Raw genomic sequence first — 113,433 nt, 5'->3', positions numbered from 1 at the left:
CCTCTGAGAAACAACGGGAAAAGGAGCCTATAAACCACCCCAATCTACATCAGGGAACGCTTTCTTTCCGTGACATGATTAGAGCAGGACATAGTACTGATCCTCAACAACACTTTGCTGACCTAATGGATGAAGCTGATATTTCTGATGATGAAGAAGATATTCCCGATGACATCTTGAATAATGATAGATGCCCTGTCATCCACCTCACCAAGGAGGAGAAGAGACACCTAAGGCAACCGTGGAAAAATTCTCTGATTATTAAGATGTTCAGTGGGAAACTTGGCTACATGGGACTAATGAGACGCCTTAAGAGAAAATGGAACATCAAAGGTGACTTGCTCTCACCGATATTGGTTACAGCTATTACATTGCAAGATTCAACAATAAGGCAGACTATAACTATGTTCTCACGCAAGTTCCATGGCTCCTAGATGACAATTACTTGACGATTAGGAAATGGGTTCCAAATTTTAGTTCGGATGACTCTTCGATCAAAGTCCTTACTGCCGGGGCGTATTCCAAATCTTCCGGTGGAATACTTTGATATCAATTTCTTAAATAAAATTGTTTCGAAGATTGGCAAAGTTATCAAGGTAGACAAAACCACGGCATAAGCAGAATGAGGCCAATTTGCGGGACTAAGTGTGGAGATTGACCTGTCAAAGCCACTACTGTCTAAATTTTGGCTCAAAGGTCGAATATGGAGAGTCCAATATGAGGGAATAGGATGGTCTGTTTCAAGTGTGGCAAGCTTGGACATGTAGCCGAGGACTGTAATCCTGAACAAGAAGTTGAAAGGCAAGCGGATATGGTAGATCATGATAATCCGGTGCATAATCATGAGCCAAGACCAGAAGAGCAAGAAGATTTTGGCTCATGGATGTTAGTAAAAAAACCTGGCAGACAACGGATTCCCAAGCAGGATAAAAATCTAGGGGTGGTGAAGACCAACGTTGGTGGTCCCAAGGAGGCGGAGAATATTCTGGTGATGTCTAACCAACTTGGAGTTAAATTAGGAAAAACTAAACCCACCGGTTTTATAGGAGAGAATAATGGGAATGGCTCAAGGTTTAATATCTTGACAAATCAAGGTGAAGTGTCTAAGGATAACTCTGACGAGATAAACAAGGATATAGAAGATATGATGGAGGACATTCAAGATAAAGAGGGGAATGAATTCAGCACGGTTAATTTGGGTGAGAAATCTCAGCAAGATAAATCTTCTAAGGGGTTTCCTACTACTTTTAACTTAAGTGATATGAGTGCAAAATATTCAAAATCAAAGAAGATTCCCGCAAAATCTTATCAAGAGAAAAGAAAATTATCTCATTCTTTATTTGCATCTAAATCCTACTTCAAAGCAACCTCTCAAGATATTGACGTGACCAAGCAAGCTACTGAGAAGCCAATTCAGGACTACCCAATTACTCTGAATGTCCCACCAGAGAAGACCCTATGTGTGGGGTTGCCAATAGAGCAACCTTACCTAGTAATTCTGAACCCCTTGGTGCATGTGATGGAGGTTCATATGGACTCACTGTTACCACCTGTCTTGACTCCTCCGGAACTGGTGATGACGGTAAACCCTCCAATTGAAATTCAGCGTTTGCTGAGGATGCTAAGCCTTGCTTACATTTCCACTTTACCTTCTTCTCAAGTGTCTATGGAAGATAGATTACCGAATCTAACTGCCGATTCTCTACCTATCCACTGGCATGATATGGAATGTGCAAGGGGAAGGTAATCCTAATTTTATCTCTGCTTTGAAAGAGATTGTTAAATTAAATCAACCCAATGTGCTTGCCTTAGTTAAGACACACATGGGAGGAGATCAAGCAATTAAAATTGCGACCATGTTAGGATTTAATGGTCATGAGAGAGTAGATGTCGTGGGCTTTAGTGGAGGGATTTGGGTGTACTAGAAACCCGATTTTGTGACTATTAAACCGATTTCAAAGCACAATCAGCATATCACGATGGAGATCACCCGAGTAGGAGCTTCCCCTTGGTATTTCTCTGCTATATATGCAAGCCCAGATCCTATGAAGAGGAAAGATTCGTGGGAAGAATTAAAAAAATTTGTTGTGACGCATAATAAACCGTGGCTATTGGCGGGTGATTTTAATGATACGAGATTTCCTTCTGAGCGAAACAAATCATGCCATGAAACCAATCGTCGGTCTTCCATGTTTAATAACTGGATTGAGGAAATGGATTTGCTTAAGGTTGAATTTGCTGGTGCAGCTCATACTTGGGCTAGAGGAAGAACTCCAGAAACTCGGAAAAGTGCTAGATTGGATCGAGGTTTGTGCAATGATGAGTGGGCTATGCGGTTCAAGAAAGCATCGATGAAACACCTCCCTGCTATACAATCTGATCATTGCCCCATTTTTATCTCACTGAACGGATTTTCCCCACTCCAAGCTATCCATAGGCCTTTTCGCTTCCAAGCAACTTGGATGACTCACGAGAAGTTAAAGAGTTTGTGGAGAGCAAATTAAATGGGATTCGCAAGGTGACTTGATGAGGTCACTATCCATAATTTCCTCTGAGTTACAAGAGTGGAATAGAGATGTCTTTGGGAATATCTTTAAGCAAAAGAGATTGTTGTTGGCTCGCATAGCAGGAGTTCAAAAAAGAATGGAAGTAAAGGTACAGAGGACTTTTAAAATTGGAGGCAAGACTTTGCAGGGAACTTGATGGAGTGCTTGAAAGGGAATAAATTCACTGGTACCAAAAATCGAGAATGGAATGGCTCAAATACGGAGACCGTAATACTAGCTTCTTTCACCTAAGCATAATAGTGCGAAGATGGAAGAACAAAATCGTTGCTATCAAGGGGAGGATGGTCACTGGTTGCAGGACAAAGAGGAGATTAAAAATCATATTGTGAGCTATTTCTCGAAGTTATTTACAGAGGAAGGGGAACCGGAAGTTTTTTATGTACCTCAAGACGTTTTCCCGAAGCTCTCCACGAATGATTGACATGGTTTGGTTAAGCCTTATACAAAATTGGAGGTGGAGACCATAATCAAATAAATGGGGGCTTTGAAAGCGCCGGGACCAGATGGTTTCCAAGCCTTGTTTTATCAGAAAAAGTGGGAGATAGTTGCGGATACAGTTTATCGAACCATTTTGCCTAGTTTAGAAGGTACGGGGTTGCCTGACGATATTAATGATACCTTCATAGCTTTAATTCCGAAGCTTGAAAAACCAGAGTTTGCTTCTCAATTCAGGCCCATCGGACTATGCAATGTTGTATATAAATTTATTACAAAGGTCATAGTAAATAGACTTAAACTGGTTCTCCTTCATTTGATTTCTAACACACAAGCCAGTTTTGTGCCGGGTCGACAGATCACGGATAACATTGTCATAGTTCAAGAGGTCATCCATACCATGAGGAGAAAGCAAGGTGCAAAAGGACATATGGCCATTAAGATTGACTTTGAGAAAGCATATGATAGACCACGGTGGTTGTTCATAACCGACAAAAATGTTAAAATTGTTAATAAACCCTGACCCCTTGGTCGGGTAAAGATACAAAATAAGCGGCACGCAGGCCGAAGAAAGTTGACATAAAAACATAAAAAGCTTAAACAGTAGGAGGGGGTTTTTCAGCATCAGCAGCCGCATCCTTTTGGTCCTCAGTCGGATGCTGTTCTTTTTCAACATCCTCCCTATCTTTCTGGCCGGCCTTTTCCTCTTGGTTGTTCCCGTCCGCCGAATCAGATGACTCGTCCTCCTCTCTTCACCCGCATTCATGATTTTGTCATTATAATCTTGGGTGTAGGCGGTAAACTGACTCTTCTAGCCTTCATAGCTGGTGTCCGGAAAAAGAGTCGCCTAGGTCATCTCCATGATGACATTACAATCATCCATCATGTCTTTGACCAAGGCTTGCTTCTCTTCGTTGGCCCTAGAAGTGTATTTTTCGGCAAGCTGGGTCTCCTGGTTAGCCAACCGCTGCTTCAGTTTGTCCACCCGAGTTCGGAGGTCGTCTGCTTCCCTCTCCGCCTCTTTGAGAGGCTCGAGCTTGACCTTGAGGTCCTTAACCTACTGCTCTAGCTCGGAAACCCACCTCTTCGCAGCGTCTAACTTAGACTTGACCTGCAGGTTCGCGGTCGCCTGTGAATACAAGATATCAGTCGTCAGAATCTCATTTTGAAAGACTGAGAACATAGTGGAAGAGGCGGCCTGAGCCTTCGCAGCTTTTACCTCTTTTTCCTTCTCATTGAGGGGCTTGCGGTGGTCGTGTACTCGCAGCATTCACTGCATCCGGCCAAACAGAAAAACATCAGAAACAGGCGGCTAAATGAATTGCTTGGAGATGTAAAAAATCAAAAAATCAAAAGAACAAGTATACCTCAGCCAGGAGAGCGAGGATGTCGTCCAGATTCAAGGTGTCGACTCCCCTTACCGGCTCCCTGTCCTCAAGGGAGACGGCACGCAGCATGTTCTTGGCCATTTGTTGGAGGTCTGGCCACTGAGGGGCATCTGCTTATTCAACATTTTTTAAGTACTTGGTGTAAATTCGTCCAGTAGATCGACTGCTTTCAAAGGTACTAGACAACTACTGTTGGAATTTGACCCTAAAAGGGTAAAGCAAAAGGAACAAGTCTTTGATACCTTCAGTTGTCGTCTCTCTCTCCTTTTGAGGCCGACCGCTCTCAAGGACAGTTGGAGATTTAGGAGGTTGGTTTTTTTATGACCGGCTGGCCACATGTTTCCTGGATTTCCCAGGAGTACTCACGTCACCAGTTGTGTGTTTCCGAATCTTCGGATCCGGCTGTGAGTGAGGAGAGGGTTTGTTTAAGTCACCCTGCAATGAAAATCAGAGTAAGAGGCAGGCGACAACAAATAGACTAAAGCTACACATGGAAAAGAAGTTCACCTTGGGCGCCTGCGAAGTAGACGACTCTCCAACAGGCCGCTTGCCCAGAATGGCCGAGTGGTATTGTGCGGCAGCTTTCTTGGATGTCGAGAGCTTCTCCATAGCTTTATCTACACAAGAAGATATAAAGGGTTAGTATGAAGAAAAATAAATCAAGTCTTACTAGACACTTGAACATGCGAAAAGCTTCCTCTCGACATCTCTCCACTAAAGCCACAAGCGACCAGATATGTCCCATCGTATAGCTAGTTATACTTGGAAATATAGTTTTGGGGGATGAACTCTCTTTCCCCATTTTCTGGATTCGCCTGGATATCCACCTTGAAGAGGCCCTTGTCTAGGATCTCCTCTTTGGCTTTTCGAGGGACAACAGGCAGCTCTGATCCGCCTGATAGAAAAGGTGGGTTCCTGTTCCACCTGTTATACTTTTTATTTCGTCTTTGTCAGGACAGGAGACAATATAGAAGGTGTTCCTCCAATCTTTTCACTTGTTCTCCTTCCCTAAAGTCATCATATAACCCTTGTGGCTAGACAGTTGGTACCAGCCGGTCCCGCTTGTTTTTGGGGTTCGGCTAAGGTAGTTCATGTGAGCGAATGCTTTGAAGTTGGGGTCTACTCCATGCATTTCGCAGCCGGCAACATAGCCTAATATGTTGAACCAAGAATTTGGGGCCAATTGCCAGACCCCCAGCCGGTATCCTTCCAGGATTCGCTCCACAGCCGGATATAGGGGAAATCTGAGGCCAGCCTTAATAGCCGCCTCATAGCAGTCGAAACATTCGTCCCCGTAGCTACACCCTTCCGGCCAGACTACGGTGTCCTTGGCATCCAACTTCACCAAAATAATATCATGCCCCATGACATGGTTAAATCTAAAGTTGCCTATCTTTTCCTGCATCATCTTCCGCCTGCCGGCTGGAACATGGTGATAATAGGTGGCGAATTCCTCTCGGCAGGAAGTAGACGCCTCCGCCCATTTTTCTCCCATTTCTACTAAAAGGGATTCTCTCGCTATTTCCAGCCGAGAGTGCTTCTCCTCAGAGTCGTCAGAAACTCTGCTTGATGTACTTGGCTCAGAATCACTGCCTGAACTCTCGGACCTAGCGTCCGCATAGGGGGCCTGGCCAGCAGAGCCCGACTCCTCGCTTTGAGATTCATCCCTAGATTCATTTAAGATAGAATCACTTGGGGTTCTTGGTGGTCCAGGCGGCACATCAGACGTCTCGCTAATAGGCACCCTAAGGGAGGAGTTGTCCGAGTTCTCCACCCAGGTTGTTTGTTTGGTTCTGGCCATAGTGTCCTGCGCAGACACATAAACAGTCGGATTTGGAGAAGTTCGCAAAGAGTGATCCAGCAAGGGGCAGTCAGCACTCCTAGTTCTAGATTCAGTCGTCCCCAGTGACCGACTGATCACTAACCTAGGTCGTGGCGTGTGCTTTTGGGATACCATTTTCAAAAAGGAAAACAAATAAAGTAAAAATACGAGTGAATACAGGCGATTACCTTTGAATTGATGGTGTTGAAGGCGCTTGCAAAAATCTTGGCCGACTGTAACTAATAGGCGGTAAGGGAGTACGGGCGTAGGCGGTCCAAAGTTTTCTCAGAAAATTTTAAGTCCAGAAGTTCTCTCCAAAAATTATGCAAAGGTGTGAACAAATGACTTTCAGGCAAGCCCTTTATATAGGGGGGGGGGGCATGAGAATTTGAAGGGTCACCCTCAAAAAATTCAAAAATTCAAAATGGGCAGGAAAAACGGTTTAAATCGTCGTCCAGTCGCAAGCCGACACTTGTCACAGGCGCCACGTGGAAATCCATATCACCCCTGTGAGGGGTAAATGATTAGGGGATTTCATCCGCCACGTGGACCAATCCAGTCCTACCACGTGTCCTCCATGTGGACCTCTCAGGACCCTCCACGTGACATCCACGTGGACCAACCAGAGTCCACCACGTGTCACTTGGTGAATAGTCCAACATGGACCAATCAAAGCCTGACATGTGGCAGATAGATTGCTACCTCAGATGAGCATCCTTTCAAGGCCCAAAATCCGAGGAAGCCTAGTCAACCTAGGTTTCTGTAAACCTAGGACTGGCACACAACTCGAGACCCTATAAAAAAATGTTCCCCCCTGGGGAATATTCATTCACAAATTGCTAAACACACGTGTGTATTGATTGCTGAGCATTAACTACAGCATTAATTGCACTTTTGAGAGCTAAGGCTCGGATTTCGAGGCTGTCTAAGATAGCCGGATGATCACTTCTCTTCCGAGAGGAGCCTGATCCCCTTCCCTTTCCGCATACTTTACATCCAAACACGTTCTAATTTGATCGTCGGAGGCGGAACTCCCACCAACTGGAGTCTCCGTTGCTTTGCGAGAACAGGCGCACGAATCCAGTCTTGGAATTGTAACTCTCCTGCAGGACATCCAAAAAAAACCCCGAAACACTACTTGTGAAGCAATTGACAAAAAAACAAGAAAATTTATATGGGGTGGCCATAAGGAAAAGAGAGGGGTACATCTCCTTTCGTGGGATTTGCTTCAAAGGCCGAAGACCCAAGGTGGGGTGGGTATATACTCGGCAAAATAAGAAAATGCAGATTTCTTTACCAAGTTAGGTTGGAGAATGTTAACAGAACTGAATGCTCTTTGGGAAAGGGTTTTGAGAACTAAGTATTGTAAGGGACGATGTGACGTTGATATGTTCAAACCTAAGGCTAAAGGCTCTAACGTTTGGCGTGGAATTACAGAAAATGCAAATATCTTGGGGATAGGTACACGAATTGCTTTTGGGAATGGCGCAAAAACTCTCTTCTGGGATCATTTATGGTGTTCGGAGGAGCCTTTGAGTAATTCAGTTACTCAACCTTTACCTATGGAACTTGCGGCTGCTACAGTGGAAGAGATGTAGGAAGAGAATGTAGGATGGAGATGGAATATCTTTGCTCCCTTTCTCCCTCCAGAGATGCTGAAAATCATCCAACGCCATGAACTTAGAATAGACCCAAATGTTGGAGACCTTATCTACTGGAAGGACAGTAGCCACGGTAAGTTCACCATTAAATCTGTGCTTAGTATTATGCGGCACGAGACCGATGTTGTTGATGATGACTGTTAGGATACGATTTGGAAAGCCCCAGTACATCAGAGGATTCGTGCCTTTTTATGGCTTACTTGCCATGATCGTATTCTTGGGAATTTAAACCGTTTCAAGAGGAAGCTTACGGATGATGTGAGGTGTTTTATTTGTGGTGCGAGTGAAGAAAGCACCCTACATATTCTTCGATATTGTCCGAATGCTCATAGTATATGGCGTAAAATTGTCCCACAAAACACTTGGTTGCATTTTTCTCAAGGCTCGCTCAAAGATTGGCTCACAAAAAACTTGAAACAATCAGATTTGATTGACGGGGAGTGTTGGGCTACTTACTTTGGGGTTGTGTCATGGTGGATTTGGAGGTGGCGGAATTGCTTTGTCTTTAATCGTAGCGACAAAATTCCAGTGGATATTGGTGCATTCTTGCATATCAGATATGATGAAGCCCGAAGGGCCTTCAACGAAGACTTAGATGAACTAAACCATAAGCATGGGCAGAGAACTTCAACAAATGTTAGCTGGCATGCTCATGACCCTGGATGGTATGTCCTGAATTGTGATGGGGCAGCAAAAGGATGCCCAGGACCTGCAGGGGGTGGTGGTATCATCAGAGATCATGAAGGGCGATTTGTTTCAGCATTCGCAGCAAACTTTGGAGTGTGCTCAGCCTTTAAAGCAGAAGTCAGGGCTCTCACAAGGGGTCTGAAACTAGCTAAGAATTTGCAAATCTCGAAACTGGAGGTTCAGCTAGATAATTTGGCTTACGTCCAAGCGTTACAGCAGCATGAAATGCCAAGGGGAGAAAACATCAAGGCGATTCAATACTGTCAGCAGCTACTCAAGGAAACGGGATGACAAATCAAGGTGACACATGTGTATCGTGAAGGGAATAGAGCGGCGGATTGGTTAGCCAACCGCGGAGTCACTTTGGACTCTCAATTGATTATCATTACTGTTGTTCCTTCAGAGTTAGGTCGTATTTTAGAGGAGGACGCTAGGGGTGTTGCTTTACCGCGTCTAGTCCCTCCGTAGCTTAGGTCTCTTTGTTTAGGTTTAATTTTTGCTTTCTTGCTTGTTTTTTGGTTTTATCCTTTATCTTTGGTTTTTTAACCTCAGTTGAATAGAAAAAACACACTTCCTCTGTTTCTTTATAGTTGCAACACTTCTCTTTTCACGCTTGCCAATGCATGATTTCAATCGTCAATTACCTAGATTACCAATGTGTAAAAATTATAAATATTTGATATTAAAATTGTATAAATCTGACAAATCTAATTGATCTCACATGACTATACTTTTGTATAGCTATAAATCATGAAAACTAGTCAAAGTGGAACACATGAATAGTGTAAAAGTCAAATTGTTGAAATTATAAAATAAAAAGGAGGAAGTAATTGTTTTTAAGTTTATGGAGTAGATTATAATGTTGTCATAAGGGTTATTAATAATTCGAGCCTGATCGTGAACTGTTCGAGCTCAACTCGGTAGAGCTCGGCTCGAGTTCAGATTTGATTCGAGACGAAACGAGACGATACACGAGCCATGCTAAGCTCGGCTCAAAATGCTCGCGAGCGGCTCAAATTATTTTTAAAATAAATATTATATGTTTTTTTTTACATTTAAGAAAAGTAAATAATAAGTTAATAAGCACAATAACAGGAGCCGGTTATTATACTTGGGTAGTTAAGTAAGTTATGTGACATAGATTATATATTTATGGGCCTAAATGAACCTATTTTCAAAATCAAGAACCTATTTTCAAAATCAAGCTTATAACAAGCTTGATTTTGATAAGTTTGATTTTGAACTCGAGCCAATAATGAGCTTAAGCCAAGCCACGAATCGAGCTCCATTTTTTAGCACTCGAGCTCGAGCCGAGCTCAATTTAATTAAAAAACTAATTAAACTCTAAATCTAATTAACATTTAATTAACAATAGGTTTACTGTAGCTCAATTTAATAATTTAACTCAATGGTACTATTTGAAAGAAAGATAAAATAAAAGTATCATTTGAAAAAGCCAAAAGTTTAGTGATACCATTTGGATTTTTATTTATTTATTTAATTTTATTTTTATACTTAGTGTATTAAAGAAGTTGTAATATTATTAGGGATGCCAAATGTCCAATATTTAACAACGTATAATGAAAAGTTGGCATACTTATTTTTAGGTCTACCTATAAATTAACAAACATCCGAGTGCAGAAGGTGGTATCGTAAAAATAAAACAAATTTATAACTAATACTAAAGTAGCAACCGCTGATGTCATATTTTTCCAAAGCTGTATATGTGGCGCTACCTCATGAAAAATTTTCCCGCTCAAATGTTAAACCCATCTATCTATATACCTAAACTATATTAGTGATTTTTTTTGAGGGAATTTTCCCTCCTAAACTCCCTTTTTTTCGTTTATATTTTTGCAGAATTATTAATGTGTCTAGAAACTTTATACTTTAATTATTTATTATTATGATGGACTTTTAAATCACATTTTTCATGAGACTTCTATATTTAATTTCAATTACCCTCATTAAAAATCGAGCATGACTCAGGTATTATCTAGTAAATAAAATAAATAAATAAATCATGCACTGGCGCACTGCACATAAGTCGCATCCTAAACATACTAATGATCATCTTAAAATAAACGGGTTTTTTCACCATATACCACTGAGTTTTAACTTAATTCACCATATACCACCAAAAACTTTCTAATACACCATGTACCACTAAGTTTAACATAAATGTCACAACATGCCCTTAATGACTAACGCCGTAAACTCCGTTAGTAATTAAGGTTAATTGTGTCACGTGGTTGTTACTTATTGGCTCTTATTAATATTATTTAATTAATTACTTAAATAAAGAATTAAAAAACTTTTAAGAGAATAAATAAATAAATAAACCACCATCAACCTAGCCACCGCTGCCCCCCCCCCCACCTCAGCCCTGGCCGGTGCCTAGGTGGTCGGCGTCCATCACCCTTCCCCCACCGGCGACAACCCCCGCCCCTAACCTTCTCCTTTCCCCCTATCCTTTCCCTAATTTCCACAATCCCACCACCAGTTTACCTCCCAACCACCTTCTCACCTACCAGTAGCACCTTCCCTACCCCGGTAACAGGCCATACCGGCCCTCCATCACCGGCCGACCCACCCTCTACCTTTAATCCTTACCTCGATCCTCTCTCTTCCCCCATCGTGCCACCAGTCAAACCTTAATCCACGAAATCACTCCCTAACTCCAACAAAAAACCCAATTTTTGTACTTTTCACTCCTCCAACCTGGTCGATTCTTCTCGTGGGTGGGTTTTGGTGTGGTTAAAAGGGTTTCAGGAGTTGTAGGTAGATTTTCGGGAGTGGTGGTTGGTTTTAGAGGTTGTGGGTGGTTTTCAATTGTTGTGGTGGGGGTTGTGGATGGATTTTCGGGAGTGGTGGTGGTTTTCAAGGGTCATGACTAGGGTGAGAGGCGGCGCCAGCACAGGGGAAGGGGAGTTTGGGCGCCGACAGCAGGGTGGAAGGCAAGCTGGAGGCGGTGTGGGGGCGGAGAGGAGGGCTGACTGGCTGGGCTTGCGATGGTCGGATTTTTTTGTTATTTTTTTTAAATATTTTTTTAATTAATTAATTTAAATAAGAACCACTTAAATGCTGCCACATGTCACAATTAACGTTAATAACTAACAGAACTAACAGAAAATGGCATGTTGTGACATTTATGTTAAACTCAGTGGTACATGGTGAATTAGAAAGTTTTTGGTAGGGCTAGTAAAAACTGACCCAACCCGAAAACCCGACCCGAACTGAAAATAGCGGGTCAGAGTTGAGATTTTCGACACAAAAACTTAAATGAGTTAGGTTAAGGTTGAAAATTCCAACCCGAAAATGACCCACTTAACTTGAATTTTTGAATATAAACAAAAAACCAAAACCATAACTATAAAAGTAACAACAGCCGCACAAATGCACAACCCATATAAAATTCTCTCTCCTCATTTCTCCTTCCTTCCTCCTTCATCTTCTTCCTCCATCTTCTTCTTCCTTCTTCCTCCTCCTTCCTGAGTTCCTTCTCTTTTCTGTATTAACTCCGAAATTTATGTATTGTCAACAACAATTGAGATGGTTTTTTTACTCTTAATCTCTCTGTGAAACTCGTGGGAAGAAGAATAAATATGGTTCTGTCTATAAATCATCCCTTCCCAAGAAAATGCCCTATGCAAAGGACATAATTAATGGGTTTATCCATGACTTTACTGTAGGCTATTTTCGTTAGTATACGATCTATTGTTGCTCCCTGTATCCATTTTGGCTTGGGATAATTTGTAAAATACACCAGAAGTAAAAATTTTGGTAGATAGGGATCCTGTAAAAACTTCGTTTGAGGAATGGGCTAAATAATAGTTGTAAATACTACACCTCCCTTTTTCCTACGAACTACTCCGAGATACCACACGAAATTCGACCATGTCTTGATGAATTTAAAGGTTTTTATGGTCAAATTCGACCATGAAAACTCTACATCTAGAGTTGTTATGGTCGAACTTGACCTTACAAACAAATTCAAGGCTTAATTAAGGTATATTCTTGAATTTCTTGTTATTATTTCGATTTTTTTGGGGTTTTTTGTTCGATTTTTCTGGGTTTTATGTTCAATTTTTTGTTCAAATTTTTTCAAGGGTTTATGCTCGTTACAAATTCATGCAGGTTTGCTCATGCTATCCTTAATGTTTGTTATTTTGTTATTGCTTATGTAAGTTCTGCTCGTGCTAGAAGGGTCTCAAGAGGAAGCTGAAGCTTTTTTTTTTTTTTTTTGTTTTTTAACAATCAAAGAGAACCGATGTTTGATGCAAGTTAGATTTATAATTATTAATTTAAATACAGACGATGAATAATTATCAAACTGGATTTTATGTAAAAACTCCGTATAAATTTTGCATTTGGAGGGATATATGAATGAAGTTGCAAGAATTTTTATTATTTTGGGGTGTGCGAATTTTGTTTATAAAGACAATTGAACACTTGTTCACTAAGAGCTCTTGGGATTGATTTACATTTGGTTGTGGACTCAAAATCAGGTTGTTCAGGTTAAAAAAAAAAAAACAGGTCAAGTCGGATCATTTTCGGGTTGAGATTTTCAACCCGAAAACTTAAATAGATCAGGTTTAGTTTGGGAGTCACCTGATCCGAAACTAAGTGACCCGAACACGAACCCGACCTAATCTGATCCGTTTGACACCCCTAATTTTTGATGGGATATGGTAAAAATTCCGTAAAATAAAAGCTCCGCTAATTTCGCCTAATCGACGTGGTTTGATCCCCTCAACAAATCCCCTCAACTCGTTCAGCAAAGTATAATATGTCAACGAAGTTGCTTTCAGGTAGCTACAGACGTGTCACGTGGCCGCTCAACAAATCCCTTCAAGTTTTGTTGTTTAATTGTTTATTATTGTCCTGGCAATTTGATCTTGTCCACACCTCCAAAAAAGATCCGGAATAAATAAATTTGACTTTTATTTCATTAATAATAACATTGATGTCCAATTCTACAATTGTCCATGATAAATATACGAGCTTGTTTAACATTGTTTTTGTGATAAAACAAAAAAAAAAAAAAAAAAAAAAATTACAACGTTACCAAACGAATTCTAAATTAGTGGTTTTGTGATTGTGAGTCTACCCTATTAAAATGTATTTTGTCTAAACGTTACATAATTATTAGTCCGTATATATTACAACTGCGTGAAGCAAAGCTTTTTTAGAATATTTAAGACAAATATAATAATTAGAGATAAGAGAAAATTGGACAACACATACATACGAGTATTAAATACAGTACTAATTGAAATTAAAAACTACGAGTAATTACGTTGATGCATCAATTATTGAAGTGACGATACAAACAAGAAAATTTTTATTGAATGGACAGTAATGCATAATCAAACTTTAATGATAAAATACACGGAGTAATTAATCAATAAATTGATGAAGAGGAGGCAGCAAGGAGCGTTTCAACAGGAAGAAGTGCATTGGTGGGACGACGTCGTTTGAGACCATGAGTATTTTTACAATTGTCAATAACAGCAGAGAGCTGGTCAGGAGGAGAAAGCCATTGTTCAACGGTGAACAACTGCTGAGCACACTGGGCGTGGGGCCCAGTGGTGGTGACCTCGACGTAGTTACAGTACCAGTCAGCCGTACCGTGGTGCCCGACGGATCCATCGGAGGTAAGCACCATTGAGCAAATGGGCCCGCTGAGGCATGGGCCTCGGCCCGAGAAGATGTCCAAGTTGCCTCGCTCGAAGTAGTCGTGGTCCTGGCCCATGAGCCCGCCCCAGGCCTCAAGGTTTTTGATTAGTATACCGCTGCCTGTATCGTCGTAGAATATAGCGCTGATATTAGCATCTGTTCCTCCTCTGATGGCCTTGCTTGTTCTAACATATACTGTGTATACACAGTCGTAGTCATCCTGTCCATTATCAAACAAACAAAACAAAGCAAACTTCACCATTAGTTAAACCAAAACTTAGATGTATGATTAACTCAGATCGATCTGTTTGAAATTAGTTGTCACGTTAAATTTAAACTGGTAACGCCACAACTAAATCCGAGTCGTATAAAATAGATGGATGTACTTACAGCGGTGACTGAAGATAGACCAAAAATGAAGAGGGATAGGAGGATGAGTGAACTGGAGAGGATGTGTTTGGCTGCCATTTGTCTTGTGATTTATGGAGGTGATAATGCTTTTCTCTCTCTAGGTCTAGAAACCAACAGATAGATCTGAGGATTGACTTATTTAAAGAGGATACTCCAATTATTAAACTAATTTTATCCGATCACTTGATTTGGAATCGGGAAGTTGTACAACATTATAAATAAATTGATAGGAGGAATAAGTAATAAGTGCTATAAAATACTGTAATTTTACTAAATCTCTTTTTTCTCCACTTTTCTTTCATTTCATTACAAAATTTTATCCCTTTTACTAATACTTTCTCAGTTTTTAAATATTTGCTCCATTTCTCTCGGGGCATGTATGCCGATACAAATATTTGATCAAGTATATCTTTAATTATTAATATATATAAATTCTAACAATTAAAAATTATTAATCTATTCATTGAGATTATTTCAACAAGTACCCACAAGACTATATTTTTTCTTATGTAGTGAAGTATAAATCATAAATATTAGTCAAAGTAAGATAAATGAATAGTGCAAAAAATTAAAATGAAGCAAGTATTTAAAAATCGAAGGGAGTACTACCCTTTCCTTAGAGCATTCCCATTCATGAGGGACAAAAATGCTTACGGTTCTCTACTTCTCTCTACCACTTTCTCACTCATCCACGTCACTTTCCTCGTGAGTTTTTTTGGTGAGCAAAATTCCACCACATTTATGAGCCAAAAAAAAATGCCTACCATTCTTTCTCCTACATTTTATTATACATTTATACCCCATCATATTTTCTCTTTCCTATTCATTTATCTTTTCCATATAATTTATGCTTATTAATTTATGTTTATGCATATTTAAATGAATACAATAGTTAATAATGTTATCAATTACATTTTTTAATTACGGTTGAAAATTTAAATTTATTTAAATTATATATAATTACGTATTTTAATATTTGATTTTTCAATTTTCGTTTTTCAATTAATTTTGTTTATGTTTTTAAATTTTTTAATTATTTGTAATTACATTATTTAATTTGTAAATGTTGTAATTATGGTATTTGAATTATTATTAATTCCATTTTAATTAAATTTTTGGTGTTTTATATTTTTTGCGACATAATTAATTATATGCTAGGAAAAAGTATTTAATTCATGTTAATTATATTGATGTAGGCTAAATACCTTCAACCAACATTTGAGAAACACAATTAATCACATAAAATTGTATTACATTTGATTGAAATTAAAATAGTACAGGAAATAAAACACATAAAATGCATGTTGGTTTACAATATCATCACACATAATTATTAGCAAGATAACAAATACCACTAATCAATCGATTAGTTTTGTGAAGGATTATATCGCTGCCAAATATGCTACAAACAGCAATTAGAGAAAAAAGAGGGGGGATAGATTGAATTGATGATCAGTATAATCTCTCAAGACACCCTTTCATTCGAGAGGAAAGGAGCTTTCCAACTAAGCAAAGCTTAACAATATTTTTGGCATGATTATTACAACTGAATTCCCTCCCTTAAATAAACTTAGCCTTCTAACCACTTGCTAATAGATTCTTCTCTTCTCTATAACAAACTCCCCTAACAAAATTATAAATGCTAATGACTCCCCTGCCCTTGCATTAATAATTGGTTTTACTGCCTTTGCCATGCTTCTTCCTTGCTTACTTGACCACCACTGGAGGCCTAGGAGTATCTCTAGCAGTTGCTTTCAGAGTTTCAGATAGCTGGAAACGTGGCCGTTGTATGTTCACACACGTAGGTTTAAGATAGGGCATAAATGACATTAACTTCAATGATCTTCTATGCCTGGCCCTAGATATTGATGGCAAACTTGAAAACAAGTAATAATTATCAATCCATATTGTGTGAGACCGGCTATAATGTGTGGCCACTTACAAAAGAACAAAGTAACTCCTATAAAACTGACGGAGTAAATTCTACACCCTAACCCCTATACCACTAACGAAGTAACCTTTATAACGGCTTGTCACACGGTGTGGCCAGCCACATATAAGAATTTGTGAAGAGTCATACATCTTATTAATGTACAACTGTCTATGATTAGTATAGTGGATAAGTGATTGTGAAAACGTCTTCGTTAAAAATAGAAATGTTCAATGTACAACGTAGTTTTATGTACAAAAATACTCCATACATAATATTGAATGGACGATTACAACCATAATTTTTATCTTAAACTTAAATAACCAACTAACAAAGTTTTTTCATAAAATTGGACAGAATATAATAAGAAAATAGAGAAAAGGTAAGAAAAATCAGCATATATTTGCACAATATATACTCAATATAGTGCCAATTAAAATCAAACATTATTACTTTGAAGCTCCAATTATTTAAATGATCATACATACAAAAGTCCACAGATATAATAAAAAATTTTACATAATCAAACTTCAAAACCCATTAAACTTGATTAATGTAGTGATTAATCAAGACTTAGGAGGTTCGAATTCAAGAGGATCGGAAGCAACAGTGAGGAGGGTTTCCACAGGAAGAAGTGTATTATTTGGACGACGTCGTTTAACTCCATCAGAGTTCTCACAATTATCCCTAACAGCAAAGAGCTGGTAAGGAGACTTATCAACTGAGAGCCACTGTTCAACCGTAAACAACTGCTGACCACACTGGATGTGAGGCCCAGTGGTAGTGACCTCGACGTAGTTACAGTACCACCTAGCTGTACCGTGGTGTCCGACAGACCCATCGGACACAAGCTCCATGGAGCAAACGGGCCTGCTTAGACATGGGCCTCGGCCTGAGAAGATGTCCAAGTTACCTCGCTCGTAGTAGTCGTGATCTTGCCCCATAAGCCCACCCCATGACTCAAGGTTTTTGATTCGTATACCGTTGCCTGTATCATCGTAGAATGTTACGCTGATAATCGCGTCTGTTCCTCCCCTGATGGCCTTGCTTGTTCTCACATACACTGTGTATACACACTCATAATCATCCTATTAAACCAACAAAACATACAAAATTAGAGAATTTAATATATACTCGGATTACCTCTATATGAAATTAGTTGTCACGTTAAATTTAAACCAGTAATGTTACAACAACGATAGGTGTACTTACAGCGGTGACAGATAAAGCGAAATTGGAGAAGCATAGAAGGATGAAGATTACTAAATTAGAGAATATGTGTTTATTGACTGCCATTTACTGAATACTTCTCTCTCTTTCTTCCTCAAGGAAAGCCTAAGGTAGTTGAGAATTCACGTATTTAAGGAGGACACTCAAATAATTAGTTTGACAGGATTTATATTTTGTACTATTTTCCAGGAAAAAAAAAATGATATTTTGTAGTACTACTCATTTAAGGTTGAACATCATAGTATATACGTGTTCTACTGGCTTATCAAGTATTTTATTGAGATGTCTATTTCATTTTATTGCATTAATTTATATGAGTCGAATATACTAGGGATTTGTTGAAATTTCGCCTCTTATGTGCGTTGGCTTTAGCTTTCTTGTTATTAATGGAATTCTATATATTTAGATGACTTTTGAGTGGTCACAATAAAATTGTGGCCATTGTATTAGAGGAAGTTCAATTGGAGGGAAAAAAGGGGAAAAAAAAAAAAAGAAAGGGATTATTTTAATCTGAACACGTGAGGGATCAACGCCAGAAAATCAAGTCAATGACCTGAAACTGGTTTAAGGTGTTATCTCGCAAAAAATTTGGTTTTAAATGTATATTCATAAGAAATTTTTTATAAGGTGTTTTTTCAAAAAAAAAAAAAAGTGTTATAAAAGGTGGTTTCTGACAAAATTTCCTTTCTTTTTACCAAGTTTATTTTACATGAAGACAATTAGTATTGTTATTGCGTGCTAAGTTTATTGTTACAAAAACAATTAGTATACGTAGTACTACATATATTGATATATATACTGGCATACATAATGCTAGAAGCCTTAAGCCTAGAATATAAATACTTCATGCATAAATTTAAAATTTTAAAGAATGGATTTGTCTAAAAGTGGTTTTGGTTAATAATAGTGGTTTTGTCTTAAAGAAATTTTAACTATCGTAGTCTTCTAATGGATCTACTATTTTTATTTTAATACTAGTATTTTGATTTTACAATATGAGTATATGAAATATGACTACTTTATGGCTTTATGCCTCTTAGAAAGTTATAATATTGACTATCAGTATTTGTACATCTCATTTTCTACTAAAAAAATCAGACATGATTAATAAATTTCAATAAAATAATGACTATCAGTAGTATAGCATATACCATCGGATCAAACAATAGCATAAGCATGCAAGGAGATAAGTTGATAGCAGGTTATGATGAAATTGAATTTGTTGATACATGCTTTCACAATGCAAGGCAACAATGCTTATTATTTCATTGTGTGCTTCAGTACGGAAAAAATCTTGTTAATCAAGCAACTGTTACCTCGACTGTCATGTTGCGTGAAGCAGGAGCCAACTCCTCGGCAATACTCCTTTCAAGTGATTTCTGATCAGCTGTAGGTGGAACCCGAATGTGAATACCTGCTTCAGCTTCAGAAGGTTGTACATTCATGACAAATCCCTTAGAGACAATAACAAAATCACTCTAAGAACAATTGTATCTTAGGCAACTGTTATCTAATGATTCTCATCATTGAGCATCAGACCCGAGAACACAATAAAGACACTGAGTTACATTAGGTGTTTGTGTGCCAGCTCTCAAATATACCAAGTTCACCGAAATCACCTCTACGTCAGTTTTCATTCCAGCTTTTAGCATATCAAACTGCGAAGCACGAAAACCCCTGAACCCTGATACTCTCAACACTCTTCATCAAGTTCTCCATTGCAGTATTGTCATACAGCTTTGCCCCATGCCCAGGTGCCCCAGTAGCCTTGATAACCAGCCACATTGCCGACCTCTCCCCATTATACGCCAAATACTTCTCATCTGGTGAAGGTATTCCCTCATCCAGCACAAGGCCCACAGTCATTTTCTCAAACACATTAGACTCGGCCAGCTTTTCAGCCCCATCGCGTCCCCCAATCTCTTCATCTGGCACATATGATAATTAAATAGTACGAATTGGCTTGAAACCAGAATCCTTCAGCTTCCTAATAGCTTCTAAGTACTGCATTCCCACACTTTTCATATCCTGTGTGCACAGCATACATGGTGATCAACATCTATCATATACTCACAAGTCATAATCATATATATTTATAAGTAGAAATGATGTACATAAACAACAGGATGCATCTTATATTTCACTCTCAAATTAGAATCTTTCCACAACATCATACTATTTTATATATATATATACATATTTTCATAAAATAGATTTTTCAACGATATTATAAATCAGACTTTACAATTCAAACATATTAACCCTGATATGACCCAGTTCTTTTCCATTGAACCCCCATGCCAAAAAGGCACACTACCAAAAAACAGAAAGGTAATAAACTTTCAATTTGCTACTTTGATAATCATAAACTGCAATCATACCCTTTAATCAATTTGCATGAATTATTCAACACAACTTACCAAAAAAAAAAAAATATTGATGAAAATACTAAGAATTAAATTGGATTAACACAAAATCAAACCAACAACAATTCCTTGATCCAAGCAATTAACAAACACCATAATCAAAACCTAAACCACTATTAAATCAAATGAACCAAACTGAAAACAAACCAAAGTCCCCACAGTGCAGCTGCACAGGTAACAGTAATCAAATTGACAGAATAAACATCCCAGCTCTGAAGATCTTTGAATGTGAAAATCTCTAAAAGAAGGATATCTAGTAAAATGCAATGTGTTTCATGCTTATCAAATATTTAAACACTTCAAGACGAACCAGGCAAAGAGAAAAAAAATAAGTATTGAAAATTTTCAAAAAGTAGCATACTGAGCAGTCTTGAAGCAGAAACTGGCAGTACTTAGAGCAACATAAGACACTAATGTGTTGATCATATGATCAAGATGAATTGATGGCCATGCAGATAAAAGGCCAGTGACCCAACAGTAGAAGTACAATATTTACTGCAGACAAGATGATCCTGTATTTTCATATTTTACAATGATGAATGTAACACTACCTCCGTTTTTTTTTTGTTTTTTTTTTTTTTTTTTTTGTTTTGTTCGACTCAATGCAGATTTGTAGCTTAAGGAAAAAGTTGAGTGGTATAAGAAAAAACAAGAGAGAGTGTAAAACGATGGGTGGGTGTAAGATAAAGTAGGAGAGAATGTAGAAAGTTGGGAGGGTATAAGAAAAAATAAGAGTATTGAAAGGTGTCAATATTGTTAGGAAAGAGAGTGAGATGATAAAGAGGGTATACATATCTCAGTCCTTCCTTGTGAGATTTATTTTTATGCAAAGTTTATTCAATCAACACCCATTTACTGGGTTTAGGAAGCAGCATATGTAGGAAACTGGTAGGATTGTCACACATCACATTAAGACTCTATTTGGATTTTTAAAACGTTTTTCCAGAAACTTTGTATGATATTAGTATTGATCAATGCTAAAAATACTTTCTTGGACATATCATCAAAGATGTTACTACTTACTTCATAGATAGGTTCATTTGTCAAAAATCTCACTTATAAAGATGTCAAATCAACTATAGAATAGGCTATCAATCAATCAAAGCGTTAATCCCATAAGTGGGGTCAACTAAATTAAGTTGATTGTGGTATTAGAATAGGCTACCGTCAACTAAATTAAGTCGATTGTTATGCAGCGGGGTGAGTGTGCGGTAAAACAATGGCAGAAAAACCAAATTAATAATTCAAACCAACAAAGCTTATCATTATTACCAACACACAAAACATAAATAATCTTTGTAACCACCAAATTTTTAATACTAAAATCATCACATCAATCAAAATAAATATGACAGAGAATTACCAGAAGTAGCAAAGGAGAAATCACGAAATTCCATAGCTTCTCTAGGAAGATTGGTGCACATAGAGCTATAGAGGCTAGAGTGAACGACTTTCCTAGTTGGCTCGAGTCAAAGCGGGCCAACTCAACCTCCAGTGAGTATACCCAGCCAACCTTGGTCTCCACCTAAGTGGACCCCACACTCAAACAGCACCCCTTGCGACCTTCCCTTTAAAGCTCCCGGGCCGCCACTACTCCTCCTTTATCAAAAAATCAGTTCAATTTTTCAATTGAATATGAGAAAATTACTTCATAAGATCAGCCAAAACAAATCAAACAAAATCGATAAACTATAAATCCAAACACTTGTAAAATGAACTTGAAATACACACAAAAAGTAAGTCCTACAGCACAAAAGTTTCTTTTTGGATAAGCACATGCATAATCATAATCAACAAGTTTTTCAATTTGCTTTTTTCTTATTCTAATTAATGGAAAACGAAAAGATTACCAAGTACCTGCATTGCGATGTACCATTCCTCTTGTGTATCAGCAAAGATTGCAGCACGTTCATTCCTCGAATTTACAAGTTGTGCCAAACCAGAAGCAAAACTACAGATTGCTTCAAATGTTTTTCCATGGGTAAGCCATTCATAATCTCCCAAGTGAAGTTTCTCAAAGGATTTCCCATCTCCTGTCACTTCAGTCTCCTTGGCAATCAGCTTTCTGGTTACAAGAAGGGGCTCAACTCTGTAAAATTCACATGACCTCTCAAAAAGTTCAGCGAGAGAACATCCCCAAAATATTTTAAATACCAAAAAACCAACTTTAAAGCACAAGGAAACCAGGAACACCATACCATCAAAACAAAATGACACAGAAAATTTAAACGTCAGATCAATTAAAAACAATCATACCCACATAAAATTAAACCCAAATTAAATCCAAAATACCCACCAAAATCAACAAAGAAAAAGCATAAAATTCAACCTGAGGGAAGGTAGAACTCTGAGCCCAAATTTAAGGTTGATAATTTGATGTCGATTGCCCTGATTATAACTTGAGCTCCATGAGTTGAATCATCCCATAACCTTAAATCATTGTAACTTAAATCTGTATGACCCAAATTTTATTCAGGAACTACAAGTTTAATTAAAAAGTTTATGCACAATAATCAGGGCAATCAACATCAAATTATTAAATCAAGACTTAATACCAACTAAACTGTTGAAAAATAGAGGAAATCTGATAAAAATTATTCTCATAATCAGCTATAACCTATTAAAATCGTGATAAAAACCTATCTCCTCACCCAATTCACTAAAACCCTAAACAAACTATATATAACCAATTGAAAAAAAAATATAATTATATACAAAGCATGAGCTCAAAGACAACGAAACAGTGGATTGAAGTTACAAACAAACCAAATTCATCAGAGTTTCACTACTCCATACAAAAATAGTTTGATTTTTCAATTGAAAGCAACGATCAAAGCATATCTCAAATCGGGAAGAAACAGAGAGAGAAAATTAGGTGATACACAGTAGATAAATTTCAAACTAAACAAAACCCTAAAAGCCAAACTAAAAAAATTAAGAGCGTACCTCAAAAGCTGCTTCAAAGGAGGAGAGAGAGCTAAGAAGGCGCTTCAATGGAGGATTCATTGTGCACACTTCAATAAAGGGGAGAGATAGAGCGTACCGTAGATGAGGAAAAAAAGCAACTCATAGGTGAAGAAAATGAATGGAAGAGAGTAAAATCAGGGAAAGTAAGGAAAAAGAAAGGGAAAAGAAATGTTGGAGATCTTGTGATGTGGAGATTCTGAAATTGAATGATCAGATGAAGAACCTGGTACTCAAACCTGAAATGAAACAACTATCTTCAATGTTCAAATCCATGAAGTTCGGTGAAGTATAACTTAGAGTAAGTATTGATTAAAGAAAAAGGGTGGAGCAAGAGATACAGAAACAGAGAAATATGGCTGCACTGGTCATTGAGCAGCACGGAAATTTTTTTCCAGTATAATAATGGTACAGTATGTATCGCAGGAGCATTTAGCAGTAAGTAAACCAATTATCATTTCAACAGCAGACTTTAAACATCAAAAAGATCGAGCATGATATGAAAGTTCAAGTTACAGTAGCAAGATTTCCCATAGAAATGTTTGCAGTATAAACATGAACATGAACATGAACATGTCCCGTCAATAAACCAATGGAAATGGTTTGTGTCTCTTAGCACAATCTCTCTTCCAGTAATCCTAGAAATAATCTTGATTGCTGAATGACAATCACCACAGACACGAAGGTTTTCCACAACTTTAATGACATAACCCGGAGGAGTGCTAATTAAGCCAACGCAATAGCAAGCTTCTCACTGTGATACTTACTTAATAGCTCCCTATTTATCAAACAAAGTAAATTCTGCAGTTGGTGCGTAACTAGCTGCTTGCAAATCCTTGCGCAATTCACCTAATTTCTGCGAATCTGACCAGACATAGGATGTCACTTGTCACCAACTACAAACTTGTGAACATACCATCCATTTTAATCAAACAGTACCCAAGTATCTTTTCAATCCCTCGTTCAGTCACTCTTATCCTAATTCTTTCTGCATCACGAAACTTACTGTTTACTCAGTAAATAATTGACAAAAGAACATAATTACTTGAGTTCTAGGGTTCTAATTGGACTAATTTTTCAAATTCATGCTCAGCCAAATTGTTATTCCGATTTAAGCTGCATCCATCAAGCAACGCTGTCTAAAAAATCACATCTGGTTTTATGGGCATTCTTCGAATGAATTCATGAGCTTCTTGTAATAATCCCCAATGACTAAGAAGTTTAACTATACAGCCATAATGTTCTGTGTTGGGAATCATGGAAAAAACACGCTCCCTGCTGAAGTATTTCCACCCCTCATCAACAGGACCAGCATAGGTACAGCCAGAGAGCAGGCCTAGGAAAGTACTACCATTGGTTGGAGACCAAATTTCACCATCTGGGCAAAAAGACCAAATGCAACTTTAGCATGCCCATTCATGAATAGGCCAGATATAGTAGCATTCCAAACTACAACGTCTCTCTCCATCTCTTTAAAAACTTTCCATGCAGAGTTAGAATTCCCACATTTAGCATACATGTCAATTATGGTTGTTCCAAGAGGAAGATTGGTTACCACTTCTTCCCACTTAAGGGAGTTGATTGCCCGCTCTCCCAAGTTCATTGCTCCAAGCCTTGTACAAGCATGTACCACGGCAACAACGGCATTGCAATCAGGCTTTACATTCTCTCTCTCCATTTCAAAGAACATGCCTATTGCTTCCTTTGCAAAACCATTTGCCTCATACCCTTGAATCATAGAAGTCCAAGCAACTACATCCTTTTCAAGCATTTGATCAAAGATGCCCCGTGCTTTGTCCATACATCCACACCTGGCATACATGTTAATCAACGAGGTATTTAGAACCAAATCTTTTTCTAAGCCATTTACATTAACATACCTGTGAATCCACTCACCAAATTCAAGCGCGCCCAACTCTGCACAAGCACAAAGAATCATAGCAAGAGTGAAACCATCTGGTTTCAAACCATTTCTCAAAAATCCTCTAAACAAGCTCAAAACTTCAGAAAATTTCCCAACATCATGATACCCATTAATAATAACATTCCAAGAGATTAAAGCTTTTTCCGGCATATTATCAAACACTTTACGGGCATCATATATATTCCCACATTTTGAGTACATGGATACCAGACTAGTATTAACATACACATTTTTATCAAAACCCAATTTTACAACAAGGCTATGGATCTTTAATCCCGACCGATAGTCAAAAATTCTAGCACAAGCTTTCAAGGCTAATGGAAAAGTGAATCTATTGGGCAATATGCTCTTTGAACGCATAGATTGGTAGTAACTGATAGCTTCGTCAAATAAGTCATTTGAAACCAACCCTTTAATCATTGTATTAGAGATAAACATATTGGGATTATTGGTTCGATTGAAAAGAAATTTGGAATAATGGGTGTGGCCAAATTGAGTGTAATATCCCAAAAGGGTATCAAGGAGGTGATTTTCTTGGCTTAACCCAAGGCGTAAAAGGCGTGCATGGGCTTGTTTGAGGTGCTCAAAGGATCTGAAGCCAATGTGGAAACAACTTTTCAGCTCCAAAGCTTTGATGAGAGAAATGGACGGTCGAACTGCTGGAGTTCCTGCTAAACTCATCACCATCTCCTTTGTGTACCTTTCACCAATATGCATACAAAGATCATCAGCTGTGGCACAAATCAATTACTGTGCTTCAAATAATGAAAAACACACCAATGTCACCAAACATCGAGTCCAGGAGAAGAAACCATACCTTGGAATCAATTGCAAGTTGATCCTTCCATCAACAATTCGAACTAGCAAACTTTCTTATTCTTACAAAGGACGCAGAAAAAGTCAAGTTTGCAACATTTAACTCATGAGAAGAAACCTTCAAGAAAAAGTATGAAATGAGATTACCAATTAGTTCCTGAGTTTCCACTTTCAAACGTAAAAATTTCTGACTCCAACAACCAAAACATTTAAATCATTTTTACCTGTAAAAAGTTTAGCATCATTTGTACACTCTTTTAGAAAAGGTATTATCTTTGGACCATGTTTCCCCCTAAAACTAACAGCAATAAAGTTAGACTCAGACTACTAAACTAGTGTTGAAGTAATAAAGTTTAAGGTTCCATATGGTTATACTACTTGAACTGGGCATTAAGCCATAAACAATTAAAAGTATTCAATTAAGTCTAATTGAGATTATCTTGAGTTGACGATGAAATTGATAATAGCCTAGTGATTAGCAAGAATGGCAACAAGAAGCACTTTGCGTAACCAACAGGAACCTGCTTCCCACCACGCATAAATGCTGAAAACAAGTTATTGTTATTCCTCTTATTCATCTAAAGTACAAAGATTAAAAACTTTATGTCCTACATAGTACTTAAAAAAGATTAATATCAAATTAATGAATTGAACAAATGACAAGCACGACAAGTGAAACAACTATAGACTACTGATAACAAAGTAGGAATCCAAAGATATATCATAGCATAGGAATATTAATTGATCATTGAACAAAAGAAATCATGAACACACCTTTAATATTAAGCAATGAACGCAAACAAGCTCATCTTGTCTTCCATTCAAATATTTCTTAAACTGCATATAAACCAATCGGCCCTGAAACACTAAACTGCATATAAACCAATCGGTCTAACACTAACCAAATCAAAATCCAGAACAAGCTCTCTCAACTCGAAATTTAACAGCTCAAATAATCTGAAATTAAACACTAAATTACTAACACTGTAACCAATTCAAGAGCAGTTTAGTTGAGCCATTATCACACAAGCTCAAAGTATAAATCTCAAATAATCTGAAAAGTTTCAATTGCAAGGCAAAACCCAAATTACTAGTATTGGATTTCATTATTTAGTAGTAGTTAGTATTAGAAGCACAACCTAGCAAATTACACAAAAAAATAGCCAGTAATTAACTAGTTTAGGCATGAATTCAACATCTATTAGTCCAATTTCAAGGCATAAAGCATGATCAAAACTACAAATTAAGAATTAAATACCTTCGCAATGTAAAAATTAAGAAAAAGAAATTCAATTAGAATTCAAAAGAGCTAGGCAATGCAAGAAATTACCTAGTGATTAAGGAGTGAATGAGTTGAATTTGTTGAAAAGTTTAATAATACTCTAAATCCTTTCTTCTCAACAATCTTTGGTTGAGTTCTCGTAATAATTCGAAGTAGTATTATTTTCGAAGGCCCATTACATTTGGGTGTATAAAATTTTCTAAAAATATAATTTTGGTATGTAACTCTTACCAAAAATTTTAGTTAGGTTTGCCTTTTGGTTGATTTAATTCTCTCCTTTATTTTTAGGACGTATTTTGTATGATTATAGCAATTTTAATGGCAAGCTCATTTGATAATTAACTTGTCATGCCACATAAGCTTGTAATCTAATTATTATTTTAGCTACTTTTGCTCCAATGGCTAGCTATTAGCTTAGTAAAAGTTGTTAGATAGAAAATACATGGAAAGAGCTTAATTGGTGCAATGAGCATTTTATTTTGGCAAGTTTAATTCCCAAGCAAAGCTAATTTGCTTAGTCAAGTTAATTGAGTTTTCTAGCTCCAATGGTCAAGCTAGTAGATAGGGAATTATTGAAATTACAAGCAAGTCCCTACCTACAACCATTGGAATTGCTCTTATGTTGTATGGGTGGCCTTGCCACGTTTCATTCCACCGGAGTCATTTATTGTTTGTTTTCTCAGGGCCTAGCCATTCGTGTGCACCAAAAAAAAAAAAAAAAAAAAAAAAAAAAAAAAAAAACTATATCTCTATTTAAAAGTGTCATTTCTTGTTTTGGAGAGATCCATCATCCACTAACTTATATTTCGTATTTTTATACACTTTTAATCAACAAAACTCGTTTAATCCTACCATATCTTCTATCTCTTCCTCCTAAAACAATATGGAGTTATATATTTCTACTATACTTTTTTCTTTTTCATTGTAATTAACAATACCCCACCAAAGAAAAGGGAAGCTTTTTAGCATTTCTTTAATTCACTCCTACAAGGCTAGCTACAATCAATGTCAACCATTCCTTCTAAATTGAATCTTACAAAATTTGGGTTAATAATAAGTTTTAACTCTATTTTTTATAGTATAGGGGATCCTTCCGTCTCTATTAATGGTGGGGATTCATGAATCCTCTTAATTCTTGTCTCTCATTCTCTCCTTTTGACACATCATTTCTCTTTCTTCCACATCATTTTCCACTATCTCTATTCTCTTCCTCTTTTTTTTTTTCCACAACAAAGGGGATTCATGAATCCCCTTCCTTTCTATTTATGCCCCACCATCTTCTATTAAATTAGATATTTGCAAATTTAATATGACAAATTATTATAATTAGATTAATGACAATTTTAATATATTACAAAAATGTACAATTAATGATAATTTAAAATGCATAATTAGTAAATAGAACGGTCATCACACATATAATAAATAGTTAAAAAGGAACATTGCAATACATTATGTAAAAAGACAATTCATGAAATTCGGAAACATAAAAATACATTAAAAGCTGATAATTGAAAAACGAGAAACTAAATCATAAATACGTTTTATTTTTAAGGTGAGTTGACAAAAGTGCTCCCAAACCTAGTCCATATATGTTCAAGCAAATCATTCTTCAAAGATGTATTAATTGAATATGAGTGAGATTAATAGGAAAAGGACAGAAAATATGGAGAAAATGAAGATTTTGAAAATATGGCAAATTTAGGTTCATATATAGAGAAAAAAAAAAAACGTTGGTGTTTTTTTTTAAAAAAAATAAGTTACCGTTTTTTATTTTTTTTTATTACCGTTTGAATAATTATAACCGTTGTAAATGTCAACCAATTAGAAAACAACAAAATGTCAGCAAAAGCAAGCAACACGTGGGCCCCTGCCAGCCTAGCCGGCCAGCAGGAAGCTGCCACGTGGCGCTTGCTAGTCCAGCCTTTTCTTTTAACTTTTTTTTTTGTTTTTTTCCCCACCTTTTCCAATCCTCTTCTCCATTTCTTCTTCCTCTTCCCATGGAGCATTCACCATCTTCCTCTTCCTAAGAGGATTCACCATTTCAACTCTACAATCAAGGGGATTCCTCTTAAGAGAAGAGAGAAGGCTTAGATGAGGGTGAATCCCTACCATTGTGCATGCTCTAATTGTGGATACAGATTCAATTAATGGGCCCTTTTTGTAGTGTTTTAAGATCTGGGCTTTGTTTTTTTTTTGTTTTTAAAATGAAAGGGCTTTAAGTTTGTTAGTCGTAACGAAATTGTTATCCTAGAAATAGGTGTACCAGGCCCATCTTTCAAAAAAAAGGTGTACCAGGCCCAAATAACGGATTGAAGCCAAGAAGCGTCGCAATCGGCAACATAACGATAGTAAGCTTTAGAAACTGAAAAGCTTTGATACGTTGGGGATTTGAACGAAAAGAGAAAAAATATTAAACTTTTGGAAACCTTTTTACATGATACAGGACATGTTCGGCAAAATTAGTTTATTGTGGTAGTTGATACATACTTAATGTTTGCTGCGATCCTGTGGCTGTGATAGTAGATGTTTACTATCGATGAGTAAATGCTAGGGAAAACTATTAAAGTAATAGTAGTTTTGTTAAGTGTTTAGCACAATTTAGTTTTATATGTTGGGTGTATTTTTAGGTTGTATTTTGAAATTTAAAAGGCTAAAACTCGTAAAATGGATATTTTAGACAGTTGTATTTAACAAATTTTCTAGTGGACTTGATAGAAAAACAATGGATTGCAATTGCATCCAAGCAACTCCTGGCAATATATGTAGTCACAATTAACAAGTAAATATTCTTATTTTTTTGCACAATTGCCCAATTTGCCCAACTTCTATCTTTATCATCTGGAAATGGAAAGAGCCAATATGGCACGCAGTAAGTGCATAAGACAAGTAATTCTTAATTATGGAGTGACCTAAAATCTGCCTTAATTGAAACACTAATTTTTTGGGATAATACTACGTGTAATTATACAAGTATTTCCCATAACATCCCATTAAATAAACACTAGCATAGTGCTCGTGCGATGCACGTTTTATAAATCAACACCGTAGGGAAAAAACAAATATAATTCAATTCGTAATAAAAGGGCTCATTTACTAATGGCCGATACAAAAATAAAGGAACGTAATTTGAATAGTATTTTAAGTTATTTGTATTTTTTTTATAAATTCATTTTATTAATTGAAAAATAAATGAATATTGCTCTGCATAACTATGTAAGAGAAGTTCGTTAACTCATTCATTTCCTATCTCGCGTAGAGAAAAAAACTAAAACTTTCTTGTCATACCTACCGCTTCAGTTGCTAAAATCTAATACGAAGTACATGTTTTACCTGTCGTACCGTATTCACAAAAATCTTTAATTATTATAATAAATTTAGCATAAATTTTCCTTGGAAAATATTTTTTTAACTTTTAGATGTATATTTCTTAATCTAAGTTAATTTAATTTTACATTAGGTTTGTATAGTAAAATTTGGAAACTCTATATTTATTTAAAATTACATTAGATATGTAGTCTAAAATTACATAGAATGGAAAATATTAATTACAGCAATGGAAAATATATGAATCAATATAATCACAAATATATTATATGATTTGGTGAATATTTTGTGTATAACTTATAGTAGATAATTTATGTCATTGGCAAAAAAAAAAAAAGTAAAAACTGTTAAAGTGGAGAAAGATTAGAGAAAACGGCTTAAGCCTTGTATTGATATTCACGACAATATATATAGTACAATACAAAGGATACCTGACTTTCCTAAAACTTCTAAAAGATATACTTCGTACATGCTAAATATACATATTTATCATAAAACCAACCGACTCATATTAAAAATAGGGGAGGGGATTTTGGAGGGAAAAAACAGCACCAGAAAATGACACGTGTCATTCCGGGTGTCTGTTTTATTATTATTACTAGATGAAAGCCCGTGCAATGCACGGTTTTTTCATCTAAGGTTTTTAATTATTTGATTTATTGTGTTTAATAATTTCAGACAAAATTACAAAAGTTTAATTTTAATTTTTTTTTTTTACTGTAAGTTCTTCAATGAGCAGACGATTTGCTGCTCTTCTAGTTAGAGAAGGACTTAGACCTACCGGTAATAATACTGATATTTCATCCGTTACCTAAAATCTTTAATGTGAAAAGATAAATTTTTAATTTTTTAAATAATTTAAATCCTAAATCATTATTCATTGTTTATGTTAGCAAAAAATAAAATTAATATAAATTAAATCTTTACATTTATATAAAGTAAATCAATATATTTACTAATAAATGAAAAATTGTTGCGAAATTGATCAAAAAATTGTGTATAAAATCAAATCTATGCATTGGGATTTTTTCATCATCTCCAATAATAATGAAAGTCATCCATATAATTAGTATACAACATCAAATCGTGTGCCATTTGCCTTAGATTTTTCTTACAATTTTTAAAATTAATTTGAAATAGTTGCATTAAATATATGTATAAAAGCCAAAAAATTAACTTGAATAGTTGCATCAAATCGAGTACTTTACAAATTAATTTCAACCATATATGCTTGACAATGCTCAACATAAAATTTCTTAGTAACTAAATTAAGCTAGTCAACAATTAGCTAGCTTCCACATTGTTATATTTTGTCTACAATGTCGTGGAGAATATACATCCATTACATCTTTAATCAAAAGTAGTATGATATGAATTGCATCAATGAGATCAAGACCACTAATACAATTAAAATGCGGTCCATCCATGTGTTCATGCATGGAACTTTTATTAAATCAATATAATGACAAAAATCAAGGCATTGGATTGGAACGATTGAAAAGTATCTAAAGAAGTAAACTTTTTCTTCAATTAATTTTGGATAAAAGTGTTGAACAAAGCTGGTGTTAATTGAGACATGAACGTATAATCACCCTATAATTAAAAATAAGAAATTAAGTTATTTTAATACTTGATTAAGCCACTTAAATTACAAATTTTATTTTTTTAATAAAATTAATTAATAAAAAACTAAAGAGGTTTATAAAAAAATATAATAAATGTAAATTAAACAATATATATATATATATAATAAAAAAAATAAAAATAAAACCTCCTCTTCCATTAGGACCATATCCAAACTTTTAAGCTATGTTGTTTACAGAAATTTAGTATGTCAAATAGGCGAGAAATTTGTACTTTGATTTTCCAATCATTTTTGCTCGAATTTAATTCTCTAATTAAATTAGATCTGCATTTAAAACAAAATTCAGTAAACAAAACATAAACAGATAATCGTTAAGTATCCCAAATAAATATTAAATACAATGTAAGTACTAATTACTAATTTAAATTTAAACATAGAATTTTAAAAATTATTCGGACATTAATGACCTAAAACTAACACAAAATTACTAACAAAAAATTCGCTTGATGGGGTTTTGTATTGATACAAATTTTGTTGGTGTCGTATGATGCGTTAGATGTGCATGTAAAAACAAAATTTAGTAAATAAAACATAAACATATAATCGTTAAGTATCCCAAATTAACACAATGTAAGTAATAATTACAAATACAAATTTAAACATAGGATTTTAGAAATTAAGCTAAAGATTACCCGACCATTGATGACCAAAAACTAACACAAAATTCACTTGATGGGGGTTTTGTATTGATACAAAATTTTGGTTGTGTCGTATGATGTGTCAATTTATAATGGTAGGTATCACAAATTTTGATTTAATTATAATTAACGAACAATTTGTATTTCTTATCATAAATACTATCAAAATTTATCTTATAATGATAGGTATCAAACTTTATTATAAGGTTTATCATTTAAATATTTTTTAGTTTTTTTTTTTGGGATTTCTTATACTCGTATTATTGAATTAATAAATTTATCTTTTCCTATATTTTACTTTATTTTTTTTCATTAAAATAATTTGATTCGTGGATTATAATCTACATGACATTAAAATTTTAGATATATCAAATCTAATTCGTTACTTTTATCTAGGTGGCGACATAATTTTTTAATTCAAAAATAAAATACAAATCTTTTCTTCTTATTGGTCGAAATAAGTATATTTTTTACGTGGCGCTTCGAATGCTCTCCAAAAATGCCTACTTTATTTATATATAATATATTAGATTATTATTATTATTATTATTATTATTGATTAATTTAAGGCATTTGTGGTTCATTTTATCTATTATTGACTTCAAAATTTGTTCTTATAGCTCATAATGACCACAAAATTATTATAAATTTTTTTTTTTTTTTTTTTTTTTGTGAAACGGATCAAAATAGGCAATATGAGTCAATTTACTTGCACGTAAATCGAGACTTTTTTTTTTGTTGCTAATTTCGACTTCAAATTTGATCTAGAAGGGCTTTAACATCCCCTTAAACCTTAAGCGAACAATTTTTATGGCACCCAAATATAAGTATACAAAACAAAATTGATTGAATGTTACAATAGTGAACAAATTAAAAGTATAGTGGTAATATGTGGAATCCAAAAATATATTGGGTATCAAATAAAATAAGCCCAAAGCACAATGGTACCAAATGAAAAATTCCTATGTATAACTATAAAAAACTGATGACATTACTAGAATTACAAATCATTATATTTCTCCACAAAAAAAAAAAAAATAAAAAAAAAAATAAATAAATAAAAATAAATAAATAAATAAAAATATTTAGTACAATCTAGCTAATACGTACAGCAGATACGTTACAACGATAAAACCTGTTTAGTTGGTTATTTTAATGCTTAATTAATTCTATCATCATAAAACTTGTGCTACAATACACTTAGGGCGTTTCCAGCCTTGTAGTTTACTTTGCCACATAAACTTTTAGGACAAAATGTTCAATTTCTTTTTTAAAGCTACAACACTTTTTGGCTACAAGGTGTTTCAAAATAAAATAACTTTGACCGCACTTTATATACAATATAAATAAATTAGTATGTGAGATCTTATTAGATTCCCCTTATTATAAATAATCCAAAAATCAACTTTTTAAAATTTTCATTTATACACAATCGAAGTTATTCATGGTCAAAAATATTCATTGGAGACCGCACAATTGCAAGGTGAGTCGAACTTTCAGGAACGGAGGGAGTATTATATTTTTTCTTTAAAATACTGAATTTTATTGAATTGGACTTATTTTTACTGAACTGGACTTTATTTTTACTGAACTGAACTTATTTTTACTGAATTGAAATTGTTGTTACTGAAGTGAAATTATTTTTAATTAATATTATTTTTTTAAGGTAAAGTGAACAAGGCCTAATTCATTGATGAGAAACTAATAAAAACGAACTATATATTATACTATCAACGTGACGTAAGTGACGTGAGTAATCCAATTCGATTTCAATGAGAAGTTTGATGAATTAGATATTTATTTTCTAGTCTTACAAAAATATTTATTTTGTAAATCTATAGGAATATCTAATATATAAAAGTGAAGAGAGATTTCGGATGATAAATTATAATACTTTCCTAAATTACTCATTATCAACTTTTTTATTTTAACTACCATCCTACAATTTTTTTATTCGGTTTCAAAATTTTCTCTCTTATTTCTATTGAAGCAAATTCCAAGGTCTCCATTGATCAAGGCGACTTCTGATATCTTGATCCTACATAGGTAAGATATTTGTGTTCCTTTTTTTTTTTTTTTTTTTTTTTATCATTGAATATCAAATTCACAATCTAGGGTAATCGTTAATTTAATTGTCATTATTTTCAATTTAGGTTTATTATAAAGTCAGATTATTGAACCATTGGTTACAATTACCGAGCTTATAAAGAGCGATTTTGTTGCAAGAGAAAAATATTACACCGTGACCTTTTAGCCTAATTTGATATTTAATTCGAATTTGTCTTTTAATGTTAGGATGAAACTATGAAATTGTACCTTTTCTCCCAAAAATTATGTAATTATTCAATATTAATTAGTTTATTGAAATTTATTTATCTGTTGTGCAGTGTTTAGGAAGTTAGAACAAGTATAATGGTAGCCGTTTTCCCAATCTACGGGTTAAACCACATCAACTCTGAAATTTTAAGTTACATTCTTATCGTCGTAATTATTATGGGTTTTCCAATAATTATATTCATGTTCAATCAACATCCCGTTTTGGAGTTTCGAGTCGATTCTCTTAATGTGACTTCCAATAAAGTATATAATAACAGTAGAGATTATTATTCAATTATTCAAGACAAGAAACGCGTAACAGCTGATTTGGACATAACTCTCACACTTACGAACAAGGGTGAAGAGGTACTCGATTTCGACCCCTTGCAAGTGTCATTAGAGTATCACCAAGATGAGATTCTTTCGTCGACATCAATTGTACCTTTCCTTCTACACGAGGGTCAACACCAGGTGCAATTTGGAATGCGGATCAAGGATGATGCACGCCTTCGAAACGAGACAGTATGTCGCAGGACTTGTGGGGTGAACATGTTGTCCAGTTTGGTCTAAAAGCTCAGGGTCACTACGTACGTTTGAGAGATAATTTAACGAAATGCGAGATCAAAGTCTTGTGCAATGACATAAAAGTTGGGTTTTCACTTGCAAACAATCTGACGAGTGGGAGTATGATTGGCAGTCCAATCCCTTGCAAATGGGAATCGATCTGTTTGTAACTCGATGCCGTTGTTCTTTTAAATCATTTTTTTTATTGGCATTTTTTTGTTCTTTTAAATCATGTTTTTGTTTCTGGCTACTAGAAAACAGCCTATTTTTGTATTTTCGACGGAAAAATTCCGTCGGAAACACCCTGAAATTATTTTTACTAAATTGAAATTATTTTTACTGAACTGAACTTATTTTACTGAACTGAAGTTATTTTTACTAAACTGAAATTATTTTTACTGAAATGAACTTATTTTTACTGATTTAGATATTATTTTTACTGATTTAATATATATATATATATTAGGTAAAATAATCTATTTTTGAAATTATGTAATTTATATAATTTATATATTTCAGTTTAATAGTTAATTACATTTGTTTTTTTATGCAAATAATTAATTATATTTGTTGAACATAAAATAAAACATTCTACAATTTATTAAATAAAAGTCAAACACACTGACACCATTATGATATATATATATATATATATATATATATATATATATATATATATATATATGATTATATAAGACTATTAAAATATATAGTTGATCATTAAAATAGTTTCTAAAGCAGCAAGTTGGAGTTAACGATCTCAAACCAAAAGACTTTAGCACAATTTATGACATGCATGAAAAAAATATTGTTAATTAAATTTTTGGTTTGAATTGTCAGTCAATTTTTTTACTACGTATATGTTGGTTAATTGCATGTAATTTACAAATAATTATAGCAAATATTGGTAGATTGATTGATCATATCAAGGCATGTGATATTTAAGCAAAAAAAAATATAACGATATATTGGTAGTATTGTATAGATCATGCTTATATAATCATATATGAATATCATATTTCAATATCTTATTGAATTTATTGTAATTGATTAAGTATGCTATTACGATGAATTTTGTTACCCTTTTATAAAATATACTACTTGTATTTACCAAATATCACCGACTACAATATTATCAATAAGACATAATATTTTATACTTGACAAAAAAAAAAGATATTATATTTTATAACTATACAATATGTGATAAAAGTACAGACAAAAGTGATGCATAAAAAAAATATATGTGAAGTATTAAAAAATCTTGTACGACAATATTTTGCAATATATGGAAAAAATAATTTACATAAAAAAGCCTAGTAAAAAAAAGCATCAAAGTACATGAACTTAAATTAATTTTGCTTAAATTATTATTGCTGAGCTTAAATTATTTTTACTGAACTGAAATTATTTTTGCTGAACTGAAATTATTTTTACTGAACTTATATTAATTTTACTGATTAAAACTGATTTTTACTGAACTAAAATTATTTTTACTTAATATTATTTTTTTAAGGTGAAGTGAACAGGGCCTAAATCAGAAGTACATTTTGTCATTCGAAGCACACAAAAGTTATTTTTTACTGAATACGAAATTCCTAAATTTGGAATGCCAATTGAAAAATACAATAATTCACCTAAGATTCTTAATACGGGAGAAACCATAGATAAAAATACAAAGTAGTTGTTGATGATTAAATGTCATCTTTGTACCCAACAAATCAACATCGATTTCATCCCAAATTAATAAAAATACCCCAAATTCAAATGTAGATATTTGTACTTTGTATGAAATTGAGTACTAAGAAATCAAATTAAAACATGGGAGATGCAGAGTTAGAGGCAAGGCAGTGTCTAATTAACCCAGAAAATGATCCATTACCAACTTCTCTTTTAAGGTGTTTGTATGTTGGTCACTTCTTATCAAGATGGAGTGCTAGGTAACTTATTTTTATATTTTTTTATTTTATGTGATATATATTTTGTGGAATTTTTGGTAGAAAGGTAATGTTAGTTTTACTTCATTGATTCTGTGGAATTTTTATTCAACTTGAACTAATGGGTTGATGAAAGGACAATTTTTTTTTGAGCAATTTTGTAAAAAGGGTGTCTTTGAAAAAGGGTTTTAGTGCAAGTAATAATGAGGATATAAAGGTTTCTTTCTGTCAACATTGTTTTGTTATCTTTCTGCATGTTTCCTTAGGGGTTTGACAAAAGTTGTGAAGTAGGTACTCATGAACCTTTTTGATTCTTAAATCTTCATTGATCTCCAAATTGTGTCATTTAGCATCTGATATTTGATTGTGAAGAGTACTTCACTTCTTTTTGGATATTATAGTGGTAACTCTAGGAGGATTAAATCGTCACAATACAGTCCATTCCACAAAAATCGATGCATCGAATAAGCTAGTGATTAGCTTAGAGATCAAGGTTGTTACATAAGAATGGATTTGGGTTTATGATCTTAATTCTTGACATAACTGGTGGCATAAATTTTGTGGGAATTTTTTAGTTTACAGGAACTGGGCAAGTCATTCAGACAATGATTACTGTGTGTTTTTTATGTTATTCTTTACCATCCTTTGCTTGGAGAAATTTTATGATAGGCATTTCTAATCCTGGATATAATATATTCGCTGTTGTAACTGATGTTTTAAGTTTTAGCAATGTTCTGGTGATCTGTCCTAGGAACTCTTGATTAATTTTTATTTTTGGGTGAGATTATCTGCAGAATGTGGGAATTCTCTGTGGCTTTATATATGATTAACATCTGGCCAGACTCATTGCTTCTTACGGCTCTATATGGAGTTGTAGAATCAGCTTCTGTTGCGCTCTTTGGTCCTATTATTGGGGAATGGGTGAACAAACTGAGTTATGTCAAGGTTTGTTCAACTCATCTTATTCGTGCTCAATGATTTATTAGGTTCAGTGGATGAATTATGGCCTAAAATTCAATGGCTAAGAATCTGATTTTGAATCAGTTGGGATTTGAGAGTTAATAATAGCAATTAGGAACATACATGAAAAGGTAGAAAAAAGTTGATTTTCGAAACTTCAATTCAGTGCAATTTGCAACTTATTCATCAAATGCAGCAGAAATAAATTTTTATCATGCTTTTCTGCTTACAGGTTCTTCAACTTTGGACACTGTCACAGAATCTGTCATTCATAGCTGCTGGAGTCGCAGTAATTGTTTTACTAGTCTACTCAAGTTTAAAGAGTATAATCTTTACATCACTTGTTTTGGTAACTTATCTCTCAGGAGCTGTTGCAGTGCTTTCAACCCTTGTAGGAACCATCTTGATTGAAAGAGAATGGTGAACAGAATTTATTTTTCAGAAGAGTGCATAACTACACTTCTCTTGTTTTTGCTAGCTTAGTAAGACAATCTTTATTATTACTTTTTTACTCGTCAAATTTGATTCAACATCATTTTAGATTTACATAACAGTATAACACCCTTTCAAATATTAAGATCATCATATAATAGAGAAATTTATTCATTAGCAAATACATACTTTTCAAACTTTCACTTGATGTTCAGTCAATTATATTTTTCTGTGCTTTTTATTGCTTAAGATTGCGCTTATTAAACAGTAATTCATCAAATTATATGCAGGGTTGTTGTGATGTCAGAAGACCAGCCTACTGGAGTATTAACAAAGTTAAATTCAGTTCTAAGAAGAATTGACCTGGTTTGCAAATTATGTGCTCCAGTGGTTTCTGGTTTTATTGTAAGCTTTGTATCATTGACAGCATCAGCTATATTTTTGGCCCTTTGGAACGTTGTTTCCGTGTGTGTTGAATACTGGTTACTTAGCTCTGTATATGAGGGGATTCCGGCTCTACATTTGAAAGATAGCAAAAGAAAGCAGATCCCATCTTCTGATCCTGAACCAAGCAAGTCTCTTTCTGAGCAGAACTCTGACTTGCCTATTGAATACAAAAACAACATTCCTTCTCCCAAAACCCAAAAATTTGGATGTTTTTCAATACTTCCTTGTCTCGGTGCTTGGAAAGTATACTTAAACCAAGAAGTGGTGCTTCCAGGCCTATCCCTGGCTTTGCTGTTTTTTACAGTACTCAGGTAATTTAAGTTTCTATGGCTACTTTACATCCTGGTCATAAAATTACAGAAAGGTGTTTATGGCAGAAATCCTAAACTGCTTCCAGAACTCTTCTAGAGTTTCTACAGTCAAGTGGTGATTATCATGAACTCAATGAGTGAAGCATCTTTAAGATAACGCTTTTGATTGTCTTGGGTTACAGTCTTTCAGAGAGAAATAAAAAAAATGACATACTTGTTGGTCTTCATGCAGCTTTGGTTCTTTGATGACTGCTGTCTTGGAATGGGAAGGCATAGCTGCATATCAGATAGGTATAGCCCGAGGCATAAGTGCTATTGTAGGAATAACAGCAACCTTTACCTATCCCATTCTAGAGTCGAAAATTGCAACTCTTAGGACAGGACTTTGGTCCATTTGGTCTCAGGTATGAGTACCTTTTTAATTATAAGAATACTTGCTGCCAAATCTTCAATTTTGATTATCTGTTTAAATTTGTAAAGTTTTCATATCATGTAGCATCATTCACCTTGTCTCTATCAGAAATGATAATTTGATACCATGTTAATGTGTTCTCATACACTTGTGATGCTTCATGCAGTGGTCAATTCTTCTTATATGTGTTGGTTCTATATGGGTCAAAAACAAGCTACCATCTGCATATATGTTGATGAGTGGCGTTGCAGCATCTCGTCTTGGATTATGGATGTTCGATTTAGCTGTCATCCAACAAATGCAGGTGATTATGCAACAAAATCTTTCTATTTAAGGGAATAAACAGGATCACTCACTGCAGAATATACCTGTTGTGGTTTCTGGCTCATGCCTTTCCACTAGATAAGCACTACTTTATGCTATTTTCACTTTTCAGGACCAAGTGCCAGCCTCTGATCGCTGTATTGTGGGAGGGGTCCAGAATTCCATCCAGTCTGCTATGGATTTGTTAGGTTATATCATGGGAGTAATTGTCTCTAATCCAGAGGTAACCGTGATTTCATCCATAACTTTGTATCTAAACTCTGATCAAACACGGAAATGTCAGTAGAACAAACTAAGTTAAAGATTAAGTTCACCTCATTACGTGCTCCCACCATTTCCAAATACTTCGGAGTCATTTTAGTTTTTCAAGCTATAGCTTTTATGGTAATGAAGTCTAAGCTATGCTGATATAAATTATAAATATAACAGTGTATGATGCTAGATTGGTTTTTTAAAAACAGTTTCACCTTATTATCTTTTCATAAATCATATCATTATATTTTGAGATGCATTTGGAACAAACTTCTAACTCAAAATCGAAAACAGACATTTGGTGTAGGCCTTAAACTTAGTCATAGTCTCATATATCACTTGTCAGTCTATGGGCACCTATATATCCTTCTGGTCTCGAGATTTTAATCACTTTCATTGTATGAAAAGTGCTATATCAGTGACCCAAAATTCATGGAGGTTATATCAGAAGTTTTGCAATGTTCATACCATACATAGCCAAATAGCCAACGAACCATTAGCCAGCAGGCTACAGACAGGGGGTTTTCCCTTGATCACTCCCCTCACCTCGGGTACTCTGGGGTGCCTTGCACACTAACACGGTAATAGTAACACTACTGAATTTGACTCTGATGTGATTATGACCTTGTTTTGCAGCACTTTTGGGTGTTGATATTGATATCCTTCGTATTAGTATCATTGGCTGCAATACTCTACACACTGCACATATGGCGTGTTCGGAAGCACTTATTTCACTTTGAGAAGCTATATGGATTAACTCAAAGATTTCTCGGATCATCCTCCTGAACTAATATTCTAGTTGGCCTAGTAAATTGTGATGCACAAATATCACATCATAAAATGTTTTTTTTTTTTTTTTTTTTTTTTTTTTAATAGCATCATAAATTGTTAGATAAAATCTAATGTTCGTCTTTATTTCTCCCTTTGTTCTTTTAAGGAAATTATTTGGTTATCAGATCTCCCTTTCTTTTGTTGACAGGTTCAAATGATCAAAAGTTCTGACGTGAAATCCATTTTGGTGTGCTAAAAAAGTAGTGATACAGCTACATTTTGCTTTGAAGGGGCTATTTTTATTTAACTTTTTAGTCATGGTATCAAAATTCCAAAGTATTTCACTATTTCAACTGGGAGATACATTATATGACGACATGTTTTGCTTATTTGCACTCATCTGCTAAATTATTATAGCATGCAGCTAAGTACACCGAGAATGATGACACTTGCACACATTAACAAACATGTGGCGTCACACTCGTGTAAAATGACTTGTGGTTGCTTTAGACCGTTTTCACCCGAATGCATAAAACAGACTCGTGTAAAATGACTTGAGGTTGCCTTAGACCGTTTTCACCCGAATGCATAAAACAGTTTGGTCGTATACTCGTATGCCCTCTTAAATCGATGACTAATGTCTAATGAATTAATGATGCCTGTTACTTTACCTCAAGAGGTATCTTATAAAACACAGCTTTTCCCTTTCGATTACCCACAGGATTTTTTTTCAAGAGTTATTCCATTTAATTTATATAAATACAGATGGACCCGTGAAATATATATAGGCAACAAAAGTTGCTTGAACTTCGTCCAATTGAGTAAGTTGCATTATTTTAGGAGATAAGAATTGCAAATTGCCAAACTTTTAATGTGCTCTCACATCTCGAGTTATTGTATGAAACATGAAAAAAAGTGCAAAGTACTTTGTGCTGTATTATATACTGAAGTATGCATTATGGCTCTATCCTATTCACTTTGTTTTAACTTATCTTTATATAATTAAGTTCAGGTAAAGATTAATAACTTTAAATGAGATAAGTTTTGATAAGAATTAATAATGTACATCCAAGCTCAATTTACAACTAGTATTACAACAAATATAAGTTCATGCATATTCTAATAAGATCATACAAATTTACATAAAATTAGATAAATAAAACGCACCTTTAGAATATTATGTAATAATCAATGTGAGGTACGTTTATTAATGTAAGATTCTCATTCAACATGGGTAATGTCTTGCTTAGAAACCACTAATGGCCTATGGATTAGATTAGTGTTATAGGCCTATATATGTCCTCCATGCTCCATTTAATGGGCCTACAAAGTCACACATATACAATCTATGTTTAGTGAGTTAAATATAAGAGGATTTAGTGATCCCATCAATATTAGGAATCATATTGTGCATGTTTGACATTTCTCAAAAATAAACCAGTTATGTGGTGTTCAAAATTCATTGGTAGAACAGAAGTAAAGAGGTACTCATAACATAGATATTGATAATACTGGTAAAGAGGCAACAAATCTGGTAGTGTTAGCAATTATCTTGTTAGGAAAGTCGGTGGATGCACACAACACATGTATCATTAATTAATTCTTGATAAGTTACACCCCTTTCATCCTTTTTACTTGGTTCATGACACTTTGTACATGATTTTAATTAAAAGAAAAAAAAATGAATGAGTGAGTATGTGACCCAACTCGAGAGAAATCTGCGCTAAAATTTTTGCAAAAAATAAATTAGGACACCCGAATAAGGATAGTTATACCAAGATAAGATTAGTAGAATTAGTTGGTAAATTAAGTTAAAAAGCTTCTCAAACACTTGTAAAACTAGGTAGTGAAGTGAGAGAAATTTTCTTCAAAAAGAAAACACTTGTTGGATGTTTTAAGAGGCGGCAAAACAAGAAAATAAACAAACAGATTCCCATCATTTAATTTTACAAAATAAATAAATACATAAATACAACCCAAATTCTTCCTTTTATTCAAAAATCTTCCCTTTTCATTTCTTTTCTTCTTCAACCCGGTCCCCGCCTCCGCCTCCGCCGCCGCCGTCGCTTACCGGAGAAATTGGGCGGTGCCGCCATGAATTCAACCTCCCCCCACCATTTAATTTCATGGTAATTACATTCTTTTATTTACTTTTTCAATTAAATTTCCTTTTGATTTGATGCTGTAAATTCGAATTTGATTATGAAATCTGCTCATTTAGTACCTTTTTAAATTTCTATAATTGCAACGATTGATGGATTACTTTTGGTAACTTCATATTTTTATTTAGTTTTTTATTTTCTAAATGGAGTAAATTTTTGGGTTTTTTGAATTAAATAAGTACACTAGCATGTGTGAAAGGTTGGAAATTTTAAAGAAATTATTATTTTTGGTAATAAATCAACTATAAGTATATTTGAATAATTTGATTTCTGGGAAATAGCCCTTTAATCTGTTAATTAACGAGGGACAAAAGGAATATATTTTTGGTGATTATAGTGCATTGCAGCTTTGAAGGGTGTTACAAGAAAATAAATTGGGGGTTATGCTGAATTTAATTCTTTGGCGGGTATTTTCTCTCTCCTAAAATTAGTTTGAATCATTATTGTTTGATTTTTTTTGTTAGTTTTATTTAATGGAATTGGAAGTTGGTTAGGTGGGTATTTACATAATGTTCTGAATTTTTTGTGGTATGTGAAATGGCTGAAAACACAAGAACCCTAAATTTGGAGAGTGATAGGGGTTTTTTTTTAGCATAAAGTAAATTTGTTGGGGCAAGCAAGAGTGTACAACCCTTTAAAGAGAAAATGAGGGTTTCTATTGTGTATTTGTGATTACATCGATTGGTTCTCAGTAGGTGATGCAATTGGACTTTAGAACATTTGATGCTCGGTTTTCTGTTGTTTTATTGATAATCTGGAATATCTAAGTTGCTTTGAGTGACTGATGGATGTCTTGCATTCTGTATTCAGGCTTTCCAGTTGTTAGTTTAAGCTGAGAAGTTTTTTTGGAAAGGTGATGGAGGAGCCTAGTCAATTGAAACGAGCACTGATAGATGCGTCAGCAGGAGCAATCTCTGGTGCTATATCTCGCACTGTTACTTCGCCTCTGGATGTCATTAAGATTAGGTTTCAGGTAATCAGTTTATAAATGTACATATTGTTTTGAAATCCTTTTTCCTCGTTTTTGGTGGATGTTGGTGATTTCTGTTAGCGTTGAAATAATCCGTGTTTGAATAAAAACTCAAATCATTGCAATCCTTGCTGTCACATGCTTAGTTTCTGGGAGTATATATTTTATTCAGCCCAGGGTTTGAGATTGTGTGAAATACTTTAGTTATGAAAATTTTCAGCCTATATAGTATTCCCCGTAATAAGCTTTACTCAACTAATGTTGATTTGAAGAGTTGAATGCAATTGTGCTGATGCCATGTAGGCACCTCTATGTTAAGTGGGGCAAAGGGAAGCATCATTAGCAATCCACCCCCTCCCCCCCCCCCCCCCCCCCCCACCCCAATTTTATCCATTTCTATCATGTTGATTGCATTATGTTGAGAAATGTAGTTAAGAAATTGTGTACCAAGGACTACCAATTCTTGGATTTCACAGTTTGTTGATGATCCTGCAAGAGAAGTCTGTAATTATTTGGTTTGCTTGGTATTTTTAGGCTCGTAAAATGACTCTATACTCAGTGTCTCTACTACTTACGGAGTATATTACAATTTTTAATGTGTCTGACTCTGGTATTACTTTTTCTATTCCTGTGTCCATTTTTACTTATCCAATATTTCGCCCTTCTTTTTCGCTTTAGAACTATTCCTTCTGTATCTGACAACTAAGAACCTGTATATACTTCGTATATGAATAGTTTATTCTACAACGACAAATGGATTTGTTGCTTTTATGTTCCACCAAGCATGAGAACTTGATGAGTAATACCAATATTTTAATTTCCCTTATTTTTTTGGCTTAGTGTGCCTAATTCGTTGTGGAATCAGAAGCAACAATTTCCCAGGTTTATGCTAGTTCTCTTGTTTTGTGTGATGTGTATCCATGCAATTGGGTCAGATATGATAACTGTGAACATGAATGTGCTAGGGATTAGTACGAAAACAGTAAGTAAACAAGCTAATTAGAGAGAGAAAATGGTGGCCAAGGGGGGGATAGTTGTATTATCAAACAGAGTGTTCAACAATACAGTGCCTTCATTCGAGAGGAAGGTGCTCTCCACAACAAACTCGACAATATATTTCTTAATACATTCCCCTTAACCAAATCCCCTATTAATACCCAAAATTAAGCAAGCTAACAAACTCCAGCTCAGCTAACACAAGGAATCAAAATAACAAACTAGTAACAAACTTATTCCAGATTACTACTTTACTCTCTCCTCCAAAACTGATTTCTTACAACTGTTTTCATGAATCAAGTATTATTTTTGGGCCTTCTTGCATATGTGAAACGAATACCAGGTTTGGGCTGATCCCTTGCAGAATGCTGATTCTTTTCGGCTTTCTTTACTGGTAAAACATATTTAGCATCTATTTTTCACAGGTACAACTGGAACCAACAACTTCATGGGCACTGCTTCACAAAAACATGTACGGACCGTCAAAGTACACTGGAATGCTACAGGCAGCTAAAGACATCTTAAGAGAAGAAGGACCACGGGTATGAACATGATCATCTCTTGTTGCATGATGAATTTCTTGTAAGACTATTGTCCCAATTTTACGCTAAAAAAGTGTGGAATAAAGAGCTAGAAAGTTTTAAAGATGCTTTTGATAATGATGCCTGTGGTCTTAGGAACAATTTTCTCAATTAGAAAACCATATTATATCTTTTGAAGTTATTGAACAATTATCAGAGTTTCTCTTCTTTTCGTTATCTCTTCTCCATTTGTAAGAAAGGGAGATTATGGGAATGTGGGATTTGTTAACCTAATTTGACTAATTATATCAGGGATCTATGGGGAAAGTAGTATATTAATTTCCCTGCTTTGACCTTGTGATAAAAATAAAGATGAGAATAGGTTATCAAATTTTGACATCTTCATAAGGTTGCTTCTTGAATTTTTAAGATCTCAGTAGTAATTGATTGTCCTTTTTTTTTTGTTGGAAGTGGTGATCTAGGTTACAGAACAAAGTTCTCTCTGTAATTTCGTTACTTTTGTTTGTCTAGTCTGCTTGGGTCCACTTGTTGAAAATATGTTGTAATTTGGTTGATTGCTGTAGGGTTTTTGGCGCGGGAATGTCCCAGCTCTGCTCATGGTTATGCCATATACGTCCATACAATTCACAGTCTTGCACAAGTTTAAGACATATATGTCTGGCTCTTCCAAGGCAGGTTTGTTTGCATCTACTCATATATGATATATTTCTTTTATTTAATTGGAACATTATTTAAAGTCCGCAGTCAATGCATGACACTGACAAATTGGTATATCTGAGGTTTGCTAGATCATAAACTAGAAAATGGTGTTTAGCTAGCTTAAAAATCAAGTTTTTTTATGGGATTGTTGCTAACAACAGATTATTTTCAGGGGTTTTTAGAGTATGCTATTGTATTGCTCTTGTATCTGCAGTTCTCATTACTAAGGTTGTCTGTTATTACAAATATAAATGTTTAGCTAATTTCAGTATGGAGTGTGTATTACAGCTTAAGGAGGGCAGAGTCCCTACAAGATGAGATCACAAATATAAATGAAAGTAAAGAGAAAAATAAACTAACAAACTAATATATCTTAAGAAGATCAAGCAGGAACTGTTCTTGGCATCTCCACTCCAGCTATATCTTCATGGAGGATACGACCCAAATCTAGAGGTGGAATTCGGATAAGTTCATTTGTGATATTCCTTTTTTCTCTTATTAGCCTATTAATTCAGATAAGTCTTAGACGTTTGGCGGGAAGGTATATTTTAGCCTATTACTTCCAAAAAATTACAGACTATAGATTTTTCCAATCAAAAGTTGTGGTGGATTAATTGATACTTGCTACTCCGTATAGCTTTTCATTTTTTCTTGTCATTTTAATCGAGTGGCATTGTTTTTTTTATGTCGATGGTAGGCTCTAAATATTGTATGTTTTCATTTGTGATGTGAAGTACCACTTTGAAGTCATTTTCAGATTCTACCTTTATGTTTGGAGCTGCTTAAATATTCTAATCACTCATGATATCTTAGATTGCGTGGCTTACTGTTGTCTTTCCTGATTTGCAGAAGACCACATCCATCTGAGTCCTTACTTATCCTATATAAGCGGGGCTGTTGCAGGTTGTGCAGCCACTGTTGGATCATATCCATTTGATCTTGTACGCACCATATTAGCTTCACAGGGTGAACCAAAGGTATATTTATCGTCGATGAGAATGTTTTCTTTATATGTATCAAATTGGCTTCAAAATTTTTTTTTTCTTTCTTTTACATGTATTCAGACAACACAAACAATTCAGGTCTAGAAAAGTCTACAAAAACCTTCTTTGCCTTTTACTGTTGGAGTTCATGCTATGAAAAAGGGTTCACTCCACTTAGATCATGGTCCTTCAGCATGCAGACTTTGAGATTAATTGGCCTGCCTGTTATTATTGAAATATGATATTTGTGTGCTGTGATTTATGACACCTCAGTGCTCTCAATATTAGTATTTGCATCAGAGTGTACTATTGTAGGATTAAGATCAAATGGAAGAAAGACTCACCAAAAATGTTGATAGTGATGTGTTATAATTTTTTTATAACACGTTTTTAAAATAACATGATTTATGAGCTCTTTAAGATTATACAACTAACACATTCTTTTGCAACAGATATGTTTGAGATTTATAAGATTATGTATCAACTCATTAGCCTCATATATTAAGTTCTAGGCCTTTAAATAGCTATAATTTGCAGGGTTGTTCACATTAGGATCCTAGCTAGGAATATAATATTGCCTCGAGAATTGTTTAGATAAAAGATTTACATGAATGATATATGTACATCAGTAATTTCAGCAAGGTAATATAAAAATGTTAATAAATCCTGCGTATAACATGTAAATTGCTTTGTATTTTAGCCTATTGTTGTAGAATAAAATTTAATCGCATTAATATTCTAACATTTCGATTCTGTTTATTTAAGTTTGTTCAATTGAAAGATCCTGAGACATTAAGGTTGTAATAAAGATTAGGAATTATTGCCTTTATCTAGATCATAGAATGTGAATCACAAGATGTGGACCAGGATTCAAAACCTCAAACTGGAGGTTGTTGAGGTACAGTTGCTATATTATTGCATAATCTGTTGGTAATATTAATGTTGCAACTTGAGAGGCTGCAATAGTACAATGTGTTAGTTGTTTTACACTCCCTCCATTTCACTTTGTTAGTCCCATATACTATTTTGGGCATTTCAATATGATATACCCATATAGAATATATTCCTAATAATTATTATAGGGTGAATAATTTTCATAATCTGTGAATAATAATCTAATTCGGTGTTTAAAGAGTCAAAAAATTCTAATTGGTTAATATATGCGTTAGTGGATTGCTGACATGGCAAATTCTTCCAATCAAGATTTATTATAGGCGATTAAATTATGGCCAATTCCCATAAATAAACAAATAAAACAGCAAAAGACAATTAATTACAAAGCTCCAATTAAATTCCAAATTATAAGGATTCCTCGTTTTCTTATTTTAAGTGATTGATTCCAAATGGAACTAACAAAGTGAAATGGAGCGAGTACTATGTATCTGTTACTCAAATGTTGCTACAAGTGGCTGGTGTGGCGGTGTAAGAACACATCCTAATGTCAAATACGTCAAGAGCTCAAAACTTAAAAATTAGGAAGTGGAAAACTTTCCTATAATTTTTGGTGTAGGGACTTCACATTCATTTTTCATTTGTGCTTTTCTCATAACACATACATACAATTACACACTTGAGGTTTGCATTTTTCTTGTTAAAATAAAGACGTAAGTCCATTTGTGAGCATCACAATTTTTTTTTTTATTTTTCCTCATATGGTCTAAAGATGGCCCGAAGCAAAGCACAGCACACAACTGTACTTGCTGGCCTAGGCCACTTTTTCGGGGAGAAGCACACCATGGCACTGTCTGGGTGATCCTTTTGAATATTTCAGCATAGCACATAGTGAGTGGGCTCAGCTGTGGGCCAGGCCTAACCAAGCCCAATGTAGGCCCAGATCCATGTTTAATCTTACCCTTCCCCTTTTACGTTTTATATTCCATGTATATGCTTTTACCATATAGAAACACATCATCTCAACTATGCCAAGACTCAAATTTTTTGGATTTGGAATTCTTTTCTAAAATTGTATATGAGTGCAGGGACTCTACATCCACTTATCAATGTTTTCATTTTTGCTTTTCACATACATATACATACTATTGCACAAACACTATAGACTTGTTTACCTTTTCTTGTTATTATGATCCCAAGCCCATTTGTGAGCATATATCACAATTATTATCTTTCTTATCTTACCCTCATCATTTACATTTTTTATTTTTCTTCATGTAATTCCATGTTTTTGAGGTGTATGGAATTGAATTGACATCATGGCATGAGGCAAAATGAAGAGTTAAAACGTACTTATATGTCATACTTATGGTGTAATCATGCCATCCATTTTCATCTATTGCTTTCATTTTATCCTCTATCATCTAGTCATTGATTTCTCTAGCATTAGTGGTGGGTATTACTGCATCCTTGAATTATTGGTCACAATTTCTCTGTTTCACCTTGTTCCCCTGGTTACTATTCCTGCCCATTTTGGATCGAATAACCTTATAATCCATCATTTCTCTACACATCTAATCTGTAATCATACTTAAGACCTATTAGAATTTCTTTGGTCATTCCTGAATCTTCATAATATTGAGTGTTTTGTCAACTAGGATAGTCATTATTATTTGTCTCTAGGAACATCCTGGTGGTTGCCATTCATTTACATGTCATTCACAATTATCTTTCTTGATATTAAATATAGACTGAAATCACTGAATAGTGTTAATGTATTTATTGAATTTTTGTTTCTCTTACTATTGAGTTGGAGCTTTGTATGAATCTGTTGACCAATTTGCCTTAGATATTGGGGATGTCAAAGAGGACAAGTCAAACAGAAAGTAGAACCATGAAAGAAACTAATTTATATTTATTTCATAGATTTATGTTTTCTAGTTTGTTGATCACTTTAGATACATTAAAAAATTAGTGATCTTTATTTTGTAGGTATACCCCAACATGAGGGCTGCATTTGTAGGTCTTCTTAACAGACGTGGCTTGCGAGGACTGTATGCTGGTTTGTCACCTACACTAGTTGAAATAGTTCCCTATGCAGGCCTTCAGTTTGGCACTTATGACACTTTCAAGCGTTGGACTACAGTATGAGTTTTTTGCTATCTGCTTGTTTTTTCAACTCTTCATATTGTCTTATAATAACCTGGGTGATGCTTTATATGAACTGAATCATGTATAGTCGGATGATGTAGTCATCATTTCTAACTGCCACAGAGCTTAGATATATTTAAAATACTGAGTTGATTCTAGATTTCACTTAATATGATTATCACTAGTTTGATTCAGTTTGAATATAATATTATTCAATTATTGTAGCCAATGTTGAGACTTACCATCATCTTCATCAGTAATTTTTTGCTCTCAATTTCCCATTATGAAAAGTATGGTCCCATGCCGATTTGCGAAACTGAATTGACTAATTATTTTCCTAAGATCTTTGAAGGAAAGTTTTCTCTTTCTTAAGTCTCGTAAATATTTGATGTATTGGTGTCTACTCTATTAGTTACAGGAGAACCATTAGGCCAAAAATGTCTTTCTAGAAACATCATATTACTCCCCTTTGCCCATAAAATAGGGTATTGCTTGACTTCGGGTTTTTGAGTGCAATTTTTTATTTTTTGTTAAAGTTGTATACAAGCTTGGAAAAGAAATCTTACCGTGGCTATTTGTATGATATAAATTTTGTTGTCAAGAGTATCATCTCTCATTTTTATGTTTCATGGATTAATCTCGTGTAGGCCTGGAACCAAGTAAGATATTCTGGAGGACATGCCAGCAGCGACGATACCCTTTCAAGCTTCCAGCTTTTCCTTTGTGGATTAGCAGCTGGTACATGTGCTAAGGCTGTCTGCCACCCATTGGATGTCATCAAAAAGAGATTCCAGGTAAAACATTTGGCTTTATAACATTAAATTTGTTGTAACAAGATGAATTTGTGAAGGGCAGAATCATTACACTTCCAACTTCTTATATGGCAATCATTTTTTTTGTTTTCTGTAAATAAGGATGACTTCTTCTCAGCTCGTTTTGTTTTTCTTTGAACTGTGACTTTTTTGATGGAGCAGTTTGATGCTGATATTTGATTTTTAATTCACAGATCTATATTCTATATCTAACTGTTGAGTTTTTATTATTATTTTGGAAAGGTAGTGTTCTCATTGTTTAGAACATGAGAACTGAGATGGCTCAGTCATTTCTCAGCCGAGTGATCTTTGTAAATAGATTTTTTCTTTTCTTTTATAGTTGCTTCTTCATCAGGAATAATGCTATGGAGAAAATGGGCCATAAGGCCCTTAACTTAAAGGCACCCATTTATATATAGATCACTAGAATTAGCTCAGGTTTCGTATTATAGGGCCTGCTGCTGTATTGTTTAAAAATAAGCCTTGTTTTGTTTTCTTTGTTGTCCCGTAATCTTGAATTACCCTGCCTTCTGACTGTGCTGTTATTGAAGTGATTGCTCTTCATTGCCTAAAATACCTAATAAGTTTTTAGGGACTGGTTTAAGTAATTTGATTGAATGTGGCAGTAAAGGCACCTGAGCTTCTCTAATAGTGGGACTTCCACAAACGTTATTACTGGGGTGTGTCATGGTGGTCACATCCTTTCCCTAAATTCAGCCACAAACGCAAACCCTTTTTTTTTCCTAGTATTCAGATGGAAAGGATACTCATATTAGAGATAATTCAACATAATGAAACTACTTTGATTATGACCATTTTTGGACTGTTAATCTGTAGGTTGAAGGATTGCAACGAGATGTACGATATGGAGCGAGAGTTGAGCAAGGTGCCTACAAGAGCATGTATGATGCCCTCATGCGAATCTTGCAAGCCGAAGGCTGGGGTGGTCTATATAAAGGCATTGTACCCTCCATTGTGAAAGCAGCACCTGCTGGTGCTGTAACTTTTGTGGCCTATGAGTATTCATCTGAGTGGTTGGAGTCCATATTAACAGACAGCTAATCAAGTTTTTTCACTTTTCTTTAATCCATTGAGGTCTTGATTTTTTTTTTTCCTTTTTTTTTTTTTTTTTTTTTTTTCTTCCCCTTTCAACCTATAATTTTTTTTTTCCATGTATACAAGGAAGACCCTGAAAAAGATGTTAGGGTCTATTTTTCACAGCATTTACCAATTCTTTTGTCATAGGCACCCCACAATTTGGGATTTCAATCCTATGCAAAGTGAAATCATGCAATGCTCGAAGGTAGTGTTATATGGCTTCTACATGTAAGGCGACGTTTGCGTTGATGGCAATGCCTGTACGTGTGGTCCTGTGGAAGCCATGTGATACTATGTTGCGGGACTGCAAGGGTTCTCACTGCTGCAGAAGGATGTAATCCTGTCATATATGGTGGGTAGTACGTGTAAAAGAGAACATAAAAGAGGGGACAGATTTTAACAAGCTTAGCTTGAAGCCTCTTTTGACTGATTGATTTTTGTACAATTGGTCAACTATTACTATTGGTGTTGTATAATGTTAATCTTGATTGATGAGGACATATAAACATCTATTGTTTTTCATGGCTGCAGCAGTATTATAGTTTATTTGTTGATAGTTTATCAAATGTGCCCACTAATTTTAATTCTGGACTTGTATCTAAATCTTGAGTTATGATTTATTTTACTGTTTTTTTTTTTTTTGTAAAATAGTCTTTGGCAATTTTAGGATACATAGGGACATGGATTTTGGCACTCGTGAATAGAGAATAGAAAGTTGTCTTACAATGGGTGTGCCTAAATCATTTTGCAATACACGGTGATGTTGCCGATGTAGTATTGGTTAATGATTGAAATGTCTTGTTGTGTTTTAAGCCCACTTTCTTGTACACGTTTCTGATTTCTGGCAAAACTGGTCTCTATTCTTCAGTTTGTTTTTGATTAGATGATCATATCCTTCAACTACATCTAATATCTAAGATGATTTATATTCATAAATTTAACTTGGCAATTTTTATTTTATTTTATCTTTGTTATCAGTATGATGATTCAATAATTCATACCATTTTTGTAACATTCTACGTAAGTACTCTCAAGTACATCTAATGATTAAACCGAAATTACACGAATGCAGAAGTATGTAATACTTGCTTAGCCACACAAATGAGCAAGTATCTACGATTTTCATTTCACCAAGATATATTATAAAAAAAATTGGCATTTGAATTTTTATTTTTGTTTTGTTTTGATAAAAAGGAATATTAGAAAGAATATTCTGAGATGATAAGCCTCAGCATAGTCAGCAATATCATTTCTTCGGTCATGAAAGTAATGACTAATGAGGACAGCATTTCAACTAAGCAATACTAAAGAAACAATAAGTGCAATACACTGCTTAACCTCAGTGGCCAGCCTGATTTAAGCATAATAGTCTTCTAGGTTAAGCCTAAATTATTGAGGTTTTTTTTTATGTCCATAAATTTAGTTGTGACATTATCGATTCAATAATTCATATTAGTATGGAGTACTATCAAGTATCAATACAATTATTTAATTATATTCGACAAATTTATAACGGTTTATATAAAGTGACAAAGTATATGTTTAGATAAAATATGTGTGCTTAGTACGCCGTATTTATCTTCGATTTTAATCATATCTTTCTAATTTTCATCAAAGGAGATAGAAGAAAATTTTCAAATTCTCCATAATATTCTTGTCACAAAAAAAAAAAAAAAAAATCCTCCATAATATTAATATTATTATGTCAGTATTATTCTAATTATGAGGTATGAATAATGCCTTACTAGTCGTGCCGTACTCAAAACCGTACTTATAAAAGTACAATTGTGGGAAGTTGACTTGCGAAAATAATGAATCGGTTTGAAGGAATCAACTCTTCATGCTTGGCTTGCGCACAGTGACACATGCTGCAAAGTCAACTTCAGAGATGAGATTTTACAAAAATTGTCAATCAAATAAGTTATATACTAATATGAGATTGAAGGAGTTATTCTAAGCTAAGCTAAGCTAGTGTTTTACATGTATAACATTTGTTTGCGTATTTTTGTTAGTAAGGTATGGAAAATAGAGATCAAATTGAAATTGAAATCCTGTTTAACCTACCAATATCTCTATCATATAAGTCAACTCTTAGAAAACAGTAAATGAAAGAAGTTAAATAGGGATTATCACAAATATGTCATCATTCAATCAATATAATGCGACTTCATCAGATGCCATCCTATACTAAACATAATTAAATTCAAGTATTAGCATATTGCATATGATTTCGCAGATGAATTGAAAAAGTCTTTTAAAGAATCCCACTTGCATGCACTAGTTTTCTAACATGCTCACCATCATGATGAACTAATATTTAATCGGTTAATTGCATCAACAAGTGCGCAATTTTTTAAAGACTAATTCAAAATTTCAAACTTAAGCATGATTTGGAACACAGAACTCTGATTAAACTAATACTATCTTGGATTAATGACTCGAGTAGTTGCATCCGTACAAGAAGTTTGTACTTGGGTACTTGTCTTTTGGTACAGATTTATTCTATTAGTAGTAAATTTTGAATTTAAATTGTTTATGTATAGGGTGGACTTCAAGGCTCTTGGACTAGCAATCACATGACATCACAACCTTTACTCCTTTAGTCATAAAAAAAGAATGGTTCCTCTATTTGTGAATTTGTTTATGGTAAGAAGATTAATCCTATTACATCGGATCATAATACTTTTAACGAGTGAACAATAATTAACGAGTGACAAAATTTTAGGGAATAACAAAAAAGTAATAACCTAAGGTCATAATACTTTTGACGAGTGAATGATAATTAAATTTGATCGACAAATTTGTCAACTATATATGGATAAAATCGACCTTTCAACTACTTTCACGGATGTGTTTTATACTTTTATACTATTAGTTGACACATTTATTTAGACACGTTTGTCAAGGCATGATTTCCTACATTAATGTCTTCAATTATCAATAAAGATATTATTAAAAGTTTATACTATATTTGAAAAATATATATTAAGACAAATCTAATAAGATTACACTGAAGGATTTATAATGTCTTCGTCAAGTGTAATTACTAGATATATATGAATCAAATTATGGAGATAATTAAGTTCGTTCATTTGGGTCGTCGTTATATCATAGCTAGAGGTACTAACGATCTTTAGACTAGTAAAATAGGCCAAAGTCCAATTGGATGGATCCTATAAGGTCACACAAAGGGCCTAGATTAGGCATAAGCTAAGAGGACGAGGCCCATGATGGGCCTCATCACTCTAGGTGGCCGACCATATAGATGGTTTGGAGGGTTTATGGGCTTCCTAACCTAGTCTAATTATAATAGGATTATAAATAGACTAGGTGCCTAGGTTTTTAGAGAGAACCATTTGACTGTTAAGTTGAAACCCTAATTAGCAAACACGAGACCTAGCCCTCTCAAACTCTCTCTCTCTCTCTCACGGCTCGATCTCCTCCCCTCTCGGCGCCGGTGGTGGTGGTTCGTCGTGGTAGTCGGTTGTCCATTAAATGTGGTGATCGCGGTTTTTCCTTTCACTCGACCAATCTAGTATTGGTGGACGCTTGTTCGAATCCCGTGGACTAAGTAGAGGAGTCACACTTGGGGCTCTATTCTCTCCCTGATTTGCTGATCGAATAGCTACGTGGAATTCACGCTTCAAAGGTATAATTATGTGATTCTTGTGTGTTATGCATGTGATCCTGATTTAGGTGCGTATAAATATGATTCATGAAATTCCGCTTATAGTACCTAAAAGTCCTAAATACACATGAATGACATGAGTCTGTTTAGATAATTAAATCACAAAAGAAAGTCAAAGTGACTTATATGTGTTAGGTTTTCAAGTAATTCTAGAACAAGAACTACTTTAGCAATTGTGGGAACAAAACCTAACTATGTATAATTGATAATAAATTATACAATAATCCAAATACAATTCAATGTATTACAACCAAACACAAAAATACTAAAGAATTACAGAAAATACAATGAAAAACACTAGTTGTGAAAGACAATGTACTTGCCTCTACTCCAAGCTTTAACAATCAACATGAACATGAGAAATCGGTGACCACTTGAGTCTCAATCCTTGATACTCTGACTTAGGCGTATGAATACATTCCTAAAGAGTTTAATTTCCCTCACAATGGTGCTTGGGTTTGATCCGAAAATACTCTTTGAGATACAAAAGTCAGCCCAATGTTCTTAGCACTAAGAATCAATGAAAGATGAACAATTCACAAGAAAGGATTAGTCGAAAGAGATTTCTCACAAAAGTTTGCAAGAAGTTTGTGAGGAATTGTGAAGAATACTTAGGGAGAGAATAAGAATCAATTCTGTACCTCTCGAATCTGAAAAACAAGTCTTTTATTAAAGACATAACCGTCAGAATTTCGCGAAAACAAACAGGCGCGGGCGCTCCACCAGGAGGCGCGGGCGCGCCAACGGGTGGAGCGGGCGCTCCTCCCAAAACATGCGGAATTTCACAGGAAGGCAGAAGAGGTCGCGGTTTTAGCGCGACGAGCAGCGCGGGCGCTCCTCTCCTGTACTTCCAAATTCACCAAGGGAGGCAGAAGGGGGCGCGGTTTAGGCGCGACCCAAGCGCGGGCGCGCCACTTGGACGCGCGGGCACGCCAACTATCTCTTTTCAAACCTTCAGATTCCAGTGAGGTCTGCGGTTTAGGCGCGACCTCAGCGCGGCCGCGCTTACCCAGCGCGGGCGCTACTTATGGTTCGTGAGCGCGCAACCATCAACACTCTAAATTTTCCAACAATATGAATGTGTTCAAAATCAAAACGTGACAACTACTTGGAATGTAAAACAGGGGAAAGTATGTATCTACAACCTTCATTATCCTTCAAAGGAAAAAAAAAATTGCAACCTTCATGCCTAAATGTTTTGTTTGCGGCTGTAAGGTATATTAGGCTCCATTCACTTCACCTTATTTTTGCTAAATTGAAATTATTTTTACTGAACTGAAATTATTTTTACTGAACTTAAATTATTTTTACTGAACTGAAATTATTTTTGGCGAACTTAAATTATTTTTACTGAACTGAAATTATTTTTGCTGAACTGAAATTATTTTTGCTGAACTGAAAAAATTTAACTGATTTTCTATTATGTTTCTTCTTTAAAGATACTAAATTTTACTCAACTGAAATTATTTTGCTGAACTGAACTTAATTTTGCTGAACTGAAATTATTGTTACTGAACTGAACTTATTTTTACTGAATTGAAATTGTTTTTTTATTGAAGTGAAATTATTTTTACTTAATATTATTTTTTTAAGGTGAAGTGAACAGGGCCTTAGTGGCATAAACTATAGATGGAAATTAAGAGTATGAATGTATCACCCCTCCAATTGATAAATTGAAGGTCTTATTCAAAAAACTTATTTTTGTCTTAGGATAGAGAGGTGGGACAATGGGAGATAACAACACAATAACTTTAATACGGAGTATGTACAGAGTGTATCATTGTACAAATGAATACGGAGTACTTCGTATATGTATAGGTCTACCGATTTAAGTGTACATTCTTAAGGGATACTATTAGTGTTTCCGTATGATTAAATTAGCTTCTTACTTTAATACTTTGCGTAGTCATCACTTGTTATGACACAAACAATAAGTAAAAAACGTACTTAACAAAAAGAAACGGATGCATTATATTATGAAAGTACTTTTGAAGCTATGAATCTAAATTATTTCAATAAAAAGATTATAGGTTCTATTCAAAATATACTTTAATTATTAATAATTTATTAATTTGATTATTCAGACAAGTGACAACTGAAGACTTAATAATGTTTCTTCTCTCTCCTAGATACGTTGATGTCATAGTGTGCTGTACTAATAATACACGTACATGTCCAATTTAATCTTATCTCAAATGAAAATAGTGGAGATTGAATTGTAGGTCAAGTATCCTACCTAAATCATGCATCAATGGAGAATTAGGTCATGATGAGTCTCTCCCTTGGTCATATATATTATCTCCAATATAAAAAAAATTAAAGTCTTAATTGAGGTGAAATTACAATAACAACTTATTGTAAGATATAAATAAATGTTAAGTTATTATTGTTACAGAGTAATAATGATGATTGGTTTACGATTTTACATTATAATTTTATATCAGAGACTTGTGTTAATGTTCATAGTAATATTTATTGTTATTTGAAGATATATTTCTATTACCAAAGACTTGACCTTTTCATTTCAATATTTTGTAGTACTTCATACATAAATTTATTATGATGGCTATTATCAATTATCGCCTATTTTTTGCCAATAATAAAACTATACATCATAACAAAAGTTTACACCAAAAGAATAATTATATCTATTTGTACAAATCTAGGTTAAAACATAATGACAATTCGATTCATGCCTAAATTTAGGTGATAAATTGTATGATTAAAAAAAAGAAAAAGTTGAGAGAAAAAGAGACAATGCATGAAGTACTCATTAGTGAAAGTGTGATAACTTTAAAATTGAAAGAGAAATGATATATGACCAAAACTTTTTCATACGTAGTACTAAAAATGGAGACAATTTTTCTCAAAATAGAATTGGAGTATAAGACTAGGGCTTGGACGAGAGAGAAGACTAAAAAACTAGAAGTTGGGGGTACCATATTAAAGATAGTGAAAGTATATGGTGTCAAACATTGTTTGTATTCAATTCATATAAGGTTCAAAGGCAAAGTTTGAGATTGGATCAAACCTGACCAAATATGAAACCTTAGAATAAAATCCAAAGATGAGTTTTGTTTCGAGTATTAACTTAATTATAAGAATACTCTACAAATTATCCTTTCGTCCAGAACACATTGGTTGCCAATACAGATATGTAATGCTACCAAAAATGAAATAAAATATTGCGTAATTAAGTATTAAAGAATCAATTTTCTTCCATCCCTTGTAAGTTTTCATAGGTTACAATGTTTTCCATGGAGCCGAGAAGAGTGACTTGCGACGTGGTGCATTATACAGTTGCTGTCCAGAGACACGTAGTCTAGCATTTGCTTGTAGTCTACGGAGCCCGGCCGAGGGACGTCGTGGTGCATTATTTAGTTGCTGTCCAGAGACACGTAGTGTAGCATTTGGTAGATGTCTACGGAGCCCGGCCGCAGGTTTGTTCTAGCAAATACACCACAGTTGTCCACAACTACAGTATCTAAAAATTGTTCCACACCTATAATCACAAATAGACCAAAAAACAATATGTTAAGAGATCATTTGCCCTTTAACTTTGTGCCCCAATTGTCAACAAATAGTAAATTGAATTGATTAAAATCAATGTATTGCACACTTGTAAAGAACGATCACTATATGCGATTGGAGATGACCTAAATTTGGAACATGATTGAGCTCTATACACACATACTTTATAAAGCACATTCGTTGTATATATGAATTGAAGTATTATAAAAGACATATGTCTTATATGTACGAAGTATATATTATCCATGATTTTCAATGCATACTGTCACAATTTATAAAGTATTAATATTCTCAAAAAACTCATTAAGGCGCGAATCAATTACCTGCAATGCATAATATTGCAACCGAATATCTTCTCCACATATATTTTACACGCGGGACACCTTTTCCAATTTTTACTCTTAGCTAGATTCATCAACATCCTACCCTCCGCCTCTCGTTCATCCTTATTCAAAGTTTGAAACTCGGCACACTCGATCCCCTCATGCCATCCAACCCTACATTGAGCACAAAACAATCGATAGCAACTAGGGCATTCCGATCTAGTCACCTTCTCACTCCCATCATCAATCAACAATGCCGAGCAATCCTTAAATGGGCAATAATACTTTTCCGAGGCAATTATGGTTGACTCGCACAAAAGTCTACCCCACTTAAAAAAAGTCTCACTTGATCAAATCTCCCTACAATGCTCCGGATTTAATGTTCCAGAGCATTTAGGGACCGGGCAATCGATTTGAGAAACACCGCCCTCGAGCTTGGAATCGACATAATTTCTCATACAATCGACACAATAGTAATGAGAACATCCCTTTATCCAAAACGACTCTTGTTGAGGTTTTGAGTCCGCACATATGTCACAAACAAACGCTACTTCCTTTATCTCACAAATTTTAGCGTACATTTCATCATTCTTTTCCTTAGACTTTTTCGACGAGGATGATTCGCCTACTTCAACAACCGTAGGGCAGCTAATATATGATCTCCTTCTCTTTGAAGACGAGCACGACGGCGACAATGGCCTAGAGGAAGGTCTCGGTGTCACGTTAATGATAGTAACGTCATCGTCGTATTCGTCGTCATCAACATTCACAATTGAAATATTTTTGCGGAAATTTGTGGATTCAAAGTACTTGCTCTCTTGTTTAGGTTCTATTATCTTCTGCTTTCCCTTGGACTTAGACATAGAATTTGTCACCTCCTTCACAAAAATACAATCATTATCTTCGTCTTTGAGTTCATGAATTACAATATTATTTCTTGAAGGAGTGATTGTATTTTTGTTTCTTGTACTACTAGGATGATGCGCCATTTCTTTGTGTATTGTTGAAGGGGAAAATTGAAGGTTAGGGTTTTCAAGATTTTTGGGAATGATTTTTTTTTTTTTTTAAATTTGGGAAATAGGGTTTTGAAGATTTTGGGGAATGATTTTTGGTTTGAATTTGAAAATAAGACCACCTTTTTTTTTTTATTCTTTTGGAATAGAAGATAAGTTACAACTAGCAATAAAAACCCTAGCTGCCTCTTCTTCTTTCTCTCCCTTTTATTTTGTTAGGTTTTTTTTATTTTTATTTTTATTTTTTTATTTTTAATACCCACTAAAGCCCATAAATTGTGATCATCCTAGAATTCTATATAATATAATACGGAGTAGATCTTAAAATAAATCATTTTTTTAAATTTCTATTTACAACTGAGATAAATTCTATAATTTCATATGAGATTAGATTTGATGAATCAGATAAATAAATCACATTGATGTGGTACATTTTTCTATTGCAAATTGATTTTTGGACTCCCCTGCTTACAGTTACTCGCTCTTTCCATTAAAGATTGCTTCATGACCTTCTCGCATATTGTATTGAGCAAATAGTTAAATTTGTTTTCTTAGCATGTGCGTGCCCCTCAGTGGTATGGTAATTAGGCCTTGTCCACTTCACCTTAAAACAACAATATTCAGCAAAAATAATTTCAATTTAGCAAAAAAAAATTCAGTTTAATAAAAATAGGTTCAGTTTAGTAAAAATAATTTCAGTTCAGTCAAAATCAGTAATTTTAAAAAATAAATATAATAGAGAATCACTAAAAATAATTTCAGTTCAGCAAAAATAATTTCAGTTCAGTAAAATTAATTTAAGTTCAGCAAAAATAATTTCAATTCAGTAAAAATAATTTCAGTTTAACAAATATAAGATAAAGTGAAAAGGGCTTTAGAGTCGAAAAATTGTAGGAATGGGGGCACTATATTTTGGGAGAAATGAGAGTATCTTGCTGAGAGATATTCATCGTAAGATGTTGATTGAATTTGTCTATATATTTGTCAAAGTTGGTTAGTTGAAGTAATACTACAACTTACTTAACGATCTCCATATCCCTAATTAATCTTCACCTTCCTTGGCTTCCTATATAATTGATCACATGTTATTGGGATTCTATTAGTTGGTGCACCGTTGATTCATGATTTCCTCTCCCTACTTCACGAAATAAATATTATAGAGTATTTGCTCTCCCTTAATTGCTCAACTAAAAAAAAATTTCCAATCATATTGACCTTGTCAAATTTGGAAGACATACTCAAGAATCAGGATCGAATCTTGTCTATATTAGGAAAAAATCCCTAGCTATTTGATCACTTAACTATAACTTTTACGGAGTATTGAGTATTGATAGTTTTGACACGTAGTAATAAAAAAAAAAAAAAAAAAAAGTAGTACTCCGTAGTCTGTACAGTTAGTCTTCATCCATTGTACAAAATAAACTACAACAGTGATGATGATTTAGCAAATCTTGAAAAGTTCTATAAAATTCAAAGAATTATGATGATACTCACGAGTATCATCATAGAAGTACTTTATTGAAGATTAAGGTATTGTTAGTAGTGATTAGAATTTGGACTAGTTACAACCTTCCCCACCAAAAGACATTGTACTCTTTGATGTACCACCAAATTTTGACTATCTTCCACCACACCACCCACTACTTTATTTTCCCATATATTTCACTTCCTTTATTTATATTTTAAAATAAAATAGTCGTAATAAAGTTTTCTAGTATGAGTAGCTTCAATCTCTTTTAATTGTCACTTTCTCACTAAATTTAGGACCAACCTCCCCTCAATAACAACTGAAAATAAATTATAAATTTCTATTTGAGTGAGGTTTGTACCTAAGAAAGGTCGTTTATAAGTACGGCACTATCTTTTGAGTTTTGAGAGAATTGAAGAATAATTATCAACCCCACCCTCCATAATATTCTTTTTTATTGGGCATAATTTCAACTATTTGATAAGAACATCAAATATATTTTATTCCTTAATCAACATGACTACATGAGTGATGATACTATTCCTATTAATTTTAATTTGACTACTAGATTAATGCTAGTGCGATGCACGGTAGTAATAATCTTTTTCTCATAATGAATTCTGATATAATATAAAAATGAGGTAACTCATGTGGAATAAACAAATGCAATGTATATAGAAAAATAAAATAATAAGGCAAATTTCATTAAAACTACAATTGAGAAATAAAAAAAAAAATTATTGTTGATTAGTTGAGTTGAAAATATTTAAAAGTAGTATACATTATATTACATTAATAATGCATATTATTCCCAATAAAACTATACACATCTAGTGACTATATGACTAAAGATTTATTTATAAATGTCTTTTCATAAACATCAAAACATTAATCAAACAACAGACTAAAATCTACAGTAAAACTATTGGCACAACATACATGTAAATATATAAATTACAAATTAAATACTATATCATCTTTATATCCAATAAAATAATTTCAATGAAAATAAATACTACTTAGATCATTAAAGGCAATAACAATCAATAATTAGGCAACACTAACCTATATTATTAGTAGTACATTTTATGTTATGAATTGATGCTCTACATGATATCGTCGCTCTTTGTTATTATATAAAAACGTGTTTGATTGAAAGTTATCCAATAATTCTAGTTTGATCATTGTTTGTTTATTGCCTTAAAATTTTATTTGTCGATGATAGCTATTTATCCAAAAAAAAAAAAAAGAATATGTCACTTGTCACCATGTCCGACGTGTTTTTTAAAATGTAGCTTATTTATGAATGTCGAATGTGATAAAATTATCGCAATAAAGTGTTTCAGCAAAAGATAATAACTTTTTTGTATTTACTAAGATATTAACTGTTTTTTTAATAATGTAATAACAAAAAATTGATTGATATTTTACATTTTCAAATTAGACATATAATATAGCTGTCGAACACAACATTTAAAGTGATATTTTAAAGTAATATCTTTGATATCAATTACTTCGATATGAATCAATTTTATTTTTACTTTTTCGGTAAAACTCAATAATGCTCGTTTAAAAGATAATTAAAAAAGAGTTGGAAAACTATTTTAGGTAAATGTCATGGAAAAGTTTAGAACACAATAAAAAGGAATACATTTTATATAGAGATAATATATAAGTTTGGAATAATATTATTATAGTTTTATTATAAAAATATTTCAAAAATAAAATATTTTTTGCTAAAAGGGGAGGGGGAGTTTTGCACCAGAATGTGACACATGTCACTCCCGGTGTTTGTTTTAGTATTAAGTTATTGATTGATTAATGTACGACATATATCGATTACAAGATATTGGTAATTGGTATAAGAATAATCTCAATTAATTATGGTCGGTCTTACGTTATTTACTTACGTATTTTTATGTTAACTGATTTTATATACTTTCATAGTTCCATCATTTCGAAAAGTTTTATTCATCTACTATATATGTGGTTTAAATTAAAAATATTTTTAACCTTATTACATTTAAAAGAAATTAAAAAAATAGTAAATAGGACTTTGTTAGATTTGTCTAATGTAAATTATTAAATTTTAAATAATTTTTATATATACATGGTTACAGTTGTAAATAAACCATTATAAACATAAAATAAGGGTCTATTTTGTTCACCTTATTTTCACTTATTTCAAGTTTAATAAATTCAATTTAAAGTTCAAATATATTCGGTTACGTTCAGTTCAGAAAAAATAAGTTCTGATAAGGGTTAATCAAGTTCAAAATACAACTAAAATAGGTATTAATACTCCCTAAGCTCTGATCCAAAATAAGTACACATTCAAATTTTGCACACATGCAGGTGCACTAATTTGACCTTATTTTCACATAAGTAAATATGAATGAAAATTATAAATATATATTATGAAACTTTATACCAATACCTATCGAACAACATATTCTATGATAAAATATGTTGTCATTAAGTTAATAAAAAGCTAAAGTTAAAGTTAATATATGAATAGCGAAAAAAAAAAGTCCAACACATCAGTTAGTATGGGACGGAGGGAATAAGTTCTAATGAGTTCAACTAAGTTTAAATAAGTGAAAATTAGATAAATATAACACACCCTTAATTATGATTTATATGGTGTTATTAGACCTTATTTATTAACCATTCAAGTATTCAACCCCTATTATTTTATATTATCTAAACTTTTTAGCCCTTATTTTATTTTATTTGAATTTCTTAAATCTGTCTTTTTTTTTTTTTTTTAATAAGTTAAATTGAAGTGAGTAGAACATAGCCATATATGAATTGTCCCCTTAATTTTCTTCTTACAAATGAGTCTATTCATCAATTTATAATTATAATGAGAATTAAAAGTTTACATATAAAGAGGTAGAATTTTTTTATGTTGGTGGAGGACTGAAAAGTGGAATAAAACTCTTGAATCTGGTTTACATTAATTTATTATCGACCACTTATATTAGGGTCCTATATTTAAATGTTGCTAAAAAGTAAACATATTAATAAAAAGGTCATTGTGTCAAAATAAAGGTTATTATGTACGTTAAAATAAGAGTAATTGTTTTATAATAGAGATCATACGAGATTAATATATTATATAATGTGAGATTTAAACAAGTTAATGTAGCTTATAATTTCCTCTCTCCCCTCTCCTCATTCCTCTCTTCTAAACCCTAGCCTCCATTGTTATTTTTGGAGACGCTTCTATCGATTTTAACCGGTGGAAAGCCCCAATTCTTATTTCACTTCTTTTTTGTTCTTTTAGGTTTATAATAATGCTTCCTCTTTTGAAAAGGAAATTTTCTCTCTTGAAAGAAAGGGTTTCCGATCTCCTTCGAAAGATAAATGTTTTTTTACCTCCTTTGAAAGACAAGGTTTATCTCCTCTTTTCGACGGAGAAATTTCTTAGTTTTGAATCCATGATAATAGATCTAATGGATTGTCGTGAAATTATTTCATTGGTGAAAAATTTTTGCAAGATCGCAAAGATTATCAAGTTTTCGAATACAATTGGATGAATCAGAAGGAAAACATTCTCACGGCTACAAAAGATTGTTAGATTGTCTCTCCAAAAAGGCTGTATTTTTCTGCGATATAAGCGGGAGATGCTCTACAGTGCAATATCTACTCAACGATAGTAGTTTTTATAAAGGAATTTTTTTTTTATTCAATATCTTATGTATTTGTTAAAATCAATTCTCCTTTGTAGATGTCGTATGACAATTTATTAATGAATTAATTTTACTATTCAAAAAAAAAAATTAATGTGAATTTAATAGTAGTCAATATGAATAAGAAAGGTCACTATATTCCACATAACGTCGGTCAACACGTGCGAGCCTCAAGCCGCCAATAATATTATTGTGAACCAAATGTACACAAGTTTTAATAAAGATTCACTATATTAAAATTAGGATTATTATACTCAACATACAATGTCTGCTATGTATGAAGTGGACCATAATATTATTGTGAATCAATTGTGAGTATTTTCTAAAAAGTAATAGTATATTTTTTATTGATTAAATTAGGATATCGGGTGAGGCATAGGAATTTATTTATTTTCCTTTTTTCAGAAGAAAAGATACAAAATGGTTACAGTCTTACAGTGAATAGTTGATAAAGGATGTGCCATTTCTGAATCCAAGAGACTTTATTTGGATCGGTGGAACACTTTTTCTTTTTTGTCTTAATATAAGGAGATAAATGTACTTATAGTAGTAGAGCAACAAGTGTCTAAAAATTAAATGTGTCAAGAGATTATATTCTTTCCACAGAAGAAGTTTGCCACATTATCTTGAGGTTTACTAAATCATCCTACTTGTTTCTAGATTTAGTACATTATTAGTTGATTAGTATTACTTCCTCTGCTCTTGAAAATTCGATTTATGGTTAATTAAAAAGAATTCCGACCATAAATTATGATTAAGATAAGAGAGAGAGAGAGAGAGAGAGAGAGAAATAAAAAAAAAAAAAAAAGGAGAGAGAGATTAGTAGTATATGGAACCTTATTACATTCTCAATGTAACTTTTCAAAATTCCAACTGTGAAAATAAAAAGTTTAGTTAAACTATCAAAAAAACTACTCCTGTTTTCCTCAAAAAAAAAAAAAAAAAAAAAAAAAAACTCTACTCCTGTATATGCATTATAATTATGTATGAGTGAAACAATTTATAATATGTTCTAAACAATCCCAATAACAAAAAAGGAAAACATAAAAAAAGTAATTCATCAATAGATTAGTGGTTAGTTTGAAATTAAATTGAATTTACATTATATTTCAAGGATAAGGCAATTTATCAAATAAGAATAGCAGATTAGGCCTCTTAAATGTTGAGGGGTGATAGAATCTTCACCCCAAATTGCTTCTAATAACGACTAATCCTACACAATTTTAAAAACTAGACTTGAATTTGTATTTACATTATTGATACCATCAAATTTTACAATGTTGCATTATACTTGTATATGTTGTATACTCAGCTCTCTTTCTTTTCCTTTTTTTTTTTTTTTACTATATAGTACATTTACTCTATCTCCTAATTTAAATTAATGGTTAATAACAAGAGTGAATGTAATTAGCTTAGATTTTCTTTTTCTTGATGACAATGTAATTAGCTAAGTTGGTTGAAGTTTTGAATTATAGGACTACTCAAGGCCGAGGTTGAATTACAGCTACACAAACATAAAAATTGTACCAATTGGTTGTTGGTGTAGTGGTGATTGAGACTACACTTGGTAGGGAGGATCGCGTGTTCGATTCTCCGCAACAACAATTGGGAGGGGACTGGAACCTAACCACCCATAACTGATGATCAATTCTGAATTAGTTTAAAGGGTGAAGCGGGTGGAACACAAAAAAAAAAAAAAAACATAAAAATCGTTTTTAAGAGAGTAATAAAAGACAAATAATACAAAACAGTGATTAGATCTCACACGACTCAACCCGACTAAGCTAACTCCTTTACCCACAACGAGTGAGTAATGGAAAAAAAAGAAAAAAAAAAAAAAGGGTGATATGAGATGTAGTACTACTATAGTCCGTAATTTGGAAGTACATACATAAGCTATCAAAATGAAATTACTACTCGAAGGAAAAAAAAGAAGAAAAAAAAGGTGGGGTAATAATAATAAAGAAGAAAGAAAAGTGGGAGTTGGCTTAAATTAGGTAATTACGTACAACCAAGCTGCACTTCATTATGTCCTTTCCTACCCCAAATGAACTCTCCCCCCAATAACAACCGCTCCAGTACTTTTTTTACATCTGTTTGCCCTTTTTAAAATTACTATTTCGCCCTTTTTTATTTCTTTATTTACTAACCGTCCTTGCTCGTCCTTACTCGTACGGCCCTATCGCTGTTATTTTTAATTTCCCATTTTACCCTTCTCCCTACGTTTCGCCGTTTCGGTACGGTATTCTTTTTGTAGCCTATGCTTAAGGCCAAAAGCCACACACTAAATTGACGTTGCGACTCGATGTTTCGAAATATTTGTTTATTTATTTCTATTTTCTACTCCATCCATCTAATTAATTGTTACATTTATGTGATAATAATTCACCTAGTGTAAATACCGTAAAATCCAAGTATTTGTTATCAATTACAACATTTTTACATCAAACTAAACATAAGTTATTATGTCCATTACAACTTATCTAAGTAGATATTTGCTTATTATATGATTGATCATATTAAACTAGATTATTTTTAAAGTTTGCATTTAATTAGCACCAAATATATTTAAGTTTCTGTTATAAATAATTAGTTCACAAATAAAGTCAAAATTTAGCTCAGATTAGTGAGAGATTGCTTTAGTGGTCAACTTTTCTCTCAATATTAGGATATCTTGAGATCGATTCTCATCACCCGCTAATGTGGTCCTCTAAACACAAAGAAAAAAAATTCAAATAAACAAAATTAAACATATTCTTATTTAAATGCGTAAAGTTAACTTATTTGGAATCTCCTCAAACTTAAAGGTAATATAAATATACAATAACCAACATTGAGCTTCTATCTGCATTAAAAGCTTATTTGAGCTCAATTTATGACTCGAAGCCAATAACTCCTCAAAGGTATATCTTCTTTTATAAACTCTTGATCCTCTATCTATGTGATTTTGTAAAAATTTCTCAAAAATATATTTATTGAGTTTGAACTTAGGTGGGAAAACAAGTTGTACCGTGAATAAAAATTTGTCCAAACTCTTATACAAATTGGCCATAACATAATCTTGTAGGTTTGTGCAAAAAAATTAAAATAATGATTACGACTTTTTATGGTGACTCATTTTGATAAACTAATTTATCACATGTATCACGAATAGTCGAGTATACCACATGTACTAAGGGTATATGATGAAAGTTTCAAAATCACAATCCTAGTAGTCTAGTGGATAACTCAATTCTTGTTAATATTCATTTTATCTCACTTTTTTTTCGTCACTATAAGGGCTCACTATACTAGGGTGTCGTTTGGTTGCTTTGTTATGGAAATTTGTATTTTATGGGAATTAAATTCCTACATCAAATTCAGAGAAATTGCATAAAATTGTTTGGTTGGCATGAAGGAGGTTGTAAATCATGGGAATTTTGAATTACTTAGGGGGATTTGGGTAATTAACCTCCCATGTTTTGTGGGAAGTCACAATTCCCATGAATTTGTAATTCCCTCATTTACACTTTTTAATTGTCAACCAAACAACTCATCCATTTTCAAATTCCCGTGATTTTCCACTTTCCCCATTTTCTTTGTGTAACCAAACAACCTCTAGGAAATGCAATGTATTTGATTTATTTATCGTTTTTAGTTGAAATGTAAATGTGATGATTTGATGAGTGTAAATTCATTAAGGATTAAGAAATAGCACTTCCTTCCTTAGTTAATTTTTGTTACATTTGAATTCATGAGAAATTTTATGACAAAGTAAAATTTAAGATAAGATAAAAGACTCTGCCGAATTGATACCTTTTACAGGTTAAGTCACTCTCAAGTAATACATTAAAATCATACGGTAAGTTTCCCACCAATTTCACCAAACTTGCTTGATTATTTGAAATATTTTAATTATGTAGAGTGATATGGTATCCTATACGGCGAGAAAAACAATTTAAACAAACAAAAAAACATTAGTATTTGAAGGGCAATATTGTCCTCAGCTGAAAAAGACAAAAGAGTGACCTAACTTTTGAAAAAAATCGAAAAAGGACAACAATGTAAATTTGACAGTGATTATAAGTTTCCTTTCCGATCACACTCTGCTCTTCTCAAATTCTCATCAACCACCTTCCTTATTATCCCTGCTTTCTCTCTCCTCTCTCTCTGTTAACCGTTAACTCTCATTTCAGCTATCTAATCATTAATTTTATCACTCTTAATTAATTTTAATTTAATTAAATCCTTCAATCTCCTACTAAATTCCGCCATTAAAGCTCCAAAATGAAGAAACAGAGATCAACAATGGCGGAAGCTTCATCTTCAATTGCAAACTTGTTCGATCTACTTAGCGAAGAACTCGTATTTATAATCCTCGATTATCTCAACGACAACAATCCGCAAGACAAGAAATCATTCTCTTTAGTATGTAAATCATTTTATTCAATTGAATCTAAGCATCGTAGAACCCTAAAACCTCTTCGTTCTGAACATTTGCCTTCAATTCTTACTCGTTACCCGCAAATTTCAACCCTAGATTTGAGTCTTTGTCCTAGAATCACCGATTTTTCGCTCTCTGTAATTGCTATGGCATGCGGTAATACGCTGCGGTTTATCGATTTGTCGAGGTCGAAGTTCTTCTCTGGAAATGGTTTGGCGGTTTTGGTGGCGAATTGCCGGAGTTTGACGGCGTTGGATTTGTCGAATGCGACGGAATTGCGGGATTCGGCGGCGGCGGCGATTGGTGAAGCGAAGAATTTGGAGAAGCTTTGGTTAGGGCGGTGTAAATTGATTACTGATATTGGGATTGGTTGTATTGCTGTTGGATGCCCTAAATTGAAGACAATTGGCTTGAAATGGTGTTTGGGAATTGGTGATTTAGGTGTTGAACTTGTTGCTGTTAAGTGTAAAGAGCTCCGCAATTTGGATCTTTCATATTTGCCGGTATAATTTCTGTTTCTAAATTCTATTAATCTAGGTTGCAAATTGTATGATACTTTCATATTTTTAAGAATTTTAATTTCCATTTTTAGTAATTGCAAATTTGAATTAGGTTTTTGCTGTTTTGAGCTTTGAATTGATGATAGTTTGGTTTATAATGCTGGTTAATCATTTAATTAGATGTATAATTTTCTGTTACTAGTGAAAAAACAAATTTTTGGAATCATTTTTATTAAATTTAACCTTCATTGATTGCATGTTTGCCACTTTTCAAGTCCTGAATGCTGTGTGTTTGTTGATTACATATATTCTTTATATCATCTTATTGTAACCGAAGATATTGACGGAGATATTGACGGTTAAAGATGTGTCTTATTGACCGTGGAAAGTCAAATGGGGCAATCATATAGGGACGGGACGAAGGGAGTATTTGGGTCTATTTTGCGTTGCCAATGTTTCTCTTGGTGTATGTATGATTCTGGTAAGAAGTATTACAAGCTGTTTGTTTATTTGATATTGTGCTGGAATCTGATTTATATTTTTTGCTTGAAGGGTATAATCAGTTTTGTGGCATATGCTTTTGCTGGAGTATTCCGATGATATTGACACCTTTGGTTTGTGTTTTCCGCTCTCGAATCTGTTTAGGTTGGAATTTCATTTGGTAATGACTGATGAGATGATATGAAAGCCCCTTTCTGATACTATTAGAAGTTTGTGATAGTTATTAGCTAAAGGTGGTCATTGATATTGAGCACTAATGGTAACTAATTTATCGCATGTTTAATTAGCAAATCTTGATTCATTCTAGAAAGTAGCTTGAAAGTATATTTCTTACTTCTGTTTTTTTACTCTAACGAAAATCATTCAACATGTTAGGCTACTAGGCTGCTTAATGAAAAAAAAAAGTCTGATTTTGCTGTATTTTCTTGATCCAGATCACTAGTAAATGCTTACCAGCTATATTGAAGCTACAGTATCTCGAAGAGTTGATTCTAGAAGGTTGCTTTGGGATTGACGATGATAGCCTTACTTTATTGAAGCAAGGATCCAAGTCACTGAAGGTATTGTTACGCATATGAAAATTAACTGACTGCCCTAATTTTTTTTTTTTTTTTTCATTTAAGGAAGAAATAATTGTCCTAATTGGTGTTCTTGTGTCTGTAGAATCTTGACATATCAAGTTGCCAGAATGTGAGCGACACAGGGTTATCTTCATTGACTAGTGGGACTGGCTGTCTGCGGCAATTAACATTAGCATACGGCTCTCCTGTAAGATTTCTTTTTATTTAAAATCAATAATATGTAGCTTATCTGCCCTGTTTCTTACCTTGTCTTGCACTTTCAGGTCACTCTTGATCTTGCTCGTAGTTTGCAGAGGCTGTCTAAATTGCAGTCAATCAAACTTGATGGTTGCCTAGTTACATGTTCTGGTCTTCAGGCCATTGGGAATTACTGTGCTTCACTACGGGAGCTGAGCTTGAGTAAATGCTCTGGTGTGACTGATGAAGGCTTGTCCTCCTTAGTTAAGAAGCAAAAGGAGCTCCGGAAGTTAGACATTACATGTTGTCGGAAGTTAACTTGCGTATCTATTGCCCATGTTGCCTATTCCTGCACGTCTCTCACTTCTCTGAGGATGGAGTCTTGTACTTTGGTTCCTAGGGAAGCCTTTGTTCTAATTGGTCGGAAATGCAATTTACTTGAGGAACTTGACCTTACTGATAATGAGATAGATGATGAAGGTTTGATGTTTGCATCTATTTGAGTTTTTTGGATGTTGTGTTGTATTGTTGCAGCGAGCTTACAACTGCCGTTTCTATGCAGGTCTAAAGTCCATCTCCAAGTGCTCAAATCTGTCAATTCTTAAACTTGGAATCTGCTTGAACATAACCAATGAGGGGCTGAGTTATATTGGAAATCGCTGTTCAAAGCTTGTGGAACTCGACTTGTACAGGTTTGTGGATTAATATATTTATATTTCACTGCCAATTTAGCTGTCTGTACAGTCCTTCTGTTTTAAGAATAGTTGTTTTACACCTAAAAACTGTTTCAAAAGGCTCCCATGAATGAAAGTATATAGCCAGAAATTTAGTGCTTCAGGCACTGCACTACAAATTATACTCCACGCACTCGAAAACATATGAATATATCTCATTTAACTAATCTTTGCTCCTGCAACATGATTGTCCATCAATTTCTAATGTACCCCTTTGTTAAAAAGCCATGAATCGTGTAATCTAGGGAGAAAGTAGTAGAGAACAATGACATCTCACTACAGAGTACAGATCCCTGAAATCAATTTTTACTTTCCATGTATGAAAGGCTAAAATGGTGATTATCATCAGAATGGAATGTACTGTCGAGAACTGCTAATAGGATTTAAAAAAAAAAATATTTCTACTGAGAATCTGGAAGAGAAGCTCCTGGAAAACAATAGGTTATTTTCACTGAATCATTGTCCCTACAATTTTGAACTTGATGGGTTTGTAAACCATGTGATTCTTGTAGGTAGGAATACCAAGATGCGTGTGTGTATATATTTATTTTTATTTTATCTATTATTTTTATTAGTCACACATTTCACTACATATGTCTAATGCTGTTTGCTGGATCAGGTCCATGGAGATCACAGATTCAGGCATCACAGCAATTGCTCGTGGTTGTCCCAGTCTAGAAATGATCAACATATCCTACTGCAGTGGCATCACAGATGCTGCTTTGATTTCTATGTCAAAATGTGCAAAATTAAGCACCCTAGAATGCCGTGGATGTCCTCTCATTACATCTCTCGGTATAGCAGCTATTGCCGTTGGTTGTAAGCACCTCACCAAGTTAGATATAAAGAAGTGCTATAGAATTAATGATTTTGGAGTCCTACCTCTCGCCCACTTTTCTCAGAATCTTAAAGAGGTATCTTCTTTAGCTTCTTTTCTTGTAAATGTTTTTAAGATTTCGACACTTTCCTCTCAATTCAAAATGCCACATCTAGTTACAAAATTTCGGGGTGAACAATGTTTGATGACTTTATCTTGTCTCTGATCCACAGATAAATATGTCTTGTACATCGATTACAGATTTTGGATTGTTGTCCCTAGCAAGCATAAGCTGTCTACAGAGCATGGTCATTTTGCACTTGAAAGGCTTGAGCCCAAGAGGTTTAGCTGCAGCCCTACTGGCTTGTGGAGGGTTGACAAAAGTCAAGCTTCATTTGTCGTTCAAAACCTTGCTTCCACAGCCACTTTTTGAACATCTAGAAGCCCGTGGTTGTGTATTTCAATGGAGAGAGAAAATGTTTCAGGTAAAGTTGGTTATACCCTCTATAAGCTTAAAAAATCTCCGTACAAATAGTGAATATTCTAATCACTGCCAGAATAAATAATTAATGTAGTGGCTAATATCATGTTTACGTGTTTGATGCGAAGTATTATTGAACTGTATTCTATCTTTTTTTTGAACGCGAATTGTATTCTATCTTTTCCTTATTGAAATGCAAATTGTTGATACTCCGTACTTTTAGGTGAGAACCGTTCTAAATTTTTTAATGGTGCATCATTTCAGTTTACGCTAGGTGATTAGATAAATGATAAGTGGGTTTCGGCAATTTAGAAATAGCATAGTGAGTGCTTTGGGCCTTGGCCGATCTTGTTTGTGAAGGGGGTGCTGCAATCTTAGTCCAAAGGATGCCCTAGGAACTTACCTTAGTTCTTAAATTGATAGACTTGAAAGAGTGGGATATCTCTTGTTTTCATTTTTATTTTATTTGTGAATTGACAAATTGGTAGTTATTTCTCTGTCGATTTGATATGAATATGGCGAAGCATGAGTTAATTGAATAAAGTGTGAGAGATGGGAAATATTTTGGCGGCGATGATTTTTCTACAAATTTAAAGTTGCTAGTTATTTTTCACAAAGATGTAAGATTCAATTATAATGATTTTTTTTTTTTTTTTTGAGGCAAATTCAATTATAATGATTTTAAGTGAATTTATTGTATTTGTACCATGAAGTTGCTGATTTTTCGTTGATAATGTTGACAGGATGAGTTAGAAGATTCCAAGTCTTGGAAACTGCAAGTAGCAGAACTGAACAATGAGTCCTGAAACCCTTCTGTTTAGAAGAATTTCATTTTTTTTTTTTTAATTTGGTACGTCTTCTGTATCATTGTATGTATATGAATCTTAATGTCGTAATTTATGTAAAAAAAAAAAAAAAAAAAAGAAAAACCTATATGATATTAACTAGTATGTAACTCTACAATATTGTATGGCTGTTAGTCTGTTACCCTCTTTGTAATCTTAAAAATCTGAATAAATGTGCATATGATCAAAGGAAAAATACTGGCAAAAAAAATATAAGTTTAAGAAGGGTTAGACATAGGGATGCTAATTGAGCAGGGCAACTCGCGAGCAGCTCGAACTTGACTCAGTCAACGCTCGGTCAAAAGTCGACTCGAGTTTGTTTGTGCTCGCTCGAATCACCTCGAAACACGATAAGTGTACAAGAAATTCAATATTTTTCTATTCTTCTATCTTTAAAATTAAAAATTTACTTTGACACTTAATAAATTTAAAATAATAAACTTAACTAGGAAAAATTTATATAAAAAAAATAAAATATAATTAACAAATATTTGAAATTCAAGAGACCTAAAACTGTAAACAAGTAACTCGAGATTGACTCGGCTCGACTAATTTTCGAGTCGATCGTGATCGACTCACTCGATTAACACCCCTAGTACTTAGACTTAGACACTTCTACAAAGTATTACTTGTACTACCTTTGGTCTCAGTTTCATATATTGTTATCCTTTCCTTATTGTAGTTTAAGAAAGATGTTCCTATTGTGAATCGTTCTCAGTTTTGACATTTTATATCACAATGTGTAGTTTATATACTGGAATTCGAGCAAGTTAAGCTTCTAAGCGAGCTATTACCCATTGGGTTTTCTTTCCTGATTCTAATCAAGTACGGAGTATATCATTAAAATTAAATTAACTTCTTAAAATTCCATGCCAGTGAAATTGTTACACTTAAAAAAAATTGTTTAATCATATGGATTTCATATAACATTCCCTACATACAGAATACAGAGTGCTTTTTATACTCCACAGCTGACTTTATTCGGACACGTGCAAACTTGGGCAGCTGAAGAGCTTTCCTAAAATATGAATGAAATTTCTGCATACTTTTCCTCAACATTGCTAAAAACAAATATACGGTACAAATAAGGTTGATTTGCATTTAAATAAACTCAATAGAACATTGTTGACGACCTTCAAGTTTCTAGAAGTGAAAATATTTCTCTTTGACCTTTTCCTTCTCCTGTTTCAACCTTGAAAAAGATCAGTCAAAATATCAGACGTTTTAAAATTCCTGGATGATTTTCACCCACCGATTCGTTTTAAGCTAAATGTTTCGAGGATTTATGAATAAGTACTTAGGTTAGTGGTAAACTGGTTAATAATATATGTACCTCACAAGCTTAATATAATACAAGTACAAAGAAACCCATTACAAGAATTCTAAAGGTGTAGATTCGCTTATCCTTCCTCCACCCTTAAGTGGCCGTGATTACTAACCAAATAGGTAAAAGGTATTAGTGTACTAATCAACCTAAAAGAAGCATAAATCAATTTCTTAGATATATCTTCTTTGATCTGTTCGTCAAAGTTTCAAACCTTTCAGAAATAGGTAAAGTGCTTTATGTTTGACATACTATAAATCAAATATGCAATGATTGTTTAGGAAAATTATTAAACAACCGTTATTGTAAAGTGTAAAGAAGAACAAAGGAGGAAGTTACTCAATTTTGGCCCTATTGTCCACAAAGTGGACCTTTTGTAGTTAACTCGACCCCTATCTCTGAAAATAGTAATATTACTAATTGACTGTCATTTATTAAGGCAATTGAATATAAAAGTGAATATGACTCCCAACAAGTTAGCGTGGAGAATTCTACTTGTTGCTACTTTTTTCTTTTTTTCCCTACATTTGATAACTTAGATATGAAACAAGTTGAAATTGGATATAAGGACTTGTCATCTCTATATGAAAAGATTGATATATTTGAGTTGAAAATAATTGTATGTATATAGATGAATTAAACTGGCTACTTTATTTATTACTACCTCCGGTCTTAAATAAACTTTTAGATTTGACAGTGATTGTCTCACAAAAAAGTCAAAACAAGAAGAACATTTACAAAAGAAAGGAGTATCAATTGATGATATGATGTTGGCTTGTGTTAAGCCCATAAGAACATGACTTGTGTACAAGCCCAATAAAAACAATTTATCATGATACAAAGAGCAATTTAAGTGCCTATCCCATTACTAGTTGAAAAAAAGGATGTCCCATTAATTTACAGAATCATGCAAAATGAAGAGAATTCAAAAATCTATGTGGAGAAAGAGTGCCAATAGAACCAATAGTTCAAGAAGAGATTATTGAACCTCATGTTAGTTGGCAGTACAAAAGAGTGAATAAAATAAGAGAAGAAGACTAATTGATTTTTCCCTTTGGGGATGAAGCTTTGGTGTACGTACTTGTATATAGCCAAACTCTCATCTAATGCGAGCTTGTATATAGCAAATGATGTATTTATGATATATAGGCAAAGAAAAACTCTCATCTAATGCAAGCTTGTATATAGCAAATGATGTATTTACGGTATATAGTCAAAGAAAAACGCCTCATCTAATGCATTGCGAGCTTGTATATAGCAAATGATGTATTTGTGGTATATAGTCAAAGAAAAACCCTCATCTAATGCATTGCGAGCTTGTATATAGCAAAATCAAATGACGTATTTGTGGTATATAGTCAAAGAAAAACTCTTATCTAATGTGAGCTTGTATATATTACTCGTAGATGATATTCTTATAGTACGGTACTATTATGCTTTTCGAGTTCATTGAATTTGGATATGTAATGATATTATTTCATTCATTATTACTACACAAGTGTTATAAGCATTAACTTGAACAACAAGAAGAGTGTGGCTGATATTTGCTTTAAAAAAGTTTGTAAGACTTGGATATGCATACTATATATCATGTGAAAGGGATTAGAGGAGTATGGATTGACATTAATTATTTTCTTGTATCCTAAATTTATGACATCATTTGATATGTTATTGATGATTTGATTCTTCAAGGGTTTCCCAGTGACGTATGTGTACAAATTACTTGTTGCATCATCATCTTCATTTTCGTAAATTAAGAAAATCAGACAGTAACGTTTATTGAGTTGTTGTTCCTTCATTTGAAAGAATTGAGTATAAGCCATATTTTGATGTTAGACAATACATTTTTAACTAGAAAATTGATTGTTATCTTCATCTTTTTTTCTTCATTTAAAACTAGAATTTTGATTGTTATCTTCATTTAAACTGATTTTTGCTTACTAATTAAATCGTTGTTTGCTTATACTATGAAAACTACGTTTTATGTGATCGAAGTTGGTTTCAATTTATGTGATCAATACATTTCTAACAATGTATGATTGATTTTCTTAAAAAAATATTTACGGAGTTTTACTATAGAGGTAAATAATTTGTTTACCTCTAATCAAAAGTTAATAAAGGGATTTTAGTACAATTTTAAATTGTAACCTTTTTATTATTACCAATTAGTATTTTTTGTTAATATACGAAGTATTAATTTTTATGCTTATTGATGTGTTTGAGGTGGTACATAGAAGTTTGTATGGCTTTCAAAGTCTACTTTATCACACTATTACAAAAGTAATTTTAAATTTATGCCGTTTTATCTTAAAAATTCTTCACTTTAACCTATTTTTGTCCACCAAATTGGCTAGCGTACCATCTACACACAAGTACTATGACAACGATGATTCAACAAATTAATTTGTGCTCTAATGGTTCTTCTTGGGTGGGTAAAAACTAATTTTAAGATTGGAATGAAATATGATCAAGATGAGGTGGACCTACCACATAGATCTAAAGTGAATTTTGATTTTTTCATTGTTTGTTATTATTTTTTTTCAAAAAAAATGAAATTAGACAAGTAAATTTGATGATTATGCATTTATGCATTAGAGTTGCAACAAAAGGTGTACGTCATTGATGGAAATTAAAGAAGTTTGAAGTAGATAGAACTCACGTGTGTTGTCCATTTCGAAGGGGCGGCAAGGGGACTAAAACACTAAATGATCGATGTAGGACTGTGGGAGGCATTGTGTCATTTGTAATCCATCAATTGGTGTATCGTGTATGTCATCAAGTATAATAAGTGGTTAAAGTTTTGAGGTAATATATGTAGAAAATGAGAATAAATACTATCTACAATATTTACCATTTGTTACTTTTTTTGTATCATAAAAGAAAAATAAGACTCAGATTCATTAAGTAAACAAAATTTTAGTTGTTTTCGAGTACACTTATTAGATATTCATATGTGTTTATACACTCATTTTGTCAATTTTCCTCATTTAAATTTCTCCAAATGAGCAAAAAAAGCATTGGGATTGAAAGTTCATCAAATTCCTCTCCTTTATGGGATTTTGGTTGTCCGAATAATCTTTCTTCCTTTGTCTTTGAATGTGACACGTTTCTTGAAAATACAAACTTGGCCTTTGTTTTTCTTTGACAATTGTGCTTATGATGCAATTGTAAGGAGGGCAAAGATAATGGTAGAGCATTGGTTGACAGACTTGTATGGCTTTGTTTGTTTTGTTGGAAAATATTTCATTATAAAATGATTAATTCCATCTCTCTATTTTCCTTCGTTTGTTCTGTTAGAGGGTGAGAAACACTATAAGAAAATTATCTTCTCGTAGAAAATTATCAATTGTATTTATTTGATACAAAAAACTTTCCCAACGAATAGTTATTCGATACAATATCCACCATTATCATAGCTTTTAGTAGTGTTTATTTGATATTATCGGGGGTTGTCCTCAATAATCGTTACGAAAAACTACTTCCAACCATGGTAATTATATAGCGATTATAATCGCCTATAAATGTTGAATCATTTTCTACAAAAATCAAAAAGCGTAAATGTAATTGTAGACACCTAATTGTGTCTCTCCAAACACCACACCCAGTGATGAATGCTTTTCACGTTTTTATTGACGAGTTCGGCAAAGAGTCGAAAGGTCTCGTAAAGTTTCCCTAAGCCTGGACCATCTTTCTAACATTACCTAGAATGTCTTTAAACCTAAAAAGATCAATTTCGTGTCCTTAAGTCCAAAAAATTCATTTTGTGCCTTTTAGCCCAAAATAAAATAAAATATCCCTATCGTACCCAAAACGTCCAACCTAATTATTTTGGTCTATTTTCTCAGTCCAATAATTGTTTAATTGGATGGGGTTTGAAAAGAGCTTTCCAACGATATATTATAAGCCTTAATCCGAGTTACGGATCAAAAGCTATGGCCAAATACCAAATAGAGCCCAAACCGAGCCTTGGTCCACCGTTAGTACGACTCAATGCTTATATGGAGTCCAAATATTCTAACCTAAGTCAGCTAGAATCTTCTAAATTAAAAGGTTCTAATTTATCCTTCTCGAAAAGATAAAGATCAAGAGTTTGAGATTGAATAGAACTTTTATGATAATCCTTAATTTTTCGGAAGACATTCGGATATATTTTTCAGAGATAACCCAACCAGAAACAAACTCCGTACGAACTTTTTCTACCTTATGAACCATCGCGCAACGACGGGTTCATCGTAACGTGACAAGGGCCATCGCGACGTGACAACCCTGTCGCGACGAGATAAAAAGTTTTATCGCAGTCTTTTATTTTGATATTTTTTCGATCGTCTGACTCTATTTTTCCTCTATAAATAGAGGTCGTTTTCCCTGATTCCAGAACACAGAAATTCAATTGAGAATAAAATAAACCCGAAATTTCTAAAAACCCATGTTCTTAGCCTAAACACATCCTAGATGTACATCCTAATCATTCACCATACTTCCTTTGCGTGATTCGAATAATCCAAGCCATACTCGACGTTGTCTTCGACCTCGACGCAAAAGGTTGATATTTCTGAGTTTAGACCCAAATCAATATTTCTATTCCCAATTTAATTCATTATTTACTTTATTGATTTTACTTTCTTGAAGTATACTAACGCGTGTATTATTTTGTAGTAAGAAAGTCGAGGCATCAAAGTAAGTAATTTAATTGCTTTTTGGATATAATTCATGTTTAGGATAACGTTTTGATTTTGTTATTAGTAACATGATAGGGTTGTTATTAATCTGTTTAATATCATGTCTAGGATCTTACTACTAACGATATTTTTATGATGATAATTATTTTGTTAATTATATGTTGCTTGATTGTCAATGATTTATTGCTATTGCTTGATCACACCCTTTTTCGTAGGTTTAAAGGGAATTTGTAATTGAAATCACGCATAATAAGATAATTAATAATTGGATTTAGGTTTAACAAGATTTTAATACAAAAGATCACAAGTATTAGATTTAATTGTGCATTATAATCAACCAACATAGATTAAACAAGTTTAGGATTAATTTGATATATGTATTGTAACACCCTAGAAATTCCTTCCCTTTAAAATACCTTTTTTTGCTTTTTTTTAAATACGAAATAGGAAATTCTAAGACATTAACGCCACCATGAAAACGACTAAGGCAATTATCAAAGACACACAGTGGAAGACTCTTTAAAAACCAATCAAAATAAATCAACTTAAAAGTCAAACCAACGAAAGTAAAGTCAACCAAAGTCAACCAAAGTCAACCTACAACTTGGAACCATTGTAGGCCCTTATTAAAACCGAAATAAGACTTAAAATCTTTGTGTTAGTTTTACAAGAAAAATATATGATAATCAAAACAATAAATCACATCATATTCTTATAGAAACTAAGCATGATTTGCTCTTCACTCATGCTCATCATGAATATGCTTCATCACCTGAAAAACTTTTCTTTACTTTGTCCCCACTACTCACCATTAGAAATGGGTCGTCGTAGGGACAAGATAAAGAGAAGATCAAACAAACATACAAACACACAATCAGCTATGCTGAGTACATAAGCGTAAATAGAACACACTAACATGCTTCCATCCTATTATCACAAAACTTACCTTGTTGCACCTGTTTACAAGCATACAACATACAACATAACCAACTAACAAATCACTGGATTATTTATTTAGGTTGATTACGCATCGAACAGGTTTCCCACTAACTTGCCCCAATAAAGGGGTACTAACACGGGAACTAACCGTGCCAGTACAAAAGAATCACTCGTAAGTGGCGAAAATCCTGCGCATAATATAAAGGAATATACAACGTCCTATACTCCCAGTAGAAGTTATGGTCAAATAAAAAGTCGCATAACTCCCCCCATTTGTTCATACTCGAGTTATATATGTTCCAAGAGTTTTGGTGCGCAATCTCTTTCACTTTACGTGATTACATATTTTTAAACTTGGTGATGACTCTCAAACCATAATACAATCAATCATAATCAATCATTCAAGCAATCAAACACATCAATTTAATTCTTGAATAATTAGTGACCACATAAATTAAATGTTGAATCCTTTTTAAACTACCTCGGTGTTAAATAACACCTTAAGCGCATAAAGCACCGCAAATCATATCCCTTGGTTTTTAGAACACCTTAAGTGCACTTAGGCACCAAAATATAATTTAATCCTCGTGTACATAGACACTTAAATAGCTCCTTTCTCATGCTTATAACATCAATAAAAATTATATGGACCATAATAAAATTCTCTTTCAATATTCCAACCTCAATTACACTACAAGAAAACAGCTTGATTCTGACGGAAAAAATCTGTCGGAAACATAGGAAATTCCGTCGGAAAACGGTCTTCTGACGGAATTTCGGTGGAATCAGTCTGTCGCAAAACCATTTGTAGGAAATTCGACATTTTCCGACGGAATTTTTGTCGGAAGACTAGTTTCCGACGGATATAATTCTGTCGGCGCTGTTTTTGACTTTAATTGAAATTCCGTCGCAATTTTCCGACGGAAATTTCCGTCGGAGTTGGAGAGGTTTTCCGTCGGAAGAGGTATACTCCGACGGAAAATTCCGTCGGAAGTGGTATATTACGACGGAAAATTCCGTTGGAAAAATCAATAAAAAAAATAAAAAAGAACTAGCCCCACCCCACCCACCCTGTCAAAACCTCCACCACCCCACCCACCCACCCACCCCTGACAAGACCCCCACCCTGTCGAGCCACACCACCCCACTTAACCAACCCCCTAACCCACCCACCCAGAAAAATGGAAAAAAAAAACCAAATCGAAAAAAAAAACTTAAAATCCAAAACGAAAATCCGAAACAAAAATTCCCACAAAAACAAGATCTAAACCATGTATGAATTTCAATAATAATAAAAAAACGAAATTCACTATTATCATTACAAAGATCTAATAAATTTATAAAATACAATTACAATTACAAAAATAATTAACTATAATCATAAATGTTCAAAAACAAAACAAGATCTACAATTTAAGCTTAACTAAAACTAGATCTACAAAAAAAACCTTAGTGTTGTTGCGACGGTGGCCGTTGTTTCGCGGTGGTGGTGTTGTGGAAACCTTGAGATGCTTGCGCGGTGGTGTTGTTGCGGCGGTGGTTGTTGGTTGTCAGTGCTGCTAGTGTCGTTGGTGGTTGGTGTCAGTGCGGTGGTCGAAGAGGACGAAGAAGGAGAAGGAAGGAGAAGAGGAAAGAGGACGAAGAAGGAGAAGGAGAAGAGAGAGAAAGAGTGGGCGGAGGAGAGTTAATGAAAGAGGAGGAGGTCAGAGAGGAAGAGAACAGGAAAGAGCAAAGGAGAGAGAAAGAGAAGAGAGGCGGAGGAGAGGAGATGAGAGAGTAAAGAATCGAGAAACAGGAGGAAGAGAAGGAGAGAGAAAGAGAAATGAGAAGGAGAGCTAAGGGTTTGGTTTTTTTATATTCTTATATTCCGACGGATTTTAATTCCGTCGGAATCTTCCGTCGGATTTTAATTCCGTCAGAAATGTAATTTTCCGACGGAATACTCCGTCGGAATAGTCCTACGGATTTTAATTCCGTCGGAAAACCTTATATTCCGACGGAATAACTGACGAAATGAAAATCCGTCGGAATTTCTGAGTTTTTCGACAGAATTACGTGTCCGTCGGAAACAGTCCATCGGAAATCGGCCCATTTCTTGTAGTGTTAAACATTTAGTTTAATTTAACATGCTCTCAATCATGCCAATAATAAAAGTGTGGTTCATATTCACATGCCAACATAATTAATTCCGATCATTAATTCACCACAAATAATTCATACTTCACAAATCAATCACCAACATCAATCCAATCAACAATTCCAACCAATACCTATCATGATACTACCTTGAAATTAATTAAACAAAGCCTAGCATGCTTCTATATACACTTAAATAGTAACCGAGTACGCGAACGTACCTCGAATATGCTCTCAAAATCGCAACAACTATACGAAATCGCTCACTTGGAAATCTCCTACAACCCAAAATTATAAAGAGACATTAATACCTATTCAAATAAATTTCAAGCAATATATACACTCTTTAAATCACTTATAAACCCTCTAAAACAAGCTGAAAATTAATTTGAAACCCCTACTTTTATTCCCAATTAATGGGTAATTGAAAATCCTTTCAAGAAACATAATTCCCCCCTTTATATAAAAATTCCAGCTTTATAAAAACATGTAAAATTGTTGTAATTATGTTTAAAACCACCTATTTCAATAATATTAATCATCTACAATCAAATTCCATCAATATACATTAATTTAGAATCTAAGGTTTTCAATTTGGGGCTTTTAAATTCAAAAACCAAATCTAAAATTTATATACATAATAATCATAATCAAACATCATAAAAATCATCACACAACCCAAAAACAATAATAAACTCAAGGCTAGATTAGGATTAAAACAATTTTTTTATTTTTTTATTTTATTTTTTTTGTTTTTTTTTTTGTGTTGAAGCCGCACAACCACACGACGGGGAGGGCTGCTGTCGCCCTCCATGCCGGCGGCGGTGGCCGACTGGTGGGATGTGGTGGTGGCGGCCGGCCACCTTGTGTGTGTGTGGGTATAAAAATAAAGGGGAGGGGGAAAATTTAAGGGAGAGAAAATAAGAGCAGAGAGAGAGTTTACCTTTGGGTATTCTCCACCTTGGACAACATCTAACTTGCTCATAAGATGGGTATTTATACCCCCTCTCAAAACCCTCCTATCCTTAAATTCCTTTTCTACCCTTGACGATCCCTTCTCCTATTCAAACTAGTCATTTGATTTTTTTAAATCCATTAACTTTAAATTTCCTTTTATAAAATAATATGCCCCCAAGTTTCTAAATAATAAAATAAAATATTTTCAAAACCATTAAATAAATAAAAATGGACCTTTAATTAAAATAATTCTCTTAAAATTAATAACATACCATAAATAATTATTTTCAAATTATTTAAATGCTTCATAAAATAATGATTTAAATTAAAATACATATAAAAATACAGGGTATTACATGTATGTTGATCGAAAAAAGCGCATGAATCTCAATAAGGATCAAGTAGAGGCCTATTTTAGGGCGGATTTGACCTCTTTGAAAGTCAAGTTCGTACCATCATCCCCGAACATCTAGTCATGGTTCCAGACCACTGTGGAGTTAGCAATCTTTGTGATTGTGAATGGGGTGTAACCTTCACAATCGTGAACGGTTTACAAGTTCCTAAAACTTATTGTCGACTCTTTTTTTCTATCTTCTTTCCTAGGATCGCCGGCATTCCTAAAAACATGACCCACCTTAGGGTGAGGAAAAATTCCCTACAATAATATACGAAGTATACAATATTCGAGCATGCAACCTCAAGCTCTAATATTAAAAGGTCGTTTAGTTGGGAGTGTTCATCAGAGGGAAAGGGAATCAACTGCCCTTATTTCCTTTTTTGTTTATTAGACATTTATTTTCATTCCCTTTACCTTCCCCATTCCCCCAAAGTCTTCCAACTTGATTCCCCACCCTCTAGCTAGGTTTTTCCATTCCCTTTCCTTAACCACCACTACACCACCAATATACCCACACCAGCCACCACCATCCTACCTTACTCCCCACCACCGAGCCACCTCGCCGCCCTCCCCTGCCTCTTGATAAGATCTCCCTTCCCCCAAAAAACTTCCCCTAGTCTTGAAAACCCTAAAAAGCTCCTCCCCGACCGCCTAAAACCCTTAACCGCCTCGAGGGTGGGGGGAGGGGCGGTTAAGGGTTTAGAGCGGTCGAGGAGGGGGGTTTTTAGGGTTTTTCGGGGTAGGGGGAGAGGTTATGGGGAAGGGAAGGGGTTTTCTGTTGGTTTCCGGGGATAAAGAGGCGTGGCTGGGGTGGGAGGAGGGGTAGCATGGGGAAGCGGTAGGGTAGGTGGTCAAGGTGGGTGGTAGGGGTCTTCAAGGTGTCCGGAAAAAAGAGAATTGAAGAGGTGGGGTGTGGTGGTTCCATGGTGGCTCTCATACCCTTTGTTGTTTAAAACTAACAACATTGCAAATTAAAGGGAGTTACATTTTTTTCTTCTCTTTTCCCTTTGTTTTAATCATTCCCTTTTCCTTAGATGAACCAAATGACCCCTAGGTTTTTTATCAATAAGTTATGACATATTTTATGTTTTCTTTGTCAAACAAAATTTGTATTTGTAAATCTAGTGTACAAAAGGCTTTTCGTATTGATTTTTAGATTTTAGTTGCGATTGTAAACGATACGATTTTTCATAATTTTATAAATGTGCAGAATAAAGGTGAATATGTATTATTATTATGTTTTTCGTAACAATTTTATATAAGTTTACCATAGCGATTGTAAAATGATATGATTTTCTCTACTATTTCACAAATAAATGTGTATATTATAGCGAATGTACAATCATTACAAATTAATCGCTATGAAAAGACAATTTTCTTTTAGTGAAACTATTTTCCCATAGTTAAAATGTTAGTTGAAAAACTATTTCATTCTATAAAGAAGGTATACTACATTTTTTTCTTTATTATACACTTCTCTATCATTTCTCCTCCATTCTCCACCTTCCTTTTACATTCTTTTTTCCTTTTCCTCCATAAATTTTCCCACACAAACAAAGGAAAATAATTTTCACAATCATGTTCCCATTGAGAATTGTTTTCTTTGAAAGTGATTTTCAATATAATGCAAAATGTTTTCCATCAAAAGAAATGGAGTCTAAGCATTTGGTTTTCTTTGAAAATGTTTTTCAATAAAACATTTTACATCAAATAACAGGTCTAAAAGGAAAACTCTTCGATCAATGGGGTTGGAATTAAAATGAAATATATGGTAAAAATGTAAAATGAAATTGTTATGAGCTAATTTTGCAAACAGTCATACCTTGTCACCAACAATGGGTAATCTTTGTCTCTTCTAGAGAGAAGAGACTTTGGTTGAGGTGTTATGATGATGCGGGAGCAATAATACTCCAATATGGGTTTTGATCTTAACAAACTCTAATTATATCTTATAAAAAGATAATTCTTCCTAATTTTAATCCTAAATAAATCATATGAATACATTAAAATAAATCTTAAAGAAAATAAATCTAGACTCCTACATTCTTAATGCTTGATCGCATCATATTAACACACCAAAATTTTCAATCACGGAGCCTCCTTTAGATGTTTTTCCAAAACAATGTATTCATTTATCATTACAAAGCTAATTTGTGAATTAATTATAATTGTTAATCCAACCAAAGATGTAACCCAATTCACCTTCCCACCCCACATACATATTAAGAAGGATTAAAAAAATTGTTCATAGTATTAAGGATGAAAGGGATTTTGTAGATAGAGAAGAAAAAAATTAGTAAGTCTGTGACAAACCTTACTTAAATGAGAAATGATTTTTTTATTTATTAATTTTTTTTAAGGACAAGAATTTTGATAAAGATCAGACTTTTATTTAATGACATAAGGAATAACTTATGTTTTCTACAACAAAACTATATTTTTTTTATAGAATCATCAACATGTAATTAAGTATGTTAATGGTACAACTTTTCATCATAAAACACATGGACATCCCAATCAATAATACAATTAAATTGATGTATCCAAATGAATTTTTAGACTAATATTCAAAACCTACATGGCGCAAGTGTTTGTCTTACATTCAACACCATAGATTAGTTGATTTCTATACTCTCTCGGTCTCTCCATTCCAATCTAGTTTGTTCATTTCTAAAATTGACAATCATAGTAATCCAACTTACTACCTCCATTTCTTATTATGTGTAACAAAAAAATATTTTATATCTCATAAATTATACCCCTTTGTTATACATAATAAGAATTTGAGATAGTATTTCTTTCTTTCGTTATTATTGTTTTTGCTATTGTTTTTCTATTACCAATGCAAACTAATTCTATTGAGAACTTGCATCATAATATTTTCTTATATATTATCGGTGAGAATATACAGTCAAAGTTTGACTTTCTAATAACAATTAACAATAATAATAAAATATTCCATAACAATTCAAAATAAAATAACCCCATTTTCTCATCCTTCCTTCTTCAATTATATTTGCACTATGTATGACTTCTGCAATAAATTATACAACAACCACTTTGATCACTTTTTTCTATATAAAAACATTGTTAATATCTCAAAGTATATTTCTACCATATGAACATTTATTTATTTATTTTTTTTAAAAAAGCATAAAATCTTAAGTAATAGATAAATAAAAATACTAAAGGTCAAATTTATATGTTTGCTAGAATGAAAGTCAAAATGTTAGATTAATTAAAAAAAAAAAAGAAGTATTATAATCTACTATTTTCATTAAAATATATCATACTATCTTCCATGACATGTGTAGTATGCCTTTTATTATAATAATGTGTGATAACGAACTAAAAAATAAACCTTATCCTAAAACTATGTGATACAGTTTAAACAAGCTAAATGCCTAAATTGAGACTAAGAAAATGGCTCGATTAAAAGCCATACATTCAATTGTCCCAATTTGGATTGGCAAGGGTGGAGCAATGTCCCATCAATAGGGGCAATTGATCTCAATTAAAACTTTAAAAATCTTATTTTAAATAAGTAAATTATTTAAATTTAATTTAACCACATAACATGAGGAAGACAATTTGTGTGAATTTTAAACGAATATACCAATATAGAAACATATATACTTTGTATGTGTATATCCAACATACGAAGTATGTGAAAGGCATATAGAATTTTTTTTCTTTTTATGTATTTGGGTAATAATTTATCTAAGTTTAACTTAGGGGGTGTTTGGTTCGTTGGGTCTTTTGGAATGGAGTAGAATCAATTCCAATGTTTGGTTGAGCATTTTTTTTTTTTTTTTTTTTTTTTTTTGCTATGGACTCTCATAATAATATTATCTAACTCTATTCCAATCTCTACAATTTCATTCCCATCTTTACCGATTCTAAATCCATTCCAGCCTGCCACCCTGAATACAAACCCTAACTAGATACAAATCCATTCCAATATCACACCAAATAAATTTGGCAAAATACAGGGGTTTCCAATCCATAACACCATAATATGAGTTCTCAATCCCTTTCATTTCAATTTATTGAACCGAACGACGCCTTAGAGTACCTTTTAATTATCTTGAACTTGAAAAAACCATTCTAACTCCACCTCTATCTTTTATGGATCGAACCTAATGGCTAAATCATGGACCAAATACCCAACTCACTTAGCCCCTAACTTTTTACCATTTACTTTGGAAAGAAATGTAAAAATGATGCCCAATGAATCACCTTATGAAATGACCGGTCTAATTGGTCTTGCCCAGTTATCCCATGGATAAGTTCATTTGTCTCCATCCCATTCAACCTATCTTGACATATAATACGACCGCTAGCTATCTTTATATTACCGTACTCAGTGGCGGATTAAGGATTTTCAATCAGGGGTAGCATGTACGAGTAGTTGTTTAAGAAAATTTTAAACAAAAATTAATACCGGACTTTATTTTAGGGATTTCGATTGAAAAATTCCCCCGACCTAAAGACAATAAGCAAAATAATAAACTGCATAATGATATGTTATACTTTATCAAACATAGTTACAATACAGTAATAATAATAATAATAATAATAATAATAATAATAATAATAATAATAATAATAATAATAATAATAATAATAACTGCATAATGGTATGAAGTATCAATTTATTTGTTATTTTTTATTTTTAATTGGTACTAGTAATTTTGTACTCCAATTTGTATCTTTTTTTTTTATTTTTTTTTATTTTTTTACCGACAATTCGTATCTCAATTTATCATTACAATCAATGAATACTCCACACTTCATAAATAATTTGTGAAAATGAAAAAAAAAAAAAGAAAAAAAAATCTTTATTGATATAATGGAGATATTAAGCGAAGAGCAAGGGAAAAAAAACTATGGGAAAATAGAGAGATGAGGATCAAACCCCTAATGGCCTGCTGCAAAACCAAAGTTTAAGCAAATTCTCCTTTAACCACTCCAGCAATAGTTGGCATTTGGTATAAATTTGCAGTTTTAACAAATGTATACCAAATTTCTGGGGGTATAAATTTGCATTTTTAACAAATTTATACCAAATTTATTACAATGTAGATCCGTCAGTGACTGTACTCCCATATATTTTTCCAAGTACTAGTAAAACAATCTAACTATTCACTTAGTACAAAATAATCTTAATTAATTAACATATGCTGACTAGATGATCTTCATCTATGATTCGAGATGCCAAAACAAAGCAAAGCAACAGTCTTTATTGCTTGTCATTTCTATTGCTCTTACAATATTGCACTAAAAATGAAGGAACACCCTTTTACAAGTGACGTGCCATTGCATGCCACATGGCATAATCTAGAGATCATTCCAAAGTGCCGGCGCTCTAATGGCATTCCCTTCTCTTCTTTGATTTCCAAATAATAGCCCCCACAAATGGGACCCACTTTTTAGAAAATGTTGGCCAAGTCAAGTCAAGAACACAAGCTTTGACTCTCCCTAAAAATATTTTCTATTTTCTTTTCCCTTCTCACTATAATTATATGTATTTTCATTCTCAAAATTCCCAAAATACCCTTTTCCACGGTCAAACTTTTCCTTCCCTCACCTTCTTAGAAAGACCTCCGCAAAGACCTTCATTTTCAAGCCATCTTCACCACAATCCCACTTCACAAAATTTTCCAAACAATCCCCTCTTTATTTACTCCATATATCCTCCTCTTCAAACTTTCATTTCCATTACACTCAAATCTTCATCTCATTGCGCTTTCTACAAATGTCTTCCTCGGTAGCAAGCTTAGAACCCTCTTTATCCTTCAACAATAGTAGCTTCTCTTTTACTAACCTCATGAACTCCTCCTCCTCCTTCACCGATTTCTTCGCTAACACGACGAATGATGATCATGTGTTGGAGAGTGATTACAACATTATTTCCAAGGAGAAGAATACTAATATCACTAATAATGATCATAATAGTAATAGTAGTGGTAGTAATTGGTCAGGATTTGATCAGTTGATTGAAGTTCCTAAGTTTAAGTCTATGGCTCCTTCTTCTCTTACCGTCGCCGACCCTTCTCCCCTTGCTTCTTCGTCTTCGTTTTTGAACACTCCTAATGCTTTCAGCCCATCCATCTTCTTAGATTCGCCTCTGCTTAATGTAAGTACTTCATCTCATCTCTTTTCTTTGACTTCATTTTCAATGATATATACTACCTCCGTTAAATGTTATGTGCAACTTTGAAATATTTTATATCTCACAAATAATACCCCAAAGTTGCACATAACATTTAACGGAGGTAGTATTATCCTGCACTCACTATTATCTATAAGGTTGCGTACATCTAAATCTCATGCAGCTCCCCGATCCTGCCTTAGGCAATCGGGATTATATGTATAATGGTTATTAACTTAGGTGTGTTGTTTTATATGTGCAGAGTTTTCCATCTCCAACTGTAGGAGCCTTTGGTGGTGAGAGTTTCAATTGGACTCAACTTGGTGCAAATAAAGATGAAGGAAGAAGTAACAATAATTTCACTTTCCATGCTTCAAACAATTCAATTGTAAGTCCTTTTTTTTTTTCCTCTTGTTTGATGATTAATTAGTTGTATTCTTGAGTAAATCTCATCCAAAAAATAATAAATAATTAATAAATAGACTTATTAATATAATAATAATACAAGTATGCACAATTATTTCGATCCTAGAAAAAATCCACCGCATGAGTTGGTTGAAAAGATATTTAATTAATTGAGAACCGTACATTATGTAAATGAATGCCCACCAAAAAGACTAGGATTGCAAAGTCTAAGTCAATGCATAAAATGACAAGAAAAATATATATTTAATTTAATTTTGATATATAGCCGCCACTACTTCTAGAAGCCTATTTATTTATATACATAAATAAAATGAAATTATAGAAAGATAATTACTTTAATTATTATTTTCTATTTCTATGTTCTCACCTAATAATATCTAAAATTTAATTAAGTTCTGACATTTTTGTCTGACATTAAACATGTGCAGGAAGGGTGGAATTTGGATGAGCCCAAGAAGCAAAATGAGATGATTAACAAAGATCAGATTAATTCGAAACCCGAGTTTAATACTAATATTAATAATCAAATTATGAACACAACACAATCAGATGCTACTAGAGGTTACAATGCTACACCAGTTCAGATGAATAGAGCACAGAAAAGAGCTGAAGATGGATATTGTTGGAGGAAATATGGGCAGAAGCAAGTGAAGGGGAGCGAAAATCCCCGGAGTTATTACAAATGTTCACACCCGACTTGTCCTACAAAGAAAAAAGTTGAACGATCTCCGGAAGGCTATGTGACTGAAATTGTTTACAAGGGGAGTCACAACCATCCGAAGCCTCAGCCTGGTAGAAGATCATCTGCGCAGAATAACAGTAACAGTGGGTTTGATGGTTCAGAGGGTTCTAATGCAGCACTTATTCAGGCACAGACTGATAATTATTCGTCCTTTACACCTGAGACATCCTCGGTGTCAGTGGATGAAGACGATGAGTTTGATCAGACATCTGCAATGAGTAAATCAGCCAGAGATGATGATCATGAACCTGAATCCAAAAGATGGTAAGAGATATTTTCATTTCTAGTTCCTGTTTTCGTCTATCTGTAGTATTACAGTGTGTAATTTGTTCTGATCAATTTCTGATACTTTTTATTACAGGAAAGGAGAGAATGAAGGGGAGGTGATGTCAGGGTATGGTAACAGAACAGTTAAAGAGCCAAGAGTAATTGTTCAGACAACCAGTGAGATTGATATTCTCGACGATGGTTATAGATGGAGAAAATACGGGCAGAAAGTAGTGAAGGGCAACCCCAATCCTAGGTGAGCACACAGTTTGAGTTAATCAGTACATGAACAAGTTTTCCTCTTAGCAAAGTTTGATCTGATTATGCGTACATAGACAATTCTAATGTTTGAATCTGATTGATTTTACAGGAGCTATTACAAATGCACCAGCTCAGGTTGCCCTGTAAGAAAGCACATAGAGAGGGCATCCCATGACACAAGGGCTGTAATCACAACTTACGAGGGAAAGCACAACCACGATGTTCCAGCAGCTCGTGGTAGTGCCAGCTATAACAATGCCCCGATGCCAGTCAGGCCATCAGCCATAGCCAGCCAACCTAACCAGATAATCGGCCTAAGGCCTCTTAACAACAACATATCAAGTGCCTCAAGACCAGAAGCTCACCAGTCACCTTTCTCTTTACAGATGCTGCAAAACACTGGCAGCTTCGGGTTCTCAGGGTTTGGAAATAATTCAGAAGCCAAGGAAGAGCCAATCGATAACATGTTTTTTGAATCTTTTCTTCGTTGAAAATCAGGATTGAACTTCCAAGTGAAATATAGGGTTTAACAATTAGGTTTAGAATCATGTATTTCTTTGTTGTAAAAAAATTATACTACAAGCCTTTCAGACTCTATAGAAGTCTCAGCTTCCACAGAATAATCATAGTTAGGTGATTTGTTTATTTGTTGAAAGGCCCTTAAGCTTTAAACCTTCCCAGGCCATCAAAATATTTAGGCATGTAATGTTTCCACCAAGTTGAATATCAAAGCTTCAGCATTTACACTTCTGAATCAACAGCAGGAAAAGTCCTTACTCTAATTTTCAGAACAGGATAAATTTCAGTCAAGAGAGGTAAAAAGCCAAGAAAAGGGGGGGAAATAGAGCGATAATGTCATACATCTCATCATTATATTAAAAATAACCTTGGTCTTCGGACCCTTGGAAACTAAAGAAACATAATGTTTGGTTACTTCCAATCAAACAAAACAATGAGAATTGAGGCAAACAGTATCCAGAACAAGAACAAAGCGAAATGTTGTTTTCTATATCAACTTTAAACACAATAACAGCCGTTAGCAGAGAAATGAAAGGCTGTAGCCTGTAGGAGTGAAATTCTATACTCAAATATTCATAAAAATATACATTTAAGAAAAAGAAAGAAAAGAAAACGAAGAATAAGGTACAATAAGTTGCAGGCAATCTGTGATCTGAAGGGTTCCAATCAGATAGCCTAAGGCCAACTCTAATCAGGTATATAAACAATATGTAAAGACTATACTGTATGAAAGAATCAAGTTCAAGAATGTTTAGATTATAAATATATTTATAAGAGGAAATTTTCATATAAATGACTGAGTAGAGAGCTTATAGCCAGCAATGACGGATGAACATGCCAATGAAATGAAAGCAAGGAGAGACATGCTTATGGCTGCTGCGCATGAATCTGTGAAAATGTTGTCACCTCCTTCCCGCATTCTGTTTGTCATAGGTATGGCCGAAGAAGCTGATGACAGTAGCAAGTATGCCAATATCTGCAAATAAACATTTACTTCAGATTTCAGTTTAGTACCACAGAATCAATAGGCCACACATTTTCCTGTTGATAAATATCTATATGGACTTTCTTGATTAAATTAATAAGCAATACTTCAAGAAAAAGCCTAATTAACTAATCTAAGTAGACTTGACCAACAAAAGTGCATGAACGACGACTGACAGGTCAAATTGGGTCACAATTCACAACCACTACCTAAAGCTTGACATACCCTGAAAGCTAGAATGCCAAGTAAAAGATTAAATAGTATATTGTACCTATTACACAACAGATGATAATCATGTCACACTAACACAGACAGGCATGGACTGCTTTGAAAATTTCAACTTTCATCCACCAAAGGGCCATAACCCATAACAAAAGTTCAACATGTTTGCAAAATTAAGAAATTAAACAAAAGAAGACTCGGTCTACCACTTTTAAAGCTACCAATCGATGCTTGCATCACACATGCTTTCATATTCGCGACTATTATATACGTTTAGTTCAACATAGCACTATAGAAGTATGAAAGCAAACCTATCCCCTCTTCCATATCAGCAAATAAGTTGATTAATCTAATCAGAAATAGTGAAAATTGCAAAACTACAAGAATATATGATTAGAGTTATGATGTTATAAGAACTAATGCTGTCACAGTGTCACATACATTTTAAACGATTGCAACTTTGAACAAAATGAACATTATAAATTTGCTTAATCATGGTGCTTGATTTCATCATAAAAATGGTGACATGGTGCCTCCCATGACATCAAATACAAGGGAAGCACTCTTAAGCTATGTAAGCGTAAATTCTATTATACACCTGAGTGTACCTAAAGCTAGTGTATACAACTATATGAGTAATTGACACTCACCCTCGTATTCCATTTGTCACCCATTTTATTAGAAAAATATATCTTTGACCACCAAGTGTTACTCAATATATTATGAAATAAAGACAACAAAGAATAAAGAGAAAACAATGAGATAAAGTATCTTCTAGAATTATCCTTTCTACACTTATCCAAGAAACAAAAAACTTAAACAGTACAATGAAAGATTGAAGATTCAGAAATTCAGAAACTTTCTAGAAAATGTCAAAATTAAATTAATAATAATAACAAAAAAAAAAAAAAACAAAAAAAACCCACCTGGTCTCCAACAAAATCAATCATAGCTGCAGTTTTGGGATCAACAAATTCTTTCGCTCTAGATAACTCATTAACATGTCTAAAACATTGTAATCCTGTATATAGTGTCGATAATATTGCAATTGCCAACAAATACCTACATTTTCACTCACCAAAAACAAATAAAAAATTAATCCCAATTTAATACAATTATCCAATTCAGCAAAAATAACACTAATCAACGCGTGATTTTATCATAAATTCCGAAACTAATACCTGAATTCTTCGTAATTGCCAAAGTCTTGGCCACCGCCATGATTGTTACTAGCCATAATAATAAAGGAAAGTAAAGAAAAAACCAAAGACAAAGCTCTTAAAGTTAATGACCCTTTTTTAATTAAATCCTCTCTTTTCCATCGTCGGAGGATTGATCCAACACCGTGCTCTGTTTCGCCCGATGCCGGCGCCGCCACGGGTGATCCCCTCTCCATATCATTTCCCGGCGAAGCCTTTCTTTCCAATTCTAAACCCACTGAATTTGACATGTTTTGATCAATTTAATTGTATTAAAATTGAGCTAAATTTATTGAAATTTGAGAAATTTAAGATTCTTGGTATTTTTTTTTCTTTGTGTGAAGTGGAAGAAAAGGAAATGCAAAAAGAGGTGAGAGAAAGAATTGAAGAAGAAAAAACAGAGTGGATTTGTTGTGTTTGTATTGAGTGATTTTTTTGGGTGATAACATGCCAGCTTGGAAAAAAGGAGGAGCTTTTTGTTTTATTTTATTTAATTTTGTGTAACTAACTTGTAACAGGGTGGCACTAAAAAAAACCCAAAAAAGAAAACACAAGTATAGAAAAAGTGAGATAAATGAGAGTTTATTTGCCCTTTTTAGAGTATAATAATTAAGTTGAATGAAAGAAAGGAGATGATCGAAATTGTTGCGTAATCGATAATTGGAGGTTGGTTACATGGTGAAGTGATTGTGGGTGATGGAAATGGGGGTGAGGATGGATGAGGGGTCTAGTTCATTAAAATCATAATAACGAAACATTATCAGAACACCTATCTTTTTAGGGTATAATGATGTTATTGTTGTTGTTGTTATATTTGATTGTATGTGTATTAAGGATTTAAGGGTGACATGTGGGATACATATTTTATTTGCGCTTTTATATCAATTTTAGGATAATTTTTAATTTATGATGGATTTAATTTATTTTAATGTGTATTTTATAATAACATTTTATAAAAGCTAATATTATTAATCTAATATATTATAAGTAAATTTATGTTAGAAAAAGGATAACTTTTATAGTAAATAAGGTAACTTTAACATGTTTTACGATAACTTAATGTAAGTCTACCTTAAGTAAGATGATTTTTATAACGGTCGTTTGAAAAACAACTACCATATATTAAACTAAGTGTCGCAATATGATTGGATGATATTATCCACATCATCAATATATTTGACTTATTTTTTTAAGCCAAATTTAAATAAAAATTATTTTTAAATCTCTGAAATTCATATTATTAATTTCAAAGATTAATTATTCTATTTTCTGAAATTCATTTTATTAATTTCAAAAATTAATTATTTTATTTCCGAAATTCATTTATTAATTTTATGATTGATTTTCAGAAATTAAAATATAATTAAAAAGTAAAATTAAAAATAAGTTTTTCATTGTCTGTTCTTCATCCACAATCAAATTTCTTTTTTGAAATTTTTTAAATTTTATTTATCAATTCATTCAATGGTAGTTTTTAATTAATATATTTCGTTCATCAATTCATTCACTAGGGATTTGTTCTTCAAATTTGTAGAAAAATGAATTTTTAATCCTTGGTTAAAGAAGAATAAGGCGCATAGATCTTTGAAAAAATCGTTGTGGACGATGTGTCAATTATTTAGGCTCAATTAATGGTGTTTTTTCGACTAATCAATCAAAGAAGAGAACCTTTTGTGATAGAGTATTAAATATACTCCTGGGCCTCAACCATAAGTTTATGGTTGAGGCTCGGGAATATGTTTTATACTCTATCATTTTGATTCTTTATTAGAATACATGGAATCCTTTTTTATTCATTAGTTGTTAGCTCAAAACAGTTTATAAATATCTACACAATATTGCAATAACATACACTTTTGAGTTTTGACTAATGTCTTTTATTTGTCTTAAATATTGATTATTAGTAAAGCCTTTATAATATTTAATTAAGGACAATCAGGTCATTAGGAGGCTAGCAGCTGTTTACCCAGGCCCATTAAAGGCCCAAAGCGTTGAAGTAGTGTAGAACAATGATCCCATATTCTACAACCGATTTCACATGTTAGACTTGACTGAGGCTTTGTTGGTAAAGAGCTTTTCGAAAAGCTTTTTGATTATTAGATGTTTGACCATTTTAAAAAGCTAATTTGGTTGTTTATAGCTTATTAAAAGAGTTTTTTGGGATTAAAAAACTCTTTTAGAAAAACCTCATTACAAGAGATTTTTAAAATTAGCTTATTGAACAACTAGCTTTTTAAATATTAAAAACGCTTCTACACAATAAACTAGTCAAATCATCAAATATAACCAACTAGTGAAACCAGTTAATACAATCATCTACTCCCTCTGTCCCATAATACATGACATAGTCAAACATTGCACACATGCCAATGCACTAGTTTGACTTTATTTTTATATAATTAAATATGAATGAATATTATTTTTAAAATTATATTATGAAACTTTATATTAAAACCTATCTAACAACATATTTTATGATAAAATATATTTTTCTTATGTTAGTAAAAAACTATGGTCAAACATAATGCATGAATAGTGAAAAAAAGTCCAACGTCTCATGTATTATGGAATGGAGGGATTATATCAAAACCAATTTCATGTTTTTTTAAGGTGTTAAAAGTCAAAAAGAAATTTAACCTAGGTTAGAATACTTTGTATATCTTCCTAGTTTAACCTAAGTTAGAATACTTTGTATATATATTAAATACATCCACAGGTGGATATGTAATTCGCTCAAGGCCATACACAATACACAAACCATCTAAATAATTAATGAGAAAGCTAGAGTGTTGCTACAATCATTACTTCCTTAGCTAAATGAAGTTTGTCAAAAAAATAAAATAAAAAAGAAGTTTGCCAAATCAAATCGATATCTTAGCTTAGCTTGATACATCCTCACACTAATTCATCTCATTGACCCATCGATTTCTTCGCTACGACCTAAAACCAAAAGCCACATCATGAGCTGAGCTGAGGGCTCCTGAGGCCCAGTAACAATTACCCTAACAATGTAAAATCATTTCAATTCTTTTTCATTGCAAATACAGAGAGAAATTGAGAAGGGTAAAACCTTTGCAAAAACTTTCATAAACTCATTTCATTAAACGTTAGCAATTAACATTATTTCCTTTTATTTTCCCTTGTACTTATATATATTAACAAGGAAATAATTGCTAAATAATACGAAGTACAAAGTAGTAGTCATGCACGTGATGACGGATCTAGGGGCGGGCCTACCCAGGCCACGGCCCGCCCTATGCTATATAAATTCCGTTTATATATTAAATTCTTATTTATTGTTACATTGAATATACTTGGCTGAGTTGGTTTTCTAGCCTTCTGATGTCAATTCTAGTATTGCATGTGTTGGGTTCTATTCCCACAATTAGTAATTTTGTTTTTTTTCTTTGTCCTATATTTTTAATATATATTTTTTTAATAACTTTCTATAACTTCATATTTTATACGACCCGCCCTATATATAAATCCTAGATCCGTCCTTGTGATGACGGGGTTACCAAGTCCCATTATGTTGTGTCATTATACATAATAACAAGAAAATAATTGTTAAATAGTCTTTGTAGTAAATGATTATTTATATGAGAAAAAAAATTATATATAAGTAATAGAGAATTGGTGGTTTGAAGAAGTTTCAGAATGTCAGTGCTTAGAATTGATCATTTTATTGAAGTTGTGACTTTATCATGAAGAAAAGAGTTAAGCCAAAGGTTTTGGGATCTTGGCATCTTGCATAGCCTAACTATTGGCCTAGAGTTTGGTTTGATTTGATGTTTTGAAACTTGAATTGATTTGATGATGAAAACATATGCTAATTTTGTTAGGTTTACAGTGAATTTCAAACTAGAAATCACTTATAATATCAAGAAATACTTAATAAAATGTGTGGGAAACAAAACCTAAATATATAATTACAAAACAAAGTAATGTAAATAAACAAACACAACAATGGTGTTCCAATCAAGTATTATAATCTAAGAAATTACAGAAATTTCAAAAGAAAAAACACTAGTGAGAAAATTAATTACACTTGCCTAAAACTCCAAGCCAAAGAACCACACATGAACATGAGAATCGCAACGTCTCTTGAGACTATGATCTTGATACACTGTCAAAGGCGTATGAATACTTTCCTAAAGGGATTAATTTCCCCCACACGGTGCTAGGGTTAATCTGGAAATTCCCTTTGAGATACGATTGACAACACTTTCCGTTCTTAGCACAAAGAATCGAAAAACCGATGGATGATTCACAAGGAAGGCTAAAATTAAGAAGTTTTCTCAAAATAGTTTACAAGAAAATTTAGAGAAAATGGAGAATTCTAGGAGAGAAGATGAGAGAATAATGTTTTGTGTCTCTCTCCTTTCGAAAAAACTCATTCTATATAAAATAGAATCAACCGTCGTATAAAACCGCAAAATGGCAAGAAGCGCGGGCGCGCCACCACAGCAGCGCGGGCGCGCCACCAGCTCACGCGGGCGCGCCTCCTTCTTTGCCTAAAAACTTCGATTTTCCAGAAAGTTAGCGCGATTTATACGCGGTTTGGGCGCGGGTCGCGCCTCCAAACTTTTCCAGATTTTCCAGAAACTCATCGCGGTTTATGCGCGGTTTTGTCGCGAGTCGCGCCTAGCTTGCGCGATCGCGATTTCATAGAGCGAATGCTCCACTCCGACACTCTAAATTATTAACAATCCTCCCCCATTTAGAGTGTCTTCTTTATACATTCTCCAAATCTATCATTTAGCCACATCTTATGCATCAATGTTAATGTCCCTTCGGATTGAATTAACACCTAGTACAACACACTTAACGATGATCACATCCCATGATTTCCATATGGATTGAATCACACGGATATATCCAACCATTCGAAGGTGAAGTACACATAAGATAAATCGAATCATTCATCACTTGACACTTTTAAATAGCCATGTGTTCGTATCTTTCATAAGTTCATTAAAGTCTATATGTCCATCTAGACTTCTTGAAGCGGCTAAACTTCGAACTTATATAGGTAGGTTCTCATATACGTAATTGTGCCCTTGTGACAAGACACTTACATTTAGAGCTTCTCAACTCTAAACCTTTGAGAACTTTTAATTGACGCTACCTAATACATCACAAGTACCATAGCAATATGGGTCATTAAATATTGCTAACAAACATAAAAAATGTGATTCAACCACATTGAATCTAAGATTTGATGTTTCTTCAAGCGTTAGATTGGGTTTCACAAGTTTGTGTTTTTGGACATAAACCCATTCTGTTCATAGCAAATATGATGGAATGTCTTGGCATTTCCTTTGTAAAGCAATCCGCCAAATTCATCTTTGTTGGAACATAGTCAAGACTTATGACCCCATCATTGATAAGCTCTTTCACTATGCTATGCCTTAGTGAAATATGCCGAGTCTTACCATTGTACACTTGACTATAAGCCTTTATCAACGCCGAATTGGAATCACAATGGATTGCCACCGGTGGCATTGTCTTTGAAAATAAAGGCAACTCTATCATGAGATTCCTCAACCACTCAGCTTCTTTACTAGCTGATGCAAGAGCTATAAACTCTGCTGCCATAGTGGAATCAGCGATGCAAGTTTATTTCTTGGAAGACGATGAAATGGCACCTCCTCTAAACATGAATACCCAACCACTTACAGAAGAGTCATCCTCTTTGTAAGTGATCCAACTAGAATTTGAAAATCCTTCTAAAACCGAAGGAAATCCACTATAAGATAGACCATAGTCTAACGTACCCTTAAGGTACCTCAAGACCCTCCTTATTGCAAACCAATGCTGTGCACCCGGGTTACTAGTAAATCTACTTAGTTTTCCCACAGCCAATGCAATATCCGGTCTTGTACTAGTCATGGAATACATCAAGGATCCAATGATCCTTGAATATTCCAATTGGGAAATTGTTTTCCCCGAATTCTTAACCAATTTGACATTTGGTTCCATGGGGGTGTTCACGGGACACTTATAAAACATATTGAACCGTTTGATCATTTTCTCAATGTAATGAGATTGACTTAAAATAAGTCTTCCATTGTCCCGAATTATCTTGATGCCTAATATGACATCCGCCTCCACCAAATCCTTCATCTGAAAAGATGAGGATATGAATTCCTTGGTCAATTCTACTTGTTGTAGACGTGTACCAAAGATAAGCATATCATCAACATATAGACAAAAGATGACACCATGACCTTTGTCATCAAATTTGCTATATATACACTTATCATCTTGATTCACCTTGAATCCAAAGGACAAAATTGTGTCATCAAACTTCCGATGCCACTGCTTTGGTGCTTGTTTAAGTCCATATAAGGACTTAACCAATTTACACACCTTATCTTCTTGTCCTTCCAAAACAAACCCTTCGGGTTGTTTCATGTACACTTCTTCCTCTAGATCTCCATAAAGGAATGCCGTTTTGACATCCATTTGATGGATTACTAGATTATATACTGAAGCCATTGCAATTAACAACCTTATCGAGGTTATTCTTGCAACCGGTGCATAGGTGTCAAAATAATCAACACCATGCTTTTTCCTAAAGCCTTGGATAACCAATCTGGCTTTAAATTTCACTATGGAGCCATCCGGTCTCCTTTTCCTAGTGAAAATCCACTTGCAACCAAGAGGTTTGCAACCGGAAGGTAAATCCTCTAAGACCCAAGTGTTATTTCCCATGATGGAATCCATCTCATCATTGATAGCCTCTTTCCAAAATGCACTATCTTGGGAAGAAATTGCTTCACTATAAGTTTTTGGGTCACTATCCACATTAAAGCAATATGGAGTAGTGGAACTAAGGACATCCCTAGATCCTTCAACCAAATAAATTATGAAGTCATCTAGAGGATTCCTAATTTTCCTTTCTCTAGTACTTCTCCTCAATTGAGGAGTTTCAACATTCTCATTATCGAATGTACTTTCATGAGTTTCAAGTTGATCATTCAACTCTACTATCTCCCTATCATTGGCACTAATTTGTAGATCTTTCGGTCTACTCATTGATGATAATCGGTTTTCATCAAAAATTGCATCTCTTGACTCTATAATTGAATGAACAGATATATAGTCATTTTGTTCTATTACATAGAACCTATAGGTTTTTCTATGCTCAGCATACCCTATAAATATGCAATCCAAGCCCCTTTCACCGAGCTTTCTTTTCTTGTTGCCGGGCACTCTTACGACTGCCCTACAACCCCAAACCTTGAGATACTTCAAGTTTGGCTTTCTTTTGTACCAAAGTTTATAAGGAGAAGATTCTTTTCCCTTTGTGGGAACCCGGTTAAGAATGTGACATGCTGTCAACATAGCTTCACCCCAGAACCCTTCACTCAAACCTGAGTAAGACAACATGGAATTAACCATTTCTTCAAGGGTTCTGTTTTTCCTTTCAGCTACACCATTTGATTGTGGTGCATAACCAGCTGTAGTCTCATGAATTATACCCAAAGATTGGAAATAACTTGGATCATAGTATTCCCTTCCCTTATCAGTTCTAATTCTCTTAATAAATGAATCTACTTGCAATTCTACTTCCCTTTTATAAATATCAAACTTGGTTAAAGCTTCATCTTTGGAATGCAAAAGATACACGTAACAAAACCTAGAATAGTCATCTATAAACGTGACCATGTATCTTTTGTTCCCCAAAGAAGGCGTACTATGAAAATCACACAAGTCACTATGGATTAGTTCTAAAATGTTAGAACTTCTCTTAACTCTCTTAAATGGAGTTCTAGTGATCTTGTTCACCATGCAAGTAGAACACTTATTAGGAGAAATATCACAACAAGGAATCAACTCTTGTTTGGACATGAAAAGCATTTTATTATAATTCACATGTCCTAATCTCGAATGCCATACATCAAACAAACTTAAATCAACTTGATTAACATTGTCAACAACATTCAAACGTAAATCATCATTACAAACATGCTTGTCTTTTAAAGAAAGCTTAAACAAACCATTATCCAAGTAGCAACGACCTATAAACATTACATCCCTAGTAATTATGCATCTATTAGCTTCAAATAATAACTTATAGCCAAGACTATTCAGGGAAGGCCCGGATACAAGATTTCTACTAATTTCCGGAGCATACAACACATTCCTAAGAACTATTGCAGTCCCCGAACTAAACATAAGCTCAACTTGCCCTCTTCCAAGGACCTTGATGGTAGAGTTGTTCCCCATGTAGATGTCTTCTCCATCAACAACCTTTTGAAAGGTTTTGAACCAATTACTCTTGCACACGTGCCTTGACGCCCCCGAATCAATCCCCCATGAGTCATCATCCTGCACAACAAATATGTTAGGATCCGTTGCATTTAAATCCAAACCGGAATTAAATTGAACCTCATGAATTGGATTACCTTTGGTAGGTTGGTCCTTGCTAGTGCTAGCATGACCCTCCTTGGATTTTTCCATCCTTTTCTTAAAGGAAAAACGGTCCTTCTTGCGGTGTCCAACTTTACCGCATTCCCAACAAGGAAACTTTTTATTGTTTGCTTGCCTTTTGGACTTCCCTTTGGAAGAATTATCATTATTCCTCTTGAAGCTAGTAGAGGCTTTAGCCCTTCCTTCATCTACCATATTCACGGTAGATGAGCTAGGATTTCCATCCTTAGCTCCCTCCATGGCACGAATCCCCTCTTCAATTTGAAGGTGGGTGGCCAAACCGGACAATGTCATGTCCTCTTTCTTGTGTTTCAAATCATGTTTCACATTTTTCCAACTAGGGGGAAATTTACTTATGCTAGAAACAACAAACAACTCATTCATAGCAATACCATGTTGTTCTAAGCTACCATAGATGCGTTGCAACTCATGAAATTGATCCATTATGGATCGACCATCAACAAATTTATAATTATTAAAATTACTAACCAAGAATTTCTTGCTTGAAGCGTCTTCCATCATGTATTTGTTCTCTAAGGACTCCCAAAGCTCCTTAGCCGATTCCACATTTTGGTAGACATCAAACAAGTCATCCTCCACCCCATTCAAGATGTGACCACGACAAATGAAATCGTCGTTGTCCTATTTCGATCTTTCCCGAATGGATTCCAAGGTCTCATTCTCATGTTCATTTGGACTTGGAGTACTTATAGCATAGGCAACATTAAGAGATGTAAGAAGAAAATACATCTTCTTCTTCCATCCTAAATTCAACACCGTCAAACTTCTTGAGTTTGACGAAGTTAGTTGTAAGTTCCTTCACACTAGACATATTTGACAATTCTAAACTTAATCCCTTTAGATTGTTAGGTTTACAGTGAATTTCAAACTAGAAATCACTTATAATATCAAGAAATGCTTAATAAAATGTGTGGGAAACAAAACCTAAATATATAATTACAAAACAAAGTAATGTAATTAAACAAACACAACAATGGTGTTCCAATCAAGTATTATAATCTAAGAAATTACAGAAATTTTAAAAGAAAAAACACTAGTGAGAAAATTAATTACACTTGCCTAAAACTCCAAGCCAAAGAACCACACATGAACATGAGAATCGCAACGTCCCTTGAGACTATGATCTTGATACACTGTCAAAGGCGTATGAATACTTTCCTAAAGGGATTAATTTCCCCCACACGGTGCTAGGGTTAATCTGGAAATTCCCTTTGAGATACAATTGACAGCACTTTCCGTTCTTAGCACGAAGAATCGAAAAATCGATGGATGATTCACAAGAATGGATAAAATCAAGAAGTTTTCTCAAAATAGTTTGCAAGAAAATTTAGAGAAAATGGAGAATTCTAGGGGAGAAGATGAGAGAATAATGTTTAGTGTCTCTCTCCTTTCGAAAAAACTCATTCTATATAAAATAGAATCAACCGTCGTATAAAACCGCAAAACAGCAAGAAGCGCGGGCGCGAGCGAAGAGGCGCGGGCGCGCCACCAGCTCACGCGGGCGCGCCTCCTTCTTTGCCTAAAAACTTCGATTTTCCAGAAAGTTAGCGCGATTTATGCGCGGTTTGGGCACGGTTCGCGCCATGCCATGACGCGGGCGCGCCAACCGGAGGCGCGGGCGCGCCTCCAAACTTTTCCAGATTTTCCAGAAACTCATCGCGGTTTATGCGCGGTTTTGTCGCGGGTCACGCCTAGCTTGCGCGATCGCGATTCCATAGAGCGAATGCTCCACTCCGACACTCTAAATTATTAACAAATTTATTGTTTAATTTACAGAAAAGAATTGCCTCAACTTTAGACGAATCTCAATTACAAATAATATAGACGTGAAGGGGGGTGGGGTTTAGGTTTATCTAAAGAAAAGAAAAATAAAAGAAGTCGGACTGTGGTGGAATCTCTTGCAACGGAAAACTTTCATGTCATTTAAAACACCAAACCCTAAAGTTTGTAGTAATGTTCGTTGCTCCATTTAAGTAGATATTAAGCGCACCTAAGTAATAGTTTGTGCTAATCTAGTCAATTTCACTTTTTTTTTTTTTTAAAAAAAATATTTAAATCATGTGTTTTACATAACACTAGTTTGCATTGTAATACTTTCTGATAGATTATACAAACCAATTTTGGGATTCAATTCAACCATCAGCTTAATTTTAGGTTGATTTGGTCCTTTAATATGATATCGAAGCCAACGTGACACGAAGGTCACGAGTTTGAATCTCATCCACCCTTGCCTTGAAGTGGAATATTTCGCGCAGGGGTATGCAGAGAGCCCAAGCTACATCCAAATTTTAAACCCAAAAGGCTCTCATGTGAGGGGCGTGATGGAGTTTATAAACCAATCCTAACACTTCAACCATTAGGTTAAGCTGTTGGTTGAGTTGGTTCTTTAACACTTTCATAATCCTCATTTAATTCATTTATAAATATCCAATCTTATCGTAAAAACATTTACTATAAAACATCCCCATAAAAGCATTTCTATAAATCCATAAACCATTTCGTATAGGAAATATTGTCAAGAATCTAAACTGGTTCAATTATTGAAAATTATGTTATGATAGTGCCATAGATTTCATTCAGGTTGAAAGTTGAGTGCTACACAAAAAATTTACCAATAGTATATATGGCGTTGAACCCACACCTAGCACATTTTGGATCCGCCACTGGTAAGGAGATAGAGTATAGAAAATTAGAAATTCGTAAATAACCTAAATATTACTCCATCCGTTTTAAATACTTGCTCCATTTCTCTTGGGTACGTATGCCGATGCTAATCTTTAATCGATAATATCTTTAATCATTAATAAATATTGTTTTGGGGTTTTCATGTCCCTTGGGAGAGTTACAATTCCAAGACTGGGTTCCGGGCGCCTATACCTGCAAAACAACGGAGACTCCTGTTGGATGGAGTTTTGCGTCCGACGATCAAGTTAGAACGTGTTCGGAAGATGTAAAGTGTGGAACGTAAAGTCTCTTCTCGGATTCCAAGGGAGAATCTGCAATTAATGATTGCTCAGTCTTCAGTGAATATTTTTCTGTGTGTTTCTGTGGAGGAAACATCTCCCTTTTATAGGGTCTTTGTTAGGGTTTACAATGCAATTCTACACAACAAGAATTACTTAACAATGGTGGACAAACCCTAGAATGTGTATAAATTTCAAAGAAACATACAACACCAAATACTACAAGTAGTATTACAAACCAAGCACTTAATTAACAAATAAAGTAATCCAGAAATTACAACAAAATAACACTAATGTGAAAGGTTCTTAAACTTGCCTCACTCCAAGCCGAACACCACCAAGAACATGAGAAATTCAATGACCACGTGAGTCTTCTATACCGGATACTTGTCTAAGGCGTGTATACACTTTCCTAAAGTGATAATTTCCCCCACCACGGTGCTTGGGTTGAGACCGAAAACTCACTTTGAGATACAATAGACAACACCACACACTTAGCACAAAGATGTGTGATTAGATGGTAAAATTCTCAAACAATAAACTTAGATGATAGAGAATTAATGAAGAGTTTGCAAAGTTCTTCAATAATGGTGTAGAGAAGAAAAATATTCAGGGAGGAAGAAGTTTTCTGTATATCGAAAACAAAGGCCCCAAATACAATATAAAGGGAATAACCGCAAAAACCGAAGACGAGCGAGGAGGCGCGGGCGCGCCACCATGGGGAGCGGGCGCGCCATTGTTCGCGTGGGCGCTCCTCCTCGTTCTTCCAAAATTCCAATTTTTCCAGTAAGGGACGCGGTTTAAGCGCGGACTGGAGCGCGGGCGCGCCATCTGAAAGAGTGGGTGCTCCACCTTGAATTTTCCAGTAGGGTACGTGGTTTAGGTGCGTCTACTGCGCGGCCGCGCCTCCAAAGCGCGAGCGCTTCTTCATGGTCACGAACGCAACCATCAACACTCTAAATATCTAACAGTCTCGAAGTGTGTGCCTTGTCCTAGGTTACAGATACGTAGGACTGACTGGGCTGCCTAGGAGTTTGGGCCGGTGAAGGCCACTTTTCCTAGTTGGATATACATATGCCACGTGTTGTGCCCTGATTGGTCCACTTTGGACTCTTCCCTGGGTGACACGTGGCAAACTCTGGTTGGTTCACGTGGATGACATGTGGCGGGATTTGATTGGTCCACGTGGCGGGATAAAACTCCCCTAATCATTGCCCCTCACTGGGGTGACGTGGCTTGCCACGTGGCACTTGTGATAGGTGTCACATGTCGGTTGGTGAACGGTTTTTACCGTTTTTTTTTTGTGGGGGTGCCCCTTGAAATTCCTACCCCTCTATATAAGGGGCATGTCCCAATTATTTTTCGGACATTCTCAAGAATTTCAGACAAATTTTTTTACTTTAGGAAAGAACTTGTCGTTTTCTGAGAAAAGCAACTGTCGCTTGTAACTGACCGCCTGCTCCTATAGCGGTTCAAGACTCTTTCAAGTGCCTTCAACGCTCTCGAACCAAAGGTAACCGCCTGCTTTTCTCTTGCACCCGAAAGACAAGCGAGTCCGGCTAGTACACTTTGTCTAGCCACAAAGGCTACATGTTGACAATTGGGAAGGAGAACAAATAGAAGGACTGGAGGAGCAAGTTCTGCATTGTTTCCTGCCGTGGAAAAGTGAAGAAAAAAAAATACAACATGTGGAACCGGAACCCACCTCTGCTATCGGGCGGATCTGAATTGCCGCCTGTTCCCAGAAAGGCCAAAGAGGAGATCTTAGATAAAGGTCTCTTCAAAGTGACCATTCGGCCTAATGAGGAAACCGGGGTAAGGGAAATCGTTCCCCAAATTTATATTCTCTGATATGACTGGTTGTTGGATGGAAACTATCTGGCCGCTTGCGGTCTGAGTATAGAGAGGTCGAGAGGTTGTCGACCGAATGCTTAGACCCTTAGTAAGACTTTGTTGGTTTAATGTATCTTACTTGACCATTTGAAAATTTTCCTGCAGACAGAGCAATGGAGAAGCTCTCGGCCACCAAAAAGCTCGCCACCTACTACCGCTCGCTCTTGGGCAAGCGGACGGCTGAGGAAACGAATGCCACGACAGTGTCCAAGGTAAGCCATAGTCTTTAATTTTGGCCAATTTTGATTTATTTTTCCCGCGTACTTCTTAATCACTTTGGTTTGTGTGCAGAGTGGTTCTTCCAAACCCTCCCAGTCAATACAGCCAAACCCGAAGCTTCATAAGCAGACGGTCGGTGATATGTCAACTCCTGGCAGGTCCAGGAAGCATGTGGCCAGCAGGTCAGGAAGGACCCATCCTCCAATTGGGGGGAAATCCCCAGCCGGCCTTGAGAGCAACCGGCCCCAAAAGAAGAAAGAGGTGGCCGAAGGTATTACCAACTTTACCCCCTTGCCTAACCCTTGTAGGGTCAGATTTAATCAGCAGATGCCCAGTACTCCTGAAGGCAACCGGTCTATAGGCCAAATTTACACCAAGTATTTACAAAGTGTTGGTTATGCGGATGCCCCTTAAAGGCCGAATCTTCAACAGCTAGCTAAGACCATGCTGAGAGTTGTCTCCCTCGAGGACAAGGAGTCGGTTAGAGGAGTCGGCACCCTCAACCTGGATGCCATTCTCGCTCTCCTCGCTGAGGTACTTGTTTATGTTTTACTTTTTCACACAACTCCTTGAGCCGCCTATACTAATGTTTTGCTTTTGCCGGATGCTGCGAGTGCATGGACTTAGAAAGCCAATCAACGAGAAGATAAAAGAGGTAAAAGCTGCGAATGCTCGGGCCGCCTCTTCTCTAGATACAACCATGTTTAAGATTGCTCAAAATGAACTATTGACGACTGACATACTGTATTCTTAGGCGATTGCCAATTTGCAGGTCAAGGCCGATATGGAGGCTGCGAAGAGGCGAATCTCCGAGCTGGAGGCGACTGTTAAGGACCTCAAGGCTAAGATGGAGCCCCTCAAAGAGGAGGACCATGAAGCTGCCGGTCTCCGCACTCGGGTGGACAAACTCAAGGCCCGACTACAAAACCAGGAAGTCCAACTCACCAAGAAGTATACTTCAAGGGCTAAGGAGGAAAAGGAGGCCCTAGTTTAACAAATGATGGACGACTGCGAAGCCATCATGCAGCTGACTTGGGGGGCTCTTTTCCCAGATGCTAGCTACGACGGCTGGAGGAATCAGTTTGCTGCCGCCTCCCAAGAATATAATGATAAACTCTTGAACTAACCTCAAGAGGAAGCGGAGGAGGAGGAGTCATCTGATTCGGCATCCGAGGGGTCCAACCAGGAGGAGGGGCAGGAAGCTGAAAAGGACTAGGAGCCGACTAGGGAAGCGAAGGATGCGGCTGCTAACACTGAAAAGCCCCATCTTAAGTCTTAGGTCTTGAGTTATTTTTCTGTGGCCAAATGGCCATGTATTACTTTCTTCGGCCTGCGTGTCACTTGTTTCTTTGTATCCTTACCGACCAAGGGGTCGGGTTACTTAACAATTTTTCGGTTGTACTGGTCAACACTTTTTAGTCGGCCATTAGGTCGACTACTTTGGGCATCCTAATACCAGTGCCCGTAGAGCAGGATGAGTTTACTACACTTTGGGCAGCAAAAGGTAGCTTTGTGCAGTGGTCATGTGCTTGGGTAAGGTTGATGAACCAGGTAATTAAGATTTTGGGTTCACTCTTTACTCTATGCCCGGTTGTCTTCACAAGAGTTAGATAGATTTATTTTCTAACCAATTGCGTGATTTGTTTATCAGATTTCGAAAAAAAAGCCAAACTTCAAAGAGGAGGGTGGAGCAGCCTAGAAGCATTGATCAACCGGTGCCAAAGAAGAGGAGTGAACAATGGTCGGAGAGTGAAAAAGGGTCGAAGAAGAACTCTTCGAGAGGTTCAGCTATGCAAGCTACTCCACTTCTTGCTGACACGGTCCTTCAAACGCTCTCTAAAGATTTAACTTTTCTACACAACCGTGTTAGTATGTTGCCTAGTAACACTCTTATTCAAGCTGCACTACCTAAGGCAATGTTCCACTTTGATGAGGATGCAGTTGCATGGCTTAGAAAAGAAGATGTGAAGGAATTTCTAAGTGGTTCAATGCTTAACATTACCCTCATTCAAACATTCATGAGGTAATTCAATGCCGCTTATATTATGTTATTCAAATTAGTGGTGATTGTCGTTTAATTTTCCATTAATATTTTATTATCATGCATGCAGAGCACTACAGGAGCACTTACGTGAGATTGATTCTCCGTGTCAAGTAGGGTGGTTATGCCCCAAGCAGATCTCCACTACTAGAATCTTAGGCAACTACCCTGACGTGTTGTACTATGTTGAACGGGGTATCAAGGAATCAGTGTGTGCAGGAGACAAGTTCATATTCGCCCCATGTTTTAAGGAGTACGTCTGACCATATCAAATTCATTTTTTTCCCCTAATTATATGTTGTACACGGCTAATTAATGATTTGTTTGTCTATTGTGCATTTATGTAGTTCACATTGGACCCTGCTGGTGATTTGTGTTTCCAGTAACACCATCTTCCTTTTTTATTCAGCTGATTGCCTCATCTAAAAAAGCTCCTAGTGAAGTCTATACTGCGAAAGTAAATAAAGCTACCTAGAGTTGATTATCATTACCTAACTCATTTATTAGTCATACTAATCAAGTTTGAACTTACTTTTCTATAGTGTTATGAAGAAGATAAATTGTCAAGCTCCTCAAGGTCCCACATGGAAATCATCGATGGTAATTCTACATGATATTGTGATTTTCGTAATAAACAATGCGTAAGATGTTGCTAATTTGCTATGCATGTTTGATTCATGTACTTTGTTCCTACGCTGGTGCGCACAACAAGATAACGGAGTTGATTGTGGACTATACGTGATGAGATTCATGTTCGACATACTGAGTCGTTGTACAGACACACTACAGCTTGATGAGGTATGCCATTGACTTAGTTAATTTGCTCTTTTTGTGTGATTTGACAAGAAATTTAGGAAGTAGGCATCCTAGTAGTCATATAGGCATTATTTGAGACATTTTGGATGAAAATGCGTCCTAAAACACTTGAATTGCTCTATTAATGTGATTTCAAGCCTTAGCCGCATATAAATAGGTAATAATGACATGTTAAGGGAAAAAATGAGCTGATTTG

General features: G+C 34.3%; 9 protein-coding genes and 1 pseudogene across 10 annotated transcripts; 5 read left to right on the top strand and 5 right to left on the bottom strand.

The window, feature by feature from the left end:
- The first annotated feature begins 1,979 nt into the window (after positions 1–1,979).
- Positions 1,980–2,504, top strand: LOC110732536. Its single transcript, XM_021912492.1, has one exon. It carries the CDS (start codon positions 1,980–1,982, stop codon positions 2,502–2,504), a length of 525 nt encoding a protein of 174 aa, XP_021768184.1.
- Positions 2,505–13,875: 11,371 nt separating this feature from the next.
- Positions 13,876–14,854, bottom strand: LOC110730526 (PLAT domain-containing protein 3-like). The gene is made up of 2 exons (XM_021910330.1): positions 14,630–14,854; positions 13,876–14,459 (listed from the first exon to the last, which is right to left on the bottom strand). The coding sequence occupies exons 1-2, from the start codon at positions 14,705–14,707 to the stop codon at positions 13,965–13,967; spliced, it is 573 nt and encodes a 190-aa protein (XP_021766022.1). The 5' UTR covers positions 14,708–14,854; the 3' UTR covers positions 13,876–13,964.
- Positions 14,855–16,963: 2,109 nt separating this feature from the next.
- On the bottom strand, positions 16,964–18,058 carry LOC110730517 (PLAT domain-containing protein 3-like). Its single transcript, XM_021910319.1, has 2 exons — positions 17,793–18,058; positions 16,964–17,668 (listed from the first exon to the last, which is right to left on the bottom strand). The coding sequence occupies exons 1-2, from the start codon at positions 17,874–17,876 to the stop codon at positions 17,147–17,149; spliced, it is 606 nt and encodes a 201-aa protein (XP_021766011.1). The 5' UTR covers positions 17,877–18,058; the 3' UTR covers positions 16,964–17,146.
- A 725-nt stretch (positions 18,059–18,783) lies between these two features.
- On the bottom strand, positions 18,784–27,264 carry LOC110730508 (annotated as a pseudogene).
- Positions 27,265–37,334: 10,070 nt separating this feature from the next.
- On the top strand, positions 37,335–42,115 carry LOC110730491 (solute carrier family 40 member 1-like). 2 transcript variants are annotated; one of them, XM_021910301.1, is made up of 8 exons: positions 37,335–37,651; positions 38,443–38,593; positions 38,841–39,028; positions 39,331–39,798; positions 40,031–40,202; positions 40,377–40,514; positions 40,647–40,757; positions 41,766–42,115. In XM_021910301.1, the coding sequence occupies exons 1-8, from the start codon at positions 37,533–37,535 to the stop codon at positions 41,811–41,813; spliced, it is 1,395 nt and encodes a 464-aa protein (XP_021765993.1). In that variant the 5' UTR covers positions 37,335–37,532; the 3' UTR covers positions 41,814–42,115. The 2 variants fall into 2 exon arrangements, with proteins under 2 accessions (XP_021765993.1, XP_021765986.1); XM_021910294.1 differs by lacking the exon at positions 41,766–42,115 and adding an exon at positions 41,423–41,757.
- A 1,265-nt stretch (positions 42,116–43,380) lies between these two features.
- On the top strand, positions 43,381–53,383 carry LOC110730485 (mitochondrial thiamine diphosphate carrier 2-like). Its single transcript, XM_021910284.1, has 8 exons — positions 43,381–43,686; positions 44,530–44,692; positions 46,111–46,227; positions 46,791–46,902; positions 47,776–47,903; positions 50,793–50,945; positions 51,599–51,745; positions 52,601–53,383. Exons 2-8 carry the CDS (start codon positions 44,576–44,578, stop codon positions 52,823–52,825), a joined length of 999 nt encoding a protein of 332 aa, XP_021765976.1. The 5' UTR covers positions 43,381–43,686; positions 44,530–44,575; the 3' UTR covers positions 52,826–53,383.
- A 7,370-nt stretch (positions 53,384–60,753) lies between these two features.
- Positions 60,754–61,392, bottom strand: LOC110732518. The gene has a single exon (XM_021912471.1). The coding sequence runs from the start codon at positions 61,390–61,392 to the stop codon at positions 60,754–60,756; it is 639 nt and encodes a 212-aa protein (XP_021768163.1).
- A 9,165-nt stretch (positions 61,393–70,557) lies between these two features.
- On the top strand, positions 70,558–75,834 carry LOC110730475 (F-box/LRR-repeat protein 3-like). Its single transcript, XM_021910275.1, has 8 exons — positions 70,558–71,505; positions 72,438–72,563; positions 72,667–72,771; positions 72,848–73,241; positions 73,324–73,453; positions 74,115–74,409; positions 74,546–74,797; positions 75,537–75,834. The coding sequence occupies exons 1-8, from the start codon at positions 70,846–70,848 to the stop codon at positions 75,597–75,599; spliced, it is 2,025 nt and encodes a 674-aa protein (XP_021765967.1). The 5' UTR covers positions 70,558–70,845; the 3' UTR covers positions 75,600–75,834.
- A 15,410-nt stretch (positions 75,835–91,244) lies between these two features.
- Positions 91,245–94,674, top strand: LOC110730454 (probable WRKY transcription factor 33). The gene is made up of 5 exons (XM_021910261.1): positions 91,245–92,209; positions 92,487–92,612; positions 93,079–93,656; positions 93,754–93,915; positions 94,030–94,674. The coding sequence occupies exons 1-5, from the start codon at positions 91,829–91,831 to the stop codon at positions 94,409–94,411; spliced, it is 1,629 nt and encodes a 542-aa protein (XP_021765953.1). The 5' UTR covers positions 91,245–91,828; the 3' UTR covers positions 94,412–94,674.
- Positions 94,675–94,962: 288 nt separating this feature from the next.
- On the bottom strand, positions 94,963–97,529 carry LOC110730465 (CASP-like protein 4B1). The gene is made up of 3 exons (XM_021910268.1): positions 96,828–97,529; positions 96,573–96,708; positions 94,963–95,415 (listed from the first exon to the last, which is right to left on the bottom strand). Exons 1-3 carry the CDS (start codon positions 97,094–97,096, stop codon positions 95,224–95,226), a joined length of 597 nt encoding a protein of 198 aa, XP_021765960.1. The 5' UTR covers positions 97,097–97,529; the 3' UTR covers positions 94,963–95,223.
- Positions 97,530–113,433: the final 15,904 nt, after the last annotated feature.

Source organism: Chenopodium quinoa, unplaced genomic scaffold (genome assembly GCF_001683475.1).
Source record: "Chenopodium quinoa cultivar QQ74 unplaced genomic scaffold, ASM168347v1, whole genome shotgun sequence".
NCBI lineage: Eukaryota > Viridiplantae > Streptophyta > Magnoliopsida > Caryophyllales > Amaranthaceae > Chenopodium > Chenopodium quinoa.
Note: the sequence above shows the minus strand (reverse complement) of the source record. Positions and strands in the feature narration are given on the sequence as shown.

Excerpts from the sequence above, each read along its gene's own strand:
- LOC110730465 (XM_021910268.1), bottom strand. The coding sequence starts at position 97,096 with ATGTCAAATTCAGTGGGTTTAGAATTGGAAAGAAAGGCTTCGCCGGGA. Across the intron at positions 96,709-96,827 it reads GGCAATTACGAAGAATTCAG|GTATTTGTTGGCAATTGCAA; the intron begins GTATTAGTTTCG and ends GTGAAAATGTAG. Across the intron at positions 95,416-96,572 it reads TTGATTTTGTTGGAGACCAG|ATATTGGCATACTTGCTACT; the intron begins GTGGGTTTTTTT and ends GTTTATTTGCAG.
- LOC110730517 (XM_021910319.1), bottom strand. The coding sequence starts at position 17,876 with ATGGCAGTCAATAAACACATATTCTCTAATTTAGTAATCTTCATCCTT. Across the intron at positions 17,669-17,792 it reads TCGCTTTATCTGTCACCGCT|GATGATTATGAGTGTGTATA; the intron begins GTAAGTACACCT and ends TTGGTTTAATAG.
- LOC110730491 (XM_021910294.1), top strand. The coding sequence starts at position 37,533 with ATGGGAGATGCAGAGTTAGAGGCAAGGCAGTGTCTAATTAACCCAGAA. Across the intron at positions 38,594-38,840 it reads ACAAACTGAGTTATGTCAAG|GTTCTTCAACTTTGGACACT; the intron begins GTTTGTTCAACT and ends TTCTGCTTACAG. Across the intron at positions 39,799-40,030 it reads CTGTTTTTTACAGTACTCAG|CTTTGGTTCTTTGATGACTG; the intron begins GTAATTTAAGTT and ends GTCTTCATGCAG.
- LOC110730485 (XM_021910284.1), top strand. The coding sequence starts at position 44,576 with ATGGAGGAGCCTAGTCAATTGAAACGAGCACTGATAGATGCGTCAGCA. Across the intron at positions 50,946-51,598 it reads CTTTCAAGCGTTGGACTACA|GCCTGGAACCAAGTAAGATA; the intron begins GTATGAGTTTTT and ends AATCTCGTGTAG. Across the intron at positions 51,746-52,600 it reads TCATCAAAAAGAGATTCCAG|GTTGAAGGATTGCAACGAGA; the intron begins GTAAAACATTTG and ends GTTAATCTGTAG.
- LOC110732536 (XM_021912492.1), top strand. The coding sequence starts at position 1,980 with ATGGAGATCACCCGAGTAGGAGCTTCCCCTTGGTATTTCTCTGCTATA.
- LOC110732518 (XM_021912471.1), bottom strand. The coding sequence starts at position 61,392 with ATGGCGCATCATCCTAGTAGTACAAGAAACAAAAATACAATCACTCCT.
- LOC110730526 (XM_021910330.1), bottom strand. The coding sequence starts at position 14,707 with ATGGCAGCCAAACACATCCTCTCCAGTTCACTCATCCTCCTATCCCTC. Across the intron at positions 14,460-14,629 it reads GTCTATCTTCAGTCACCGCT|GATGACTACGACTGTGTATA; the intron begins GTAAGTACATCC and ends GATAATGGACAG.
- LOC110730475 (XM_021910275.1), top strand. The coding sequence starts at position 70,846 with ATGAAGAAACAGAGATCAACAATGGCGGAAGCTTCATCTTCAATTGCA. Across the intron at positions 72,772-72,847 it reads CATTAGCATACGGCTCTCCT|GTCACTCTTGATCTTGCTCG; the intron begins GTAAGATTTCTT and ends TTGCACTTTCAG. Across the intron at positions 74,798-75,536 it reads GGAGAGAGAAAATGTTTCAG|GATGAGTTAGAAGATTCCAA; the intron begins GTAAAGTTGGTT and ends TAATGTTGACAG.
- LOC110730454 (XM_021910261.1), top strand. The coding sequence starts at position 91,829 with ATGTCTTCCTCGGTAGCAAGCTTAGAACCCTCTTTATCCTTCAACAAT. Across the intron at positions 92,210-92,486 it reads TAGATTCGCCTCTGCTTAAT|AGTTTTCCATCTCCAACTGT; the intron begins GTAAGTACTTCA and ends TTATATGTGCAG. Across the intron at positions 93,657-93,753 it reads GAACCTGAATCCAAAAGATG|GAAAGGAGAGAATGAAGGGG; the intron begins GTAAGAGATATT and ends TTTTTATTACAG.